Below are 116,041 nucleotides of genomic sequence, written 5' to 3' on the forward strand. Positions count from 1 at the left end.
TACCTTCCTCATGTCCCACCACTGCCACGCCGAGGGAAAGGCGCACGGCTACCCTCGCCAGGCCAGCCAGAACTCCCAGGAGGATGCCACGAAGTGCATGTCCTCCAGCAAGCTGTTGTTAAAATGCCAATAGACCACCCCTGGCCTCTCCATGCTAAGAGAGGCCATCATGGTCACCAGATGGTGATCTGAGAATGGGGCCAGCGGACACTGGAGGAGTGGGCCCGTGAAAGGTGACAGCATGACAAGTAAATGCGGTCCAACCAGGAGCGGCGCGACCAATGGGCCTCCACATGGACAAAGATGAACATCAAGATATCGTCTGGGTGGTGGTCGCACCAGACGTCCACCAGGGAGTGACAGTCGACGATCTCCCCGAGGACGTCCATGGCAGCCGGACAACACTTGGCCCCCCCGAGTGGTCCCGTTCATTGAGAGTGGTGTTAAAGTCCCCACGCAGGACCAGGCACTCACAAGGATCCAAGGAGCCAAGGAAGGTGGACACTTGCTGAAAAAATCGCAGCCACTCTGGGCCTGATGTCAGGGCATAGACGTTGACGAGATTGACCACCAGCCCCTCCATGCAGACCCAGAGGTGCAGCAGGTGGCCCAGCATAGCCTCAGCAACCCCCAGTACCTTGGGCCGTAGGTCAGGGGAGAACAAGGTAGCCACTCCAGCCGTATGAGCTGTGAGGTGGCTGAAATAAACCCTGTCCCCCGACTCCAGCCGCCAACTGGCTTTGGCAGCTGGATTCATATGGGTTTCCTGCAGGAAAACCACAGAGTACTCCCCCCAAAGGAAGGAGAGCACCTGGCATCTGTGGAGACCCCCCCCCTACAGCCCTGGGTGTTTAGTGTGGCGAAGGTGGTGGGTGCCATAGGGAAGGCTGGGGGGGGATCCTCGCCGGCAGGGATGCTCACGGCCACCGTTGTGCCACGCAACAATCTGTGACCAACGCCGTAAGTGAGCAGGGAGTCATGGAAGCAGCGGGTCTGCTGGTAGGCCAAAGCACCCAGCCTCCCGGTCCCTCTACCGTCCCCCAAAATGGCCCTCGTGGCCCAGAGGATTTCATGAAAGTCCCCCCAAGAGCAGGAGAGCGAGCTGCGCCTTGTTCCAGGACTCACAGGCATCCTGGAGAAACTCTCGCAGCTTGTCTCGCAGCCTATCAGGGGGCGGGGTTGCTGGCTCCTGACCGTCCTCTGGCAGGACCCCTGTCGAAGCCCCATGGCCTACAAAAATGGGCAGGCAGGGGGCGGACCCCCAGCATGGCACCCGATGTGCTAGCACCACACAGCGCACCTCAGACCCTGGCTAAGTGGGGGGCAGTGGAGGGAAAATAGCACCCCCTAGGGGGTCGGAACAGGGGAACATGAAGGCCACTCCCCGGGGGTCATCCTCCGGGAAGGGGAAGGAGATGGCCCCGGGGTGGCAATAGCAGCGCAGGAGGTGGAGGGGAGGGGGTAGGGGCACGGCAGGAGTCAGGAGCAGAGTTGGGTGGAGGTGCAGAAACGGGAACATGGGCCCCAATAGCTGAGCTACTGGGGGGTGGCACCTCTCGGCCGGACTCAGGGGTTAGTGGAGCAGGAAGGGGGCCCTTGGTAATGCCAAGCTCGGGCTCTATGGTGCCTGTTTCAGCCACGGTGTCGTCAGATGGAAAAGCATCAGTGGGGCCCCATGTGGGAAGGAGGTCAGCCGCCCCGCATTGTGAGGGATACCCCTGGTAACTCTGGTCCTGGCTGCATGGCACTGGCCGTCACCTTGAGTGGCTCGGCGGCTGGTAGCGGGGTGCCATCCGCAGCTGGGTTGGTAGAAGAGTTCAGGGATCCCTCGGAGGCAGGACAAGAAGCAGTGGTAGGGGGGAGGGAGCACAAGGAGAGGGGGGCCAGGGCGAGGTCACCCAGATCGAGGTCCACTGACAGAGGGACATCCTCCCCCTGCGTGACCAGAGTCAGACCCAGGGCCTCGATCTCCTCGAAAATGGAGGAAAGACCACCACCCACCATCCTGAGGACCTCTTCGCTGGTGCCCAAAGTGACGCTCGCCTTGAGGCTCGCAGGGGCCTTAGGTGGCTAGGGGGTAAGAGGGGCTCGATCGGAGGCCCCCTCAAGGAGGGACTCTGGAGGAGGGGCAGTGCTACCCTCCATTGCTGCCACATCATCCCCAGCCAGCTTTATCAGATGGGATGCACCCAGGGGCAAGGCAAAAGGCTCAGTGTCAGTGGCCCCTTTCCTGGTCTTACAAGGGGCCTTCTCATCAGATGGGAGGAGCGGAGCTCAAGCCTTCCGCTTGCCCCGTTTCCCCTGAACTTGGACCCAGCCCTCCATGGTATCATCGGTGGGCTGGTGAACAGGGGTTGGGCCGGGGGGCAGGGGCAGTGGCACGGGAACTCAGAGAGGTAGTGGTGGGGCAGCATGAGGGAGGGAAAACTCCCCCCAGGGCGGGCCCTCTCCCATGCCCAGCAGTAATCCCGCCGCACCCTCCTCCACAGGCCCCGCTAGACTGCAAGCGGGGGAGGCGGGGCTCTTCCACTCATCTGGGCACGCTGTGGGAGGTGCCCCTAGGGCCCGAGCGGAAGCAGTTGTGGGCTGGGGAGGAGGAATGGTGGCTCTGGGTGCCGGGCAGCTAGGGGGGCCAGCGATGACAGGGCCAGCATCCTGCTGGGGCTCAGGGGTCCCAGACACTTCTCCGGACATGCCCCATCGCCCGGCAGAGGTAGCACCAGGCTTCCCCGTAGAGTAATGCACCTGGTAGCAGGCCCCCTGGTAGGGGACCAGGAATGACCCCTCGAGCACCTCTCCGTCACGTGCCGCCAGTGGCAGCTGAAGTTGCACCTGCCAGCGGAACAAGAGGACATGATGGAGGGCAGGGTCTTTGCAGCCCAGTGGGAGAGGGCTGACAATGGAAATGGGCTTCCCCAGGGTAGAGAGGCAAGGTAACAAGGCAGCGTTAGGGAGGAATGGAGGGACAGAGGTCAGGACCAACCGGACACCCAGGTCCTCCAGCGGCTCCAGGGGGACGAATACGCCCCCCACCACGAGGCCCTTCTCCACCGCCTTCTGGGCGGCAGCCTCCAATGCCCTTCCCGTATATTTTGGAGGCCGCCACTATGGCTGTGGGCCCCACCACCCTGGCCAACGCCTGCACATAGGTCTCCAAGTGGGGCGAGGCAGGCACCAGGAGGCAACGGACACCGTGCTTCCTGGTCAAGGTGGGGAAGGGGCCCCGGCTGATAGGGATGGTGGCAGAGGCGGTGGCCGGGAGAGATGATGTAACAGCAGGCAGAGGAGCCGCCACCACCTGGGCATACGTCCTGGGGGCCGGGAGAGCAGCACCCACAGAGCTGGGGGAGGGACACCATGGCCTGTGGCGGATTCCAGCTCCTCTAGCTGCACTAGGGGAGGATGTCTAGAATAGTGTGTGTGTGGGGGGGGGTGCAGTGAGACCGGGGTCAACTAAAACAGGAGGGGCACAAGCGCATGGGAGGGGGGGCATGGGCGCACAAAGCGAGGGGCTAATTAGGGCAGAGGGACCACAGCATGGGGGGGGGAAAACAACTGGGCTGGAGGTAGGACAGGGAAGCTATGGGGCTAGCCTCAGAGGCTGGGGTGGGGCAAACAACAAAAACTGCAGGGGGAAAAGGGGAGGGCAGGCAAACAAACTACAGCTGCTGTGGGGCTGGGGCAAAAGGGCAAAAGGGGGAGCAAAGGCTCCAAGGGGCAGGTAGTAAGGGGAGAAACTGGGGTTCTGCTACGGTGGGGGGGGGGGTCAGTCCAAGGGGAGGGGCACGTACACTAGCAAAATGTCAATGTTTGTTGGCTGCTACTCCAGGCCCAAATGGTGACAAAAGGGTGTGGCAAGCAGCTGAGTCCCAGAGGCAGGAGCTGAGGCAGATGGTAAGTGGACAATGGGGGTGGTTGAGGGGGACACACGGATGGACCAGGGGGCAGGCTCCACAACATAGTCAAAACCCCCACCACAAGAGCACAGCTGGAAAGTTACTCAGCCTTGGAAGGCCCCCTCCACGGTGGTCTGCAGAGTCTCTGCGCACTCCCCCAGCAGCAAATGATCCTCTTCTTCTCCACCTCGAGGCTCCAGCAGCTCCCAGGCAGCAAGCACAGCAGCAGTGGCTCCAGCAGGCAGCCTGGTGGCCAGGCAGGAAGGACCCTCCTCAGGTGGTAGTGGTGATGGTGTTCACAGCAACGGCTGGGGCAGGGGTCCCTCACTCCCCTCTCCTGGGGAGCAGGCCAGCAAGCCCTCCCCACCAAGGGGCTGTAGCAGCAACCGAGGGTTGGGGTGGGGTCCACCAGCCAGAGAGTAGCTGGAGCAGCAGTAAGGGCCTAGTAGGAGCAGTAGCCGGAGTAGCCTCCTACCTCCCTTGAGACCAAAGGGAAAGGTAGGGAGAACAGCCTCTGAAGGAGCAGGTCCCTGTTCCCTGGATAGCCAAACAAAGGCTACTCCAGGCCAATCAAGATACCCGATGCCAATTAACTAGTTAAGGTCATTAGGCTAATACCAGCACCTGACCCCAATTAACTGGCAAAGGGTCAGTTAAGGCCATTAGGCTAATGGACACAGCTGGAACCAATCAAGGTCTCACTCATCCTGCTTAAAAGCTCTCCTTTCCAGCTCTCGGGGGGGGGGGGGAGTCGAAACGAAACGAAACGAAAGGAAAGGAGCTGGAGGAGAGACAGTATTGCTGTATCCTGAGATAAGGGAGAAGCTAGGAAAAGGACCACAAGGAAGTGACCCAGGGAATCAAAGCAATATCAGTGGTGAAGGGAAAGCTGCTGACAGCTGCTACCATTAGGGTCCCTGGGCTGGAACCTGGGGTAGAGGGTGGGCCCAGGTTCCCCCCTTCCCTACCCACCCCATGGTCTACAGAGATCCCCTTGAGAGGGGAAGCAGACTTTCCTCCAGGCAGGAGGCCAAACTGCACCTACTGAGCTCTAAGGAGCAACAGAAACTGTGGGTATTCTACCTCCCATACTGGCCTGTGATGAAAGTAGCTGAAGTGAGCTGTAGCTCACGAAAGCTTATGCTCAAATAAATTGGTTAGTCTCTAAGGTGCCACAAGTACTCCTTTTCTTTTTGTGAATACAGACTAACACGGCTGTTACTCTGAAAACTAGCTCAATAAGCTGTGACCTTTGCCATTATATGGAGAAAGGGAGGTTATATTGAGGGACTTAGTGAGCTTCTGAGGCTACTGAATCCACCTGGAAGTGGGGGACCCACCAATACAGGCTTGGAACTTTGTTACAGTGGCTTTAAAAGGGCTATAGAGCTCATTTATTTACATAGGGTTGCTTTGCACTCCTTTTATTCACTTTGAGGAGTAGTTTATGAAAAAGTTCCTTTAGAGTCAATGGAGTTATTCAGAAAGACCCCAGATCAGGAAGATACTTAAGCAGGTGCCTTACTTTAAACACATGAGTAGTCCCAAATTAATGAGATTATTCAAGTACTTAAAATTAGCACCAGGAGCACAGTAAAATATCACTCAAGTTTTAAAAAGTGTGCCACTATGTAACCCACTATTATTTATTTATTTATTGTATTATTCTAGCACCAAGATCCCAATCATGGATTAGGCCCAAATTGTGGTCGGCACTGTACAAACACAGAACAAAATGCTTATCAAATAATACAAGAAAAGAGATAGCAAGTGGATACAGACAGAGAAATAGGGGAAAACAAGGCAACAATGAGATAGTAGTTGTCATTTTCTGAGGCTAAATATTACAGGTGGAAGATTATGTAGGTTAGATGTAAACACATTAAGTTTTGATGATTTATGGCCTGGAGCACTCACAGACCCATGGATAAATTATTCTGTAAAAATATTTCTCCCATTTCACTAATTTTACATGATCATTTAAAATGAAATGTTTTATCCTAACATGTAGCACTACGTCAAACTTTTTGGATCACATTGACAATAATTACTTTTCACACTCTTTCTTCCAAACTAAACTAAAATATAAAATGAAGATACTTCAGGCCAGTGATCAAGTGTAAATTGGCATTGCACCACTGGAAAACATCAGCTAAGAATCTAGCCCTAAATATTTCCACCTGAGGAAAATAGTCATTTCTCATTATTTATCCATTTGGTCCATGCTAGAGCTAGTAAGAATGTTTTTCACCTAAATATCTTTTGTTCACCAGAGAATGCAGTGTCATTGACAGAAATGATTCATGGAGATGTGGTGTTTTTGGTGGAGTTTTCATCCAGCAGTTTTCAGAGGTTTAAGGTGCAGTTTCTGATCAATTCCAGAGAGAGAAGGAAAGAGAGAGAGGAGAATTGAAAACCTGACCTTTTTGATCATCAAACGGACATTCTGACACAATTCCATTTTGTGAAGCCTTTTGAAAGGTTGTATTTTCATTCCAATATGGAACAAAGACGAATTTTGAAACCTTGAAGATTGTCACAAAACATTCTCTGGCTGTCTCTAGTCCATATATAGTGCTATGAACCCTACCTGCAGGAAAAAGCGACCAATTTATTGAATGACTCCAGAGGATCCACATTGAAGGAATGGTAGGATAAAAAAGTGCTTGTGTATATATATGGCTTATATTTGTCTTTCAAGGCAAGTCACCTGAAATCTCCAAACATCCCTCCTACACCCAAACTTCCTCAAACTAAGCAATTAAGACTCCCATCCTAGATCTTTGTTTCTGCTGCAAAATAATTGCCCTCAGATGACTTGTGCCACGAGAAAAAAAAATGAGGCTTATATCCAGATCCATTATTTCTATTGTGTAGTGAGCTAGAGGACTCTTTCCACAGAGACCTAGCTGGGAGGATTGTAAACCATGGTGATATAACCTAAAGCATATATTCCCTCAAATCTTTTGTGGCCACAGACTTGAGCTATGGGTAGTGCTCTACCACCTCTCATTGGTCACAGGGCTTTGGGAGCTGTAACCAGGAAGAAGCCAGCAGCCACACAGCCAGGGAGCCTCAAGGCCTCTGAGCCACAGAACAAAGGGCAAGGTGTAGATGCAGCAGTTACAGGCCCCCCTGTGCCAGACATACAGGAACCTTGTGTTGTAGTTAAGAAGGGTAGAGATGAACCCACTCAGCCCCACCATACACATAATTATCTCTTCCTCCCACCCTGCTCTGCATCATGCAGTCTCCACATCAAACTGCAAACAACCCTGCTGCCTTCATATCCTCATGTGCCATGGGATGAGTTGATGCGGGGGATCCCTGTCCATCTTGTATGTCCCCTTGAGTCCTCTTACATGTCATGTGTTTAAAAACTCAGGAAATTTTATAAGCAAGAGCATCATTTAATAATAATCTGCAGCTCTTTTATAGCACTTCTAATCCCTAGATCTCAGTACTTTATAAAGAAGGTCAGTATCATTATTCCCATTTTACAGATGGGGAAACTGAGGCACGCGGAGGGGAGGGAAAAAAACTATACCCAAAACAAAATGCTTGCCCAAAGTCACCCAGCCATAATACTAGAAGCCAATGAAATGTCATTTCAAATTGACAAATCAAAATGTTTCCTTTTTAAAATGTCAAAACAAAACATTCTTATTTTTTTAGGTTATACACCGGACCCTCACTAGAACACACGTCTATATAGCGCGAATTCTCATAACACGGTCGCAGCCATGAATCCCAAATTTAATTACTTTAATTGGAATTCATTTTAACACTGTACCGCACATGGATCCCAAATCCAGCGTTCTAGTGTATTTTGACTAAAAAAAATTAGGTGAAATCAGCATGAATTTGCAAATGTTTTGGTGTTGCCAAATCTGCTTTTTTTTTTTCAACAATTTGCACCCAGCTTCATCTACAACCTTAGGCTTCACTCATAAGCACCCAACCCACTGTGCACCCATCTCAGCACCAGATATTTGCTGATGTTGCTGAGGACTTAGTGCAATTTCTCTCTTTGGAGGGCCCAATCACAGGGAGGGCACCTGTGACGGGTTGGATCACAGAAACCCCCTTGGGGCTGCCAACTGATGTGCCAAGACTACTTCTGCCCCTGCTTTCCTTGCCAGCTTGCAACTCCAGCACCCTGTCTTGCTGAACCAGACATGCCAGTCTGCTCCAGCACAGACCCAGGGTCTGAACCACATGCCCCAAAGCTGCAGACTTAACTGAAAACAACTTAAGAAGTGTTCCTGTCTTTAACACTCAGATGCCCAACTCCCAAAGGGGTCCAAACCCCAAATAAATCCATTTTACCTTGTATAAAGCTTATACAGAGTAAACTCATAAATTGTTCGCCCCCTATAACACTGATAGAGAGCTGCACAGCTGTTTGCTCCCTGCCCCCCCCCCCCCGGTATTAATAATACTCTGGGTTAATTAATAAGTAAAAAGTAATTTTATTAAATACAGAAAGTAGGATTTAAGTGGTTCCAAGTAATAGCAGACAGAACAAAGTGAATTACCAAGCAAAATAAAATAGAACACGCAAGTCTGTCTAAGAAAACTGAATACAGACAAAATCTCACCCTCAGTGGTGTTTCAGTAAGCTTCCTTGTCTCCTTCTAGTCTGGGTCCAGCAATCACTCTCCCCCCCTGTAGTTACTGTCCTTTGTTCCAGTTTCTTTCAGGTATCCTTGGGGCTGGAGAGGCTCTTCCTTCGCCAGCTGAAGGCCAAAATGCAGAGGTCTCCCAGGGGTTTAAATAGACTTTCTCCTGTGGGTGGACACCCCTCCCTCCCCCTGTGTAGAATCCAGCTACAAAATGGAGTTTTGGAGTCACATGGGCAAGTCACATGTCCATGTATGACAGAGTTTCTTACCAGCCAAGCCACATTCCTGGGAAAGCTCAGATGTGGATTGGCGTCTTCAAGATCCATTGTCTGTTAAGTACTTCTTGACTGGGCATTTAACTTGCACATTCCTTTCTAAAGGAAGCTGACCAAATGCTTACTAAGGCTATTTAGAAATCAAGCAAGTACACAGCCAATATTCATAGCTTCAATACAAAATGATACCTGCATACAAATAGGATGAATAGATTCAGGCGATCATAACCTTTGCAGAGATATGTTACATGGCATATGTAACATAAAACATATTCCAGTTATGTCATATATACCTTCATTAGCATACTTCCATAAAGCCTTATGGGATGCACCATCACAGCACCCATAGGAGTGTTTCCACCAGTGGTAGTGGGGAGCCACAATTCCACAGATCAGCTTCAGCTCTGTGGGTGCTGGCCCTACCCCTGGGGTCCTGATTGTATGGGGATGGGCAGACAGATGAAGCTGGCCTCTCCACACATCCCTCCAAAAATCCCAGAGTGGCTTGATAGCTGGCAAGAAATCCCATCCTTAACTCCCTGCTCCCTCCTCTCTTCTGACTAGCAGGTGGGACAGCCATTTGAGAAAGGACTGCATGGTCTGCTGGAGAGGGCGGGTGTTACCACTGCAGTGACACGGCAAGCCCAAAGGGATCCTGTGCTAGGGGATAATAAGTCCAGGTGGCACAAACCTGAACTGCATGTAAGAATTGGCCACAGCCGAAAGAGAAATAGGAGCACTAATCTAAATTGGAAAGGGCCTGGAGACCGCTTGTGATCGGTGCACACTGAGTTCCTGTTTGGGATCTGGGATTTATTTCCCACTCCCATTGACTGCTTTCCAATGACACTGGGGTTCTGCCCATGCTGATGAACGCAGTGGCATAGATCCATGTACTGGAGCGATCCTTGGGTGCATTCTTGTCCCTCCAAAATTTGAGGAGAGTTTGCAGCTAACAGGGGAGTTCCTACCACACATTGTGTCCTCCATCCTGGAATGGCACGGGATACAGAGGAAGCTGGAACTGTCTCCTCCGTATCTTTCCTTACCATGGGACAGGCTTATGGCAAGTGCCACTGGAGCCCTTCCACAGCCGGTCATCTGAGCAGTTCCCTGCCCTCTCTCTTCTCCAGGGCAATGACACTGGCAATGCCAATTAAGTTGCTGCTTCTTTTGGAGAGTCATTGCTGGTGTGTTGGCCCCTAGTGAGTGTTGTTAGGTGTAAACTCACTCATTCCCTCTCGTTATCTGGCCTGTCTGCTCTTCATAACCTTTCTATCTACATTCATTGTTGCAGGCTACTATAACAGTTTTATGAACTTTTACCCCCTTTCTAACAAATTGAGCTCAGATGAGTGGTAGGCTTGCTAGACCCTGTTTATTACAGCAGCCCTTCTACCTCTTCCCCATACCTGCTGATCTTTTCATTCCCTCTTTCACATCCTTTATCAAACCACAATTCAATACATGGCTGCTGCTTCCTCTTGGCTCCTAGTGATACTGCTTTCTGCTGTCTCTATTCATGCTGAATGTCACCTTACTCTGAGTGATCCCAATGATTTCAGTGGGACTCGGGTCTATTCAATCTGAGCAGAAATGGCACAGTTGGGCCCCTGGTTTTCTTCAAATGCTTTCACTTTTTTCCATAGCTCTATTTGATATCTTTGCTCTCTTCTTTTTAATTGTCACTTCTGAATCAGATACTGTATTGTTTTCAAAGCATCTGGCCTATGGAATCCTTCAACTCCCCTCCCTTCTATCTCCTTTTCATGCAAAAATGCACTGAGATATGAATGTCAGGTGTGGTACCTACTAGAAAGGACATATACACACACCACACCAAAGGCATTCCAATGGCTGAGTTGTAAGAATGTTCTTATTTAAAATAGTAAACACTTTCTACATCTGTTTGAACCACATCCCAGGACTCTTACTGATGAGTAACATCTTATTCCTGCAGTAGTGAATGGGACAACACATCTGAATCAGCATTCACCAACATAAGTAAGGTATTTAAGATGTATCTAAAGAACATAAGGCTCCATCTACTGCAACAATTGACAGGTTTCAGAGTAGCAGCCGTGTTAGTCTGTATTCGCAAAAAGAAAAGGAGTACTTGTGGCACCTTAGAGACTAATAAATTTATTTGAGCATAAGCTTTCGTGAGCTACAGAATGCATCCGATGAAGTGAGCTGTAGCTCACGAAAGCTTATGCTCAAATAAATTTGTTAGTCTCTAAGGTGCCACAAGTCCTCCTTTTCTTTTTGCAACAATTGAGTATCTCAACGTTTTAATGTATGTGTCCTCAGAAAACCTCTGAAGTAGGGAAATGCTATTAGTCCCATTTTACAGAATAGCAAATGGGGGCTAAGTGACTTGTCCAAGGTCACACATCAAATATGTGACAGAGATAGGAATTTAACTTATGTCTTCCAAATTCCAGGCTAGCACCCAGACCACTGGCCCTTCCTTCCTGTTTGGTCTTTTGCTCTCAGTATTGATCAAAGTATTCACTTTTCTGCTGCAACACTAGAAATGTCCTTCGGTGTAAAGATATTGATGATAATAAGATGTATTGGGTATATGTAAATGCCAGTGTCTGAAGAGACCTTGCATATCAGTTGCAATGGGCACTGATGATGATACGATGCATTGGGAATATGTAGAAGTATCATATCGTCATCAGTGCCCATTGCAACTGACATTCAGGGTATTCCGGTAACATACCCTGAATGTCAGTTGCAATGGGCTTTGTTAGAAAAGAAGTATATTTTTGCACGTGTAGATGATAACTTTATGCTCCTTAACCCTTTTGCTGCCGCTCTTTGGGACCACTTTTCTTGCAGCCAGTGAGACTGACACTCCATCCAGAGAGAGCCTTGAATTGTATCAAGCATCTTGGCAAGACTCCCAATTCCTGGCTCAGGATGGGAAGGGATATATAGAGATGTGATTCTTCCCAAAAAGAAAGTTAGGTAGTGAACCAAACTCTGTGCCCTGATCCATAGCCCATTAAAGTCAATGGAAAAGCTGTCATTGAGTCCATCACCTTTGGATCAGGCTCTTATATCAACTTAAAACCAGTGAAATCTATGGAGTTATTCCAGATTTATACCTGTGCTACTGCGCATAGGCTTTGGCTCACTGGCTCCACTTCCACACTGCTATAGAATATGTGACTATCTGCTGAAATGTCCTATTCTGAACAGAGATAACAGGGTTATTGTTATGAAAGATTATAAGTCAGAGATACAGACATATTGGGAAGACATAAATAGATTCATAGATTTTTTTTTTAAGGTCAGAAAGGACCACTATCTTTATCTAGTTCAGGGGTGGCCAACCTGTGGCTCTGGAGAGGTTAATATGAGGCTCCTTGTAGACGCACTGGCTCTGGGGCTGGAGCTACAGGTGCCAATTTTCCAATGTTCCGGGGGGTGCTCACTACTCAACCCCTGGCTCTGCCACAGGCCCTGCCCCCACTCCACCCTTTCCATGCCCTCACTCCTCCACCCCACCCCACTCTCAGAGCCTCCTGCATGCCATGAACCAGCTGATCAGGAGGTGCGGGGAAGGAGGGGGAGGCGCTGATCGGGGCTGCCGGTGGGCGGAAGGCGCTGGGAGTGGGGGTGCTGGAGCTGATGTATTACTGTGGCTCTTTGGCAATGTACACTGGTAAATTCTGGCTCCTTCTCAGGCTCAGGTTGGCCACCCCTGATCTAGTTGAACCTCCGTCATAACACAGGCTAAAGACCTTCACTCAGTAATTTGTCCATTGAGACCGTAATTTTGTTTAAGCTATAGCATATGTTTTAGAAAGCTATATTGCCTTGATGTTAAGACTTTATGAGATGGAACATCCACCGCAGTAATAGGTAATAGGTTTCAATAGTTAATTACCCTCACTAAGAAAAATATGCACCTCCTATCTTGACTGAGTTTATTTAGCTTCCAGCCACTGGATTTTATGTCTTTGTCTGCAGAATTAAAGATTCTTAACCTATTATAAATCTTCATCCCACAAAAGTACATATACAGCATGTTCAAGTCACCTCTTAACCTTCACTTGGATAACCTAACTAATAAAAATAAGATGTATCGGTAGAACTCATTATTTGCAGGGCCAAATCCTCATTTTCTGTCATTCGTGTAGCTCCATTGACTTCAAGTGACTTCAATGGAGTTACATAACAACCTAGGGTCTGGAACTCCGTTACTAAAACACAAGCCAATACCTGCTGTGCTAAAGAAGAATTTCTCTCAACTGTCAGCAGTACAGTTTTGTAGAGGACAATGATTGCCAGGAGGATGTTGTGAAGGCCAAAAAAATAACTGAGTTCAAAAAAGAATGTTAAGTTCCTGGAGGATAGGTCCATCAATGGCTATTAGCCAAGATAGTCAAGAATGCAACCCCATGCTCTGGGTGTCCCTAAACTTCTGACTGCCAGAAGCTGGGACTGGACGACAGGGGATGGATCACTCGATAATTGCCCCGTCCTGTTCATTCCCTCTGAAGCATCTGGCACTGGCCACTGTTGGAAGACAGGTTACTGGGTTAGATGAACCACTGGTCTGACCCAGTGTGGCCATTCTTATGTTCTTATGTGATGAGTTGGGTGATGCTTTCTGTTAAGATGGCTGGTGCTCATAGCTGGGTGGATCTCTTTTTTTTGCCCCCCTTCCTCTGCCTGCACAATACTCAGGTCTAGAATACCACTGCGTCTGTAGGCATTTAGAATTGCCGTTTCATGTGCTTACTAAACTGCCTTTTTAAACCAAGCTTTTAATGTTTTTAAGCCATTTTTTACCATTTTTTACTAAACAGGTTTTGAATATTGTTTAATGCTTTTTTATTCACTTTTTTATCATGTGCTTAGTAAATTTCCTTTTTAATCCTGTTTTTATAGCTTTTAATGTAAGGTAAGGATCCTCTTTAAATCTTGGGACTACAGGATTGGTTCCACAAGTGCATTCTGTGACCTAGCGGTAAAACAACCTCTAATTGGTCCACCAAGAGGAGGGGCTAGCTCCCAGGAGCACTGCCCAAACCAGCTATCATTTCACTAGCATTTCATTTGAGCAGGGGATTGGACTAGGTGACCTCCTGAGGTCCCTTCCAACCCTGATATTCTATGATTCTACCAACAGGCGGTGGGGTAGGATGTTTCGCTCCGCATGTGTTCAGTAACACAAACACTCTATTCTTTACCAACAGCTCTCCTTATTCAATCCCCTTTTTTTCAATAAACCTTACCCAAACGTCTCTCACTCTAATCTTTCAATGTATCACATTTTCTATTCTTTTATAGCATATCTTTACCAGCCTCTCTTTTCTTTAATAATCTGCCCTTTAACAACAGCTCTCCTTTTTACAATAAACCTTACCCAAGCTTTAAACTCCTCTCAATGTATCCAAGCACAACACTTCCCCCATTCAAACACACACACACACACAATTTTCAAAATGGCTGACAGCCCCAAACTTCGACTCTAATGGAAACGGGGTGGGAAGGCGGGACAAAAGCCCCAAACGCGGTGTGGAAACCTGTCAAAAATGCATGGTGATGATTACTATCAAGGTTATACTACTCACCAGTTTCCCCATATCCACAGAGCAAATTATCTCATCATAAAAGGCAATCAGGTTGGTCAGGCTTGACTTGCCCTTGGTGAATCCATGTTGACTGTTCCTGATCACCTTCCTCTCCTACAAGTGCTTCATACTGGATTCCTTGAGGACCTGCTCCATGATTTTGCTGAAGTGAGACTGACTGTAGTTCCCCAGGTTCTCTTTCTTCCCTTTTTAAAATATGGGCACTATATTTGCCTTTTTCCAATCGTCCGGGACCTCCCCCGATCGCCACAAATTTTCAAAGATAATGGCTAATGGCTCTGCAATCACATCAGCCAACTCCCTCAGCACCCTTGGATGCATTAGATCTGGACCCATGGACTTGTACATTTCCAGATTTTCTAAATAGTCCTTAATCTGTTCTTTCACTACTGAGGGCTGCTTACTTACTTCCCATGCTTTGTTGCTCAGTGCAGCAGTCTGGGAGCTGATCTTGTCTGTGAAGCCTGGGGCAAAAAAAGCATTGAGTACTTCAGCTTTTTCCACATCATGTGTCATTAGGTTGCCTCCCCCATTCAGTAAGGGTGCCACACTTTGCCTGACCTTCTTCTTGTTGCTAACATACCTGTAGAAACCCTTCTTGTTACCCTTCACATCCCTTGCTAACTGCAACTCCAATTGTGCCTTGGCCTTCCGGATTACACCCTCGTATGCTCTAGCAATATTTTTATACTCCTCCCTAGTCATCTGTCCAAATTTCCACTTCTTGTAAGCTTCCTTTTTGAGTTTAAGCTCACCAAAGATTTCACTGTTAAGTCAAGCTGGTTGCTTGCCATATTTGCTATTCTTTGGGCACTTCAGGATGGTTTGTTCCTGCGCCCTCAATAATCCTATCATCCCCCGGAGATGTTGCTTCTAGGTCAGCATAGAGGCACATTAGTTGTGTGTAAGTCTTTATTGTAGCTCCCCACAATGTATCTGATGTGGGTGACTGAGAGCAGTCTTCAGTCTCCAGAGATGTCAGTCAGACACATATCTCTTGCACTGTGTTCACTGTAAAGTGTTGTGAGCTCTTTGAAAAGTAACTTGGTAAAAATGGCATCATGGTTCTCAGTGTTTATTGTTTCTCACTAATATCTACATCAAGTATGCTCAGATTATATCTCACTGCTAACCTGGGTGTTTTTTTACCTCACTGCTACCACTGCAAACTTTGCCTGGTCTCTGAGAGTCAAATGAGGCATTGTCCACCTCATGCATCATCATCATTAGCCAAACTGGGCCCTCGGTGACACCTGTCCAGTCACAGTGCCTTGAGTAGGTTTGCACAGATGTAATCAATTGGAACTGAAGAAACAGTTTTGTTGATGATGTGTAAAATGGGAAGGAGTCCTGCTCTTTCTCTCTCAGCTATGTCAGTTAGTTTTCAGAGATTGCCTGTGCTTGGCATGAGTGGGGAAAGGATACACACCAGAGAGTTTTAGGGCCATATTTAGGGCTCTTTTGCTTGTATAAGCTGAGGCTACACTAGGCGGGTTTCTCAATATAGCTATACCACTATATCTATAATGGCAAACCTTTTTCAGGGGAGACTAGGCCTAAACGAACAGCATTTTTCATTATTGTTCATTTATGCCTCATCACTCCAGTCTTTGAAAATTTCTTTGTGAACAGTTTTTGAAGGAGAAATATTCCATTAAAACTGGAAACATCAAGATTCCATCAAATTAAAAGTTCTATGGGAGCATTTTGTGCAGGGAAGACTTTCTGAGCGAATGCTAAATGCACCCTGAACCCATTTAATGGCTAGTCCATAGAGAAGATAAAAATCTACTACTGAGACCAGCAAATGTAGTTATTATGCTCAGGGGGTATGGACCTTTGCTTTGGTGCTGAAGTCTTGGGTCCTATAAACAATTATGACACATAGTAGAGGTCAATACATGAGTGTTTTGGTGAAGGAAATATTTTCTAGGCCTGGACATTTGTGCACAGATAGATTACTGGGAGAGCAGTTGCCTGCAAATGGTCACATTGTGGCTGGTCCTTGCTTGAATATGCAGGGTGAAGGAGACAGTGCAAGGAAAGTTTCCACCATAGCACTCCTGCACAGATACCAGGCATGACTGCATTCTCTTTGCTTTCCTGAGTACAAGCATCGCTCCCTGTTAATCCCCCTTTGGGTGAGAGCTATCCCAAAAAGGGTGGGAAAAGCAGGGGGGAGATAGGGTCATGTTCCCCCTCCCCCTTAGAAGGCAGCAGAGATGACTGGATCTGGACGGGAGGAGGTGCTGTTCCCTGTGGGCCTGCTGTAATGCCCACTGAAGTTAATAGATCTATTGATTTCATGTCTGGGCCCCATTGATTTCATTAGGTGAATTAGGCACCTAAATACCTTTAAGGATCTAGGCTGGCTGTGCCGAATATGCACAATTGGGGCCCATGTGATGCAATGAACAGTCCAGCTCTTCCTTTGCTTCTATTGAATCTACTGTCCCCGCTTGAGAGTGTTGCTGCAAGTTTACCAATCCCTTCTAGTGAGCTCTGTGTACCATGAACATAGAGGTCAGAGCGGTAGGCCCTCCAAGCACTAGGCTCTTGGTGGGTTCTCCATCCCTTGGTGGGTTCCCATTAAACACTTCTCCTTCTGAGAGCCTCAGGTGCTTTAATGCTCTGCTTACAACTTCTCATCCCCAGCCTCTGACTCTGCTCTCAGGCCACCTGCTACTTGTCCTTCCACAGGCACCTCCCAGGCTGCTGCCTCTGGTCTGCCACTGCCCACTCACTGGCTGACCCTGATCCTCCTCTGCCCTCTGGGTGTCACTGCCTTGCCTGTTCACATGTACCCCTCTACTGTCATGATGCTAAACTTGGTTGACAGTGCCCTCTGATGGTCATACATGAACCAGATCCCTTCCCAGAATGAGCAGTGGCCCAATCCTTTTCCTCCAGCTAATTCTGAGTGGAGTGGGAGGTGGGACCTGACCACGAACCAGCAGGTGTATTACACTATCTCTATAGGGCCCAACACCATAACACATGCTCCCACTCCTGTCCCTGGACACTCTCTGCTCCACATTCCCTCATAGCTAGCCCAGTCTGTATGTTGCCTCTCAGATGCACAAGGACGGTGTGGGAGCAGAAAACTTCAGTACACCCAGTCCATGCAGCACTTCCTTGCTCAGTATTGGTCCACACTGAGCTTGGAACCATTGCGCAGACTAAGGTGTCTCCATGAAGGAAAAGGCCTTGGGACCTTGGACTTTCTTTAGGATAGAGATTTCAAGAAAAACCAGGCTACCTTCAGTACACAAACTCGCAATGTATAAATAATTCTACACATGTCATTCCATTACAAGCTGCCTTTTGCACATAAGGCTTTATTAGCTGAAAACAATTCAGTGGACTTTCGCATAGAATACTTTATGGAAAAGACTTTAGTAAAGCTGTACGAGTTGGGGGGCACAAAGATTGAAATAGCAGTGGGGCTGTAGCATGACAGGATTGAGGGGCATCAGCAGAGCTGTGTGGGCAGCATAGGACTCAAATACCAGGGGATCCAGGCAAAGAATTAGAGGGGTTATTACAGGTCAGGACTATCTATCTAAGGTATTTTTGTGGCCCCCATTATCACCACATCCCAGCACCTGGCAATCTGTATTTGGTGCATTTGGCGCTGCAGGCAGAGGTAGCTCTCTGGCTCCCTCTGCTTCTGCCTGCACATATCAGGCAACAGCTTACTTACTGGAGCATCCCACCCTTTGTAGCTTATGTAGAGGGAGCTGCACACCCAGTGGGACTCTTTGCTGTCGCTCCAGCTAGTCCCCAGCCTCCAAACTGTGTCTTTGCCCCCATTGCAACTAGCCCCTGCCAGCCTGGGCTCTCACTGCTCTCCTCTGGCCAGCCCCCCTACCCCTGACATCCCAGCTGGACCTCTTCCCTTCTCTCCAGGCATCAGCCCCCTAGCTGGGCTCATCCTCCCCACTCCAGTCAGGACTCCATACCTACACCCCTCATGCCCTCTGCGGTCAGCACTCAGCAGACAGAGCTTCACTATGGCCAGCCCCCCACCGCTCCAAGTAGCTCCCCAGCCAGGCCTCCATTTGCACTTGAAAAGTTGAATAACACACAGAGCTCAGCCTACATTTAGAACAAAATGGGTGACCTTCCACTGTATTTAGCCTTACACCACCTCTGTGAGGTAGGGGAGAACTGTGATCCGCTGTTCACATGGACCCAGTTGGGGAGCTGATGCAGAGGCAGCTGAAGGCCCAGATTTTTAAGTATTTAGCCATTGCTACACTCTGCATTGCAATGCCTAACTTATTTAGGAGTGTAAATCTCATTTTCAAAAGGGATTTAGGCACCTCAGAACCAAAATCTCGTAGACAGTCAATAGTATTTACATTCCTAAGTGCCCAAAAACCTTTCTGAAAATGAGATTTAGGCTTCTAAATCAGTTAGGCATTACAACACTGAGCACAACAACTCCTAACTACCTTTAAAAATCTGGGCCTAGGTCACATTCCCAAGATCCCCCAGGAAGTCTGTGGCAGGGCAGGGACATGAACATGAACCTGATCTAACAGGATAGCACCCTAAATGCTAGGCTGTCTATCCTCTCAATTAAAGTGTGTTGGCAGAGATTTGTGTGTGTGTGCATGTGCAAGTGTGGAGGTGTCCTACATCTTTAATTTAGTGGAAACCAGGGGCATGCAAATTAGTATTTTGATGAAGTGACAGAGCTGGGGCATGTGGGGAGGGGGAGGATAGGAGGAGTGCTGCAGATTAGAGATGAGATGGACAGTACTGGAATGCCAGAGGATCCAGGAATAGAATTGTAGAAATAGAAATACCATGAGGTTTGGCGCAGATCAGAAATGAAGTGCACTGTCTATTTGGCTAGTGGGTAGATTTTCAAAATGTTCTTTTCCATCTTTAGTAACTGGTTTTAATTTTTTTTTTTATTCTGCTCTTGAATTCACTCAAATAATCGTGAACACGGAGGCTTCTTTTTGCATCATACAATATCACGGTTGGAAGGGACCTCAGGAGTTCACCTAGTCCAATCCCCTGCTCAAAGCAGGACCAATCCCCAATTTTTCCCCAGCTGCCTAAATGACCCCCTCAAGGATTGAACTCACAACCCTGAGTTTAGCAGGCCAACACTCAAACCACTGAGCTATCCCTCCCTTTCCTATTTTTAAACAGGAAATTGAGCCAGTACACAGGTTCAAAGATTTTAAGGCCAGAAGAGATCATGATTATTAGTTTGATGTCCTGCATGACATTCCAATCATTCCTGCAGTGAAGGGAATTATTCAGTTCTATGGGGGAACCTGTTTTATAACCTGTGGCTGTGATAGCAGTTTCAGTTTAAAACATGATTATTCTGTCAATATTCTTTCACTGCGTTGCACTCTGTTTTTCCCTGGCATTAAGGTGCATCCACTCAAGATGTGTGTGTCCTGGTCTACAAGTTCAGGGCAGAAGGTATGTGGGATATAGATAGGTCGGACATAAATAGTAATATTTGACTGATACTAATATAGTCACTGGAACAAAAGTTTTGAATTTCAAATGTATCTTCTGTGCAGTTTTGCAGTTAGAGATCAAATAATTAGTTTCTTTCTCTATATAGTCCCTCTTAGGGAATTCTCTAATAGTAATTTCCTAACCTCTCCTTTGACGAACAAGGTAATGCAGTTTGGAGATTATGCATGCTGGTTCTAAACAATCACCCTGACTCTGGCAACAAAACAAAAATGAAAATTCCAGGGAGGTTACACTTTCAGGTGCCTCCTCTCAGGACCTGAAGTGATCAATTTAGTGTAATTGACTCATCTCTCCAGAAACAGTTATTAGCTTCTGACAATTTTAATAAGCTCTCCGTGGGCATGATTAGAAAGTTTGTGCCTGCCAAACTGTGATGGCGTAACTTTGCAAGCAAGTTTGGAAGTGTGGTTAAATTGGGTCCACTGTGCATCATTAAGATCTGAATGTGTTTCAAAGACATTGCAAACATTCATTGAAATTAGCAGCTCCCAGAGATAAACGAGCAGGCTTGATTGCTGTCCTAATTTAGGGGACTCTGAGAGGCTTCCTTAAAGGAAAAGAGTCCTGTCAAAAGAGCAACAGGATTTATACAGGTTTCAGAGTAGCAGCCGTGTTAGTCTGTATTCGCAAAAAGAAAAGGAGTACTTGTGGCACCTTAGAGACTAACAAATTTATTTGAGCATAAGCTTTCGTGAGCTACAGCTCACTTCACAGTGATTTCCCATCTCAAGAAAAGCTAGAAGTCCCAGGCCTATGCTAGCCACTGTGCTTAGCACTCTATGGTCCCCACTGTGCTAACCACTATGGGGAGCAGTTTAAGGACTATGGATCATATTCATCTGGCTGCTTTCTGCCATTCAACAAAGCAGCTGTAAATTTAGGTTTAACTAAACCAGGTTTCTAGATACTTTGCTTTGCTAGAGTGGCACAAAGCAGCCAGAGCAGACTGATGAATCTGGCCCACAATTCCCATACCATGGATAATAAACTCAGAGGTATGTTTGATAAGATAAGACTGGCTGTTTCATCACTCCCAGCACTCCTGTTCTGCACACTTCCTCTTGTTTGGGTCTCATACTGTCACTCTGCCTGACAGAACAATTAACAATATGGTTCTATTGCAAGTTGTGGCACTAAAGTCACTAGCTAGGAGGGGGCAGTCAGAGATACACAAATAAGGATTTTGAGTAGATAATGTGAGTGAATTTGATTTTACAATAAACAACATTCAAATATGTAAGAAACCTGAACATAAAAGTGCTTTTGGGTAAAAACCATGGGCCATAATCATTCCCACTGTAACTCCAAATTAACTCAGCAGAGCTGCCTCTTAGATGAATTTGGTTCAATGTCAAAAATATAAACAAAAGTGCAAATTAGAATGCCGTTTTGACACCACTTTTAACTACATCAATTTTGCCTATATTAAGCACTTGAGTCATAACAAGGATTATTCATTAGGTGAGCAAAACCATGCAAGTACTGCCATCTAGGCTAGGTTTACCAACCCTCCAGGATTGGCCTGGAGTCTCCCAGAATTGGCATAGATCTCCCAGTGACCACTAAAGGCAACCCAGGAGATTTTAATAGGATGTTTTAAGAAAATGACACTATATCATGTTGGGGGAAAAAATCTCCTGGAATAGCTTCAGTCAGAATTGGCAACTCTAGGTTTATAGCCCAATCGTTTTAGGTGAGCAATACTTCACAGATACTGCCACACAGTCATGAAATCTAATAATTGTTAGGTGAGCAATACCACACAGGTACTGCCATCTAGGCTTAAGATCTCATACCTTTTAGGTGAGCAGCACCTGACAGGTGTTGCTATGCAGGTTTGTGGCCTAATAATTTTTATGTAAGCGATACCTCACAGATATTAGCATGTAGGTTTGTGACCTGAGAAACTTTAGATTAGCAATATGTCACCGGCATGAATGAGGCCTAATAATCTCTGGGTGAGCAATGTGATACAAGTATTGCCATGCAGATTCGTGGCCTAATCATCTTCATGTGAGCAATACCACACAGGTACTGACATCTAGGGTTAAGGTTTATTCATCTTTAGGTTAGCAATAGCACACAGGTACTGCCATATTGGCTTGAAGCCTAATACTCTATGGGTATATCTACACTTCAAGGTGGGGCTGTAATTCACAGCTCAAGGAGATGTTTCCACATTAGCTCTGCCTGAGCTAGTGCACTAGAGTGTAGCTGGAGTGGTGCAAGTGGCAAGAGGGGCTAGTACATATCCATCCGAGATGCTAGGCATGTACTCATGGTGGCTAGCCCCTCATGCCATCCCAGCTACACTCTATATTTAGTGTGCTAGCTCAATCAGAGCTAGAGTGGGTACGTCTCCTCAAATTGGGAATCATACCGCCAGCTCAAACTATAGACATACCTTGCAGGTGAGAAATAACACACAGGTAATGCCAACTAGGCCCAAGGCCTAATAATCTTTGGGTGAATAATACCACACAGGTACTACCAGGCAGGTATGTGGCCTAATAATATTTAGGTGATAAATATTATTATATTATTATTATTAACACACAGATACTGCTATACAGGCATGAAGCCAAATAATCTTAGGTAAGCCATACCATACAGATACTGCCATGCAGGCTTAAGGTTTAATAATCTTTAGGTTAGCAATACCACACAAACCTTTACATTAGCAATATTTTACAGGTACTATTATGCAGTTTCAAGACATAATATTTCTATTCATCAGAAATACCACACAGATAAGGCTATAGGCTAATAAACTTTCGGTGAGCAATACCACACAAGTACTGCCATCTAAAGCATAAGATCTAATAATATTTAGGTGAGCAATACCACACCAGTACTGCTATGAAGGCCTATGGCCTAATAATCTTTAGATGAGCAATGTCATAAAAATACGGCTATCTAGTCATAAAGTTTAATAACCTTTAGATTAGGACTACCACATAGAGACTACCATATAGGCCTGAAGCCTAATGCGCTATAGGTGAGAAATAACACTCAGATAATGCCATCTAGGACTAAGGCCTAATAATCTTTAGGTGAGCAATACCACTATCACAGTTCAGAGCAACTGCACTTGTATTTCCCCCTCCCGGGACACTAAGGGCACCCATTCTAGGCTCCCAGCTCCTCAGCTAACACCTCTCTTGGACAGAGATCTGCATCTCTCTCCCTCCTAGCCTACACTGTGATATCCCCAGCAAATCAGACTCCCTAAACAGGCCAGCTTCTGTGCTTTGCTTTCTCATCAAAGATTATGAAAAGTGTAATTGCCAGCAGTTATAAATTACTACACAGATCTTGATAAGATAGCACATTTATTCTTAAGGTGAAAGCATTACAGAGAAAACATATTAAAAACAATAACCAAAACTACACACTTGCTAATAAGTTTACCAGAGATTACCTCCCAGCTCCAGCAAGGGCTCTGGTAGGAGTCAGTCCTTCAAACTGCACCAAAGGGTTTCCCCTATGACTACAAGTTCATAAGCATCAGCTCAGAACTCACTCCTGCTATGAATAGGTCAGTCTATCCTTTATACAGCTTGGGCCACTGATCTCGTGCCTCCTGGAATAACTAATCAGCAGACAAAGGCCCAGTCTTCAGGCCATAGCTTCAAAAGGCTGGGTTTTTGCATACCTGGAGGTGGGAAATTTACATTCGCCTCTCCTTAGACATTTGCCATGAAATCCACTTCATATGTGTTGTCCTAAAAGACCATTCTTGTCTGCCACGTTGTTCAATATGGTCCTTTGATCATCTAGGCCCACATTGTAATAAACACAAAGTTTATGTATTAATGGACTACAAAGATATTTAAACATAATCCAATATGAATTTCCGACAATATTCTTGGAAAACATCTGTCACAACCACACAAGGACTGCTTGAAACCTATTCATCTTTAGATGAGTAATGCCACACACAGGTACTGCCATTCAGGCATATGGCCTAATAATAGTTAGGTGAGCAATACCACAAAGGTATGGCTATACAGGATTGTGACCTAATAAACTTTAGGTGAGCCATATGTCACAGGCATTGCCCAACAGGTATGAGGGGCCTAATAATTTTTAAGTGTGGAATGCTGTGCAAAGTTTGTGGCCTAGTAATCTTTAGGTCAGTTATACCTCTCGGGTGCTTCCATCTAGACTCAAGGCCTAACAATCTTTGGATCTGCAATACCCTAAAGTTAAAGCCAGGCAGTCTCAAAGCCTAATAATCTTTAGGTAAGCAGTAATTCATAAGAATTGTCATGCAGATTTGTGACTTAATAAACTTTAGGTTATCGATAACCCACAGGTACAGCCAGACAGGCTCAAGGCCTAATAATATTTAGGGGAGCAATATTACACAGCTACTCCCATCTAGGCTTAATGTCTAATAATTTTTTCTAATAATTTTTAGATGTGCAATACCAGATAGGTAATACATAGGCTAGTGTCCTCAGGAAAAAAATTGAACCAAAAAGTCATCAAATCACTTTATTTCGATTGTTTCTTTTTTCAATGAGTTTTTTTCAAAATCAACATGTTCCCACGGAAATGACAGTTTTGGCAAAATTAAATTTTCTGGTTAAAAAAAACATTCTCTTGGAAAATTTCTGAACTGCTGTACTAATAACCTGTACGTAAGCCATACCTCATGGGCAGTGTCCTACAGGCTTGTAACCTAATAATGTGTAGGTAAGCAAATTATACCAAACTGTAGTGCAGGTGTAATGAACCATTAGGGCATGCACACAGACATCTTGATTATCAACAAAGACTCACTACAAGGTCTTCGGAACAGAAAAAACAGATCCATACTACCTGAGCTGAAAGAGATTCTCTTTAACTTTAATACATGGTGTCATAAATATAAAGGGAAGGGTAAACCCTTTAAAATCCCTCCTGGCCAGAGGAAAAATCCTCTCACCTGTAAAGGGTTAAGAAACTAAAGGTAACCTCGCTGGCACCTGACCAAAATGACCAATGAGGAGACAAGATACTTTCAAAAGCTGGGAGGAGGGAGAAAAACAAAGGGTCTGTGTCTGTCTGTGTGATGCTTTTGCCGGGGACCGAACAGGAATGGAGTCTTAGAACTTAGTAAGTAATCTAGCTAGGTATGTGTTAGATTATGATTTCTTTAAATGGCTGAGAAAATAGCTGTGCTGAATAGAATGAATATTCCTGTCTGTGTGTCTTTTTTGTAACTTAAGGTTTTGCCTAGAGGGATTCTCTATGTTTTGAATCTAATTACCCTGTAAGGTATTTACCATCCTGATTTTACAGAGATGATTCTTTTTTACTTCTATTAAAAGTCTTCTTGTAAGGAAATTGAATGCTTTTTCATTGTTCTAAGGGTTTGGATCTGTGGTCACCTATGCAAATTGGTGAGGGTTTTTACCAAGCCTTCCCCAGGAAGTGGGGTGCAAGAGTTGGGAGGATTTTGGGGGGAAAGACGTTTCCAAACTACATTTTTTCAGGAACCCAGATAAAGTTTGGTGGTGGCAGTGGAAGTCCAAGGGCAAAGGGTAAAATAGTTTGTACCTTGGGGAAGTTTTAACCTAAGCTGGTAAAAGTAAGCTTTGGAGGTTTTCATGCAGGTCCCCACATCTGTACCCTAGAGTTCAGAGTGGGGAAGGAACCTTGACACATGGCTTGACTGTTACTGCTGCTCAAGCCTGCTACTGGAAGGTCTTATATTCATGCATGCATGCATGCACACATGGACACACACACACTAAGCCAGTGTAATACATAGGCATAAGGCCTAGTAATCTTTAAATTATTAACATCACATAATTACTGTGCCTCTTACTCACTGATAGCATTTTGAGGGTTGGCACCACTGTGAGGTAATGTTCACCTAAGGATTATAAGACTTCAAGCCTGTAGGGAAGTTCCTGTGTGGTATTACTCACCTAAAAATTATTTGGCCTCAGTATACACAAAAGAAAAGGCACTAGTTAAGGTACCACCACTACAAAGAGGCTATCCGGAAGGCTTTAGACCTGGTAATCTCTGGTCTAGCAACAGTATTAATTCTCCTATATCTTTAAGGCCTAGTTTTTTGACTAGTACAGGACGCAGGCACAAATTACCCCGAAGGCATAATAATATTTGGCCCAGAAGTATCCCACAGGCACAGCCATGTAGGCCTCATTCCTGATATTTTTTGGGGCTAGCCAGCCGGCCAGCCTAACAATTACTGAGCTAGAGACACCTCACAAACACCATCCTGCAGACATTAACTTTCATAACTTTGGAGCTATTAATACAACAAAGACACCAGTGGGCAGGTGTAATGAGCCTGCAAGAAGGACTCACACATTCAGCAGAGATCAACCCCAAGACATCAGAAGATGCTTTTAGCTAGTTGAAAGTAATAGGCTATTATAATGGTTGGGAGCAGTCACTATCAGACCCACTAATTCAATGTATTTCACAAGCGTCTGTTTTAATCTTCAAGCTACTAACCTCACAAAGCCACTGCCCTGGAAGGAGAAGGTTTAATAATCTTTGAAGACACAACATAGCAGGCATCGGGCTTTATAATCTTGAAGTTAGCAACACACCACAAGTATGGCCCTGTATGCAAAATTCTTATGTCTTTAGGTTAGAAACACCACTAATGCCTAGTAACTGTTTGGTTAGTCTCACGACCCAACACATCTTTTCTTGCATAAATTCCTGTGGAGGCTTTGGGCTAACTACATTGCATAGACATGCAGGCATAAAGCCAAATAATCTTTAGGATTAAATCATAATGATCATAGAATGTGATCTTCTGCTGTCATAATAATAGAGACAAGGTGGGTGAGGTAATATCTTTTCTTGGACCAACTTCTGTTGGTGACAGAGACAAACTTCCCACAGAGCTCTTCTTCAGGTCTGGGAAAGGTACTCAGAGTGTCACACCTAAATACAGGGTGGAACAAACTATTAAGCATAAAGAGTTAACACATGTTGCAAGAAACTGTTGGGGACACTGGGCACTACACTAGGTAACTCGGGCGGGTGGAAGACCACAAGTGTCGATGAAGCCCTCCTGCTCTAGGCCCCGATAAACCAAGGCCCCTTTGCTTCTTGAACCCTCTGTGATCCTGCATAACTCTGAGGAAGCTAGCACACAAACAGACAGGTTTGCACACGGCTCGCCAGCCAAGGCCAGCTTCGGCCTGGGAAACAGATAGATAAGGCAGAAATGTGTAGCAAAACCGGTAACAAATAGGACCAAATAAGGCAAGGCTCGGGCAATGCTACTGAGGAAAAACAGAACTGGCTGCTTTAGCTGATTGGCTACGGTATTGTACGGGGCAACAGGTAATTGGTTGCATAAGCTTGTGTAGTGAAGTAGGAAAAGGTATAAAATGTATACTGGAATCTGCTGCACTGCTGCAGGATTTGAGACAGCTCAGTCTCCCTGCGCCCTATTTGGAGCTCCAAATAACTCTCTCTTCTTCTCCACCCGGTTGTGGTCATTGGCGCTACGCACACCAGGCAACGAACCCAGCTGTTGCTTGCCTCAGGCACTCTGTGCCGGCAACAAAACCATTCAGAATGAAGTGGGCATATCCTGGGACCAACATGGGCATAACAATACTGCCAATAATAATAATAGTTATTAATAATTAGAAAGGCCCATAAATTTTTGAGTTAGCAATACCACACTGGTACTGCCCTGCAGGCATAAAGGCCTAATAAACTTTGGGCAAGCAACAGAACACATTTTGCCCTTAAGGTATGAATCCAACACCACATAATCACTGTATTATGAGCATATAAAAATGACACTACTTAAGCTAGTATCACCCCACACAGACACTGCATTGGAGGCCTTATATCTGACAGTCTTAGAGTTAACAATATAATTGATTCTTCTGCAGGTTTCCTTAAGGGCTGGTAATCAATAGGTTGGCAATGCAACTGCTCTGTAGGTATAAATCTCAATATTCTTTGGACTATCAACATCTCACAGAACCTGCTGTGCAGACATAAGGCCTAATATAATTTTGGGGCTAGCCAACTAACACAGAGAATACCCAGCAGGCGTAAATCCTACATCTTCGAACTAGTAACAGCACATAATCCTTGTATTATTGGCAGGGGACCTGATGTATCATGTTCACTGGGGCTCCACCCTCTTCCATTTCACCGCATTTCACCCCAGTTACAGACGTTCTGGGGCCCTCCCTAAAGATTGGGGTGTTGGTACAATTGTTCTCCCTCCCCCGCATCAGCTCTGACTATATGTCAATGTACTTCCTGCATCATGTAACATACTGGGCTCTGCATGGGGTATTGGCTCCTAGTGGCTGCTCACAGTAGGTGATATGGGATCTTTCATGCAGTTCTCAAGTGGCATAAACCAGTGTTTTGGAAGATGAAAAAATATGACCTTAGTCCCAGTTCCCTGTATGGGTGTGGGATTAATACAATTAATTTACCAGTCATCAGCATCACTTGGATTTTCTGCAGTAAGACTGGTGCCACGTTTAGCTAGCAACACCACACAGGCGCTGCCTAGGAAATTTCCTACCTTGTAATCTGTGGCCAAATTGCACTGTATCAGAGGGCCAGAGAATGGAGCTACACTGATTGACACCAGCTGAGGATCTGGCCCAGGCAGTGCAGTGTAAACCTTTGACTAACAGTCCTTGTCTAGCAGAGGAACTTTATTGCAGGCACAAAGATTCTTAAGTTTTGGAACAGTCATTACATTCAAACACTGACAACAGGCTTAAGGCATAGTATAGTCTGTGCTGGTATTACGAATTATACCTGATAGGTCACACACAGAACTGCTGCGAATTATACCTGATAGGTCACACACAGAACTGCTGCGAATTATACCTAATAGGTCACGCACAAAACTGCTGCAAATTATACCTAATAGGTCACGCACAGTTCGAATCTAGGCTGAGGCACATGAACAAAGTCCACAACTGCAGAGTTCCCAAAAAACACTAAGTTTATTACGCTCGAGTGTGGTGCCCCCCTGCTAGTCAAGAGGGGACCCCGAATACAGATTATACAAAGGTTATATACCTTTTAGCAAAGCATGTTGCCCTCGTGCATCGGAAACCTTAGCCAGTAAACAAACCCTTTACTTATCTACACCTATCCCTGCTTGGTGCATTTCTCGTGCTAAACTAGTATGTTAATTACACAGCATGGTCCTAAAGCAATGCATCAGTAACTTTTATTATCAGGATGGGAGGCCTCACATCAAAGGCCAGGAGATAGGGAGTTAGGGACAGACAAAGAACAGATACCAGGAGTCAAGGCAGGCTGGAGACAAAGGGGAGGGTTTTCACAGGACTGCAGTATCTAAGGAACACTTCTCCTGGTGCATGATGTGCTTGCTTTTAGACAATGGTGGGCCCCAAATCAAAATGGAGTCACATGTGCTAACTTTTCCTTAACACTGGCAACACCAAAGCCATTGCATTGTCAATAGTTTAGTAATACTTGGACTAGCAACACTGAAGACGTTCCATGCTGTGTAGTTCAAAGATGTGGCAATCCTTGGGGTCACAAGATCATACGGCCTGGGTCCAACAAAGAAAAATCATTTCAAGTCAGAATAAATGTCACTTAACATTAAGGGAAAAATCAAAACAAGAAAGAACAGAAGTCATGTACCTCCATGAAAGAGCATTGTGAGTGTGTCTTCTGTAGCAGGCCCCCTCAACTATTTCTTAAAAAAAAAAAAAAAAAACAGCAACCTTTCCAGACATCAGACTCCTTAGAAATGCAAATGTGAAAAAAGGAGAAAACAAAGCCATAAAATAGAGGCATGCACTCACTCATCTGTGGGCTAGCAACAACAGCAATTCAACTGCATGTAGGTTTAAGGCAGTACACTTCTTCTTCTTGGGCAGTACACTTTTCCATCAGAAAATTCAGATTTCTCAAAAATCAAAACATTCCATATGAATATGTTGATTTCAAAAAAATTTCTTTGAGAAAACAAAACAAACAGCCAGAAATGAAGCATTTTGTCCTTATCAGAAAGGAATGTTTCAATTTTTTGTTTAAAAATTATTTTTGTATCTGCTTTGATTAATGTTATATTACAATTTTATAATATAATATAAAATTAATAAAAGTTGAAATTTAAATGAAATATTTTATCAAAACAAAATGTTTCAATTGTCCTGAAATATTTGTTTTTGAAAAATTCATTTCACAAGAAATTTTGAAATTATGTTTCCAATTAAGAATAAAAACAATTATTGAAATATTGGAATTTCCCATGAAATGGAAATTTCATCTCCTTCACAACTCTTGTGGGGCATATGATACACAATTCTTAAGGGTCAAGCTGTGGGTGTTCTGCTATTCACTGTGCAAGTTCTCCCAGGAGTTGATTTGGAAGGGTAAGCAAGAATTCTTTCTGGGGACTCAGCCCCTTCACAACTCCTCTAACTTGATGGACAGCACCATGGCCAGAATGTAGCCCTTAGCTACTCAGGGCTGGATTAAGACCATTAGAGGCCCTAAGCACTGAAAAGATTATGGTACCCCCCCATTTTGTAATTCAAAATAAAAACAATACTATACGGTAAAATAACATTTTATTTTTCGAAATGACACAAAACTTACATGTATGCTGAAATTAAAATAGCTTCTTTCTAGATTTTCTGACTGCAAAATACTGGATAAATTCATCGAAGCTGACTCAAGGAAGCATGTCCGCTTCCATACGCAGTAGGGAAAGTGAATCAAGTCTGTCCTGACACATTGTTGTTCTCTGAGGGTTTTTTATTCTTTTCACCTGAGAAAAAGAGCGTTCTGCGGAGCAGTTAGTAATCATCAATGTTAGAAAAATACGTCATGCGATCTCTACATTTGGAAATACACATTGTATTCCCTCTTTCAATATTGTGTCATGAAGATCAATGTGACTGAATTTCATTTTTCCTGTTTCATTAAACTTTGCACGCATATAACAGTGGAACTGCCGTACTTCTCCACAGAGATTCATGTTCAAGTCAACAGGGTATGAGTCAACTAGCTTTTGGGAACCTTGTCAATATTGTTCATCAGATAAGTCCATATTGTTTAGAAAAGAAAATCTACTTGATACTTCTTTGTACACTTCACCTCTCCTCTTCATATGAGCTTCAAGTGTATCAATTATAGTGTGGTAAGTAGATATGCAAAATTTGTCTCTAGGATTCAGTGCTGTTTCTGTTGCACTGCTATCATTTGCTTGTTTTTTCCTGATTCGCTTGCGGGACTGGGCTTCTTTGTAGTTAGTATCACGCAAGATATCTTTTGATATGTCTTCAAATCTTTCAAAATCATTCCTCAAAGTGTGTAAGTGGTCTGCTAATGATTGGCAGAGGTCTGCACATGTTTTCAAATCCAATTCTTTTTCTTGGAGAGCTCGACTTGTGTGGTAAAAGTGTTGTAAAATTTCATTCCATATGGTCAACATGAATACAAACTCTAGTTCTTGCATCTTGTTTGCAATGTTTTCTGCCTCTCGTCTAGTTTCTCCCTTTTGTGAATGGTCTTCAGCTCTACTTTCTAATGCATCCACAATCTTTGAGTAGGACTCCAAAATTGCACTTGTTGCCACTGCATGTGCCTCCCAGTGAGTATTAGAAAGAGATTTCAACACACGATCATTGCCCAAATATGGTTTAAGAACTGCCCATCAGTGTGTTGAGGCAGAGAAAAATGTATAAAGTAAATGGACTGTTGAGAAAAAACTTACTGCCACCGACAACAATCAACAGCACTGCGGCCAACAAGATTGAGAGTGTGCAGCACATGGTATGAATATGGCACATTTGTTCTGTTCTAAAAGCTTCTTCTGCATTCCTTGATAACACCCTGACATGTTGTCAGCATTCTCATAAGATTGACCTCTGCACTTTGAGAAATCTATTTTGCAAACTTGGCACAGATAATGCAGTACTTGATTTGCCATTTCTTCACCAGTGTGGCTTTTCACATTGAGGAATGTTATAAATCGTTCAACTGGTTTTCCATCTGTGGGAGACACATATCTTAGAACAATACTCAATTGATCAATATGTGAAAGATCAGGTGTAGGGTCGACAGATAAACTGAAGTACCCAGCAGTAGTTATTTCATCCACAATAGCTGAACGAACTTTGTCACTCATTAGACCAATGAGTTTATCACATATTGTCTTGGATAAGTATGATGGGTTACCTTTGCCAGCATTCCCATATTTTGAAATATGGCTTGCTAAAAAATGGGTTAAGCTGAGCCACAAGCTCCAACAATCCCAAGAAATTTCCATTCTGCAATGATCCAAATGTGTCATTTGATCCCGAAAGGCAGACCACATTCAGATAATGTTTGAATAACAGCTATAACACGCTGCAAGACATGTTGCCAGTACTCATGCTCCCCTTTAATGTGTTCTTCCCATTTTTGTGTCAATCCAAAGCCCTGTCTTTGATTTAAATATGTCAACATTGAATCTCTATGAGTAGTGCTATTTTCATGTTGTTCAATTAAAACAGTATTCTGCCAGTCACTAAATCCATCTGCAGCAAACCAGGATGTTGAAGGTTTATATGCAAAAAGTTTGCAGACAAAACAGTACACAGACCCTGTTGATGGTGAATACAGTAGCCATTCTCGAGTGTATTTCTCACCATTTGCTTTCATGCCGAAAAATATTTTTTGTTTGCCATTGGTAAAAGTCCAACGTGATTTCTCAAATGGCCAGTGTGGTGTTGACAGTCATTTGGTCCACAATCTATCCAGTAAGCTACATCATCGGTACTGAAATCAACCCACATACCAGGCTCTTTTCTTCTATTATTTACAGCATGAGCAGGTTCAGTATCTTACACATCCACATGTTCTGGAATGGTGTTTGTTTCACCAATAGAAGAAGGGTCAATCTCTGAAACACCTACAGGTTTTGGAACGATGCCTGTGCTACTGAGAGAAGATGTTGCTTCTGATGGATTCGCTTTGAAAAATGATGTCAGCTTTGGAAGATTTTGGAAAATTTCACTAGTTTTTTGTTTCTTTTCTTCCGCCAGTTTACGTTTCTGTGCTCCACTCACTTGGTTAAATTTCATCCTGCCCCTTATCTCAGTTATCTGAACTTAAAAAAAAACAAATTACACAACGTACACTATTTTTATGTATATATATTATATATATATATGAAAGAAAAAAAACAAATCAAGTATGCATAACTCAGAAGAGTAATCAATAATAAAACATAAATTATTGCAATACATGACAGGATCTGATTTCCTCGCATTATTTTGATCTACCTTAGTAGGACGCCCCCTGATTTAGGTGGAGATAAGTAATAAAAAGAGAACAGAAAAATGGGGGAGGAGTGTGTAGTGGAGTGTAAGGAAGTCTAACAAAGTTCTGATTTTTCCCATGATGACTACTTCGATGCTTTTTTTGAAATATCAAATATCATATTTTTTCCAAAAAAAAATCTAATTTTTTTTGGTGCCCCCTGCTTTGCTGGTGCCCTAAGCACGTGCATAGTCTGCCTATTGGAAGTCAACGAATAGCTACGCAAGTGGTGTTGGAAGTGAACGAATGGCTACGCAGGTGGTGTCGGAGAGAAGGCTTTGGATTCTTTGACCATGGGATGGTGTTCCATGAAGGAGGAGTGCTGGGCAGAGACGAGCTCCACCTAACAAAGAGAGGGAAGAGCATCTTTGCGAGCAGGCTGGCTAACCTAGTGAGGAGGGCTTTAAACTAGGTTCACCGGGGGAAGGAGACCAAAGCCCTGATGTAAGTGGGCAAGCGGGATACCGGGAGGAAGCACAGGCAGGAACGTCTGTGAGGGGAGGTCTCCTACCTCATACTGAGAATGAGGGGCGATCAGCAGGTTATCTCAAGTGCCTATATACAAATGCACAAAGCCTTGGAAACAAGCAGGGAGAACTGGAGGTCCTGGTGAAGGCAAGGAATTATGACGTGATTGGAATAACAGAGACTTGGTGGGATAACTCACATGACTGGAGTACTGTCATGGATGGTTATAAACTGTTCAGGAAGGACAGGCAGGGCAGAAAAGGTCGGGGAGTAGCACTGTATGTAAGAGAGCAGTATGACTGCTCAGAGCTCCGGTATGAAACTGCAGAAAAACCTGAGTGTCTCTGGATTAAGTTTAGAAATGTGAGCAACAAGAGTGATGTAGTGGTGGGAGTCTGCTATAGACCACCGGACCAGGGGGATGAGGTGGATGAGGCTTTCTTACGGCAACTCGCAGAAGCCACTAGATCGCAAGCCCTGGTTCTCATGGGCGACTTTAATCATCCTGATATCTGCTGGGAGAGCATTACAGCGGTGCACAGAAAATCCAGGAAGTTTTTGGAAAATGTAGGGGACAATTTCCTGGTGCAAGTGCTGGAGGAGCCAACTAGGGGGAGAGCTTTTCTTGACCTGCTGCTCACAAACTGGGAAGAATTAGTAGGGGAAGCAAAAGTGGATGGGAATCTGGGAGGCAGTGACCATGAGTTGGTCGAGTTCAGGATCCTGACACAGGGAAGAAAGGTAAGCAGCAGAATACGGACCCTGGACTTCAGGAAAGCAGACTTCGACTCCCTCAGGGAACTGATGGGTAGGATCCCCTAGGGGAATAACATGAGGGGGAAAGGAGTCCAGGAGAGCTGGCTGTATTTCAAAGAATCCCTATTGAGGTTACAGGGACAAACCATCCCGATGTGTCGAAAGAATAGTAAATATGGTAGGCGACCAGCTTGGCTTAACAGTGAAATCCTTGCGGATCTTAAGCATAAAAAAGAAGCTTACAAGAAGTGGAAGATTGGACAAATGACCGGGGAAGAGTATAAAAATATTGCTCGGGCATGTAGGAATGAAATCAGGAGGGCCAAATCGCACCTGGAGCTGCAGCTAGCAAGAGATGTTAAGAGTAACAAGAAGGGTTTCTTCAGGTATGTTGGCAACAAGAAGAAAGCCAAGGAAAGTGTGGGCCCCTTACTGAATGAGGGAGGCAACCTAGTGACAGAGGATGTGGAAAAAACTAATGTACTCAATGCTTTTTTTGCCTCTGTCTTCACAAACAAGGTCAGCTCCCAGACTGCTGCGCTGGGCAACACAGCATGGGGAGTAGGTGGCCAGCCCTCTGTGGAGAAAGAAGTGGTTAGGGACTATTTAGAAAAGCTGGACGCGCACAAGTCCATGGGGCCGGATGCGTTGTATCCGAGAGTGCTAAAGGAGTTGGCGGCTGTGATTGCAGATCCATTGGCCATTATCTTTGAAAACTCATGGCGATCGGGGGAAGTCCTGGACGACTGGAAAAAGGCTAATGTAGGGCCCATCTTTAAAAAAGGGAAGAAGGAGGATCCTGGGAACTACAGGCCAGTCAGCCTCACCTCAGTCCCTGGAAAAATCATGGAGCAGGTCCTCAAGGAATCAATCCTGAAGCACTTACACGAGAGGAAAGTGATCAGGAACAGTCAGCATGGATTCACCAAGGGAAGGTCATGCCTGACTAATCTAATCGCCTTCTATGATGAGATTACTGGTTCTGTGGATGAAGGGAAAGCAGTGGATGTATTGTTTCTTGACTTTAGCAAAGCTTTTGACACGGTCTCCCACAGTATTCTTGTCAGCAAGTTAAAGAAGTATGGGCTGGATGAATGCACTATAAGGTGGGTAGAAAGTTGGCTAGATTGTCGGGCTCAACGGGTAGTGATCAATGGCTCCATGTCTAGTTGGCAGCCGGTATCAAGTGGAGTGCCCCAAGGGTAAGTCCTGGGGCCGGTTTTGTTCAATATCTTCATAAATGATCTGGAGGATGGTGTGGATTGCACTTTCAGCAAATTTGCGGATGATACTAAACTAGGAGGAGTGGTAGATATGGTGGCAGGTAGGGATAGGATACAGAGGGACCTAGAGAAACTGGAGGATTGGGCCAAAAGAAATCTGATGAGGTTCAACAAGGATAAGTGCAGCGTCCTGCACTTAGGACGGAAGAATCCAATGCACCGCTACAGACTAGGGACCGAATGGCTGGGCAGTTCTGCGGAAAAGGACAGTGACGAGAAGCTGGATATGAGTCAGCAGTGTGCCCTTGTTGCCAAGAAGGCCAATGGCATTTTGGGATGTATAAGTAGGGGCATAGCCAGCAGATCGAGGGACGTGATCGTTCCCCTCTATTCGACATTGGTGAGGCCTCATCTGGAGTACTGTGTCCAGTTTTGGGCCCCACACTACAAGAAGGATGTGGAAAAATTGGAGAGAGTCCAGCGAAGGGCAACAAAAATGATTAGGGGTCTGGAACACATGACTTATGAGGAGAGGCTGAGGGAACTGGGATTGTTTAGTCTGCAGAAGAGAAGAATGAGGGGGGATTTGATAGCTGCTTTCAACTACCTGAGAGGTGCTTCCAAAGAGGATGGTTCTAGACTATTCTCAGTGGTAGAAGATGACAGGAGAAGGAGTAATGGTCTCAAGTTGCAGTGGGGGAGGTTTAGGTTGGATATTAGGAAAAACTTTTTCACTAGGAGGGTGGTGAAACACTGGAATGCGTTACCTAGGGAGGTGGTGGAATCTCCTTCCTTAGAAGTTTTTAAGGTCAGGCTTGACAAAGCCCTGGCTGGGATGATTTAATTGGGGATTGGTCCTGCTTTGAGCAGGGGGTTGGACTAGATGACCTCCTGAGGTCCCTTCCAACCCTGATATTCTATGATTCTATGATTCTAATCCAGCCCTGAATGTACACACACCACTACCTTGGAAAAACAATTCAAAATGAGACTTACTGGCAACAAAAGTCAAACAGAAGATTGTGGCAGATCTGAAGTCAGCAAGATATTACTCTGTTATTCTGGACTGCACACCTTACATCAGCCATACAGAACAATTTACTTTAATGGTGCGTTTTCTAACAACAACAGAACCTAGTGAAAATTTCCCTGCAATGGTGACTGTCAGAGAGCATTTTCTAGAATTTATTTACATTGATGATACTACAAGAGCTGGTATGACAAATGTGCTTCTTAAAAAGCTACGGGAATTGCGATAGCTGACATGAGCGGTCCAGGCTACGATAATGGTGCCAACATGAGAGGAAAGAACAGAGGAGTGCAGACACAGATCCGAGAGTTAAACCCTCGAGCTTTTTTTGTCCCATGCAGTTTTCATTCATTGAACTTGGTGGCCAGTGATGCAGCATCAGCTTCTAGTGAGGCCGCTGAATTTTTTAATGTAATTCAAAGCATCTATGTATTTTTCTCTGCATCAACTCATCGATGGCAAATTTTGAAGCAACATCTGGGAACATCCTCTTTGACACTGAAACCACTGCCACATGATGGGAAAGTTGAGTGGAGGCAATAAAGCCTATCAAACACCTAATTGGGAAGATAGATGACGCCATAGTTGCCATTATGGAGGCTAATGCTATGATAGGAACTGTTTGTGGGATAACGGTGGCAGAGGGAAATGGAATCACCAGAAACATACATAACTTCAAATTTCTGTGTGGCTTGGTGTTTGAAATAAATGTTGTAAGCAAGACACTCCAAGGTGTTGACCTTGATATATCTGGAGCAATGGAGCAACTGGACAAAGCAAAGTCATACCTATGTAGGAGCAGAATTTTATATTTGTACTATAAGAATTCATGTATGATTTGATTATCCTGCCAGCCACCCTTTTTGAATAGCAAAAAGGAATGACCCTCTGGGACACTGGCAGAAACGCATCTGACAGACTGCCAGTCTCTGTACTGATGTTAAGGCAGGGACAGACCAGAACAATCCTTTTGACTGATTATAAGTTATAATGTCTTCTATGGTTTGTGCAGGGGGTTCCTGCTTTGAGCAGGGAGTTGGACTAGATGACCTCCTTAGGTCCCTTCCAACCCTGATATTCTATGATTCTATTCTATGATTCTATGGTTTCCTATATGTATTATAAATTAAGCAGTCTTGTTAAATATACTTTTTTTGGTTTTAAGGTTTAGTAAATAAGAGACAGAATTTTGTATTGTGTCTATATTAATGAAATTAAAGGAATGTTGAAGGTCCGGGCCCCAATGTGAACTTAGTAAATTTAGTAAGGTTTAATTTACAATGCCTTTCTTGCTCAACATAAAATCTGCTGTACACCTTTTGAAGGTCTCTGTAAAAGATTGTTTGTGTAAATAAGAAATGTATGCATCCAAAAAAAAAAGGTGTAAAGGCCATTGTTAAAATCAAATGGTCAAAAAAGAAGGGGTAAAAAAATTTAACAAAACTTATTGACGCCAAAGAACCATCAACGCGCATCTATAAGTAAGGAAGGGCAGACTGACGACCCTGAGGTAAAGGCTGGCACCCCTAAAAACAAAACAATTAATTAAATAAAAAACAGAACAGAATGACCCTCTCGAAGGTACTTTGGAAAGTTAACATCAAAAAATAACACCAACTAAAAAGTAACCGGTCATAAACTAACACAGCAAAATCCATAAACTTTAATAAAAAAAAACCACTATAAAAACAAAGTGCTTTGCCATGGGGCTTTGGCTTCATCTTGCCACAACTCCAGGAGCATCATATCATGACCAACAGAGCCCGGCTCCCCTCTGTGACCAATCTGGCTGGCCACTAGATTGATCCAGACTCTGGACTGGTAACTATAAACATCACCTGGCAAAACTAACTGTGTGTGTGTGTGTGAGAAAAAGCATATGCTAACTGCTGTATTCTCAATAAATGCAGCATATTGGGGAGGGATAGCTCAGTGGTTTGAGCATTGGCCCTGCTTAACCCAGGGTTGTGAGTTCAATCCTTGAGGGGGCCATTCAGGGCTCTGCGGCAAAAATTGGGGATTGGTTCTGTTTTGAGCAGGGGGTTGGACTAGATGACCTCCTGAGGTCCCTTCCAACACTGGTATTCTGTGATTCCCTAAAAGATCCCATGTGCTTCTTATAAGCATAAAACCCGGTCTTACTGGTCAGATGAGGGATTTCAAAACATTCTGAAGAGTGCACAGAAGTTGGCAGAGAAAGTTCACACCGAAGCTATTTTCCCACCCATTCAAGAATACAATAGTCACCGAAGAAGAAGACATTTTGATTACGAGGTATGGGATGGGATAATCCCATAAGAGACCCCAAACAGCAATTCAAAATTGAATTCTTTAACCAGGTGCTAGATTGTGCAAAAGTTGAAGAACGTTTCATGCTGCTCAAGGAACACAGCACTATATTTGGGATGTGTTGTATTATATTCCAAAACTCCTCACTATACCTGAAGACCTACACCAGCAATGCAGGGCACTAGAGACAGTGTTGACACATGATGACATGTGCGCTATTGATGCAAGTGATTTAGGTGGTGAATTGAAAGCCCTTTCAAGATACATTTCAGCAGGATCAACTCCAAAGGCTATTATGGAACATATGTGCACAGATAAGATGACCACCCTCTTTCCAAATGCTTTTGTTGCTCTGCTCATACTTAAGAACATAAGAACATAAGAATGGCCATACTGGGTCACACCAAAGGTCCATCCAGCCCAATATCCTGTCTACCGACAGTGACCAATGCCAGGTGCCCCAGAGCGAGTGAACCTAACAGGTAATGATCTTGTGATCTCTCTCTTGCCATCTATCTCCACCCTCTGACAAACAGAGGCTAGGGACACCATTCCTTACCCATCCTGGCTAATAGCCATTAATGGAGTTAACCTCCATGAATTTATCCAGTTCTCTTTTAAACCCTGTTATAGTCCTAGCCTTCACAACCTCTTCAGGCAAGGATTTCCACAGGTTGACTGTGCGCTGAGTGAAGAAGAACTTCCTTTTATTTGTTTTAAACCTGCTGCCCATTAGTTTCATTTGGTGGCCCCCTAGTTCTTATATTATGGGAACAAGTAAATAACTTTTCCTTATTCACTTTCTCCACACCACTCATGGTTTTATATACCTCTATCATATACCCCCTTAGTCTCCTCTTTTCCAAGCTGAAAAGTCCTAGCCTCTTTAATCTCTCCTCATATGGGACCTGATCCAAACTCCTAATAATTTTAGTTGCCCTTTTCTGAACCTTTTCTAATGCCAGTATATCTTTTTTGAGATGAGGTGACCACAGCTGTACTCAATATTCAAGATGTGGGCATACCATGGATTTATATAAAGGCAATAAGATATTCTCCATCTTATTCTCTATCCCTTCTAACACTTCCTGTAACAGTTTGCAGTGGAAAAAGCACCTTCTCCAAGCTGAAGTTAATAAAAACACATCTACGCTCCACAATGACACAGGAGAGGCTGGTCGGCCTTGCAACCATCTCAGTAGAGCATGAGCTGGCCCAGACTGTGGACCTTCAGGAAGCAGTTCAATCTTTGCAACCAAGAAGGCACGGAAAGCACCACTTTGATTATTCAAAAAGATAAAAATGCCAGTGTTTACTATGCAGACAAGAAAAGTTAACTTTCAAATGCCTGAACAGCAAATGTAAGTGTTACTTAAAATTTTTGAACAAGGCATTTTAAGTTGTTAGTTCTCCTTTATTGGGGTAGGTAGCAGAGCAGTACCATGAGAGGAGTAGAACAGAAAGAAGGCAGAATTGAGACCTTTCAAAGTTTCGGCCCAAGTGAGGAGCCATTTGAGCTCCCAGCCTCAGGTGCCAAAATGTTGTGGGCCAGCCTTGCTCCTACCTATATATCTTCTCCACCATACTAAGGATCTGCTCTGCCAAGGGAGGCGCAAAACCTTCTCCACCTGCACCTCCCACTTGATGTTTGTCACCGTCTTTCGTCACTTTGATCTTTATGTATTTGCAGACCAGTTCCATCCACTCACTAGATACAGACAAAGTGGCCTCTGTATGCAACACAGTGGTGATCCCCATGTTGAACCCCTGATCTACAGCCTCAGGAACAAGGAGGTGAAAGACGCCTTGAGGAAGGTCATGTATAAAAAGTGTTGGAGTTTTAAATTAATGCAATTAATCAACTAATTTTGAGTAACCAACAGAGGCTGAAGGACAAAAGGTAATGCTTTCTCTTTATTTTAATCCTTTGATTAACTGATTATACACTGAAGATGGTCTTTTCTCACTACTTGTCATTGTGTAAACTTTAAACAGGAGCTCTGTGTTGTAAGATATGGTAAGAGCACCAATGTCAGCTGCATTAGCGTACAGTGCAACATGTTAATTCAGCAGACCTCGATGTTCTTCATCAGGAAGGCCAAGGCGCTCGGCCAGGTTTACTGTCGATAAAGCATGGTACTAGCAGTCCATAGGATCTACAGATCCACTATCACATGTATGCCCGGGAGAATGGTACCAGCTCAGGCAGTGCACCAGGATGCTGTCCCCCCTCAGCTGGACAAAGATGTCCCTCCTATGACTGTTCCTTTTATACATTGATACAAACAAGTTACGTATTACACTCCAGACGTTGTTAGTAGCTGCTTGTTCCTTGTATTCTTGTACCTGCTAGTTCAAACAAAACATCCTTATCCATTAGCCTGTCATCCCATCCTGATCTTATGAGGGGTTGGTGTGTTCCTGTACAATCTTTTGGTAGTTTGTTTACATAGTTACTTGAGAGATATGTGTGGTTTTATACCACCCTCTCCAGTCAGGAATGTGCTTATCTGGTGTTAGCTGGTACCTTGGGTGTTGTTACTTTGCTAAGACCAGGCTTATTCTGGTTCCCAGCCTTTGGTTCACACTGTTAGTTATGCCTAGGGCTCCAGCAAGGCCTACAGAGTGTGTAATGATTTGGGGAACCTAAGTGCAACTATGAAATTTTGTTGATATTATGAAGTTATTACTATGAAAATTGCTGCATCATGAATGTATCCACCACTCCTGACAAGGCATTAAACATGTCCCTCACAGACCAGGGACACTCGTTGGTAATTAGAACTCAACACCCATCTCTTTAAATCAGTTACTTTGTTTGGGGCAAAGCAGAGAGTAAGTATGGATTACTTACAGCTCAAGAAAGAGAAGCTGTTGAGCATGTGTGGCATGAGCTCTGTGTGCTGCTGATCAGAAAAATCCGAGTGGGTGGCCATATTTGGCTCATATGGTTTCAACCTCCAGATGACCAAGAAGATGGTGTTAGAGGGGTTTCACAGGTAGCCCAGCAGATACAAGGGTGTGTGAACCAGAGCAGTGGAGGCTGCAGTGAAAGAAGCTGCAGCTGAAGGGGAAGGGATCACTCATGAAGGAGAGACAGATGGAACTGGAGGCCAGGTGTCAGAGCCAACAGACAGAATTGGAGCAACAGATACTTACTGCCAGGACAAACACTTCTGGCTTCAATAGAAGAAGAAAGTTCAGCCACGTCCACGAAACCTAGGAGGAAGGTCATGAGGGTGTACTGAAGCAGACTCTGGCAGGCAGACAAATGTGGGTATAAGTCCCTCTGAGGAAGCCCATCTCTCTGTCTGTAGCCTGAATCAATAATGACATTGAATAGGACTCTGGGGTCCAGGAGAGTACCCCCTTTTCATTAGATAATGGGGAATGATGTAACAGGATTAAACCCAGAGGGTTCTCTTGCAACCCCCTCACCAGAATGAGTAGCCCAGGAGGTGAGCTCTCTGCCACCCCATTTTGGGGAAACTAAGTCAGTACTGGCTGTGACTGTGGTCAAAAATCCTGCTGATAGTCTGGAGGCATGGCAGAATGGTACTCTGTGTGAGACGCATCTGGGAGCAAGGTAATGGTGTAGACACTACTTCTTGCCTCAAAGGAGGGGGGAAGGGTAGAGTGTGAAATTTCCCCAGGCAGGACAAAGAGACAGCTGACCAACCAGGAGGTTGAAAAGGACTCACAGGAAGTTTGGGCAGGAGATGGGAAGGAGGCAGATTGGCCAAGATCAGAGTAGCCAAGCTGGGGGAGATGGCTCCATATTTGGGAATCATAGACTCATAGAAGATTAGGGTTGGAAGAGACCTCAGGAGGTCATCTAGTCCAATCCCCTGCTCAAAGCAGGACCAACCCCAACTAATCATCCCAGCCAGGGCTTTGTCAAGCCAAGCCTTGAAAACCTCTAAGGATGGAGATTCCACCACTTCCCTAGGTAACCCATTCCAGTGCTTCACCAGCCTCCTAGTGAAATAGTGTTTCCTAATATCCAACCTAAATCTCCCCCACTGCAACTTGAGACCATTACTCCTTGTTCTGTCATCCGCCACGACTGAGAACAGCCTATCTCCAGTCTCTTTGAAACCCCCCTTCAGGTAGTTGAAGGCTGCTATCAAATCCCTCCTTCTCTTCTGCAGACTAAATAAGCCCAGTTCCCTCAGCTTCTCCTCATAAATCATGTGCCCCAGCCCCCTAATCATTTTGTTGCCCTCCACTGGACTCTCTCCAATTTGTCCACATCCTTTCTGTAGTGAGGGGCCCAAAACTGGATGCAAAACTCCAGATGTGGCCTCACCAGTGCTGAATAGAGGGGAATAATCACTTCCCTCGATCTGCTGGCAATGCACTTACTAATGCAGCCCAATATGGCTTTAGCCTTTCTGGCAATGAGGGAATACTGCTGACTCATATCCAGCTTCTCACCCACTGTAATCCCCAGGTCCTTTTCTGCAGAAATGGTGCTTAACCAGTTAGTCCAAGCCATGCACTACAACAGGAGGATTCTGGATGACTGTAGATGACCCGGATGCCAGCCCAAAGAAAGTCTGGAATGGTGAGGAAAATGAGAGAAGGGAATGTGTATAGGGTTTATTATTTGTTATAGATCTGTGTATTTCTCATGCTAGTAAAGAAATAGCAATTGTGTTAGAACCTGTGCAAAGTGCCTGGTGTGTGTTATATGCTACACCTATCACCTGCTGCAACAGGAAATAAAGCAGACGGCTCAGCCTGTCAGCTGGAGTTTCTGGGAAAGAACTACAGAAGGAAGCTAAATCAATTGGACCTAAATTGTTAACTACAGAAGGAAGCTAAATCAATTGGACCTAAACCAGCTGAGAGGTCTAATAAAATCAGCACTACCATTTGGTCACTTCTCGCTATTGGGGCTGGTTCAGACAATTTGTGTATTTGGACTTAAATAATAACAGAAAAGGCACCTACACAAGGCTCTAGGCTCCCTAAAACATAAATAATACAACATCAAAACTCAGCAGCATTAAAAGTATAATTAAAAAGGAACTCTGCTGGCCTGACACCTACAATAAAAACTCCTTTCCATCTCTTCATCAACCCTTTCCAAAAATCCTGTCATACAAGGCTGGCCATAGTAGTAAAATATTTTCTGATCATTTTCCAGTGCCATGAGATATGCAGTACGACCTCCATCATGCCACTTGTAAACATAGGGTATATAGGAGGATCAGAATGCCAACTACTTTATTATTGTCTTGACCAGATCACACTATAGGTTCCCACTGCTCCTTGTAACACGAGACTTCTAAGTGCTAGTCCCATAACTAATTGTACAAATACCTTCATGCATTACCTAATGCCCATCCACACATTCCACCATCCATCCACCATTGCACACAGAAATTCTTCAGCACTACATAGAAAAAAGGATGGGGACCTCCTGGGTCATCGAGTCCAGTCCGTCACTCTGTCATAATATCTGATTTACAAATTTATCAGTCTCCATATTAAAACTAGTTGTTTGCCCCATTACTCCTATGGTGAGGCTGTTCCAGAACCAGAACCCCACTTCTTTAATGGTTAGAAATCATCTTATTTCCAGCCTAAATTTAATCAGGGCCAAATTATCTCCCTTTGTTCTTGTGCCAATGTGATCCAATAGCTCTTTTCCTTCCTTCCTTCCTATTTACTCCCCTGATGTATTTATAGGGCATGGCTACACTTGCAGATGTAGAGCTCTGGGAGTTACACCAGCCTTCGGAGACTGCGGCAGGGAAAACACTGCCCTGTATTTATACTGTCAGCTGCAAATGCACTGGTGTGGCCACATTTGCAACTCTTGCAATGCCACAAAGAGCAGTGCATTTTGGTAGCTATCCCAGCATACAAGTGGCTGCAATGTGGTTTTTAAATGGTGGGGGGGTGGAGTGTGACATGGAGTGTGTTGTGTGTATGTGTTTTGGGGTGCTTAGAGTGTGTCAGCATGCTGTCTTGTAAGTTCAGACAGCAGCAGACCCCTCCCCCCCTCCTCTCTCTCTCTGACACACACTCACAGCAAGCAGCATTCCACAGTAAGATAAGCAGATAAGCATGCCGGCTGTCAGAAACGAAGCTTTGAAAGGGGATATCCTCATTCCTGGAGCCGGTACCAAAACAATGAGAAGAGTAGCCACTTGACTTCAAAAACAAAAGGAGGACTTGTGGCACCTTAGAGACTAACAAATTTATTTGGGCATAAGCTTTCGTGAGCTACCGCTCACTTCATCGGATGCATGCAGTGGAAAATACAGGGGGGAGATTTATATACACAGAGAACATAAAACAATGTGTGTTACCATACACACTGTACGGAGAGTGATCAGGTAAGGTGAGCTATTACCAGCAGGACAGCGAGGCGAGAGGGGGAACCTTTTGTAGTGATAATCAAGGTGGGCCATTTCCAGGAGTTGACAAGAACGTGTGAGGAACAGTAAGGGGGGTAATAAACATGGGGAAATAGTTTTACTTTGTGTAATGACACATCCACTCCCAGTCTTTATTCAAGCCTAGTGTAATGGTGTCCAGTTTGTAAATTAATTCCAATTCAGCAGTTTCTCACTGGAGTCTGTTTTTGAAGTATTTTTGTTGAAGAATTGTGACTTTTAGGTCTGTAATCGAGTGACCAGAGAGATTGGTTTTTGAATGTTATAATTCTTGACGTTTGATTTGTGTCCATTTATTCTTTTACGTAGAGACTGTCTGGTTTGGCCAATGTACATGGCAGAGGGGCATTGATGGCCCATGATGGCATATATCACATTGGTAGATGCGCAGGTGAACGAGCCTCTGATAGCATGGCTGATGTGATTAGGCCCTATGATGGTGTCCCCTGAATAGATATGTGGACACAGTTGGCAATGGGCTTTGTTGCAAGGATAAGTTCCTGGGTTAGTGGTTTTGTTGTGTGGTGTGATGCTGGTGAGTGTTTGCTTCAGGTTGTGGGGGGGGCTGTCTGTAAGCAAGGACTGGCCTGTCTCCCAAGATCTGTGAGAGTGTTGAGTCATCCTTCAGGATTGGTTGTAGATCCTTGATGCATTGGAGAGGTTTCAGTTGGGGGCTGAAGGTGATGGCCAGTGGCGTTCTGTTATTTTCTTTGTTGGGCCTACCCTGTAGTAGGTAACTTCTGGGTACTCTTCTGGCTCTGTCAATCTGTTTCTTCACTTCAGCAGGTGGGTATTGTAGTTGTAAGAACGTTTGATAGAGATCTTGTAGGTGTTTGTCTGAGGGATTGGAGCAAATGCGGTTGTATCATAGAGCTTGGCTGTAGACAATGGATCGTGTGGTCTGGATGAAAGCTGGAGGCATGTAGGTAAGCATAGCCATCAGTAGGTTTCCAGTATAGGGTGGTGTTTATGTGACCATCACTTATTAGCACCGTAGTGTCCAGGAAGTGGATCTCTTGTGTGGACTGGTCCAGGCTGAGGTTGATGGTGGGATGGAAATTGTTGAAATCATGGTGGAATTCCTCAAGGGCTTCTTTTCCATGGGTCCAGAGGATGAAGATGTCATCAATGTAGCGCAAGTAGAGTAGGGGCATTAGGGGACGAGAGCTGAGGAAGCATTGTTCTAAGTCAGCCATAAAAATGTTGGCATACTGTGCGGCCATACGGGTACCCATAGCAGTGCAGCAGCTGATTTGAAGGTATACATTGTCCCCAAATATGAAATAGTTATGGGTGAGGACAAAGTCACAAAGTTCAGCCACCAGGTTTGCTGTGACATTATCGGGGATACTGTTCTTGATGGCTTGTAGTCCATCTTTGTGTGGAATGTTGATGTAGAGGGCTTCTACATCTATAGTGGCTAGGATGGTGTTTTCAGGAAGATCACCTATGGATTGTAGTTTCCTCAGGAAGTCAGTGGTGTCTCGAAGATAGCTGGGAGTGATGGTAGCAAAGGGCCTGAGGAGGGAGTCTACATAGCCAGACAATCCTGCTGTCAGGGTACCAATGCCTGAGATGATGGGGCGTCCAGGATTTCCAGGTTTATGGATCTTGGGTAGCAGATAGGATACCCCTGGTTGGAGTTCTAGGGATGTGTCTGTGCGGATTTGTTCTTGTGCTGTTTGAGGGAGTTTCTTGAGCAGATTGTTTAGTTTCTTTTGGTAACCCTCAGTGGGATCAGAAGGTAATGGCTTGCAGAATGTGGAGTTAGAGAGTTGCCTAGCAGCCTCTTGTTCATATTCCAGCTTATTCATGATGACGACAGCACCTCCTTTGTCAGCCTTTTTGATTATGATGTCAGAGTTGTTTCTGAGGCTGTGGATGGCATTGTGTTCTGCCAAAAGGGGCCACAACAGTAGTTCCCTTAACCCACCCAGCAATATTTTTAATCTATCCAGCTATACTCTTAGCCCAGCAGAAGAATCTGTCCTGTCTCGGGGCCTCTTCTTCTGCCCGTCCACCCCCACGAACATGATACAGTTCTGTGGTGACCTAGAATCCTATTTTCGACATCTCCGACTCAAGGAATATTCCAACACACCTCTGAACTACATACTAACCCACAGAGACCTTCCAACCAACACTACAAAAAGAAGGATTCTAGGTGGACTCTTCCTGCAGTGGAAACAACAGACTGGACTTCTACAAAGAGTGCTTCTGCCGACGTGCACGGGCTGAAATTGTGGAAAAGCAGCATCACGTGCCCTATAACCTCAGCTGTGCAGAACACAATGCCATCCACAGCCTCAGAAACAACTCTGACATCATAATCATAACAAGTCAATGTTTAATCATTATATTGAAGTGATAAGTATTACACTGTACAAAATATATAACCCTGGAACAAAGGCATTAAGAACCCTATGCTTCTGAAGTTAACATTCACAATGATCTCAAATAAAAAGATATGTAAAGTTATTTTTGTCCCAGTAGGTAAGACTATCACTTTATTCACTGTTCAGATGACAGACTACGTGGACTTTGTTTCATGATGTTATCATCCCAAATTTCTAGAAGACAACATCACTTTTTCATCCTGAAGAGATAGATGAAATTTCATATACATACCAGGAGCTGCCAGGTTTTATTCTTATCTAGATTATTTCCATAAAAAGAGCAGATTATTCACCAGGAAAATATGCCAGAAATTCTTCATCTGCATCTAGATGAACAAATAAGACCTGAGTTCAACAGGTTTTATTCTCTTCACTCTTCTACCGCAGCAGATAACTCAGATGGAAATCGTCAATAATCACTCCACAGTGACCGAGTTCATTCTCATGGGATTCACAAATCATCCGGAGCTGCAGGTCCCCCTCTTCATGGTTTTCCTAGTGACCTAAGTTATCACCCTGGTGGCGAATCTCGGGATGATCATTCTAATCGGGATTGACTCTTAGCTGTCCATCCCCATATACTTTTTCCTCAGCCATTAAGCTTATGTTGACCTCTGTTATTCTTCAGCCATTACCCCCCAGGTTGCTGCTGAGCTTCTTAGCAGAGAGTAGAACAATTTCTGACAATGCTTGTGCTGCACAGTTGGGCTGTTTTCTAACATTCATGAGAACAGAGCTTTTCCTTCTTGCCATGATGGCATATGACCGTTACGTGGCCATCTGCAACCCACTGCTCTATAAGGTCCCAGAAGGTCTGTGTCCAGCTGGTAGCTGGAATCTACATATACACTGTGATGGGTTGGATCACAGAAACCACCTTGGCGCTGCCAACTGATGTGCCAAGACTACTTCTGCCCCTGCCTTCCCTGCCAGCTTGGAACTCCAGAACCCTGCCTGCCTGTGCCACACATGCGTGCCAGCTACAAACACAGACCCAGGTCTGAACAACGTCCCACAAACTGCAGGTTTAACTGAAAGTACCTTAAGAAGTGTTCTTGTCTTTAACACTCAGATGCCCAGTTCCTAATGGGGTCCAAACCCCAAATAAATCTGTTTTACCCTGTATAAAGCTCATACAGGGTAAATTCATAACTTGTTCGCCCTCTATAACACTGATAGAGAGATAGGCACAGCTGTTTGCCCCCTCGCCCCGCCCCCCCCCCCCCAGGTATTAATACATACTCTGGGTTAATTAATAAGTAAAAAGTGATTTTATTAAATACTGTACAAAACTTGGTCCCAAGTGATAACAGACAGAACAAAGTGAATTACCAAGCAAAATAAACTAAAACACACAAGCTTATTCCTAATATCGTAAGAAGCTGAATACAGATAAAATGTCACCCTCAGAGATGTTCCAATAAGCCTCTTTTACAGACTAGCCTCCTTCTAGTCTGGGTCCAGTAATCACTCACACCCCCTGTAGTTACTGTCCTTTGTCCCAGTTTCTTTCAGGTATCCTTTGGGGTTAGGCTGACCAGATAGCAAGTGTGAAAAATCAGGACAGGGAGTGCAGGGTAATAAGAGCCTATATAAGAAAAAGCCCCAAATATCGGGACTGTCCCTATAAAATCGGGACATCTGGTCACCCTAGTTGAGCAAGCTGAAGACAAACTGGAGGATGGACACCACTCTCTCCGCCTGTGTAGAATCCCAGCTACAAGATGGAGTTTTGGAGTCACATGGGCAAGTCACATGTCCATGTATGACCAGCCAAGCCACATTCCTGGGAAAGCTCAGATGTGGATTGGCATCTTCAAGATCCATTGTCCATTAACTGTTTCTTGATTGGGCAATTAACTTGCAAATTCTTTTCTGAAGAAGCTGCCCAAATGCCTTACTAAGGCTACTCAAAATCAAACAAATACATGGCCAATATTCATAACTTTGAATACAAAAATGATACATGCATACAAATAGAATAAGTATATTCAGTAGATCACAACCTTTACAGAGATATGTTACATGTCATGTGTAGCATAAAACTTATTCTAGTTATGTCATATATACATTCATAAGAATAGTTCCATAAAGCATTATGGGGTGCACCGTCACATACAGCTCTTGTTCAACACTATTCTTACATTTCGTTTATCCTTCTGTTCCTCCAGCAGGATCAACCATTTCTACTGTGATGACATGCCCCTGCTGGCACTCTCCTGCTCCAACACCCACACCAAACAGGTATTAATTTTCACCTTTGCTGTTTTTAACAAGATTACTTCATTCCTAACTGTCGTCATCTCTTACCTTTACATCCTCTCTGCCATCCTGAGGATCCACTCTGCCAAGGGCAGGTGCAAAGTCTTCTCAACCTGCGCCTCGTACATAATGGCCATCACCATCTTCTACGGAACTCTGAGCTTTATGTATTTGCAGCCCAGTTCCAGCCACTCGCTAAATACAGATAAAGTAGCCTCAGTGTTCTACAGTTGTGATCCCCAGGCTGAACCTCTGATTTACAGCCTGAGAAACAAGGAGGTGAAGGACGCCTTTGTGGAGATTGATGGATAAAAGATGACAGAAGTTTTAAATTTATAAAATCCTTCTGATACATTAATAAAAATTGATACTCAAAGGGAATTTTCTGCTTTTTTCTTTTAAACATTATTCCATTAGCCATATATGGATATTCTGAATAAGAATGAGAAGAATTACCTTAGAACTAAAATTCTAACTCAGTCATATGGACTCTTTACCAGACCTAATAATCAGTTGGGGCTTGCATTACACTTACAATTATGAGTATTCTGTACCTTCTATGTGCCATACTGTTAAGCTAACTCTGGTTCCTGCTTTGTTCCTATTCGCTAGAAATGCCAAAACTTCCATCAAAAGGAAGGTTAAAGAGTTACTTGAAAAAAATCTATAAATACCTTTGCAGGAAAGTTATCTCTGACACCAATTGTTTCTTTAATTAATGGACAGAGGAATAACAAGATCCAATGGGTAGCAGTGAAGCTAGACAAATTCAAACTTGAACTGAGGTGCAAACTAGGAGCAGTGACAGAAATTAACCATGGAATAACCTTTCAGATGAATGTGACAGATACTTCATCCCACGGAGTTTTAAAACAAGATGGGGTGTGTTTAGTAGTTAAATTCCAGTTGAACTGCAAATTATTGATCTTGAAACCAGAACCACTAGGTTACATTCTATGTCCTGACTCCTGCAGAAGAGCAGATTAGATGACCGTACTTGCCCCTAAAATTTCAAACTAATGGACGTAATTGACCAGGTTAACAGGACACCTTGACTACAACTGAGTGAGAAGAACCAGTTGTAGTCGAGGTATCCTGTTACTCTGTGGGATTATTTCTACTAATTCCAGTTTTTAGTTGGTCCCATGCACTGTTTAAAAGTAAAATAGATAATGGCATCAAGGTCTGCAGTGGAACGGTGTCAGGATTCCCCTCCAATCTGAACTCTGGGGTACAGATGTGGGGATCGACATGAAAGACCCCCCTAAACTTAAGTTTTTAACCAGCTTAGGTTAAAAACTTCCCCAAGGCACAAATTCCTTTCCTTGTCCTTGGATGGTATTGCTGCCACCACAAAGTGATTTACATAAACATTCAGGGGATGGTCACTTGGAATCCCTATCACCCAAAATAATCCCCCAATATTCACCCCCTTTCCTGGGGAGGCTTGAGAATAATATACCAACTAATTGCCTTAGCACGGTGAGTACAGACTAGAACCTTTATCTTTACGACACTAAAATCAAACAGGCTCTTAAAAGAAGAACTTTATTGTAAAGAAAAAAGTAAAAGAATCACACCTGCAAAATCAGGATGGAAGGTAACTTTACAGGGTAATGAAAAGATTTAAAACACAGAGGACTCCTCTCTGGACTCAGCTTCACAGTTACAAAAACAGGAATAAAACTACCATTGTAGCATAGGAATATTCACAAGTCAAAACAAACGATAACGATAACACATTTCCTTGCCTTACTTACCATTTTTGTAATTTTAGATGTATCATTCCAGGTATGTTTTCAAGAGATGTTGTATTTGCTTGGTCTCTCCCTCTGTCTGGAGAGGGAACAAACAAAGAGAGCACAAACAAAACCTTCCCCTTCCCCTACCCCAGATTTGAAAGTATCTTCTTTCCTCATTAGTCCTTCTGGTCAGGTGCCAACTAGGTTATTGAACTATTTAACTTTTTACAGGTAAAGCAATTCAGTACAGCTACCAAGGAGGGATTTTATGCTACCTTTTTCTCTATATTTATGACAGGGAAAGGTTTCGTCTCCCACCCCAACAACATCATATTAATCATGTATGGATTAAATCTCAGCCTTAAACTCATGCGCCACCCAATTTCATAAGGACACTGGGTAATTAATTTTACAGCATTATCTGGATTTGATGCAATAGAGAGCTAGACCCAGGTATTCTCAGTGTGTCGAATGCACAGCAGCCCTTTCTCTCTCATTAAGGACCCAATAAATTAGAGCATTAACTATGCATGTTTTATTATTATTACTGTTTATTTGCAATACAGTACTGCTAAGAGGCCCCCTTGTGCTGGCTGATGTACAAAACAGGACAAAAGAATGGCTTAGGTGGAAGAACGATTTAAACAGACAAGATGGACAAAAGAAAAGAGAACACAATGATCTTTATTTACTGTTGGGGAATTAAAGCACAAAAAGATGTGGGAGGGATAGCTCAGTGGTTTGAGCTTTGGCCTGCTAAACCCTGGGTTGTAAGTTCAATCCTTGAGGAGGCCATTTAGGGATATGGGGCAAAAATTGGGGATTGGTCCTGCTTTGAGCAGGGGGTTGGACTAGATGACCTCCTGAGGTCCCTTCCAACCCTGATATTCTATGATAAGATTAATGGTAAACTTTTCAAAAGTGGCTTGGGAAGCTAAGTCCTATTTCCAAAAGTGATTTAGGAACTTTGGTACCTAAGTCTATTAATGTTCACTTTCAAAAATGTATCTTAGCATCCTAAGCTAATGAGGTGCTTTTGAAAATGTTACCTTCAGTGACTTGTCCAAGATCACACAGGTACCTTGAGCAGAGCCAGGTATTGGACCCAAATTTTCTGAGTCACGTTTGCAGTCTTATTTTTATACTACATACATAGTCTGTCCCTATAAAGAATAATTATTACATGATGTCACTCCTGTTCATTTACTTAGAGTTGATGCTAATGTAACTCCAGCCACTTAAGTGGAGTTTCTTAGAATTCTTGGGTTTTTAGGAGCCGCTGCAAGAGGAAATCATGAAAGCTCTGGAGGATGGGTGTGAAGGAGATCACTCACTGCACATTCCACCTAGTGGTCAAATAGGGCATTGCAGACTCGCTTCTTCCTGTTGACTGATGCTCCAACCATGTGGTGGTCTCCACCTTCTGTGACTCTGCCCTCCAGCCAATTTTTAACAGAACTTTAAAATCTAAGATGTGGAGATATTTTGTCCCTATTTGCCTGTGTTCGTTTTTTTATATTCATCCTTTGTAATTTGACTTAGTTTCCACTCTTTGTATGAGTCTTTTTTTAGTTTCAGCTCATTGAAAATCTCCTGGTTAACCTATGGGGTGTCTTACCATACTTCCTATCTTTCCAATGAATTGTGATAGATTGTGCCCTTGATATTGTCTCTTTTTAAAACTGTTAATGCTCCCAAACTCCCTTTTCCCTTAGACTTGTTTCCTATGGAATCTTTCCTACCAATTGTCTGGGTTTGCTAAAGTTTGCCATCTTGATATCCACTGTCTTTATCCAGCTGTTTTACTTCCTATCATACCTATGCCTTAGAATCATAGAATATCAGGGTTGGAAGGGACTTCAGGAGGTCATCTAGTCCAACCCTCTGCTCAAAGCAGGACCAATCCCCAACTAAATCATCCCAGCCAGGGCTTTGTCAAGCCTGATCTTAAAAACTTCTGTAAGCAGAGTCAGGATGAGCTCCACCCTGACATCTGGTGGTGAGGTGTGGCAAGTTGTGGAAAAGAACTTCAGGGGCCGATCTCATTTGCATAGGCACACCCACCCCGCCTAGAATGTGGCCATAGCTGCCCAAATGGTCACTTTGGCTGCTGTGGGATCCCCAGTGTCTCTGTTATCGGGGCAGGAAGAATAAATTGTTATTACCCTGATTATGGTAATCAGGGACAGTGGAACTGAACTTGGCCTTTGTTATGATGGAGGGACTCACCATCACCTAAGTAGCACTCGCTAGGCAAAGGACATGGGTTCCAAAACTCTGTGAATGGGGAGAGGCTGGGGACAGGTATTAATACTTGGTGGTATGGCCCCCTTGTGAGGGCCTTACATGCTAATTGTGCTTCCTCCTCTCTCTCCACTGTGGAGTATTGGAGCTAATTTTGATTCCATTAGGAGTCTAGTTACAGGCTGCTGAGCTGAATTCACTTTGGGCTAATAGTGTACCAGCACCGAGGCTCCCCTGCTACAAGCTGAAATCACAAAAGAGCTAAACTTACTAAGAGATGAAATCACTGAGTGTTGTGTTAAGTAGTGGGGGAGCCTGAAGATATATGGTGGAGCAGTTTGTGGGACGGCGAGCGAAGCGGCTTGTGGAGCAGAGCAGTTTGTGGGATGGCGAGCAGAGCATTGCAGTTTGCGGGGCGGCAAGCAGAGCAGCTGGTGGAGCAGAGCAGTTTGTTGGATGCCTAGAGCAGCTCATGGGGCGGCTGGCAGAGCGGAGCCCCATGGAGATGTGGGGCCATCAGCTTTGGACCACGTAAGGTGCCCCTTAACCCCCACCCCACCCCACCCCCAAATCTCCACCCAGGTTGGGAGGTAAAACTCTGCAGATGAACTTTCGAACTCTGGGGCTGCCCTGACGAGGGACAGAGACTTTTGGGTCATTGGACTTTTGGGACTTTGGGTGATTTGGGGTTGCTGGACTCAAGAACCAAAGGGAAAGGACATGCCCCAGTTTGCTTGCGGTGGGTTTTTTGCTCATGGGTTGTGTTATGAATCCTGTCGGTGGTGTTTCCCCAACATAATGCCACATTGTTTCTCTCTGTTATTAAAAGGCTTTTTGCTACACTCAGACTATGTGCTTGCAAAAGGGGAAGTATTGCCTCTTGGAGGCGCCCAGCGGGGGTGGTATATATTTATCCCAAGTCACTTGGTGTGGGCTCGAGCCGGTTTTGCATTGTGTTATTGGAACAGAACCCCTAGATACTGAACCCAGCCCTTGTTGCTGCCAACTCTGACAGGCAGAAGGGTTATATTTCTAAGGAAGGAGATTCCACCACCTCCCTAGGTAACGCATTCCAGTGTTTCACCACCCTCCTAGTGAAAAAGTTTTTCCTAATATCCAACCTAAACCTCCCCCACTGCAACTTGAGACCATTACTCCTTCTCCTGTCATCTTCTACCACTGAGAATAGTCTAGAACCATCCTCTTTGGAAGCACCTCTCAGGTAGTTGAAAGCAGCTATCAAATCCCCCCTCATTCTTCTCTTCTGCAGACTAAACAATCCCAGTTCCCTCAGCCTCTCCTCATAAGTCATGTGTTCCAGACCCCTAATCATTTTTGTTGCCCTTCGCTGGACTCTCTCCAATTTTTCCACATCCTTCTTGTAGTGTGGGGCCCAAAACTGGACACAGTACTCCAGATGAGGCCTCACCAATGTCGAATAGAGGGGAACGATCACGTCCCTCGATTTGCTGGCTATGCCCCTACTTATACATCCCAAAATGCCATTGGCCTTCTTGGCAACAAGGGCACACTGTTGACTCATATCCAGCTTCTCGTCACTGTCCTTTTCCGCAGAACTGCTGCCTAGCCATTCGGTCCCTAGTCTGTAATGGTGCATTGGATTCTTCCGTCCTAAGTGCAGGACGCTGCACTTATCCTTGTTGAACCTCATCAGATTTCTTTTGGCCCAATCCTCCAGTTTCTCTAGGTCCCTCTGTATCCTATCCCTACCTGCCACCGTATCTACCACTCCTCCTAGTTTAGTATCATCCGCAAATTTGCTGAAAGTGCAATCCACACCATCCTCCAGATCATTTATGAAGATATTGAACAAAACCAGCCCCAGGACTGACCCTTGGGGCACTCCACTTGATACCGGCTGCCATCTAGACATGGAGCCATTGATCACTACCTGTTGAGCCCGACAATCTAGCCAACTTTCTACCCACCTTATAGTGCATTCATCCAGCCCATACTTCTTTAACTTGCTGACAAGAATACTGTGGGAGACCGTGTCAAAAGCTTTGCTAAAGTCAAGAAACAATACATCCACTGCTTTCCCTTCATCCACAGAACCAGTAATCTCATCATAGAAGGCGATTAGATTAGTCAGGCATGACCTTCCCTTGGTGAATCCATGCTGACTGTTCCTGATCACTTTCCTCTCGTGTAAGTGCTTCAGGATTGATTCCTTGAGGACCTGCTCCATGATTTTTCCAGGGACTGAGGTGAGGCTGACTGGCCTGTAGTTCCCAGGATCCTCCTTCTTCCCTTTTTTAAAGATGGGCCCTACATTAGCCTTTTTCCAGTCGTCCAGGACTTCCCCCGATCGCCATGAGTTTTCAAAGATAATGGCCAATGGATCTGCAATCACAGCCGCCAACTCCTTTAGCACTCTCGGATACAACGCATCCGGCCCCATGGACTTGTGCGCGTCCAGCTTTTCTAAATAGTCCCTAACCACTTCTTTCTCCACAGAGGGCTGGCCACCTACTCCCCATGCTGTGTTGCCCAGCGCAGCAGTCTGGGAGCTGACCTTGTTTGTGAAGACAGAGGCAAAAAAAGCATTGAGTACATTAGTTTTTTCCACATCCTCTGTCACTAGGTTGCCTCCCTCATTCAGTAAGGGGCCCACACTTTCCTTGGCTTTCTTCTTGTTGCCAACATACCTGAAGAAACCCTTCTTGTTACTCTTAACATCTCTTGCTAGCTGCAGCTCCAGGTGCGATTTGGCCCTCCTGATTTCATTCCTACATGCCCGAGCAATATTTTTATACTCTTCCCCGGTCATTTGTCCAATCTTCCACTTCTTGTAAGCTTCTTTTTTATGCTTAAGATCCGCAAGGATTTCACTGTTAAGCCAAGCTGGTCGCCTACCATATTTACTATTCTTTCGACACATCGGGATGGTTTGTCCCTGTAACCTCAATAGGGATTCTTTGAAATACAGCCAGCTCTCCTGGACTCCTTTCCCCCTCATGTTATTCCCCCAGGGGATCCTACCCATCAGTTCCCTGAGGGAGTCGAAGTCTGCTTTCCTGAAGTCCAGGGTCCGTATTCTGCTGCTTACCTTTCTTCCCTGTGTCAGGATCCTGAACTCGACCAACTCATGGTCACTGCCTCCCAGATTCCCATCCACTTTTGCTTCCCCTACTAATTCTTCCCAGTTTGTGAGCAGCAGGTCAAGAAAAGCTCTCCCCCTAGTTGGCTCCTCCAGCACTTGCACCAGGAAATTGTCCCCTACATTTTCCAAAAACTTCCTGGATTGTCTATGCACCGCTGTATTGCTCTCCCAGCAGATATCAGGATGATTAAAATCGCCCATGAGAACCAGGGATCTAGTAGCTTCTGCGAGTTGCCGTAAGAAAGCCTCATCCACCTCATCCCCCTGGTCCGGTGGTCTATAGCAGACTCCCACCACTACATCACTCTTGTTGCTCACACTTCTAAACTTAATCCATAGACACTCAGGTTTTTCTGCAGTTTCATACCGGAGCTCTGAGCAGTCATACTGCTCCCTTACATACAGTGCTACTCCCCGACCTTTTCTGCCCTGCCTGTCCTTCCTGAACAGTTTATAACCATCCATGACAGTACTCCAGTCATGTGAGCTGTCCCACCAAGTCTCTGTTATTCCAATCACGTCATAATTCCCTGACATCACCAGGACCTCCAGATCTCCCTGCTTGTTTCCAAGGCTTTGTGCATTTGTATATAGGCACTTGAGATAACCTGCTGATCGCCCCTCATTCTCAGTATGAGGTAGGAGCCCTCCCCTCACAGACATTCCTGCCTGTGCTTCCTCCCGGTATCCTGCTTGCCCACTTACCTCAGGGCTTTGGTCTCCTTTCCCCGGTGAACCTAGTTTAAAGCCCTCCTCACTAGGTTAGCCAGCCTGCTCTCAAAGATGCTCTTCCCTCTCTTCGTTAGGTGGAGCCTGTCTCTGCCCAGCACTCCTTCTTCGTGGAACACCATCCCATGGTCAAAGAATCCAAAGCCTTCTCTCTGACACCACCTGCGTAGCCATTCGTTGACTTCCACGATTCGACGGTCCCTACCCCGGCCTTTTCCTTCCACGGGAGGATGGACGAGAACACCACTTGCACCTCAAACTCCTTTATCCTTCTTCCCAGAGCCACGTAGTCCACAGTGATCTGCTCAAGGTCATTCTTGGCAGTATCATTGGTGCCCACGTGGAGAAGCAGGAAGGGGTAGCGATCTGAGGGCTTGATGAGTCTCGGCAGTCTCTCCGTCTCACTGCGAATCTTAGCCCCTGGCAAGCAGCAGACTTCTCTGTTTTCCCGGTCAGGGCAGCAGATAGATGACTCAGTCCCCCTGAGGAGAGAGTCTCCGACCACCACCACCCGCCTCCTTCTCTTGGGAGTGGTGGTCGTGGAACCCCCAACCTCAGGACAGTGCATCTCATGCCTTCCAACCAGCGGATTCTCTTTCTGCTTTCTCCCCCCAGACGTATCATCTGGTCCACTCTCCGCTATGGTACCTGTGGAGGGATCATGAAAACGGTTACTTACCTGTGTCTGCGTTGCTGGTACCCGGACATTCCCCCTTCTTCTACTGGAGAAGACCTGCGTCTCCCCATTCATTGTTTAGGAGCCTAAGCACCTAACTCAGGCTTTGTGAATTGACATCTGTTCCTCTGATTTTCTCGGTGACTAAAACGTAGGCATAGCAACACTCAGCCTTACAACACCTAAGTATCTTTGTGAATCTAGGCCATGGAGCATGGGACATCACAGCATAAGTAAAATAAATAGGATCCATTTTTAGAGCAAAACCATGCTTTAAAGCTAGACAGTTTATAGCTAGTTGGCATTCCCTAAAGCTGAGAGCAAAGAGTTACCCTCTCTTGATTAACCAGAACTCTGATTTCCATCAAAGGTTTCAAATTTCCTCCAAGACCTTTATATAATCAGGAATGCCCTGCAATTGCACCTCACTTGCTTCAACCAAAGGTCACTGAATCTAACAGGAGTCTTTCCATTGACTTTAGTAGGCATCAGATCAGCCCCTGTGTGTCTTAATGTCTGCTTCATGTCATCATTCAAAGGATTTTTCATAGCACCCTAGCTCTGCAGATACAGACTCATAGACTTTAAGGCCAGAAGGGACCATCATGATCATGTAGTGTGACCTGCTGCAGGCCACAGAACCTGATCCACATTAAAGTCTCCAGAGTGTGAGTTCTAAGCATTAGAATAGATATCATTTTTTTAAAATGCTATCGTCTATCTGATTTTGGAAATGGCAGCTGAAGGTTCCCAAGGTGCATTGCATTTTGGGAGCTGTCATTAAGGAATGATTAGCAGTAGTGAACATTCATCTGTCTTCTGGGTCTTCTTGTTTATTGATTAAATGACAGTTTATGTGGTACAATGAATACTACAATAGCATTCAGACTAGGGTTCTTAATGCCACTGCAGCAACATGAAAAGGGAAGGAGATTGATACTGCTGCAGTGGAAAAGGAGACAGCGTCTAACCGTCTAACTCAGCACATACACACGCAGAAACCAATACTGTCAAAAATGCACGTTAGCTCCTGCATATACCCAAATGCACTCACAGTGACACACCCATATTCACATGGACACATGCTGCCACAACACTCCTCACACAAAACATACATGCACAGGCACAAATGCACCCCAAACACACACACATATCCAGAGACACTCATTTGCAAAAAAGCAATCAAGTACACAAACACACATTTGCTAACATCCCACTCACTATGTTTAAGATAGACCCATAGCGACAAAGACACACTTATTCACCTATGCACACAATTATATTCCTAGTTAGGCTTACTACATGCATCATACAGCAATAGGCACAACACACCATAAACACACACGGTTATCTTAATATGCACTTGTGAATAAATTGGACAACTGTCTTGTTAAGTTTGAAAGAAATAAAAGTATTGCAAATGTTAGTCCTCAAAACTCCATATACTTCAAAATGCAAGCCTTGCAAAAATAAAGCTTAAGCTTGTGGTCAGGACGTGCTGCAAACAGATAACATTTTATGCTGACTCCTATGTATTTATCAAAACCACATTACCCACATTTAAGACCCAATTGGCTACAGAAAATAAATAGGCCTATATTATAAGAACAACTAACAATTGGATATAAAAATTAAATATGCATCAATTATACAACTAGGGCAACCACTTAAACAATGTGGCCCACCCTGATTGGTTGGTCTGTTCTGAAATACGCCCGTCAGATCAAATAAAAAGGGCAAAGCCAGGGACTGTGTGTGAGTTTCGGTCTTAAAGAAAACCTGACCCACACCCCCTGAACCGAGTGGACGTGCACTTCTCAACTGTTTGTACCTGGCCAGTGCGGAAAGCAGCCAACTGAAGGGTAACGTATTTTTGGAAAAATGCAGGGTAAGTCTATGGAGTAAAGAAGTTTGGTTGCTCGAGCCGAATTGATAATAGTTGTATTGATACTGTAGCATAAAACCAATAGTAGGTTGCTGATGCATAATAGCTTTGCATGTATTTATGCTTGTCTTTCAAGTAGTCCAAGCAAATACATGTAATGCTGCTGTTCATTAGCTCCTTATACATATAGTTGTGTTTGTCTTTAAAATATTTTGTCACCAGAAATATAAAACTGGTCAATAAGAGCTTTACTTATTCTTGTTTTCCGGGCTTTTATTATAACCTGCCAGAACCAGCATATGTAGAGTCATTGTTCAGGAACTCGCAAATGGTCCATAATATTACATGTACTTGCACTAGTCTTCAATATAATCTGCCTTTTGTATTAATTCTTATTCAGTGATGGTCTTTGCTTTTCCTTTTTTTTTTGTTTATGCTGTTATTATAGTAGAAAATAATTAAAAACCTTCCTTGATGAATAATTAGTAGTTCTTACTTATTTTATATGGAAACTACTTTACCTCATTACATCTGTGTTGGGTGGTGGGAAGTAGCAAACACCCTGGAGTAAATTAGGGCCCCGAGGCATGCCTCCTTCTTTCTTTATCTCCGCAGTACTCAAACACACATTTACATGTACACCCACAGACACAAACATGCAAACACCACCAAAGCACTCCACGCACAGAGCAAACTGCCATAGACATAAACATGCCAGAGACACACGCTGATTAGCTCATGGTTTATGTATGCATCCACCCATGATAATGTAGACAACCAGATAAACACAGCATCCACAAACACAACAACATACTTATAAGCCAGATACATGTGCACACACAGAAACACTACACATTGAGAGATAAATAATCCGCCAGTAGCACCATATATTTTACAGCACATATCACCTCATCTGCTGTGCATATCCATTTAATGTATACAGACACTAAATAGACAAACTATCCTCAGCCATTGAACCCACCTATCCAGTCTACCAGTACAGCATATCACTAATTTGCGTCAGTCCCAATGCCTTAGTCCTTGGTGAAGCACGTTTCAAAGTCTTTCCCTAACTAAAGATTTTCCTCCCAAACCCCCTCTTCAGGGCGTCCTTCACCTGCTTGTTCCTTAGGCTGTAGATCAGGGGGTTCAGCATGGGGATCACCACCATGTAGAACACAGAGACCACTTTGTCTCAGTCCATGGAGGAACTGGAAGAGAGTTGTCCCAAAGAAGACAGTGACAGCCGTCAGGTGCGAGGCGCAGGTGGAGAAGACTCCGTGCCTGCCCTCGATGGAGCAGATTCTCAGAGAGTATGTACAGGTAGGAGATAAGGACGGTGAGGAGACAGCTGATTTCAATTAAGCTGGTGAAGCCAAAGATCACCATCTCATTAATGATGGTATTGGCACAGGAGCGCTTCAGCAGAGGACAGACGTCACAGAAAAAGTGGTTGATGATGTTGGAGGCACAGAAGGGTATCTGAAACATACAGATGGTGTGTATCATTGAGTTGACAAACCCAGCTAGAAATGAACCGGCCACCAGCAGGACACAAACTCTGTGGGACATGATGACTGTATAGAGAAGTGGGTTACAGATAGCCATGTACTTCTCGTATGCCATCACAGCCAGGAGGAGGCACTCAATACCCACAAATGAGCTAAAGAAAAAGAATTGGGTTGCACAGCCATTGAAAGAAATGGCTTTGTTCCCAGCTAAAACGACTACCAGCAACTTGGGGGTGATGACAGAGGAGTACCAGAAATCAACCAGGGACAAATTAATGAGGAAGAAGTACATGGGGGTGTGAAGTTGGGGATCACTCATGATTAACACTATCATCCCAAGATTCCCAATCAGGGTGATACGATAGATCACTAGGAAAACCATGAAGAGTGGGACCTTCAGCTCTGGATGATCTGGTAGCCCCAGGAAAATAAACTCTGTCACAGTGGTGAGATTTCCATCAGCCATTTCTTCAGCATTTGTATTGTTGACTGAGATACAATAGTATCACAGATGTCACAAGTGCCTGTGTTAGGGCTTACAGTCCATCTCTCTGAGGCTAATGCAGAATTGATTCCCAGTGTAATTTTAAAATATCCCATGCAACGCGGTGTCAACCACTTCCCTTGAGAGTCAATTCCACAGCCTGATAGACCTTTCTGACATGAAGATTCAGCCTAGCTCTTCCCTTTTTCTTTTTCATCCCCTTACACCTAGCTACTCTATGCCTATGCTTTGCACTAAAAAAAATTCCTTTCTACTGAGAAAAATATTTGCCTAAATCCTTAAAATATTTCCTCTCTGCCATGGTGTCTCTTCACACCTTCATTATTCCTAACTTCAACCAGATGTATTAGTTCTTTTAACTTTTCTCATTGATTTTCTTTGTTGTTGCTTTTCTTGGAAATCTCTCCAATTTTTCTAGCAGATCAAAAGAAGGAAATCAGAATGAGATTGAGAAGGGGTATTTTTTTCATGGCTCAGGATACATCTAAATCCTTCCAGGTTTCTCTCACTGCATTTCTGTCTTGCCCATGAAGATTCTATTAGAGAAAAAAACTGCATTTAGAACATAGTGAATTCTCCTTGGGTTAAACACACCCAATAGATGATCATAATTTTATTCCCTGTGCCCCATCCTCTTTACATCAAAACTTTTTGTGGAATGTGGAAGAAAAATTATCCCAGTTCAAAACTGAAAAAATCTTTAGTTTTCAGCCAAAATCATTGGGATTTTAAGTTTTCTATTTTCTTATTATTTTTTAAAGGAAAGCAGACACTCTCTGCAAAATATTTTGTCAAAATATTTAATCAAAAATTAAATTTCCCACTGAAAAAAGTCTAAATAGAAAATTGTCAACCAGCCCTAATCCCTCCCAGACCTATGCAACACTTAAGCACAACAAAATGGGACATAAAGGGTACATATACCTAGTTCTGACATGGCGGAGATTTCCTCCTCTATTAGGAATAGACGTAGATTTTAACGAAATGGAGTATATATTCTGAAGCAGGAAACACTCAGAATCGGTGAACCTAGTTCTGGTAGAAAGACATCATTTCATCATTGGCTACATGGCAATGACATGTGTCAAAGGCATGTGTATTTAGATCAGGTTTGCGACTTTGGGGCTTTCTTTGTGAGGTGTCCCCTAGCACAAATTAAAATAAAATGCTGTGGGTTTATTTTTCTCCCCTCCATGGATGAATGTTTTTGGAGTAAACTTAGAATTTATTTTCCTCATGGGTGTGGATGGTTAGAAGTTACTTGTGCTCTTTGTGCTCATAATGTCAAGTGATTAAGGTCTGGAGACAGCCACACGAGATTAATTTAATCATGCTATTGCATGACATTCCACAGCCATAGTCTGAGCAAAAGTCACCTCTGCCCTTTTTATTATTATTACTATTATTTTATTAGAGCACCTAGAAGCCTTAGTCATGGACCAAGATACCATTGTGCTAGGCACTGTTCAAACACAGAACAAAGGCTTATAACCTAGGCAGGGGCCTGGAATTAGGGGGGCTGGGGGTGTGACAGCAACCTCTGGCTTGAAGTGGTTTCCATCATATACTGTCTCCAGCCGCCTGCTTATTACACCCCAGCCAGACTTTGTTATCCACCTGCCTTGGTTCCTAGTGGCCACATGACTCCAAACTCACTCTGAGTCCTGCAGTTCCCCAAAACAACATGCTCTGCAATGTCCAGCCCTTTCCTGGACCATTCAGAGGGATAATATGATTTGTGTGCTCCTTTCAAGAATCAATACCCAGCAACATTAACTAGAGTTAACAATCACTTTGAGTCCAACACAGCACTGGGTTGGTTTAGATTAAAAGTAAAATAGGTTTATTAATGAAAGGAGATGGTATCACTTCACAGCCTATGTAGAAGGACTCAAATAAGAAAGGTTTAGAAACAAAAGAAAAAAATGTATACTTCCTAATTCTAAAATGTTGACAAGCTGTTTACAGTGTTGAAAATGTTTAGATATCAAGCAAGATTCCTACCATAAACTGCTTCAACTAAGATGTCTTAACACCCCTCTGCTCAGCCACTCTCCCCAAAGACAAAGGGCTCGATTTCTTTGTCTGCCTAGGTGAAAGATAACAAGGTGTTCTTTGCCCCTCTCTCTTTCAGTCCAGGGGACCATTGACATGGATTCTTCTGAAGCTCACCCCCCGCCCCTCCCCACCGAAGAAACTTCATAGCCATGCTCATGTAACAGCACTTTCCTGTAGATTATGTGTCTACAAGTGTCTTTCCCATCTTTGCTCCTCAGGCTGGGGATCAGCATGGGGATCACCACCATGTGGAACACTGAGGCCCATTTTTCCTGGTCCAGGGAGGAGACTGGTGTTGGTCTCAGGTACATGAAGATGATTTTCCCAAAAAGCAAAGAGACTCCTGTGAAGTGAGAAGCGCAAGTGAGGAATCTGTCAGCAGTTTCCAAGGTCTATGTCAAGTTTCCGAAGGTATTCCTGTGTGTCTGCTGGATATCAAACAAGTAAGATGTTCAAGCAACAAAACATTACCAGCTGGGCCTCTCTGCAGTTGGATAGAACAGGTGGATGAAAAGTGGGACTTTCAAGACACAGCTGTCAAGAAGTCTCCCAGCATAGCTAAAGGCACATCTAGTATCTGGTAGATAGCTATAGAGGCTTTTCAGCCTTATCCTGTGTCAGCCAAGGAACTGGATATCTTTACCCTAGGAGGAGCTGAGCCTATAAACATAGCTCTCTCAGGCTCTCCTTAAGACACCTTCTGCTCAAATTCATGGCCTGTGGTGTTAGCCTTGTCGGCGCCTTCCATCGCTGTTCAATTGCCTATCTGGGTCCAGGGAGCTCCATAATTGTATGCTGCCGTATGTGGCCATATTCAGGCTATAAAGCAGAAACAATCTTGCTATTTACATAAGATTTCACTCTTCATGCAGTTGAGACTCTTTAAAGGTAGTTCCAGTCTGCAGTCACAGATGCAGTATTTTTTAATAGCACCTTCACTCCCGATCACCGTATTATGTGCTGGTTACTAAATAGCACTCCTGCCTAGCTATTCCTCCCCAAAGATGCTACCGGTAGCTCTGCATAGACAGACACTGCACTGTGGACTCATCTGGGAGCCTATCAGCTTTGCCCAGGAGGATTAAGGGAAGAACAGCTTCCTCTTCCGTGCTCACTTGTTTGAGTTGTCTGCAACTATGCCAGACATAGCCATTGTCAGGCCTAATGGAGTCATTAGAGGCATTACCGCTAATGAGTTGGTCAACAAGAGATGAGTTAAATCACCCCAGTAGCTGTTTATATTACATTTTTGTCTTGCCTTTGCTTTCTGCATTGTCAATAGAGCTGATGTGATTGCACAATTTACATGGAAAATTGCAAGACTCAGAAGCAAAGGTTGAAACACCACAAAGAATATCCTGCCTCCAAAAAAATAATATTCCAAAATCTCAAAACTTGGTTAGATAATGTAAAAAAAAATTTCATTCTTAGAATGCTGACATATTATAATACAATATAAATTCAAGACAAACTATTAAATATGTATAAATATCATATGAAAGTTGAAACGAAATGAATTAAAATGATCTAGTCAGAATGTTTTTAACTTTACCTTACCTAGAGGAAATGTTTGACATCAAAATAAAATGAAAAGGGCTAAATTCTTCATTATCATTTTTCCAGGGCAAATTGATGTGTTCCACTGAAATGTTTCAGTTGAGAAAGCTACATGTTTCGATGGAAAACTGTTTGATCCAAAAAAGTGACCAGTCTAGTTATTAGCGAATGTAATCATTTCTAAGTCCCGCATATAGTCTCAGAAATCCAAAAACAGCTGTCATGCCCCTAACTCTGCACTCTGCCTCTGAAAGAAGCCGTGGTCCAGAGACAACCGCTAGAGCTGAGCCATCCTGAACTTTGGATCTGGACCTGGGCTCGAATGAAGCCCAAACGAAAGGTCAGATTCTCAATTTCGCCCTCCCATCCTAATAGTAGAGATTCTGGTTATCTTCCAAGCTCTGTCTCGTTGGTCCATCTCTTCTTGACGCTATTCCCCACCTGGATGTCATGTATGAACGATTGCTCTTTGCTCTGGATCTGCCACGTCTAGCTAGCGGCAGAGTCGCCCATCTCATGTATGGCTGTTCCCATAAACACTGTGTGTCTGAGCTTACTGGGTGCAGCTAGATGGACTTGTGTTGAAGTTATGCTGATTTACAGCTGCTGAAGCTTTCGCCCAAGATGTGCAAATGCAGACACCTCGGAGACTTACAGTCACCTCCCTGCTCTATGATACAATGCCTTTGCACTTCCAGCAGAAAACTGCATTGACAATTTTGCGGCCATATCTCATTTTAAATGCGTATTCTTCAGCTGCTTTTAATCCTTGTCTCCGTCCAGTCCCTTGGGACTGCTTCTATCTTTAGCCAATGTTTGAACTAATGTCTAAAGTGATATTTCATGGGGCACTTGTACAAACATTTTACTAAATCAAAATTCATTATGGCTGCCACTTTTTCTTCTTCCAGGAAGGACCCAATCTCGCAACCAGGTCCTTTCAGCTGATCATTCTTCCCTCAAAGAACAGCAAGTATCCGCCTGTGTGGATACTATTGCAGGATCGCAACCTGGTTTTGTAAGATGAAAATTAAAAAAATCAGTTTCGCTGCCTAGATCTTCACTCACTAGACCTTGGAGTCTGTGGCAAGACATAAGGTGGAAATTTTGCTTATCATGGGAATAGTGCAATCAAAGGCAAAAAAGGGGATGTTTTAATAGATTTGCACAAAGCTCATTTCTGGAGAGGAGACGAGACGAGGGCCACCTTCAGAAGGAATTGGAGGGTTGAGGAGATTTTGCATGCCACGCCTGCTCCGGAGTCCACTCTAGGAATAGAACAGCATAGCACTGTGGTCGTGAAACGCCACCCATGTGCCTCAGCGGGTGTCGGGGGGGGGAAACTTGATGGGACTGGCAGTGTTATAGGACAGTTCCAGCAATGAGGGAGGGAGACGCTCAGTGAGGGACACCATATAGCTCCTCCCATCCAGAAGTCTCTGACACCTGTTGAACAGTTGGAGGCGGGGAGGTGGAAGGTCCTGAATGGCCAGCATTCCCGTCACCCAGGATTTAACCTGTCGCAGGGGCCATGTGGAGTCACTTTTGGTTCCATTCCTACAGCCCCACCCTCCCCACCCTGAACTAGGAATGGGAACACAGCCTGACAGATGCGGTGGGTCTAGCCTATCACCTATATAGGGGCCAGGAAGGAATTTTTTCTCCCATGGGTGAATTGGCAGAGGACTTGGAAGATATGGCTTTCCTTGCATCACTCTCAAGCTGCACTTCATGCATCCGATGAAGTAAGCTGTAGGTCACCAAAGCTTATGTGCTAATAAATTTTTTAGTCTCTAAGGTGCCACAAGTCCTCCTTTTCTTTTTTTAAACTGCAGTGGGTTAAGTGGGAATGACCTTGGTACCGAAAGCAGCTATTTGGGTTGAGCTGTTAATTTTTTGGAATTTGCAGCTAGTCTGCAATGTGATTAAAACTATAAAATCAACAGTTCCCAAGGGAAAAGACCTGGGATTTTGGTGATGGGTTTTAGGCTCAGGATGAGACCTTGTGAGCCGAGGCCAGACCTTGTGGCCATTGCAGGAAGAGGTCCCCATCCTTGAGTCCTGGGGCGGGGGGGGGGGGGTGATCAGAGGAGAGTGTACTGCAGATTACAGATTATACAGTAAGAAGCCCTGTAACATCCACACGGGAACCAATAAAATGCCTGGTGTAGGAGAAGATGGGTGATGGGCAGCTAGAATTAAAGTTTAATAAAACTTAATTCAATGCATGTCTGTTCTCATTAGCCCCTCAGTGTCTGCATCAATTTCCAGTGCAGGAGTTATTCTGTGCAGTTGTGACGGGTTCCCCGGGTGCAGCCTGGGACTGTGGGACTGCTGTGCCCGCTTAACTCTCTCCAGCCTGGGCTGTCTCTCACAATGCCTTGCTAGTGACAAGGGGCAACCCGCCCCTCCCCCCACAGGCACTGTAATCACTCAGCACAACAGCATGTGCAGTCCTACACCCAGCTAGATTGCATGAATGCTCCCATAGCTGCTCATGAATCACACAGGGAAAGGCACTAGCCAAATCTCCCCAGCTCCAAACACTGTACCTCAGGAATACACCTTTGTGCACTGCTCAAAATGAGCAGTGCACGTTTATTAATTGGTTCACTGCTTCATCAATGGAAAGTGGATATACACTATCCTTTGCAAACCTGAGCAGATTACCGAACACTTCCGGCAAACTCACTGGTAAATACAAATAGTAAAACAAATGCATTGACTACTAAAGATAGATTTTAAGTGATTATAAGTGATAGACAAAAAGTCAGAGTTACTTAGCAAAACAAAATAAACTATAAGCACGCAGTCTAAACTCTCAACCCTATTAGACTGGGCAACATCTAGATTAAGAAGTTTTTCTCACCCTATTGGATATTGCAGTTCATAGTACAGAGATTTCACCCTTGAAACCTGGATCACTCTCCTCTGTTGGAGTCTTAAGTCTTCTTAGTGTCCTTGTTGCTTGTAGCATGTGTGGGGGCAGGAGAAAGGCCAAGCATGGGGCTCCTGTGCTCTGTTTTCTACCCTCAGTCCCATGTGCTTGGAGAATATAAGTCCAGGCATGTCTGGTGGGCATTGCTGAGTCCCCAGGCAAGGTTGAGCAATTTCCTTGGTTTGGCTTTATGCAGGTAAGTGATTGAATTGTAGCTCCCTTGCTGGACAATGGCTGTTGATGGGTTGTTTGAGACCCCGCCTGGGCATTGGTTACTTTCCTTTCTATTGTCTCTGAGGAGCGAATATCTGCCTGATTCCCCAACTTACAGCATGTTTTAGTGAAAACTCTACAACACAATTCTCATACCTTCATATATACTAATGATATACATATATGGATAAAAAAGGCTTTTAGCAGGTCATAACCTTTTTCCTGGTACCTAACACAGCCTGCTTTATATGCAAGGTCACAATTATATATAAATGATGAATGGGGGGGGTTACAGGGTGCTTCCCCAAGGTACAGAATGTCACAACAGTATTTTATTTCCTTTTGCGAAGCCATTTTCTGATGATTCTCTGTCTAAACTTCTGTTTTAGGACTAGGCTATCCTGCATCTCTCTATCTGGACAAAAGCAGTGACTCCTGCATCTCCAGAGAGAAGATAGTCATCTGAGTCATCTCTTTGAAGAACCTGAAGGTCTACAAACCCACTGCACTACTGAGTACCAGGGAGAAGACTGTACTAAATACTCTACAGCTATTTAATGATTTCTATCTATACTGCACATGCCAAGAGTGTACACCATAGAAAAGGTCACAGAAAACTCCATCCAGGTGAGTTAATTCATTTTCACAGGACTCACAGATCATCCAGTGATTCTGGTCACCCCCTTTGTGGTGTTTCTAGGGATCCAGCTCACCACCCCGATGGGGAATCTTTGGATGACCATGGTTATCAGGATTAATGCTGGACTTAACACCCCCATGTATTATTTCCTTAGTAATTTGGCTTTTGTAGATCTATGCTATTCCAAATTCATCACCCCAGAGACTGATACTTTAGCAGAGAGAAAGGCCACTGGATGTTTTGGCTCAGGTTTTGGGGTAGGGTAACTTTGTGGTTACAGAGTATTACCACCTAGGTAAGGTGGTGTACAATCATTATGTGGCCCTCTGTAACCTGCTGGGGGTATTCAGTCATCATGCCCCGAAGACACTGCGTCCAACTTGTGCTCGGGTCATTCCTAAGTGGGAGTGTAATAAGAATGGCACAAACAATGGGCATATGACAATTATCCTTCTGTGATATCTACCTAGTGTTGTCACTCTCCAGCTCCAACACCATCATCCATAACATTATTTTACTTGTTTTTGGCTTTTTTGATAGGGGTGTTCAGCAGCCTGACTATCCTCATCTCTCAGCTTCTCATCCTCTCCGCCATACTGAGGATCTGCTCCACCTAGGATAAATGCAAAGCAATCGCCACCTGCGCTTCCCACCTCACTGTTATGAGCATCTTCTGTGGGACTGGCTTCTTTGTTAATTTAAAGCCCAGGTTAAACTACTCCCAGGCTGAAGACAGGGAAGTCTCAGTGTTCAAAACCCCCTTATCTATAGCTTGACGAACAAGGAGGTGAAATGCGCCGTGAGGCGGGTTATAGACAAGCAGGGCCTTTCATGGGAATGGGAAGGCAAGCAGGGACACGACCCCTTCAATAACCATCTGTCACTACCCTCAGCTTCTGTTCTGGCTCCCGGTCCTGGGATTCCCTCCCCCAAGCTTGTCCTCCCCACTTTCTGCCACGGTGGGAGTTGGGCTGAGCATGGCTGAAGAGACTTGCCTGAGACAGGCACAGCAGGTAATGCGACCACTCAGCCCCACTAGATGGTGCCCGGAGCAGGGAAGCTCAGGCTGGCAGCACAGAAGGGGGCACAGGGAAGCCTGCTGAATCCATCCCTTCCTTGCCCGAAGCCTCCGGTAAGAGTTTGGAGCATGCGTGTGGTGCGGAGAGGGGAGCTCGGGAAAATGGCGGGGAGGTAGTGAGACCGGAGGGTTCTGCCGGGGAGGCAACAGGGGGCCTGTTGGGTGGGGAAGGCAGTGGGGCCTGGGGGCTCTGGGTGAGGGGGCAGTGTTTAAAGTGCCCCTCACTAAGTAGTCAGATTTAAGTCCCTGTGCGCGCCTCTGAAAAAAGTTGTCTGTTCTTCTAAACTTTTGACCTACCATGATAACCCCTGGTCAGGAGCACCTGCCCCACCTATGGAATATGGTGTTATAACACCCCTTGTGACTGGGCATGAATTGCATTACGACTTCTCCATCGTCTTTCACCAAACTTTTCTGAAGCCACCTCTCGGCTACTTTTTTAAGCTGGGGGAGAGAGGAGAAAAAACACAAATATTTTCTCATGTCACTAATTATTTTGTGTCACTTTATATTTTAATGCTTAACAGGAAATCTGTGTTGGGAACCCAGGTGTCATGTGTGGTAACAGGGAGCATCACATTTGCCAGATTGTGAGATATAAAGATATTTGGTACAATGCACAGAAACATCTAGCCCCGTGACCTGCCTCGGGATAGTAAATGCTGAGCTAAAAAATAAAGGGTTTATATCTCATAACTGCTTCCTTGTGCCACTGTGACAGAATGCATGCGTGTATTCACAGCCTACACACTACTGTAGTAATCTTTGTACAAAGTATGCCTTGTAATGTATCATTTGAAAATATAATTTGCTGATCAGTATTGTCCTGGTAAATTACACGTGGCCACACTGTGTGTGAAGTTATAAGATTCCACTTGTGATACAGCATGGCCAGAGGGCAGCAGGAGACTGTTTCTTTTTTTTTTTTTTTTTTTTTTTTGCAGCAGACAAGAGTTTTATTTGTGTAACACTTACAAGGAATCACCAAAAAGGATAAAGCAAAACTATGCTTCAAAACAAAAGCAAACACAAGGTATAACACAGCAACCTTCAGGAGGGAGAAGTGTTCAGGCTAGCCTGGGCCCAGAGCGGGGGGGCTTCCTCGACACTCGTGGTCTTCCACCCTCCTGAGTTGCCGCCAGCTGTCCTCGGCGGTCGGATCCGTATGGGTCTCCTGTAGGAAAACCACAGAGTACCCCCCTTCCCGAAGGTAAGAGAGCACCTGGGACCTGCGGAGAGCCATCCTACAGCCCCTGGTGTTCAAAGTTGCAATAATGAGGGGCGTCATGCGGAGGGCTGGGGGGGTGGGGGTTCCTTGTTGGCAGGGGTGTTCGCAGCCCCCGGCGGGTCGCGCAACAATCTGTGACCCATCCCATAAGTGAGTAAATCGTCACGGAAGCTGCGGGCCCACCTGTAGGCCGCGGCACCATGCCTTCCTTTCCCTTTACCCTCCTTTATAAGGGCCCTTGTGGCCTGGAGGAGTTGATCAAAGTCCCCCCAGAGCTGGAGAGCTAGCTGTACCCTGTTGCGGGAGCCACGGATGTCTTCTAAAAACTCTCGCAATGCTTTTCACAGCTCATGGGGCTGTGGGGGTTGCGATTTCCGGGTTATTCCCTGGTGGGGCTCTTGGTGCAGCCTCGTGGTCTGCTGAGGCGGGCAGGCAGGGTGCAGACCACCGACGGGGCTTCTGACAGGCTAAAGTTATTAGGTCCGTCTCAAGCCTTGGGGTAGAAGAGGATGGCGGAGGGAAAATTGCAGCTCCTAATAGCTCGCGGCAGGAAAATGCAAAGGCTGCTCCTTGGGGGGATCTGCAAAAAACGGGAAAGAAATAACCCCAGGGGTGGCAATAGCATTGCAGGAGGAGATGGACTGGGCAGGGACAGGGGTGTGGGGGGGCAGAGGTGGGGCTCTGGGCTTCGGGAGGCAAGCAGCTGAGAGGTGGTGCCTCCCGAACAGATTCAAGAGTTAAGGGGGTGGGGAGGGGGCTCCCAGTGATGCTAGGCGCAGGCTCTGTGGTGGATTTGGCAGCCATGGCTTCAGGTGGTGGACCACCTTCTGCAGGGTGCTCGCCCGGGAAGGCGGTTAGGGGGAGGGAGCATGGGGAAAGGGGGACTGGGGTAAGGTTGCCCAGCTTGAGGCCAGCCAGCAGTAGGTCATTCTCTCCCTGGGTGACCGGGGTCAAACGTAGGGCCTCAATCGCCTCATACATGGAGGAGAGGTCATCTTCTGCCACCCCGGGGGTCTCCCCTCTGGTGCCCGCTACGACGGTCGCTTCGGGGTTCGCGGGGGGTTCGGGTGATATTCGGGCAGAGGGGGCTTCCTCAGGGGTCTCGGAGGAGAGGGTCTCCCGTGGAGGGGAGATTCTAGCTTCCAGTGCTATTTTGTCTTCCCCTCCTGACACCAGTGGATGGATCTCACTCGTGGGCATAGCGGAAGGCTCAGTGACAGTGCCTCCCTTCCTGGTCTTCCGGGGGGCCTCCGCATCGGATGGGTGCAGCGGAGCTCGAGCCTTCCGCTTGCCTCGCTTTCCCTGGACTAGGATCCAGCCCTCCATAGCATCCTCTGGGGGCTGGTAAGCAGGGGTCGTGTCGGGGGGCAGAGGCGATGGTTCAGGGGCTCGGGGTGGTAAGGGTGAGGCAGCATGAGGGGGGGGGAGGTTCTCCTTGGGGCAGGCCCTCTCCTATGCCCGGTAATATCTTTGCTGCACCCTCCTCCATAGGCTCTGCTGGATTGTTAACAGCAAGGGCGGGGCTCTCTCGCTCGTCTGGGCGTTGTAGGGGAGGTGTCTCTTGGGCCCGGGCAGGAGCAGCGGTGGATCGAGCAGGAGAAGAGGTGGTTTCAGATGTCGGGCGGCCAGGGGCGTCGGCAACGACGGAGCCAATGTCCTGCCGGGTCTCGGGGGTCTCGGGTGCCCCTCCCCGCCGGGCCAAAGGGCATTCTCTTCGGACATGCCCCACTGATCGGCAGAGGTAGCACCGGGCCTCTCCTGTGGAATAGTAGACCCGATAGCGGGCTCCCTGGTAGGGGACTAGGAAGGACCCCTCGAGCGCCTCTCCGTCACGCGCCAGCGGCGGCGGTAAAAGCTGCACTTGCCGGCGGAACGAAAGGACGTGACGGAGGGTGGGGTCCTTGCAGCCCAACGGGAGAAGGCTGATGACGGAAACGGGTTTCCCCAGGGGGAGAGAGCGGGTAACAGGGCGGCATTGGGTAGAAAAGGAGGGACAGAGGTCAGGACTAGGCGGATGCCCAGGTCTTCTAGTGGCTCCAGGGGGACAAACACCCGCCACCCACCGCCAGGTCCTTCTCCACCACTTCCTTGGCAGCAGCCTCCGATGCTAAGAAAAAGACGATCTTCCCATACATTTTGGAGGCTGCCACAATAGCCGTGGGTCCTACCACCCTCGCCAACGCCTGCACGTATGTCTCCACATGGGGCGAGGCGGGCGCCAGGAGGCAACGGACGCCATGCTTCCTGGTCATGGTGGGAAAGGGGCCCCGGCCACTATTGACGGTAGTGGAGGTGGTGGGTGGGCGAGATGACGAGGCGGCAGGCGGGGGGGGCTGCCACCGCCCGGGCATACCCCCTGGGGACCAGGGGAGGGACATTTGCAGAGCTGGTGGAGGGAACAGTGGGGAGGGACGCCATGGTCGATGATGAGGCCACAGCGGTGGGGGCAGCCTCTGCCATGGAGGGCTTGGTGGTTGTGGTGGGGCCCTTCCCTTCTTTGCACCCTGGCCTTTCCGGCTAACCGGGGGGGCTTTCCTAGAATCTGGGGGGGCGGTGGGCGTAGCAGCGGCATTAGTCACCCCGGTGCCTCCGGCTGCCGATGCCCCAGCGGGGGTGATGGCAGGTGTTTTGGCAGCAGTGGTGGGGGGGGGGAGGCTTGGGGGTTGGGCAGGGGGGTAGGTGGGGAGGGGCAACTGAGATTGTTAGAGGGGCCTCACCCCTCTCATTCCCCGCCATTGTGAGCAGGGAGAGACGGGGAGACACCAGAAGGAGGAGGGGGGAGGGGGAAACAGATTAACCACTTCTCCCTGTTGGGTTGCAGGCCAGGCGGGGGAGGGGCAAATGGGTCGGACTGGACAGGGAAAGGAAACAGGAGTTGGGGTCAGGTAGTAGAGGCAAACTGTGGGGTGGGCAGTCCGGGGGCGGGGGGGAACGCGGACCCACACGCGTTTATCCAAAGAGTCTCATTTGGTCGGCTGTTGTGTCTGGTCCGGATGATGGAGTTCAAAGCAAGCAGTTGAGGCTAGAGGCAGATGGCAGGTTGTCAGCAGGGACGGATGGCGGGGAGGCCGTGACGGTTGTAGTAGTGTTGTGGGGGACACCGATGGATCTGGGGGCAGCTTCGTGCCACCCCCCTGTGCCCCTACAAACGCAGTTAACACACAGTCAAACTCCCCACACACAAGAGTACAGTTCAAAAGTTACTCAGTCTTACGGCCCCCTCCACGATGATTTGTAGCTTCCCCGGGTGATGTCTCTGTCAGCTGTCTTCTCTCCCGGTCTTTGTGGAACAATCCAAAAATGCCAAGCAGATAAAAAAGACAATTAATTGCGGGTCCACAAACGAACAGCAAAATGGCTGGGTCTGGGGGCGTCCACTCCCCTCCTCCGGGGAGCGGGTCGGCAGTCCTCCCCCCCCTCCTCCGGGGGTTGCAGCTGAAGCAATAGCAGCGTCCGAGGGCAGGCGTGAGGGGGCTGGCAGTCAAGCTGGCAGCCGACCAGCACTCGAACGGCATCAAAGAAAAACAGCAAAAAAAACGAAGAAAATGCGTCTGGCCAGGTCGCGGGGGGGGAACTAAAGCGTGGACAAAAGAGAGGAAAGCCCAGGCCAGAGGGCAGCAGGAGAGTGCCAGAAGGGAGCCTTCTTCCCTGGAGAGGGAAGGAAGTTTGCTATAGATTAATTAAAGCACCTGAAGCCAATTAGACTACCTGAAGCCAGTCACCTGATAAAACCCCTCTGCTTCAGTCAGACAAGGGAAGGCGTTGAAGCAGAGTGGATTGGTGTTGGAGCAGAGAGCAGTTTGGAGGGAAGCAGAGGAGAGTTTGGAGAAGTGCTGCGGTGGGCTAAGAGGACCAAGACCCTAGGTAAAGGGACACCTGGTTTGTGTGGAGGGAGGGCAGGAAGCCCCACAAGCTGAAGGGCAGGAGAGGGAAGTAGCCCAGAGGAAGGAACTGCTAATTCAAGTGCTATTCTTAGGGCCCCTGGGCTTGGACCCGAAGTAGGGGGCGGGCCTAGGTCCCTCCTTTTCCACGCCCCTCCTCTAGGACACTAGTGAGACAGTTAAGACCGCAGTTCAGGGGTGGGAAACGGTGCCCTGAACCCTCCCCAAGAAGAGAAAGCGTGAGACCCATCAAAGTAGTGCTGGCAATTTGCCACACACTTTATGGTGCTATTAATAGATGTTCAAAACTGAGTTTGGCAACCACGTCTGTGTTAAACAAAGGAATATGTGCTATACTTAATTTGTGTTTAAGCAGTAAACAGAGTCATCAAGCAGGAAGGGAAACAAAAGAAACTCAAAAAAGTGAGGAAAAAAGCAGCAAGGAAAATCCTTTTACATAGACATTTTGCCTTCTGGTAACCAGCTGGAAATTTTTCTCAAAGTGGGGATAGGACTATAAAAAGAAGGGCCAGACATGCCAAGTCACATCTCTCACTCTATAAATTCTTTGCATCTGAGGACACAAAGGACACACCTGTTGGACTGGAGAGGAGGGGGTCCTGACCAAAGAAGTTTGGCCAGTAACACTGCTGAAATCATATGGTGAGAAAACCAACTTTGAATTTCACATAGTTTGTTAAGTTAGGAACCAGTTGCATTTTAGACTTATTTTTCTTGTAACCATGTCTGACTTTTCTGTCCTACTATTTGTATTTACTAAAATCTCTTTGTAATTGATAAACTTTATTTTGTTGTTTTATCAAATCCAAATCTATACTAAATTGAACAACAAAATAAATGAACAACAAAAAAAAGGGCAACAAAAATGATTAGGGGTCTAGAGCACATGACTTATGAGGAGAGGCTGAGGGAGCTGGGATTGTTTAGTCTGCAGAAGAGAAGAATGAGGGGGGATTTGATAGCTGCTTTCAACTACCTGAAAGGGGGTTCCAAAGAGGATGGCTCTAGACTGTTCTCAATGGTAGCAGATGACAGAACGAGGAGTAATGGTCTCAAGTTGCAATGGGGGAGGTTTAGATTGGATATTAGGAAAAACTTTTTCACTAAGAGGGTGGTGAAACACTGGAATGCGTTACCTAGGGAGGTGGTAGAATCTCCTTCCTTAGAGGTTTTTAAGGTCAGGCTTGACAAAGCCCTGGCTGGGATGATTTAACTGGGAATTGGTCCTGCTTCGAGCAGGGGGTTGGACTAGATGACCTTCTGGGGTCCCTTCCAACCCTGATATTCTATGATTCTATGATTCTATGAAGCACCTGGGAAACTAATTGAGTGCATATTATTTCTAAAGAATAAATAATGGACAATTTATCTTGTATTGTCCAGGAGGGAACTGGGAAAAACAGGACATACATATCTGGGGGGGACATGGAAGACTGGGGAGTGTGATGCGGTTAATCTGCAATATAACCAAGGCTGATGAGAGCCAGATTGTAAACCAAGTGTGGCTGGCAGGCTGCTGTTATGCACTGATGCGCAGGGTATGACTTGCATGCTGGAAGGTTCCTTGTGAATGACCCAAGTCACTCAGCAAGTGAATGCCACTTCAGCAAGGCACTGTAAGGCTCCCAAATTTGCAGGAAGCAGTGACACAGCTGCTGATTAGTCTGGATTGAACCCTGGTATGGCATAGCCACCCACCTAGAAAATAGCCCAGTAATACCAAAGGTGTGGTGCTAACTGACCTATTATACAATTTCAATGTCAAGGTTCCTTCCCCACTTTGGGGAGTGCAAATGTTATAGCTGATGCTTTGTCCCAGAAAGGGGGGGCCCGAACTTCCCCAGGTCACTGGCTAAAGTGACCCCACTCAGTTCGGTCTCAAAGGGGAGAGAGATGTGATGAAGTGGGGATTTTCCCTTGTTATGTTGTATGTGAGCTGTTAAGGTTCCTTCCCCACTCTGAACTTTAGGGTACAGATGTGGGGAACTGCATGAAAGACCCCCTTAAGCTTATTTTTATCAGCTTAGGTTAAAATTTCCCAAGATACAAACTTTGCCTTCGCCTTGAACAGTATGCTGCCACCACCAAGCGTTTTAAACAAAGAACAGGGAAAGAGCCCACTTGGAGACGTCTTCCCCCCAAATATCCCCCCAAAGCCCTACACCCCCTTTCCTGGGGAGGGCTTGATAAGAATCCTCACCAATTGGTACAGGTGAACACAGACCCAAATCCTTGGATCTTAAGAACAACGAAAAATCAATCAGGTTTTTAAAAGAAGAATTTTAATTAAAGAAAAGGTAAAAGAATCACCTCTGTAAAATCAGGATGGTAAATACCTTACAGGGTAATCAGGTTTAAAACACAGAGAATCCCTCTAGGCAAAACCTTAAGTTACAAAAAGACACAAAAACAGGAATATACATTCCATCCAGCACAGCGAACTTTACAAGCAAAAGGACAAAATCTAATGCATTTTCTATCTAGATTACTTACTAACTTTATATGAGTTGGAAGGCTGGCATCCTTGATCTATTCCCTGCAAAGGTATCACACAGACAAACCCTTTGTTCCCCCTCGCTCCAGATTTGAAAGAATCTTATCCCTTCATTGTCCATTTTGGGTCAGGTGCCAGCGGGTTATTTTAGCTTCTTAACCCTTTACAGGTGAAAGGATTTTGCTTCTGGCCAGGAGGGATTTTATAGCACTGTATACACAAAGGCGGTTACCCTTCCCTTTATATTTATGAGAGCAACAAGTACAAAATCTATGTGAGGTATCAATGGAAAAATCAAATATGATTATCCTGTTTATATGCATGTATCATCATTGTATCTAAAGTTATGAATTTTGGCCATGGACTTGTATCTTATACATGTGTTTTATTCCTGGGTAACACCCAGGATTTACATCACGGCTAGACAGCTATGTGCTGATGGCCCATTAAGGACACCACTCTATCAGTGGGCCACAGAAGAAACTTATTTTGCCCAGAGGGCTCTTCCTACTGACGCCACAGACTCCCAGGGGAAAATAGCCACCTCCTTGGCGTCATCATGGTACATAAGGACACTGATATGCTCATGTGACCCTTGACTCCATCTTGAGCCAGTAACTTTCCATATACAGGGGCTGTGGGCTTTCTTTGAGACAGTAAATTTTCAGGCACATGCAAAGGATAAGAAAGATCCCCTGAGACATCTCCATTCTACCTCTTTCCTGCCCTGATTCTCTGGACTGTCGCTTTACAACTAAAAGGAGCATTTTGAACTATGCATTGAGAATTTTCCAACCTTTTGTAAATTACCAGAGAGTCTTTATAAGCCAGCAATCTATTCTATCACTACTACAAACCTGATATAAGGACTTCACAATTATTTGTATGTATATGAGCTATTAATCATTATGCACACTTTTCTTACTATATCTTAAGTTTTTAATTAATAAAGGATTGGGATCATTTCATTACAGGATAAGATCTGAGTTATATTTTGACCTGATTAAGTGGCTGATTTCTTGGGATTAGAAGCACCCTATATTTGATTAAATGGGTTTTCAGTAGCTACTCTTCATAGAGTCCACTGTCTGGGTGGTGAGCCAAGACCTTAAATGCCTAATGAGACTTCATTTTTGACTTCCTCTTAACAAGTGTGGTAAGGAAGAAGTTTACTTTTGTTGCTGCCTTGGTGTACCAGTGGATTATACCAGTGATTATTCTAATGATGGCATACAACCATTTGGAGTGAATCTGCCCTATTTCTTAGCAGTCTGTATTGTATTTGGCAGCAGTGGCTGTGACCCACTGAGGCAACGTGACAGAAGGGGAAAAGTCTTATTTGGAAAAATGCTATTAGAGCCGTTTTTCCCATGCTGTGCTTTAACAATACAGAAGTGGAATGCAAAGCAAATAAAGACCAGTGTCTAGTCATGGTGGCCAAAGTTTGGGTCATCTATATCTAGCTGCCTGGTCCTCAACTAGAGGCTCAAGAGCAAAACAGTTCTCCATGAAACTTGCAAAAATGGAGTTTGTCTCCACCTAAGTTGCCTCAGCAGCTGGTGCTCATCAGCACCAAATATGTCTGCAACTATCCTAGGTAAACAGAGTTGACTGAAAATATCCATATCCTAGAGGAAACCATTTCATTTCCATGACCCTATTCAGAGCGTTCTTCGTCTCCTTGTTCCTCAGGTTATAGGTCAAGGAGTTCAACATGGGGGTCACCATCATGTACAACAGTGAAACCACTTTGTCCTGACTCCATGAATGTTTGGTGTTGGGCAGAATATACCATAGCTATAGAATACAGTGACGACCATCAAGTGGGAGGAGAAGTGTTGAATCCTTTGCACCTTCCCTTGGCAGAGCAGATCTTCAGGATGGTGGAGAGATTTTAAACATAGGAGATGATGATGAGGATAATCAGGCTGGTGAACACCCCAAACAAACAAGCCACAGCCAGAAGGACCAGGCAGTAGTTGCTGATATCGGAGAAGGAGAGTGATACTAGAGGGGAGATGTCACAGAAGAACAGGTTAATGACATTGGGGGGTCACATAAGGATAAATTTAACATAATTGCTTGTATCATTCCATTTACGAACCCAGCAAGGAATGACCCAGCCATCAATTGGACACAGAGTCTTGAGCAAATGACTGCTGTATAGAGCAGAGGGTTACTGGTGACCACGTACTGGTCATACGCCATCACTCCCAGACGGAAATACTCAGTAACCCCAAAGAAATAGGCAATGAAGAGTTGAGACACACATGCAGCATAAGATATGGCTTTCCTCTCTGCTATAAAGTCAGGTAAAAACTTGGGAGTGATGAATGTGGAATACCAAATATCTACCAAAGCCAAATTACTGAGGAAAAAGTACACAAAAGTCTGCAGCTGGGAACTGAGCCTCGTTAACCCAATCATCCAAGCATTCCGCACCAAGGTGACAGCATAGATCACTAGGAACACCACAGAAGGTGAGCTGAAACTGTGGAGGTCAGTGCAATTCACCCAGATAATTTCTATGGTGCATGGTCCCTGTATGAAGAACACAGATTAAAAATATCAATTAACGGCAGCGAATAGATTGCAGTCAACACCCCGAGACCTCAGCAGTGTAAAACTGTTTGGACTTCCAGGATTTCCAGACTTGCATCTCACCTGGTTTAATTCTGCCCCAGAGAGGCCAAGTAAAGTGCTAGCTGGAGCTTCAAGAGTTTTTTCCAGACAGATGCACTAGACAGCAAACCGGGGAAGCACAGAATAGAGAGTGCAGACTTTTGTGGGGCTCTTTCAGAGGATAGGACTCCCTGCTGCCCCAGTCTTTCTCTGCAGACGCTGCTCCTGGCTCAGGAACAGGCGGCTGGTTCTGAGATGGGGATTTCTGATCCTGGAGTTCTGAGTGTCAGGTAGCTGTAGGAAAGGGTTCTGAAGACTGGGATGGGTTTTTCAGTCTTGAGGGCTGGAAACTAGGAAATGGTCTAAGCCTGGAGCTCCGGCGGAAAAGAGAGGGTTCAGAGGGGAGGAGAGCTGGGGCTCTCCCCAGGCTAGGGAGCAGAGGTGTGGATATTTCTAAGCTGATGGAGGTCCAGCTGGAAGGAATGGAGTGTTTTTATGGATATTCTGAGACAGGATGAACCAATAGGATCCAGTGCAGGAGGAATGGAGCTGACTGGGCATGAGGATGTGCGTGAATTGGTGTGTGTGTGCCCTCGTGCGACCGTGTGTGAGTGCCAGCATGCAAGAGAGCGAGAGAGAGAAAGACAGAGTGTGGGGCAGAGCTACATTACAGAGGGAGAAATTCTGCTTTCTCCTACTTCGCCATTTCCTGTGAAGTGCCGAAGTTTTCCATTCTGAAAATATGTGGGAGAAAGCATCCCTTTTCTGCCCCACGTTCCCACCAGCCTCCGTTTGCCTGCAAAACCCTTCCCGGGGACACCCGTCAACCCTCCATATGGCACTGGTTTGCAAACATGAGCGTTCTTCAGTGGAGAAGCACTGAAACTTCCATCGTGCACCATGGTATATGGGCACATGCTGCTTCTGCCAGAAAATCATTGAAAAATAGTGCTGGAAGGCACCTAAAAAGGGCCTGTATTCCAGCCCCTTATGTTGAGGCAGGTCCATGTAAACCTAGACTATCAGTCACAGGTTTTTGTCCAACCTGCTCTTAAAATCCTCCAGTGACCATGCTTCCACAAATTCCCTTGGAAACCTATTCCAGACCTTAACTATTGTTATAGTTAGAAAGTTTTCCTTACTGTCTAACCTAAATCTCCCTGCTGCAGAGAGATTTACGTCAGATATTTTTGTCCTACCTTCTGTGGACATTGATCACTGTCCTCTTTATAACAGCCTTTGATATATTTGAAGATTGTTACCATGTCCTCCCTCAATCTTCTTTTCTCAAGGCTACACATGCACAAATTTAAAACCTTTCCTCTTAGTGCAGGTCTTCTAAATCTTTTATCATTTTCATAGTTCTCCTCTGGAGCTTCTTCAATTTGGCCACATCGTACTGAAAGTGTGGCACCTTGACTATGACACAGTATTCCTGCTCTCCAAATTGCAGCCTCTGTGTGCACCTGGGATCCTGAGGTCAGAGATGCCTCTGGGAGTGGGTACGAATGTCACAAACTCTCGATATGAATCCTCCCAGTGTTTATGCAGCCCTGGAGTCACTGTGCTGCATAGACAAGCTGGCGAATCCTTAGGCTCAACAGGAATGGAATAAATCTACAATGTCGCCTTCTCACCAGTGAGAATTTGGTGTGGTTTGGGGAGAAATTAAGGCATTCAGATATTACAGTGAGGAGTTCCATGGAAGTGCCTAGATAGAGAGATAGGAAAGGGGATTTGATGGAGAAATCAGATATTGACGCTCCTGACTAGGAGGTTCTTGAAATGTATCTTAGACTAAGTGAAAGTGGGAAAAGCAAAGGAACCATCAAGATGTGACGCAGAGGGTAAGTGTATGCACATTTCTGCTAGTTATTCTATATTACAGAGAGAAAAGATCAAAAGTATCATCCTTAAAAGTAATCACTACCTCTTCTGTATGTAGTTAATTGTCTAAAAATATGTTATCACAGTTCTTTCCACCTGCCTTGACACTTAGCTCTGTGTCATGTAGATTAAGGAGCAACATGAAGGACTCGCCAAACGCACAGCTGCTTCTCACTAGTCCAGAAACAATGCGGACACACTGGGTTCTCTGACAAATTCAACAGGGTTCAGGGCTTCTTTGTGTCGCCAGATCTGCGCAAGTCAGCCAGAATATACAGTAGAACCTAGGAGTTAAGAATACCAGACAAGTCAATCACACACCTAATTTGGAACCAGAATTACACAATCAGGCAGCAACGGAGACCAAAAAAAAAAAAATAAGCAAATACAGTGCTGTACTGTTAAACATAAGTTACTAAAAAAAATTAAAGGAAAGCAATATTTTTCTTCTACATAGTAAAGTTTCAAAGCTGTATTAAGTCAATGTTCAGTTGTAAACTTTTGAAAGTCACCATAACGTTTTGTTCAGCTTTACGAACATTTCAGAGTTAAAAACAACCACCATTCCCGAGGTTTTCGTAACTCTGAAGTTCTACTGAGAAGTTAGATAAAAACATAAACACTGTTGCTGGAAGTTTGCAGCATAACACAACTTTATTTCTGAGACTTCAGAACAATAACATATCAGAACCCAAAACCAGAGAGAGGCAAAGCAGGCTTCTCCCTAAAACAATGAGTCACCATTCACTACACTTTACACTAAACTATTTGGCTGCAGACTGGCTGCTGAAGACACAGATTGCATACAGAGCCCGCAACCTGCAAGCAGGACCGGGAAAAGCCTCTACACTTTTAAAGTGACATCTTACAAGTTCAATACGGTTTCCAATACACCGCAGGTGGGAGTTAACAAGAGTACCCAGAGAGACAAGATGAACCAACTTCTGTTGCTAGGAGCGAGAAGCTTTCAAGCTACACAGAGCTCTTCTTCAGGTGTGTGCAATGTTCCAGGGTCAGCCAAGCCAAGTGGGAAACTGATACCAGGTGAAGAAAAGCAGGGTACGGTAACACTACAGCAAAAACAAAGTTCAATAATTATATGCCAGATATGAAATCAATTATTTCAGAGTGAGATATTGCTCTTTAATTTAAAATAAAATCTGTCTTTAACAAGGAACATTAGGAAAAAAGTGTAACCAGTTAGTTATGAATAAAAGAAGAAAAAGAAAACATAAAGCAGGGAAGGCAATATTTGGAAACAATCTGAGCATACTGAACAGTTTGAGTCCCCATAAAAGACAATGTGTGGTATGAGGGGAATTAGCTAATGGATATTTTGAAGCACTGGGAGGAAGTTACGAATATTTATAGGACATTGGGGTAGTATTAGAGAACTGGGGGAAGGAAGGAAATAGTGTCTCAGGAGGAGGTCAGCAACCAGGCTCTTACATGATTGTATGATTCTTGACTTCAGAGGGTAAATGGCTGTATATGTTAGACCATCAGAAAGCATACCCAAGTTTTAATAAGGCCAGAAACACAAACACAGAGGCTTAAGGCTTCAGACTTGAAGGTAAATAATAATAATAAACTATTTACACCTGAATGATGAGTAATCCCATTTAAGGATTGGGCGACATGGAAGACAAAGCAGACATTAGCAGCCTCCCAGCCTTTTGTCAGCTCCTTATTGATAGACCATTAGTTACAATGATGAGACTTGTGACCTTAAGCACCCCTGTGTTCAGACTATGCCTCATGAGATTATTGGAAAACTAATACTCCAGTAATCATCAATGTTCTTGCATGATGTATGCACAGGGTGCGTACAAAAAATTATGGCTATATACTGGAATTATGACCAAAGTGTGTTTAAATCAGGTATTTCAGAAGAGTTGGAAGTCTGCTTCAGACAAAGGAATGTGTATTTGATTATCTGACCAGCCCAGACTTCAGGCAAAGACAACAAAGTTCCTTTTTTACACATTAAACAAGCTATTATGCTAACAAATGGGGGAAGAAAGAGCATGCTTCCTTTCCCACCGGCCCGCCTCACAGCTTGAATAAAGTTTACTTTGAGGGCTAACCCTCAGAAAGATTCACTGCAAAGGTTCACTGGTCCATAGTGACACGGGTCTGAACTGCAACTGATAAACAAACGATATTACTCTTCTATAAACGTGCATAGCGTGAGGTCTTTTATGACACACTGGTGATTGAAAGCCAGGGGAATTGTATGTATTAACAATACAGAAGGAATTATAGATGCTCATTGATATTAGATTTTCCGGATAGTGAGGAAGCAAAGGGAGAAACAGGCTTTCCCCCAGACAGGAAGGAAGGAAGTTATCGACCTATCTCCAGTGAAATTAAGCAACGTGTGACCTGAAGTCCCATTTCCACTAAAATAAACAGGAGGGGGGAAAAGCAGCATGAGTTCTTCCTGCCTCTTAAAGCAAAGTAATTGAGCTTTGGAAGATATAAGTAAAGAGAAAAGCCATCTTTGGCATCCATCACTAGACAGACACATGGGACCATTGCTGAGAAAGATGGGTCCTTCAGCCAAAGGGATGGTTAAGGTCTCTGGAAACTGAATATAAGTGATAAACCATGTTGAACATAGGCAGTACCTTGCTAGATGAAGTGATAAACCATTTGAACATAGGCAGTACCTTTTTAGATGTGTTTCCAGTTTTATTTGCTTGTAACCCTTTCTAACTTTATTCCTTTTAGTTGATATCATTTAACCTGTGGCCTTTTGTAAAAAAACCTGTTTTATTTTTACTATAAACCAACTCAGTGCTGTGTTTAAATTTTGATGTGTTTTTGTGCTTTAAGAAGGACAAACAAACCCCATTATGAAAAGGAGTATTTCTGGCACCTTAGAGACTAACGAACTTATTTGAGCATAAGCTTTCGTGAGCTACAGCTCATTCATCGGATGCATACTGTGGAAAGTACACAAGATCTTTTTATACACACAAAGCATGAAAAAATGGGTGTTTACCACTACAAAAGGTTTTCTGTCCCCCCACCCCGCTCTCCTGCTGGTAATAGATTATCTAAAGTGTATGATAATCAAGGTGGGCCATTTCCAGCACAAATCCAGGGTTTAACAAGAACGTCTGGGGGTGGGAGAGGAAAAAATAAGGGGAAATAGACTACCTTGCATAATGATTTAGCCACTCCCAGTCTCTATTCAAGCCTAAGTTAATTGTATCCAATGTGCAAATGAATTCCAGTTCAGCAGTCTCTCGCTGGAGTCTGGTTTTGAAGTTTTTTGTTGTAAATCGCAACTTTCATATCTGTAATAGCGTGACCAGAGAGATTGATGTGTTCTCTGACTGGTTTATGAATGTTATAATTCTTGACATCTGATTTGTGTCCATTTATTCTTTTACGTAGAGACTGTCCAGTTTGACCAATGTACATGGCAGAGGGGCATTGCTGGCACATGATGGCATATATCACATTGGTGGATGTGCAGGTGAACGAGCCTCTGATGGTGTGGCTGATGTTATTAGGCCCTGTGATGGTGTCCCCTGAATAGATATGTGGGCACAGTTGGCAACGGGCTTTGTTGCAAGAATAGGTTCCTGGGTTAGTGGTTCTGTTGTGTGGTGTGTGGTTGCTGGTGAGTATTTGCTTCAGGTTGCGGGGCTGTCTGTAGGCAAGGACTGGCCTGTCTCCCAAGATTTGTGAGAGTGTTGGGTCATCCTTCAGGATAGGTTGTAGATCCTTAATAATGCGTTGGAGGGGTTTTAGTTGGGGGCTGAAGGTGACGGCTAGCGGTGTTCTGTTATTTTCTTTGTTGGGCCTGTCCTGTAGTAGGTGACTTCTGGGAACTCTTCTGGCTCTATCAATCTGTTTCTTCACTTCCGCAGGTGGGTATTGTAGTTGTAAGAATGCTTGATAGAGATCTTGTAGGTGTTGGTCTCTGTCGGAGGGGTTGGAGCAAATGCGGTTGTATCGCAGAGCTTGGCTGTAGACAATAGATCGTGTGGTGTGGTCAGGGTGAAAGCTGGAGGCATGTAGGTAGGAATAGCAGTCAGTAGGTTTCCGGTATAGGGTGGTGTTTATGTGACCATCGTTTATTAGCACTGTAGTGTCCAGGAAGTGGATCTCTTGTGTGGACTGGACCAGGCTGAGGTTGATGGTGGGATGGAAATTGTTGAAATCATGGTGGAATTGCTGAAGGGCTTCTTTTCCATGGGTCCAGTTGATGAAGATATCATCAACATAGCGCAAGTAGAGTAGGGGCGTTAGGGGACGAGAGCTGAGGAAGCGTTGTTCTAAGTCAGCCATAAAAATGTTGGCATACTGTGGGGCCATGCGGGTACCCATAGCAGTGCCTCTGATTTGAAGGTATACATTGTCCCCAAATGTAAAAAGTTATGGTTATTATTTCTCTTAACTCTCCAGGAGCGGACTAACCATTGTAGAACGTACATTTTGTGGAAAATTCAGGTCTGGGAGTGTGTTAGCGTCATCCTGCTGGTAGTAACCCAGGCTGGTAGAAACCAGAACACGGCTGTGGGATTATGAATAGGCTGTGAGCATCCCAGACCGAGATCAACAGCAGTAAAGCATTGTGAGGCACCCAGCGTTGCAGGGAAAGTGATGACACAATCCCTCACTGATCTGGATTACACTCCCAAGCTGTACATAAGGCTGTAAACTGTTTGGAACTGTCCTTTTTTGTTCCATGTCCATACAGCGCCTAGCACAATGGGGTCTTGCTTTATGACTGGATCGCGTACGCCAGTGGGTCTCACGCTTTCCAGACTACTGTACCCCCTTTTAGGAACCCTATTCTTCTTGCATATCCCAAGTTTCACTTAAGTTAAAAACGACTTGCTAATAAAATCAGACATAAAAATACAAAAGTGGCACAGCATAGTATTACTGAAAAATTATTGACTCATTTTTACCATATAGTTATGAAATAAATAATTTGGGATATAAATACTTTACTTACATTTCACTGTGTAGTACATAGAGCAAACAAGTCATTGGCTGTAAGAAATTTTAGTTTGTACTGACTTCACTAATGTTTTTTATGAGCCTTTTGTAAAACTAGGCAAATATCGAAATGAGTTCATGTACTTCATGGAAGACCTCTGTGTACCCATAGGGGTATACCTATGCCTGGTTGAGAACAACTGTCCTAAGCACTATCACAATAGAAAATACTACCACTATATGACAGCATCTTCCCACTTACTTGATTCCTCATGACTCTCTGACTATTTTTCTTACATTATCTCCTGCCAGCTACTCTGAAGTTTTGTATGTCCTCCCAGAAGCAACACACACTCTCATGAGGCAGCAGGACATTCCAGGGAGTTTCTTGAGCAGGAACAGAATCAGGACCAAGTTAGCTTTACTCCAGACTCTTTCTTAAGAGCTTCGGGCAACAGCTGTGATCCTGGCCCAACCAACCACTTCTCAGTTCCTCAGTTTACCCATCTGAAAATGGGGAAATAATAACATTCAGCCAAAGCCATAAAGTGCTCTGAGATCCTTGGTTTAAAAAGTGCTGCCTAAATGCAAAGTAATGATATCCACTTATTAATGGTATTTGCTGTTAATCTCGTTTTGACAATTTGACAATTTGAGGCTAATTTCCCTCACGTAAGTTGGCAGGTTGTCCCATTACCTGATTTGCTTTTACAAGGAACAACCCTTCAGCCCACCACCCAGTGGGGAAACGTGGGCTGGGGGATGGCATGGAGACATCCTACCTCCCAAGCCCAAGGACCACCTCCGTCATGGTCACAAGGCTCACTGTTTCTGTGACTCCTCTCTGGTCTCCTTGCATGTCAGGCCTTGTGCCTTTACTTTTCCTTCGGTGAGGTCACATGATATGCCAATTCTTAGACAAGGTCCTGACCTACAGCACCCTATGTATTGACTGTGTTTACCCAGCACGTGCACTGGGTTTAATACCTGTGTTTCTTCCCTTTAGGAGTCTGTAACCAATAGTAAACAGAGTGTCTTGCTGGCCTCCTTAAACCAAAATATGGTTTAATCTTAAGAGAGGGACAATGCACAACATACAAGAAAAGGGATTTGAAAACAACAAAAGGTCTATACATATGTCTAGCTTACTGAGAGTCCTGCTATCTCTGGTAGAGGCCTCAAGCATGCCTCCCTTTCCCTGTCACCCCCATCTGGATTTTAGTCTGTTTCCCTTAGTTGTTTCTCTCTGATAAATACCTGCAATCTGTAGAGTGTCACTTTTTATCCAACCAGAAGTCCTTTGACTTCTCAGCTTCTTGGGATTTGTCCATGATGTCCAAAACTAGTTTGATGGACTCAGGGAAAGGATGAGCCAGTATCCACAAGGTCAATGGAGGTTCCATTGTCTTGTAACGACCCCCAAGTGTTTGTTGAGAGATATCTTATCTAAAATCCATGTTTTGCTTTCCTGTTTGTTTCCCAATCGCCTTTATGATTTGACCCTGTATACAGTAAATATGCTAAGGGGAGGGTCAAGATTAGAACTGAAGAGGAAATGTTTTTTTTCCTGTTCCTTGATGTTTTTTGAGCTTTCAAAAAACTTTCGTATCCCAACTGAGGATAAAAAGTCAAAATTTTTGAAATTTTTCATGATTTGAGTAGTGAAAACATTTCATTTTGGTAAGTGTAAAATGTCTTATTTAGATTTTGACGACATTTGTAATTTTATTTTTTTACTATAATTAGCTTACTGTCAAAAGGAAAAGTAATTTTTAACCAGAAAATTGGATATTTCTTGTTATTTGGAAATGACAAAATGATACACCTTGACAATTTTAAATTTTTTTTTCAAAATTATTTGTCAAGAAAGTTGTCAGACCAGCTCTTTTCTGCAAAAAGATTTAGTTTTGAAAAGGTCACAATTTTGCAACAAAAAAGAAAAGTTTTGTTGAAAAACTCCAAACCAGCTCTAGTTAACATATCAAGTCATTCTTATTGTTTTTAAAATTAGTGGTGCCCCAAAACTGCATATAGCATCTCCAATGATGAGCGTTTCTGAGAATTCAGGGATTATTTGAATGTGACAGCTGAGATTAACACAATTGTATGTCTCTTTACTAAGGTTCTGTCTTTCTCCAACCAGACACTTGCAGAAATGGCTTGGGGAATCACATCACAATTCATCCTCTCGGGATTGACAGACAACCCAAAGACCCAACTCGCCTTCTTCATGGTGTTCCTACATACGTACATCATCATCCTCCTTGCAAATCTCGGGATGATTGTCCTGATCCAGCTCGATGCTCGCCTTCACAACCCCATGTACTTCTCAGATCTCTGCTACTCCAGCTTTGTGGTCCCCAAGACACTGGCAAATTTCTTGGATGAGAGGAAAGCCATTTCCTTTACTGGCTGTGCCATGCAGTTTTATTTCTATGCGGTGTTTGCCACTGTCGAGTGTCGCCTACTGGCTGCTATGGCATACGACCACTACGTGGCCATCTGTAACCCACTGATGTACCCAGTCCTCATGTCCCGAAAGGCCTACATCTGGCTGGTTGTGGCTTCCTTCCTGGTGGGTTGTGCCAATGTTCTAATACACTCCACCACCTTTCGCCTCCCTTTCTGCACCTCTAATGTCATTGACCACTTCTGAGATGTGCCCTTGATACTGAAGCTCTCCTGGTCTGACACCCTGGTAAACCAAGTCCTGCTTTTCATCATCTCCTCCTTGATTGGCCTTTTCTCCTTCTCTACCATCTTTGTCCCCTACATGTACAACTTAATGAGCATCTTACGGAGACAGTCTACCGAATAAAGGTACAAGGCCTTCTCTACCTGTACCTCCCACCTGACAGCCATCACTTTGTTTTACACCACCATCCTCTTCATCTACCTGAGGCCCAGCTCCAGGTATTATGAAGTAGCTGCTGTCTTCTATATAGTGGTGATCCTGATGCTTGATGTACAGTTTGAGGAACAAGGAGGATAGTACGGAGGAAGGGAGTCGCTACAGGGACATAAATTACAGACTTGATAACAATACCTCCTCCCTTACCTGTAGGGAATAACTGGTTTATTAGAGAATTTGGCCTTTCTATCACAGAGTGAGCAACGATGTGTGATCGTGGGGGATGGGGAAAACTGGGATGGTGATGGGTATCCCTAGACTATGATTGTAACAGCCACATCTCCTCTGCTGAACTGTATCTATAGCACACATTCATCATGTTGAATAGAGGAGCGGAATCCTTGGTCATTTTTAATAAACCACAATTATTTTCTTATTTTGTTATTTATTTGGCAGCATGTCATTACTTTCGAGTGTAAAGTAAGAGTTGCTGATTGTGTGATAAAGGTGAGATTCTGAACTGGAACCAACTAATAGCTTTCTATCATCATCTGTTCATTCCCTCTGAACTACCTAACATTGGTCACTCGTGGTACACAGGAAATCTGGCTAGATGGACCATTGTTCTGAATCGGAATGGCCATTCTTATGTTTTTATGAGACATTCTTATGTTCTTATCACAGCCCTGCTATCTCAAGCTATCCAACCCCCTTCTAGCTATCAATTTTCCTACCATCCAGGCTTATACCGTTTTCCTCTTAATCTCGTCTAGCATGATATCAGCAAGACAGAAAAACACTTTGGTCTCCCATATGCTCAAAACTACAACTCTTCGGCCAACTTGCCTCTCCAGCTATTACCACATCTCCCTTCCTTCCTGTACCTCTAACCCCATTGGAAATGCTACCTACAGTTATCCCTTTGACCTCCCTTCTCCCATGAGTATGATTGAGCTGTCAGTGAAGTTATTCCTAGGATGTTAGGTAATTGTGACTGTGGCGGTGGAGATCTGTGAATGAGAGAAGTGATTGTGAATAGAAAAGGGGGTGATTGGGTGATCTCAAATGGAAGAGGAGGCATTCACAGCATAGTATGGATCTAAAAATATGGACAACTTTGAAAACTCCAATAGACACGAAAGGATGGTGGTCTGTGCAAGCTACAGAGGAACACATGGACAGTCTGATTGAATCATAGAATATCATGGTTGGAAGGGACCTCAGGAGGTCATCTAGTCCAACCCACTGCTAAAAGCAGGACCAAATCCCAACTAAATCATCCCAGCCAGGGCTTTGTCAAGCCTGACCTTAAAAACTTCTGAGGAAGGAGATTCCACCACCTCCCTAGGTAACAAATTCCAGTGTTTCACCACCCTCCGAGTGAAAAACCTCCCCCACTGCAACTTGAGACCATTACTCCTCGTTCTGTCATCTGCTATCACTGAGAATAGTCTAGATCCATCATCTTTGGAACCCTTTTTCAGGTAGTTGAAAGCAGCTATCAAATCCCCCCTCATTCTTCTCTTCCGCAGACTAAACAATCCCAGTTCCCTCAGCCTCTCCTCATAAGTCATGTGTTCCAGTCCCCTAATCATTTTTGTTGCCCTCTGCTGGACATTTTCCAATTTTTCCACATCCTTCTTGTAGTGTGGGGCCCAAAACTGGACATAGTACTCCAGATGAGGCCTCACCGATGTCGAATAGAGGGGAACGATCACATCCCTTGATCTGCTGGCAATGCCCCTACTTATACATCCGAAAGTGCCATTGTCCTTGGAAACAAGGGCACACTGTTGACCCTAAGCTGGATAGCTTCTCGTCCACTGTAACCCCCTAGGTCCACCAAAGGGACTTTTGATGGCTCGTAGATAGGCTTGGCAAAATTCAATTTTTATTTTTATTTTTATTATTTTGATGGATAATATTGATACTTATTTTGAAGCATGTTTTAATTGTTACTGATTTAAATTTTCACAGCTGTCCAAAATTATGGGAGGTGTCAGACAATGGGGATGACAGTCAATTATTTAATCACAGTAGATACTGAGATTTGAAAAGTTAAAGCTTTATAACCATTAAAACACAAATTGGCAATACCTAATCATAATATACCAGGGAAATATCCTTAAATCAAATTCTAATAAGTTCTCAAGCAGCATTTTTCTTATTTTGCCTATCTGTACATTTCATTTATTATTGATGGAATAAATCAATTTAAATTGGGTTTATGAAGTGGCCCAAAAATAGCTGGGACATACCAGTGAATCTTGCCCTATATGGAGTAGGATCAAACCCTCTCTAGATAGAGTATCTTACACATATTTACCAGATCTGTTCTTTAGATGTGTCTCACTGCTCAGTTCAAAGTTGGGCCTATAAAACCTGAGTTATACACATTTTATGTTGATACAATAAGTGTATTTATTTTACTAATATATCACATTAGTACTGTCATAATTGCTGCTGTGCAGATTTTCAATTGGATAAAATTAAAGGGTAAAATGTTAGTAAGGTTATAAATATGGGCATTTGATCTTATGATGACATGACATACAAGATAGATTTTTGAGACTATCTCACACATCACAGAATTACCAAACTTCAGAGCATTTCTGGAGGACTCCTGCCTTATGGAATTTAGCACTACAGCACTGTCAGAAAACATATTGTATAAATGTGAAAATGCCACTTTTCTGTGTGTAGCTAGCCTACAAAAATCTATAAGCATAGCCTGAATATTGTGGTAGTGTATTTACGGATAAGGTGAATAAGTTCTGATTTCCCAAGATGATAAAGGTAAGCAAAATTTTAGCTTTTGGAATTAGGAAGGGGACCTCAAACCTATCCTGGCACGAGGGCCCTTTGCTCCCTCGGCCAATCCCCGAGCCCCAGGTTGAGGCTTCTTTTGGGCTTCCTCCTCTCAGGAGCAGCTGCAACATGTATTGTTGACGTAACCATGTGTCTCCTTTCTCCAGATTTGCCCCTGTGCTAGTTGATTGACCCAGGGTGGCCTGCAACCCCATCCCCTAACTCCACCTGGGCAGGGCAGGGTGGCACTCTCTTTCTCCAGTGATAGATGGCCTGGCAGCAGGGAGTCAGGGCTGGGATTTCCTTATACTGTAGCCAGAGTTCTTGAGCCAGCTCCCCGCTCTGCCCAACCCCATATCACTCAGGGCTCATGGCCTGGCCCTTTCACACTGTACCCATTTGCATATGGGACGAGGCCTCCATACTTATTTCCTTCTCTTATAGCTCTTCGGTCACCTATATCCATTTCATTACCCTTAATCGCTGCTCCTCGATTTGCATCCTTCTGGGATTATTTGAATGTTATAATGATCATATTTAATACTGGATCAGTTAAGTTGTTTAACTATATTGATAGTTATAAGTATTACTTCCTTTAGAACAGTTTGCTTTCTTTTGGGTCCTTATGTTTTTGGGCAAATACAATAAAGTCATCATTCCATGGTAATGTCTGTACATTATGTCCTCTCATGTCCATCCTGTCAAAATGCATTTTTTTCAATCTCTCTTTCTGGTAGATAGCTTTGTAGTAAAAATCACAAATATTTACTGCCACTTTAAGTTAAAATAAATATTCCTGGGCAAAAATATAGCTTTCGGTATATATAGAGTATATACTATGGGCCCAGAAATTGTGGTTAGGGGAATTTTTAAGACAGATATATTACTCCTTGTTATAATTTTATAAATATTATATTTGGAAAAAAAGAGAAAAAAATTGAACTATAAGGAAAGTTCAAAATTTCAGGCTAAGTAACTAAGTTGGTTACACCCTAAATATATCAGGTGCCTTTCTCAGATAACAGCAATTTTCTGTGATATCTATCCCGTGAGACTTAGTCTTTAGCAAGCCATTTCCGTTATGCTTTGGAGAAAACAAGTAACAAACAGAGCCCTGACACTGCCTGATCTTATAAAACTGCCCTGTGCTCATGAGATGCCTTGATGTTATTAATTCTGTGTCCCAACCTACCCAAGACACGGAAGTCTCTTCTTTTATGAGATCTGGCAGGTACTGATTGTTGGACACAGTACAGGGGAATTCTACATGTCCAGATAACGGATTATACCTCAGAAAAGAGCACAAGATGACAGGTTCATTCCCAGAGTGTTGTAGAGAAGTTAAGGTAAGGGTTTCCTAGCTAGATTCTTTGCTGTTTGCTATCATTAATGATACATTGTTGTGCTCTCTCTCTCTGTCCAGTTCACACTCCATCCATTCCCAATCCATAAATGGCATACAGCTCCTCCCAATATCTTTTTCTTCTTCCCAAATAATCTCTCCAACTCTCTGTGTTTAACTCTCTCTCTGTCCAAGCTGTTCCCACCCATGAGGCTTTCTTCCTGTCTCTTTCTGCCCCTAGCACCCCCCAGGGGTGTAATCTCTCTGGATATTTCTCAGTCACACTCATTGGGATCTGCCTATTCCAGGCCATGAGGCTGGGAAGGGGCTGGAATGGTCAGTGAAGCACAGCACTGAGTATGTCCAAGTCACTGATTCCTCTCTGTATCTTCTCTGCTAACAGGTGTGCACATGCATGTTTCAGAGGGAGACACCACTTGTCGAAGAGCGGAGGTTTCATGATGAGTGAGCCGAGCACAACATTCCAGCCTCCCACAGAGACCAGCTTGAATTATTCTGATACAAATAATGGGAACGAATACTCCAGAGACAATTTTACTGAAATGTCAATTAACAATGTCATTCTGCTCATCTGCCTGTTTGAGCGGGTGGGGAACGGAATAGTTCTCTGGTTCCTCAGCTTCCACATTAAGAGGAACCTCTTCACTGTCTATATCCTGAATCTTGGTGTGGCCGACTTTGGTTTCCTTCTCTTCCTGGCTATTTCCCTCACAATTGATACGATGAATAATTTCTTTTGTTTTAGTTTCGAATGGAGGCCTTTTCTGCTATTGTTTCGGTTGGCATACAATAGCAGCTTGTATCTCCTGACAGCCACTAGCATTGAGAGGTGTCTCTCTGTCCTCTTCCCTATCTGGCGCCAATGTCACAGAACAAAGCATTGTGTGTTCCTTGCCTCCCTGCTAATTGGACTAGTGCATTGTTTCTGTCCTCTTAATAGGACTGAAACGTGTCCAATGAAAGTCATAACCATGCACGTTCTGACTTTCCTGATATTCACTTCCATCATGGTTCTGTCCAATCTGATCCTGTCCATCAAGGTCAGATGTAGCTCACAGAAACGTCAGCCAAGAAAGCTCTGTGCTGTTATCCTGCTCACAGTCCTCTTCTTCCTTGCCTTTACTGTTCCCCTCTGTGTTCAGAGCTTTGTACTGCATTTTAATTATTCATTTCTCCCCACCTGGATATGTCTCATGCTGGCCTCAGTAAACAACTGCATCAACCCAGTTATTTACTTCCTAGTCGGGAGCTACAGAAAGCGGCGATTCGGGGGGGGGGAGGGTCTGTCAAAGTTGTGCTTCAGAGGGTATTTGAAGAGAAGGCAGATACTAGAAAGGATGGAGAGACCCACAGAATAGACCCACTAGAGATTGCTACTTAAATCCCTTCAGTATCCAGCCTGGCACACCATTTGCAGGGTATGAAGAGTTACCTAGATCACAGAATCAAAGAAATTAGCTGTGGAAAGGACCTTATAGGTCACTTGCTAAATTCCTTCCCACCTCCACCCAGACCAGGACGCTTCCCTAGAGCGGATCCCCAGGGTGTTCACTGCAGCTATAAAAACACAAATGGGTGACATGGGGCCGTTTGGAATGAATGGGGAAAGTCCTATTGATATGAAGTGGAGCAGGAATAGGCCCATAATGGTCCCATTCACATTGTTTTAGAAATGCCATTGACAAGGAATTTCAATTTTGGTGGCAAGTTTCTCCTGATGTCACCTGATGAGTGTTACTATCTCTTCTGTAAAGAGCTACTGTCAGTGACTCCCTCATAGCCTCATCATTTTTCCTGTAAATGCCAAGTAAAATACAGAGGTAAGAGACATGGTGGTGTGGGAAGGAATAATAATCATGGAGAAATATCCCCATGTAAATCATTGCACAGCCAGCTCTTGTGCATGAAATACAGGCAGATGTTCCATGCCACTATAGATTCTTGCTTATGCATAGTGATATATGAAACTTTCAGCTCCATTCCAATGGAAAAAATTCAAAATTACTACCAACCAAGCGAGGAGTTTAGTCCTTCTACTAATAATGCCTGGATCTTATGCCCAAAAACATCACATCTGTACCCGCCCACTGTTCACCTATCTCAATTATCTTCCGCTGTGCTGCCCCTCATGTGAACATGAATAAACACCATCTCACAATCACTCTCCTGTGTGGCTTCTCCTTGTCTCTTCCCCTGAATGGGAGACACACACAAATGCCCAAGGTCCAGGAGGATCCGACATTTCTATGGGTGGTCAGGGCATTTTCAAAAGGTGGGTTTTTTTTAGTCAAACGAATTGCCCCTCAGGGCTGGGGCTGCAAAGTATTGGGGGGGGGGCAGTGCAAAGGAGCAGAATACAGGTGATGGTCAAAGAATGGGTTGCTCAGTTGAAATTTGCAAAAAAATTTGCCTGAACAACTCCTCTTTCCTATGTGTCCAGTCAGGCTGTGCCGCTGCATTTCAGTCAGGGAGATGGCTAACAGAACAGGTGCACGTGACGCCACTCACCCAACAGGAAGCCACTCACAGCTCCAGCGACAGCAACAGCTGCCTGGACATTGCCGTGCACACTGTTCATAAAGGGACCACGGGGAATTCATGACAAACAAAAAGAGAGCTAGAGATAGAGCTGGATGGCTGTACGCTTAGGGGGTATCCCCAAGAGACATGATAAGAACCACATGTGACTAAAATAGTGAAGGAACCATCCTTGACTTGCTATTAAGAGAGATCTTTACTCAAATTTGGCCCCTTCCATTTCACATTTCCCTGGATTATACATTTTTAGTAATTTGTGGAATAAAATTATTAGCACTCAGCACCTTAAAATACACCCTTCTCCCTAATATGCAGGAGAAAAACATGGAGAAATACCGCCGTGTAGGGAGCACACAAAGGGATGAAAAAAATGAATTAGAACTGTAACAGGTTGGGTCAAAGAAACCACCTAGATGTGCTGGGATACCACTGAGAACAAACACCCCTGCCAGAAGAGGCTTCTCTCTGCTTCTGTCTTACTGAGTTAGATACTTCAATCAGCTTCAGCACAAACCCAGGGGTTGGGTCACACATCTCTGCAGTTCACTGAAACTGAAATCCACTCAGCTCAGGGGCTTCTTAATAAACCTGGACTTTCCCAACACCCAGTATTCAGTCTTTCTGTGAGCGTAAACCCCGAATAAATCCATTTTACTCTGTATAAAGCTTATACAGGGTAAACTCATAAATTGTCTGCCCTCTAAAACACTGATAGAGAGATATGCACAGCCCTTTGCTCCCCAGGTATTAATTACTTACTCTGGGTTAATTAATAAGCAAAAAGTGATTTTTTTAAGTATAAAAAGTAGGATTTAAATGGTTCCAAGTTATAACAGAGAACAAAGTAAGTTACCAAGCAAAATAAAACAAAGCACACAAATCTAAGCCTAATACATTAAGCAACTGATTATAGATGAACTCTCACCCCCAGAGATGTTCCAATAAGCTTCTTTCACAGACTGGACTCTTTCCTAGTCTGGGTCCAGCAATCACTCACATCCCCGTAGTTACTGTCCTTTGTTTCATTTTCTTTCAGGCATCTCTTGGGGTGGAGAGCCCTTCTCTTGAACCAGCTGAAGACAAAATTGAGAGGGTTACAGGGCCTTTTATATTCTCTCTCGTGGGTGGGAACCCCTTTGTTCTTCTGTGCAAAGCACTGCAACAAGATGGAGTTTGTAGCCACCTGGGCAACTCACATGTCCATGAATGATTCAGCTTTTTGCAGGCCGACGCCATTGTTTACATGTGAGTTTGAACGTTCCCAGGAAAGCTCAGATGTGGATTGGCATCTCCCAAAGTCCTTTTTCAGTTTAATGTTTCTTGATTGGGCACTTAGTGAGAATAGTCCTTTCTCAAGAAGCTGAGAAAATGCTTCACAGAGGCTACTTAGAATCAAACACATTGATACAAGCACATGGCCAATATTCATAACTTCAAATACAAAAATGATACACACACATACAGATAGCATAATCATAACCAGCAAACTACAACTTTTCCATAGACACTCCACTTGACCTCCTCTGTATAAGACCTGGTGCAGCCATAGGACCCTGGTTGCAACAATGATCTATACGGTCACAGTTCATGTTAATAATGTCACAAGACCCTTATATAGAGTCTAGGCCCTGGACAGCAAGCCCACCTGGGAAGGAAGGGACACGTCCATGGCTTGTCCAATGCGGCACCTCCTTTATTTGGGGGGGAGACAGAGTTCAGGTTCCTCTTTGCTTAACCTTCCAGCCCATCCTCTCCTCTGCCCTCCCCCTCTCCAGGCTCTCTTTGGGTCTCTCTTTCCCAACCTGGATAAGCCCTGGATACAGGAGCTACCTCTCCCTCTTGGTGAGACATGAAAAGGGCAAGGCTGTTCTGTATCCTAACATTCTGACAACATTATGCTAGTTGGGAGGGGCTTGCTTCCGGTCACTGTCTCCAATCTCCATTTGTAGGGAGCCTTGGGTAGGTCGATCTGAGAGAAATGTCTCCCATCAGCCAATGAGGCAAATACACCCTGTATTCTAGGAGAAGGACACTGATCTGCAGACCACACTGGGTTCATGGGAACCTTGCAATTACCACAGATAAGCACAGCCCCATTCTTTGGTCTAAATGAGCCACTGTCTTACAATCTCTGGGGATGCAATTTATGCTTCAGTTTCACTTCCTTTCCAGTCACTCTCTATCTCACTGCATTCCTGGATTTGGATCCAATCCTGGTCATTACGTGTTTTTTCTTTTCCTTTGTATACAACACATGTAATGTAAAGGGACCACAGGAGTTCTCTCATATTGGCTTAGCCTAATCTCCTTCCTTGAACTCTATCAAATGGCAGGCACGAGGTTACACTCTGGTGTGCTGAGAAGGGGGTTTCTGGAGCCCAGAAAGAGATAAGGTTTTATTGAAACCTTTGTTCACCATTACCACATTAAGCAAGTCACTGCAGTCCAGGCTTTAGTGTCAAGTGTGGCAATTCCCATTATAACAACCCCAATTAGAAACCTTTTTTAGCCTTTTATTTAATCACACAGAAAAAGAAGGGAAAACAGTCAAAGTATTAAATTAGGCTATCAGTATAACAATATCCCTCATTCCCTTTCCCTGTAGCTGTATGGAGTCTTTTAGAGGGAACCTCCTGATTGAGCCCTGGATTCTATTGCATACAAAACAAGACAGATTATGTACAGATTGTTTTTGAGATGTGGGCATCCCGAGTTCATTAAATGGATCCCAAATCCCAAGCCATGTGTCTGAGACATCCCTGCTCCCACTAGGCCCAACCGCATGGGCTTCCTTCCACAGCATTAGAGGTGCTAACCGTCTTTAAAGCTAGGAGCCCACAGGTTCAAGTGTAAGCAGGTCAGGTCTCTGGATCCAAAATCCTGGATCTGATGTGGGCTGGCTACAGGTCAAGCAGGCTGCAGGTAGTGACAGGAGGAGCAGACTGACCCCTTCTGAGGCTTTTCTGCCGGCTGAGGTTACAGACAGGCCAGTTGCTGGGCCTGGAAGCACTGTGCTGGCAGATTGCAGGGAGAGCTCCTTTCTCCTCCTCTCCCCATCTGTGCCAAGTGACAGGAAAGCTGGGCTATCCACAGCCTCTATCCTGCTTTCCCAGGTATCCAGATTCTGCACAGATCAGAAACTGCTCAAAGTCTGTCTGACTGTCTTCTGCCCTCTGATTGGCTGTTGGAGGTTGAGGGAAAAGGGTTGCCAGGGTGACTGTGATGTGTGGGTCACATCCCCTCCCCTTCCCTCCTGCTTCTGGGGAAGTTGACAGGGCAGAACTCTGTCATGGACCCTAGGGCGGCCCAAAAGTCATGTCTCTTCTCTCATCCACTGCCCACTCGCTAAGGGATGGGTGACTATATAGCTATATATTAGTCTGGGTCCCTGTGACACTCTGTACCTCAAAGTAGCACCCTGGAACCCCCCAGGCTGTGCTTAATGGCTTTTTAAGAAGAAGCCACTATGCCAGGGATGCCTCAGAGAAGGCATGTATGCCATGGGGGTGGGGTAACCCTTGTCACAGCAAGGATCTTTCTAGCGGTTGGAAGAAAGTATAAAAGACCAGTGATGACAGCATCACTTGGCATCTCTCTCCCCTGCCCCCCATCTCAACATGTGCAATATCATCTGGAAGAAAAAGACTCTAAACTAGGGAGATTGGTCCCAGGCTGGAAGGGGATCAAGTCTGTGTACTGAAGAACTGTAAGCTGTCTGTACCATCTGTTGCGGTGACAGACTGATTCAAATCTTACTTAGACTGCAAATTATTTTTGTTTCTTAAGTAACCAACTGTGATCTCTATGTCTGCTACCTATATCAGTTAAAGTCTACTTAGATTGTGGAATGTGTAATTTCTATTGTGCTTTGATGTTCTATATAGTTATGTTTTATGTTAAGTCAAGGACATTTCTAAATGGTAGTTATTGTCATTTTTGCCTTGCATAGAATCTTTTCTGTAGGAGTCTTTAACTATAAATTATAGGTGAAGCTACTGCAGATTGTAATCTTGGGAAGTGCTTGTTTAAAGAGTCTGACTCTTCTCCCTTGTCAACAGATGTGAAGAGTCTTTTCCTAGGATGTACCAAAGAAAAGCGGTGTGTCACACCTGGTTTATCGAGACCACAAAAGCTAAGCCAGGAGCCTCTTATCACCCCGTCTCTTCCCCTCATTCTTCAGAGAGAAAAATTTGATTTAAACTCCCACAACCAGTTCTAGATATATTCTTATTAGGAATGATTCCTTTTATAAACATTCTGAAGTCTTCACTCTTCCAGGAGAAGAAGGGTTGGGAAATATTTTGACTGCTTCTCATCTCATTTTTCTATTTAAATATGAAAACCATTGTTTATTACTTAAACACTTAAGATTGTATAAGCTTCTTTTGTGATGTTTATTTGCAAATATCACATCTAAATCTAAGAATCTAATATGGCTACCATTCCTATGTGAATAGTGAGATATTTTGTGTACTGACGTGGAATCAAATACGTTACTATATAGCAGGTTACTGATACAAGAAGCCATTAGAGTATAAAATATTTACTTTAATTGGGAAATTAATTGGGGAGTTGTCGGGCAATGCTTAAGTAATTCCCTTACCAAACAGAAAAACAAGAACCTCTACAAGGATGGGAAACGGAAAAGACAATGGTGTCTTTGATGACTGTATAAGATTAAGGACTGTCTTCAGGCAAGGCTACAATAAAAAGATAATTTTAAAAGCTTTTACATTGGAAGTACTTACTAGTATTCAGACTCAAATGAAATAGAAACAGAATTTCAACTGCTTTAATAGAAATAAAGGCATATCTCAGAAAATTATCCAAATAACAGTTAAAATTCTATCCTTACAGATGTTTTTAGAATTTTCCACCAAAAAGACAAAAGCAATGTCAGCATAAAGCTAAAGAAGAATTACATCCCTGCAGAATACGCATTAGCAGATTGCATATTCTTGAAGTGACTCTCCCACAAAGCTGTTGAGCCAATGAAAAGGTAACAGTGACTGATACTTGGATTTAGCCAAGCCCCTGAAGGAGGTGTGTCTCCACCTTCCGTGGGTACATCTACACACAGCAACTGGGATTGTGCTTCCCACCACAGACAGGCAGATGAGCGACCTCTGCTCAAACTACTGTGCTACAAATAGCAGTGTCATAAATATAAAGGGAAGGGTAAACACCTTTAAAATCCCTCCTGGCCAGAGGAAAAATCCTTTCACCTGTAAAAGGTAAAGAAACTAGGATAACCTCGCTGGCACCTGACCAAAATGACCAATGAGGAGAAAAGATACTTTCAAAAGCTGGGAGGAGGGAGAAAAACAAAGGGGCTGTGTCTGTCTGGGTGAGGCTTTTGCCGGGGACAGAACAGAAATGGAGTCTTAGAACTTAGTAAGTAATCTAGCTATATATGCGTTAGATTATGATTTCTTTAAATGGTTGAGAAAATAAGCTGTGCTGAATGGAATGGATATTCCTGTCTGTGTTTTTGTAACTTAACGTTTTGTCTAGAGGGAGTCTCTATATTTTGAATCTAATTCCCTGTAAGGTATTTACCATCCTGATTTTATAGAGGTGATTCTTTTTTACTGTTTCTTCTATTAAAATTCTTCTTTTCAAGAACTGAATGCTTTTTTCATTGTTCTTAAGATCCAAGGTTTTGGGTCTGTGTTCTCCTAAGCAAATTAGTGAGGATTTTTACCAAACATTCCCCAGGAAGTGGGGTCCCAGGTTTGGGAGGATTTTGGGGGGAAAGACGTTTCCAAACAACACTTTCCTAATAAAATAAACCCGGATAAAGGTTTGGTGGTGGCAGGTGAAGTCTAAGGGCAAAGGATAAAATAGTTTGTACCTTGAGGAAGTTTTAACCTAAGTTGATAAAAGTAATCTTATGAGGTTTTTCATGCAGGTCCCCTCATGCCTGAAATTTAACTAACCAATCTTAACATATTGTAACACGATTATTTAACCAATTATATCCCACCACCTTAATTAGTTTACACCCAGCAAAATTAATTATACATCAGACGAAAACAATCACGGAACCAGACAGAGATTATACAGACACACAATAGGGAAATGGGGACTACAATGCTCGAACAACACAGAAATGAGGATTTCACATGCCAGCTATTGATAAGTGAGTTCTTGCCAGACAGGATGCTATCAAACTAAGTTTTCTTTTACATTTTCTAGGCACTTCCCTTTCTCAGGAGGTGACAGGCACTGTCAGGACAGGATTGTATTCCTAACAGCCCAATAGCACCTTATTTCAATGTGACTAGTTTGGAATGTAAGGATGTGCTGGTTTACTTCGCAGCTTATGGCTGCCTCTGCTGCTTAGCCAAAGGCCTTCGCCTAAGAACAGGGCCTCAGACTGGCATAGTGAGAGAAGGCCTTATACAGTCAGACAGTGATTTTGATTCTTTCTTTTATACCTCTATAACTAGCTAAGTGATAAGAATACACCTAAATTCTTAGAGTATAGGCCTTTACAGACAGGCCTGAATATCTATATCCTAACAGCACGTACATTATTTCCTCTCACACCCACCCTGTCAAAATGCATTTTTTCAATCTCTCTTTCTACTCGATGGATTTTTAGTAAGAAACACAAACAACCTATTGCCACCTTAATTTAAAAAAATACAATGACAGGAAATATATTTTGGGGATCTGAGGAATATGTATCAAGAGCCCGATACCGTGGCGATCAGAGCTTTCATGGCAGACACAAAATCCATAACCAAGTGTAACAGAAATATGTTTGGAAAAATTAAACAGTTAAGACAGTGCTAATTTTCAAGATAATAAATACAACCTAAATGCACCAGAGCCATTTTTGGTTATCTGTCCCATGAGACAATCTTTAGAAAGCTATTTCCTTTATGCTTAGCAGATCAGAAGCGATCAGAGAAGGGAAGCAGAGGCCTGATACTTTCTTTTGTTACAAAACTGCTCAGTGATCACGAGATACCTATGATCTCAGTGTACCTCCCTGTCCAGTGCAGAGAAGGCATTTCTCTGATGGAACCCAGCAGGGACTGGGTGTCATTTGCAGCAGAGGAGCTGACAGGGAAATTGTTAGTGTCTTGACAACAGATTATTACTCAAAGAACTTTTACAAGAAGATCCTATGGGCAGAATTACAATTAGTGACCAACTGACACTGAGATTCTAAAGTGGATCAATTCCAGCCCACCTCCCATAAACACTCAGTTAAGGCACCAGGGAGTAGAGGGTTGCAAGATAAGGGTTTGGTGGATGGATTCTGTGTTCTTTGCCATCATTAACAATACATGGATGCTCTCTTTCTCTCTCTCCCATTGTCCATTTTCTACCCGTCTCTTTCTCCTATCATTCCTTTTCCATCTATGGTTAACAGCCCCTCCCAATTTCCCTCTTTCCCTCACCACTCCTCTCTTCATCTCTCTTTGTGTTTAACTTGTCTCTCTACCTCTGCTTCCAGGCTGGTCCTCACTCGTCAGCCTCTCTGTGTCCCTAGGATCCCCCAAGGCCATTGTTGCTCTGAATATCTCACACTCATTGGGATCTGGTTTTTCCAGGGAGGCTGGGGAGGGGCTGGAACTATCAGTGTAACATAGCGCTGGGGATGTCCAAGGCACTGATTCCACTCCCTCTGATCTCTGCTAACAGGTGTGTGAGAGAGGGGGAGAAGGAGAGACCAGAATCCTTCAGCAGAGGTTTCATGATGACTGAGGTGAGCACAGTGTACCTACCCCCAGCAGAGCCCAGCCTGGATAATGGAACCAAATATAATGAGACTGATTTCAAAACAGACCATTTAACTGCAGTGATCATTGATAGTGTCACTCTGCTCCTCTGCCTGTTCGGGCTGTTGGGGAATGGGATTGTGCTCTGGCTCCTCGGTTTCCACATTAAGAGGAATCCCTTCACCATGTACATCCTCAACTTGGCTGCTGCCGACTTTGGCTGCCTCTTCTGCTTGGCTGTTTTCCTCACAATTTATACTGTCATAAATTTATTTTCTCTTAGTTTAGAAGTAGTTTACTCAATGAAGTATTTAACGTGCTGGTTCTGTTCATGTACAGCACCAGCCTATATCTCCTGACGGCCATCAGCACTGAGCGGTGTGTGTCCACTTCCTCATCTGGCAACGATGACGCTGCCCAAAACACTTGTCTGCCATTGTCTGTGCCCTGCTCTGGGCTCTCTCTTGCGTGCTCACTGGATTGAGAGATTTGTTTGTGTTTTGGACTCCTTTGCAAATTGTATCATGATGCTCACTGCAATCTCTGTTACAAATTTCCTGATATTCGCTCCCATTATGGTTCTGTCCAGTGTGACCTTGTTCATCAAGGTCCAACGTAGTTCCCAGCAACATCAGCCAGGGAAGCTCTATATCGTTATCCTGCTCACAGTCCTCTTCTTCCTGCTCTTTGCTGTTCCCCTCAGTATTGTCATCTTCCTCCAGAATTTTGATTATGATTTAAATCTCATGCTGGCCTCTATCAACAGCAGCATGAACCCAATTATTTACTTTCTTGTCGGCAGCTACAGGAATCGGCAATTCAGTGTCGAAATTTGCACTCCAGAGGGTTTTTGAAGATAAGGCCGATCCCAGAGATGAAAGGGGGTCCTTCAGTGGAGAAACAATGGTGATGGCCACTTAAATCCCTATGGCAATCGGCCTGGAAGACCCTATTATGGACTCGAGGTTGCTCTTGAACAGAAGTTCTCAGCCCGTGGGCCGCTTGCAGCCCAATCAGCATGTAGCTGAGGCCCATGTGACAGACTCACGACTGTGCAGGTAGTGAATATATATATATATATTTTTATATATATATATATATATATAGTGTGTGTGTGTGTGTGTGTGTGGAAGCGGCCCATATAACACAGAGAGAGCTGCATATGTGACCCCCCCCCAATGGTAAACAAGTGGAGAACCACTGATCTAGAATGATCATAAAATCAAAGAAATTAGAGACAAGAAAGTTCCCATCATGCTATTCCTGTGTGTTCTCTGTATCCAGAGAGGATTGTCATCATCACTCAGGGCCTAATCCTGGTGCCATTGAAATCAGAGGCAACATTTCCTTTGAAATTAATAGGAACAAGATCGGGACCATACTATTCATTGCTGTAATAAGGAATACATAGAGAATGCAAAAGTCAATGGTAAAATCTGTTTAGCATGGCGTGACACAGCTTCTGACATCATACTAGTTAAAGCAAGTCTTGTCAGAGAGGAAGACTATTTGCCAGATAAGTGTGTGAATATTGTAGCTCTCTCTTGAATATTTTGTTAATGTGCCTTTGGCCAAAATCCAGAGACGTCAACCAGGAAAACTATACACCACTATCCTGCTCACTGTCCCCTTCTTTCTCATCTTTGCTGTTTCTCTCAGGCTCTGGAACTTTCTCTAGTTTTTTAATTATTCTTTTACCATGCTGAGATATGTCACATGCTGGCCTCTGCAAACAGCAGCGTCAACTCAGTTATTTACTTCCTAGTTGGGAGATCCAGGAAGCGACGATACAGGGGATCACTTAGGTCACACTCCTAAGTCTCTTTGTAAATCAGGCTGATCACAGAGAGGATGGAGAGCAGCCCAGGGCAGACCCAGTGGAGATGCCAACTTAAATCCCCACAGCACCCAGCCTGGGAGATCCTGTTCTGGGGCTAGAGATTTCCCTAGATCCCAGAATCAAAGTACTTCCAAATGAAAAAGGCCTTTTAAGTGACCTACTTGCAGCACAGGCTAGTTCCCTGTAGTACATTCCTCAAATGAAGATAATAATGTCCCAGTATAAATCAGTCGTATCGAGCGCTATTGCAGCAAGACAGCCCCATGAAATGTCTAATATCCCAGTATCTTCTGCTCTGGACTCTCCTTTATATAAGTTTGGTTTTGGAACCAGAACCAGTATTCAATCTAGCAATGAAAAATAGAAGGTGAGTTTAATCTAATCTCCTCATAGTCCCTGGCACCACACAGACCATTATCACATCCCACATATTCTCCCAAAGTGTAGTCTCCTATGTGTATCTTATCATGGTATCCGCATTGTACTTTGCTCTCTGTATCTAACGTATGTTTGAGATCAATAAACACAAGCAACATCTCTGAGCTGTCCTTGATCCTCATCCATGCACTTCTAAAATGCTTCCCAAATCTTTCTGGCTGCTATTCTTCCCTTGCAACACTTCCTATGGGAGATGGGGCCATGGGATAGGATGGCATCTAAATGGCAATGCTTTCTGTCTGCATCACATTTACTCTCATGGGCAAATATCTTGGCAGTGCCATCCACCAATGGAGTTATCCAGAGAGCTGCTTTAAATGTTTGTTTTTAATTTCAGGGGCAATTGGAGGGGCACACAAAAAATGTTCATTTTGTTTGCATTTTTTCCCTATTTTTTTTTCAATTTTTCAGCAAAATAAATTCAACATGAAACAATGTTTTAAGGGCTTTCCTTTCTTCCCCCTCCTTTTCTAGTAGGGGATAAGGATTTAAAAAAAAATTAAGGTGAACAATAGAAGAATCCTGATATCCAAAAAGAACTTTTGTTTGTTTCATTTACGAAAATATCCTCCAAAAAAAATCTCAACAGAAATGTTGAATCCATCAAAAAAAGCATTGGCCATGTACTATAATTTTACACAAACAATATTTTTTGCCAACTCTGGTAATCTGGAGAGAGGAAGGCCCTTCCTATGAGCAGAATGTGACCCTCAGTGAACCATGGAATTCAATAAAGGCAAAATACTGCAGGCTGATGGAAATGTAGTATTGGAGAGGGCGGCTTGGCTTGTGGCTAAGGAACTTGTCTAGAGTCAGGAGATCTTTTTTCATTTCCTGGATCCATCACAGTCCTTGGGCAAGTCACTTAGTTTCCTTGTGCCTCAGTTTCTCCATCAGTAAAACCAAGATAATAATCCTTCCTTTCTTTTAGGAATGTGCATTGTCAGCCGTTTTCAAGGCAAAAATTGCAAGCAACAAAGGATAGAAACTAATGTTATACAGGTCTGAAAACATGAGATTTTCACTGATGTATAAAAGAAAAGGAGAACTTGTGGCTCCTTAGAGACTAACAAATTTGTTTGAGCATAAGATTTCTTGAGCTACAGCTCACGTCATCGGATGTATCCTGTAGCTCATGAAAGCTTATGCTCAAATAAATTTGTTAGTATCTAACGTGCCACAAGTCCTTTTTCTTTTTGCAGATGCAGACTAACACGGCTGCTACTCTGAAACCTGTTATTGATGTATGTATCCCTGTTTCTAGTGCTGGTGATTTATGAAATATCAGTCCTTAACTACCTCTATTTACTTTTAACCTTTTGTAACCAGTTCCTGACACCCAGCTCTGCTGATGCCCTCAACCCCAATCCTCTGCTATTGCAGACAAGTGCTCCCCACCACACACAGCTCTGCCAGTGCCCCTCCCTTGCGACCGACACCCCCCTCCTACCTCAGCACTGGGTTCCACCCATACCAACTATGCCAATGCCCCTCAATCCCAACTCACAGCCCCCCTGCAACCCCAGTCCTGCCCCCATTCTGATTATGCCTCTTAACCCCAACACACAGCCCCACCCAGTTCTCCCAGCCCTGGCCTCCCCACAGACACACAGTTCTGCCGATGCTCCCGAATCCTGATTCTCAGCCCCCTACTCTTCCAGTCTTAGATTCTCTCTTTTTCTCCTAAATGCTGATTACAGCTGGTTGAAACTTGGATTTTCTATTTCCCAGGACATTTCAAAATTCCTGAGAAAAAGAAATTCTGAAAAAAATTCTGTTTTGGAAATGTCCAAATGTCATCTGTTCCATTACAACACAAACAAGAGACGTTTTTATCCTGGGAAGTAAGATAAGGTGTTTCAATTTGTAGTAAGTAGGAGCTGTCCTTTATGTTTAAAAAAAGAGAATATTTTTACTATTCTATAATGACCTGACTTAACATATGGACATGTCACACAATGCACTATTGTTACTGCCATGTTATGATACATTGTAAAAATAAAAATAAAAAACAAACTACATTTATAAATGACATTTTCATTGTAATACAAAATTTTGACTTTTTCCACAAGCTTGGAAAATGTATTTTCTGGGGAAAATTTGTTTTGACAGGAATTTTCATTGAAATTGATACAATTTTGCAAAAACTTTCAGTTTCCTCAAATGGTATTTTCTGATAGAAAACTATTTTAACAAAAATTTCAAACTGATTCTAATCAGTACAGTGCTCTGAACTGTAACCCGAAATTGGGCCAGCTAGTAAGCTTAGGGAGGACTAATGACCCACCAGAGTTTGGCAGAAAGCAGCACATTTATTATACTGATAGCTATGCTCAAAAGAAGGGGGGGTGAGGGGTGTCACATTCACATACTCACGCTCCCAGGACAGGCACAGCACTGGAGATGTCAGGATCCTTCCACAGCGCAGTGATGGATGGTGCGATGAAGGTAAGTCTTCCCGGGGCACGATGGAATGCAACGCGGCGGACCATTGGCCAGGCGGTCCGGGCGAAGGGCCTTCACGGCACATGACCCCTTCCCCTTTTAAGCACCTGCTCCTCGTGGCCTGCTACTAGAGATGACTTGGCCGTATCTGCTTGGTCACACGCCACATCAGGCAGTGTCCATGCATTGGGTGTGTGAGCTTTGCCTAATTAGAGTCCCAGACACCTTGTCTACCTGGGAGCTCTTCTGATCTTCCAGCTGTTCAACCAGCCCATTCATCCCACAAACATTCCAAGAGGGAGGAGGAGCGGGGAAAGCCACTTCACAGATATTCAAAGAGGGAGAGAAGACAAAAAGCGGGGGGAGGGAGTGTAACAGACCTTTTGAGCATACAGGTTATACATAGCATACAGATCACTGCTGCTCCTACAACATGAACCAATATGTCATAGTTCTGTGTTTCTATCGCGCAGCCATTCCTCAGGCTTTGCTGCCACTGTGTGATCATTTCTTTTCTTTCACTTAATTTTCCATCATCGCTATGTAATTATGGAGGAGCTTAGCAACTTTCCCATTAAAGCTGAGCAGAGCTTTCTGTGTAAGAGACAATTTTTCAAAGTGTTTTTATGACTATTTAGGGAATCTGTCTATGTACAGAATATGAATCCTGGTTAAGTTTATGCAATTGCTATATTATTGAATGCCTCAATCCTGTCAACCATGGGCTAACAAGATCCTGACATGTATCACTTACTCTGTAAGCAGCTAAAGAACAAAAGAAGTCATTAACCTTAACAACTGTGCTCTGAGCAAACAATAGGTATACGAAGGCGGTTGCCTGTGCTGGAAAACCAATTCAACCAAGTTCAACTGGCGGGCAAGTGGAAAATCCCCCAAAAGGAAAACAGAGGGACAGAGTTTCAGAGTAAACAGCCGTGTTAGTCTGTATTCGTAAAAAGAAAAGGAGTACTTGTTGGCACCTTAGAGACTAACCAGTTTATTTGAGCATGAGCTTTCGTGAGCTACAGCTCACTTCATCGGATGCATAGCATATCGTGGAAACTGCAGAAGACATTATATACACACAGAGACCATGAAACAAAACTTCCTCCCACCCCACTCCCCGCTGGCAACAGCTTATCTAAAGTGATCATCAAGTAGAGCCATTTCCAGCACAAATCCAGGTTTTCTCACCCTTCCCCCCCCACACACACACATACAAACTCACTCTCCTGCTGGCAACAGCCCATCCCCCTTTGAAACCCCTCTTTATAATGTTGCATTTGGAAAGGAAGATGATGTCTGTCTGTATCTGTACAAGTTTTTTCATGCAGTTGATAGATTTCCACTCCATGCGGCTAAATGCAGTGCCTTGCATAATGACAGGTTTCAGAGTAACAGCCGTGTTAGTCTGTATTCGTAAAAAGAAAAGGAGTACTTGTGGCACCTTAGAGACTAACCAGTTTATTTGAGCATGAGCTTTCGTGAGCTACAGCTCACTTCATCGGATGCATAGCATATCGTGGAAACTGCAGAAGACATTATATACACACAGAGACCATGAAACAAAACTTCCTCCCACCCCACTCCCCCGCTGGCAACAGCTTATCTAAAGTGATCATCAAGTAGAGCCATTTCCAGCACAAATCCAGGGACAGAGGTGTCACAGTAGAGGGTTAAAAGGAGAAACAAAGACGCAGGCTTTTGAAGAGGGAAGGAAACTTTTTAACAGCGGGTCCAGCCAAAGTCAAAGGAAGCTGGCTGGGGAGAGAGAGGGGAGACTCCATTTTCCAGAGGGGAAGGCATGAAGAGAGAGGTCCATGAGAGCGGATGTGGAATCCTGAAAGGACATTGTCCCAAATCCAGAAGAACATTCCAGAGAGGTGAGGAAACCAAGGCAGGGAAACTGTAACAGGTGTTTTATTGTTGTGTATAGATCGGTATTTTTCTTGTGATGTCTAAAGTCAAGAGTGATTGGGTTTGGAACCCCTTTGCAAAGCCCGGGTGTCTATTTGTTTCCTTTCTCATGTGTCACTGAGGAGATGATCTGTAAATCCAGAGTGACCACAAGGTTGGAGTAATCAGCATTGGTCCTGGGGGGTGTATGGCACCTGAGCTGCAGGGCCTCATTTCCATGAAGGGATAACAGTGTCTGTGCACAGGAAGTGTACGAGAGTGGCCAAGGGGAGAGATGGTGCTGGAGCCTACTCAGACTTAGAGAATCTTACGGCACGTGGCTCCAGTGTGGCGAAGCCCAAGCCCAGCAGCACAATGAATGTCCAGCAGGGGGAGCTCAACTAGGGCTGTGATAGTTCTATTATCTACATACATAATCAGATTCTCTTGAAAATTGCTGACAATGGGGGGGCTGGAGTCAGGAGTGAAAATAAGGGGGTACAGGCCAATACACCATACCAGTAAAAGGTATTTGCCAGTACCGGCCCGTACCGCTGACTTTAAAGTGCTGCCACAGCAGCGCTTTAGCATAACTGCCCCTCTTACACCCCAGATTAGCAGCCCTGACGGGTCCCTACTAATTTAAGCAAAATTTGGCCTCTTCCAGGGCGCAGCACAATGCCACCTGCCTTAGCACCCCTGCTGCGCCGCTGACCGGGAGCCACCTGAAGTAAGCCCAAGTCCCAACCCCAATTCTCTGCCCCAGCCCTGAGCCCCCTCCTGCACCTGAAACCCCTCATCCCTGGCCGCAGCCCAGACCCCTTCCACATCCCAACCCTGATCCCCCCAAACCCAGAGCCCGCCTCCTGCACCCCAAAGCCCACATCCCTGGCCCCACCCCGAAGCTGTCAAGCCCAACCCTCTGTCCCAGCCCTGAGCCCCTCCCACACCCCAAACCCTTCAGCCTCAGTTCTGTTAGGTAGCAGGCATCAAAAAATTTCTTCAACTGGGTCACCAGAAAACATGTTTGAAAACCACTGCTCTAGAGCAGAGAACCACAGAAATTAGAAATTGTGTTCCCCAGTGTTCTGCCTAATTGTACAGTAACTCCTTGCTTAACAGTGTAGCTATGTGCCTGAAAAATGCTACTTTAAGCAAAATTATGTTAAGCAAATCCAATTTCCCCATAAGAATTAATGTAAATGGGGGGCGGGGGGGAAGGTAGGTTCCAGGGGGAAATTTTTTGCCAAACAAACGACATTTATATATATATGTCTTTATATATACATACACATACGCGCACATACAGTATAAGCTTTAAAACAAACAATTTAATGTCGTACACAGCAATGATGATTGTGAAGCTTGGTTGAGGTGGTGAAGTCAGGGAGTGGGAAATTTCCCAGGAAATGACTTGCTGCTAAATGATGAACTAGCACTCGGCTGAGCCCTCAAGGGTTAACACATTGTTTTAATTTAGCCTCACACTCTACAAGGGAGCACGAATGGAGGGAGGGGAGATAAGGTACAGGAGCGGGGAGAGGGCGACACCCTGACATTACCACCCCTCTTCCCCCCCACCTCCTGCACAGCAAGCAGGAGGCTCCCAGGAGCAGCTCCAAGGCAGAGAGCAGGAGCAGCACCTGCCGGACAATTGATAGCCTGCTGGGCAGATGCTGCACAGGGAACTTAGAGCTGATGGGGGGGGCTGCCGGCCCAACCTGGTTCCAAGCCCCCACCAGCTAGTTCCAACGGGCTGCTCTTTCTGCAAGCAGTGGACAAAGGGTTATAAGGGAGCATGCGCAACTTTAAATGAGCATATTCTCTAACTGATCAGCAACAGAACAAAATTAACTGGGACAACTTTAAGTGATGATTTACTGTACAGGATTCTAATAGCCACACAATGACCAGTGCTGCTCCCCTTGAAATTGGGTCAAAATATCCTTTGCATTCAGTGGGAACAGGATCGGGCCAATATTATTTCATTTCCATTTGATGTAAAACGAGCCCCTGACAACTACTTTGTCTTTGGATTTTAAGTGCGCTCAATTTAAGGGAAATTATCTGTATTTGCGAATGCTGTCTGTGTGTCTGTCTCTTGCTCTTCTATAAAGGCTGTTTGCAAATGACTCCTTGGTGCCTGCAAACTCTCCTTGGAAAAGTAATGAGTGAACATCTGTAGATCTGGAAAAAATGGTTAAAAGAAAAGAAATAATGTCCTAGGGTCCGATTAACAAACAAGCTTAGGCACTGAAATATGCAGCTAGCCACCTAGCGCAGTTTACAAAAGCATCTAGGTAAGTTGCTCCCCTAACTCCCATTAACTTACCCTGGCTGCACTCTGAATGCTGTAAATTTGCATTAGAAACATTTACTTATATTCATACTAACAGAAAAGGAAGAGGAAACAAATGTGAGTTTAATGCAAGAACCCCAGGCATTGCAGAGCCATGTGTCAAATTATATTTTCATATTCAGACTCCTGTCTTTTTCCTGAAAAAAATCACATCAGGCAGCTCCTGCTAGTTTGCTCTCTTGCTTTCTGTCCATCCAGCTTTTAAGATTAATTGACAGCATCTGAAAACCACTGTCCCGGCTATGCAGGCTGAGTCTCTTGATCCTGTCCACATGTCTAGGAATGGAAGCAACACTCCACAGCATTTTTCTGCAGATCCCTTGCTTTCTCTACCATGCTGAGTTTTCCTATTGTTGTTACCTATGTATGGTTTTCCCCACATCTTATCAGCAGACTTTTGGAAGCCACCTGCAGAGCAGTGGTAAGCCTGCTGTTCTTAAAGAAAAAAAGTTCTTGGCTGGAGGGACATTTCAGCCAGTTTTCCTTTTCATTTGTTTTGCACTACACCACATAAATATTTTAATAGTTGTATGTCCCCTTGGAACATGCATAAATGCTCTGCAGCACTCACTGATGGGGTAAAAAGAAAAGGAGTACTTGTGGCACCTTAGAGACCTACCAATTTATTTGAGCATATTTCGTGAGCTACAGCTCACTTCATCGGATGCATACTGTGGAAAGTGTAGAAGATCTTTTTATATACACACAAAGCATGAAAAAATACCTCCCCCCACCCCACTCTCCTGCTGGTAATAGCTTATCTAAAGTGAGCACTCTCCTTACAATGTGTATGATAATCAAGTTGGGCCATTTCCAGCACAAATCCAGGTTTTCTCTCCCCCCCTGCCCCCCCCACACACAAACCCACTCTCCTGTTGGTAATAGCTTATCTAAAGTAACCACTCTCTTTACAATGTGTATGATAATTAAGGTGGGCCATTTCCAGCACAAATCCAGGGTTTAACAAGAACGTCCGAGGACAGGGCGGGGGGGGGAGGGGAGGGGTTGGAAAAAACAAGGAAAAATAGATTACCTTGCATAATGACTTAGCCACTTCCAATCTCTATTCAAGCCTAAGTTAATTGTATCCAATTTGCAAATGAATTCCAATTCAGCAGTGTCTCGCTGGAGTCTGGATTTGAAGTTTTTTGTTGTAAATCGCAACTTTCATGTCTGTAATCGCGTGACCAGAGAGATTGAAGTGTTCTCCGACTGGTTTATGAATGTTATAATTCTTGACATCTGATTTGTGTCCATTTATTCTTTTACGTAGAGACTGTCCAGTTTGACCAATGTACATGGCAGAGGGGCATTGCTGGCACATGATGGCATATATCACATTGGTGGATGTGCAGGTGAACGAGCTTCTGATAGTGTGGCTGATGTTCTTAGGCCCTCTCATGGTGTCCCCTGAATAGATATGTGGGCACAGTTGGCAACGGGCTTTGTTGCAAGGATAGGTTCCTGCGTTAGTGGTTCTGTTGTGTGGTATGTGTTTGCTGGTGAGTATTTGCTTCAGGTTGGGGGGCTGTCTGTAGGCAAGGACCCGCATGGCCTCACAGTATGCCAACATTTTTATGGCTGACTTAGAACAACGCTTCCTCAGCTCTCGATTACAACAAAAAACTTCAAATCCAGACTCCAGCGAGACACTGCTGAATTGGAATTCATTTGCAAATTAGATACAATTAACTTA

The 116,041-nt window shown here is 44.5% G+C and overlaps 5 pseudogenes; 4 read left to right on the forward strand and 1 right to left on the reverse strand.

Annotated features, from left to right (window-relative positions):
• The first annotated feature begins 281 nt into the window (after positions 1-281).
• Positions 282-50,388, forward strand: LOC102930022 (annotated as a pseudogene).
• An 11,157-nt stretch (positions 50,389-61,545) lies between these two features.
• Positions 61,546-62,453, reverse strand: LOC102929803 (annotated as a pseudogene).
• A 27,773-nt stretch (positions 62,454-90,226) lies between these two features.
• Positions 90,227-91,077, forward strand: LOC102929583 (annotated as a pseudogene).
• A 3,744-nt stretch (positions 91,078-94,821) lies between these two features.
• LOC102929366 lies at positions 94,822-97,243 on the forward strand (annotated as a pseudogene).
• Positions 97,244-105,294: 8,051 nt separating this feature from the next.
• Positions 105,295-106,315, forward strand: LOC102948243 (annotated as a pseudogene).
• Positions 106,316-116,041: the final 9,726 nt, after the last annotated feature.

Source organism: Chelonia mydas, chromosome 6 (genome assembly GCF_015237465.2).
Source record: "Chelonia mydas isolate rCheMyd1 chromosome 6, rCheMyd1.pri.v2, whole genome shotgun sequence".
Taxonomy (NCBI): domain Eukaryota; kingdom Metazoa; phylum Chordata; order Testudines; family Cheloniidae; genus Chelonia; species Chelonia mydas.